General features: G+C 37.9%; 2 protein-coding genes and 2 long non-coding RNA genes across 7 annotated transcripts in view; 2 read left to right on the forward strand and 2 right to left on the reverse strand.

Annotated features, from left to right (window-relative positions):
• The first annotated feature begins 1,157 nt into the window (after window positions 1-1,157).
• On the forward strand, window positions 1,158-119,674 carry LOC139708246 (uncharacterized). 4 transcript variants are annotated; one of them, XM_071620217.1, is made up of 19 exons: window positions 1,158-2,412; window positions 6,793-6,901; window positions 38,797-38,873; window positions 48,645-48,779; window positions 52,197-52,265; window positions 52,855-52,911; window positions 70,389-70,537; window positions 94,834-94,900; window positions 96,318-96,395; window positions 97,846-97,980; window positions 100,541-100,640; window positions 101,104-102,471; window positions 103,911-104,000; window positions 107,182-107,209; window positions 108,605-108,707; window positions 111,464-111,517; window positions 116,588-116,684; window positions 117,601-117,669; window positions 118,930-119,674. In XM_071620217.1, exons 1-19 carry the CDS (start codon window positions 2,308-2,310, stop codon window positions 119,028-119,030), a joined length of 2,991 nt encoding a protein of 996 aa, XP_071476318.1. In that variant the 5' UTR covers window positions 1,158-2,307; the 3' UTR covers window positions 119,031-119,674. The 4 variants fall into 4 exon arrangements, with proteins under 4 accessions (XP_071476318.1, XP_071476320.1, XP_071476319.1 ...); XM_071620219.1 differs by lacking the exon at window positions 117,601-117,669 and having other exon boundaries at window positions 118,930-119,673; XM_071620218.1 differs by lacking the exon at window positions 111,464-111,517 and having other exon boundaries at window positions 118,930-119,673.
• Window positions 29,526-32,749, reverse strand: LOC139708227 (uncharacterized). Its single transcript, XR_011709329.1, has 4 exons — window positions 32,679-32,749; window positions 30,764-30,907; window positions 30,057-30,163; window positions 29,526-29,639 (listed from the first exon to the last, which is right to left on the reverse strand). It is a non-coding gene; the product is annotated as an uncharacterized lncRNA (long non-coding RNA).
• An 8,369-nt stretch (window positions 119,675-128,043) lies between the features above and the next one.
• On the forward strand, window positions 128,044-130,434 carry LOC139708228 (uncharacterized). Its single transcript, XR_011709330.1, has 3 exons — window positions 128,044-128,183; window positions 128,966-129,118; window positions 129,770-130,434. It is a non-coding gene; the product is annotated as an uncharacterized lncRNA (long non-coding RNA).
• Window positions 130,435-135,365: 4,931 nt separating this feature from the next.
• The window catches only part of LOC139708236 (uncharacterized protein MT2135-like), a 14,488-nt gene continuing 5,674 nt past the window's right edge, over window positions 135,366-144,179 (reverse strand). The window contains exons 6-13 of the mRNA XM_071620206.1: window positions 142,760-142,899; window positions 140,563-140,697; window positions 139,423-139,557; window positions 138,402-138,515; window positions 137,888-137,964; window positions 136,821-137,015; window positions 136,180-136,366; window positions 135,366-135,548 (exon numbers count right to left, since the gene is read on the reverse strand). Coding sequence (XP_071476307.1) covers window positions 135,366-135,548; window positions 136,180-136,366; window positions 136,821-137,015; window positions 137,888-137,964; window positions 138,402-138,515; window positions 139,423-139,557; window positions 140,563-140,697; window positions 142,760-142,899 — 1,166 coding nt within the window. The remainder of the gene's footprint in view (window positions 135,549-136,179; window positions 136,367-136,820; window positions 137,016-137,887; window positions 137,965-138,401; window positions 138,516-139,422; window positions 139,558-140,562; window positions 140,698-142,759; window positions 142,900-144,179) is intronic.

Here is a 144,179-nt window from a genome sequence, read left to right on the forward strand (position 1 = left end):
GATCATTACAGAGCATTCAAATCCTGGCCATTGTCTAGGACCATTGTTTTGGTGTCAACTACACTCCCAAACAAATCAATAACTCCTGTGCAAAGTTAAAGTTTTGTACAGATGGTTGAAAATCGAGCAAAATCTGAAACCTACCTGAAAAATTAATGTTGAATTTAATGAAACTGAATTATGCTTTCATTTTAAAATTGCCTCCATCAAAAGTGTACACTATTCAGTTATTGCTCACATCAATGTCAATGCTCTCTGATATAACAGTATTTGAACCATTAAGGATCAAAAGTGGGAAATGTTTTTTTTTTTTTTGTACAGGGCCTGAATAGTATTATTTTTACTGTGTTGTATCGTATCATAGGCTAATGTGTTGAATCGTTGGCATCGTATTGTATTGTATTGTATTGTATTGCATTGTATGGTAATGTATTGCATTCATTAATAATAATAATAATAATAATAATAATAATAATACATTATATTTGTAATGCGCTTAATACAATGTTTCTAAGCGTATAGGGAAAGGACGAAAGGAGAAATTAAAAATGAGGGAAAACAGACATATCAAAACACAAGTAAGAATAACATGACATAAATCAATGTGTACCAGTCATTAAACACATACAATAATTGAAATACACTCAGCACATTAACTTAGGGAAGCAATCAATATGGAAAAAGATGGGTTTTTAGAAGTGCCTTAAATGATTCTACTGATGGGGCTTGTCGTATATGAATGGGTATTGTTCCAAAGCTTGGGTGCAATAACCGCGAATGAGCGTTCTCCGTAGCGTGTCCTAGTGCGAGGTCCGGGTAACAGTTGAAGATGGGCAGTTTCATTGCATTGTATTATATTGTATCGTTACTGGAGTTTGGGAGAAGTGTATCCTACATTTTTATTTTTTATTTTATTCTTCGTTTACAACAAAATTTAGACCACGCAATCATCGAAAACTCTTTATAGCACAGCGCCCTCTTTTGTGCATTAACAATCATACCCCTCCCCTCCCATTGGCCCAGCAGTGTGTGTTTGTGTGTGTGTGTGTGTGTGTGTGTGTATGTGTGTGTGTGTGTGTGAGCATCAAGTTGATACAATGCGTACCCACTGTAATACGTACTGCACTGCACTCCATTCAGATATGATCCATGCAACATGTTCATACCATTGTATTTGTACCACCACACATCACCACAGCGTTACACTGCGTGCAAAAAGGCCAGAAACAATACTCTGCATCCGATTGTTTGCTTGTTCATCCTGTGGATTTAGAGAACTCTTTGTGTTCTGTCTCTTGTTGATAATCATTGTTTCATTTCAAGTTGATTATAGAGAGCCCGTGTGCCCTTGTAGAATACTCAGGATAATTTTTCACGTAGTCGGTTCATTCGCCGCCAGCACTTCCTTGTTCGCTGGAGCCGAGCTTCGAAGCCGCGGGCTTTGGTACGTAAACTCGCGAGTGCCATATGGGAGAACTGGCCGTGGACATGACATCAGCAACACGGTAGGGATGGTTGATGACCCCTCTAGCTACCTCTGCTCTGCTGCTGTGTTGTGAGCATTTTTCGTTTAGATGGCTAATGTCGTGGATGCCAGCAAGGAGGAAAGCCAGTCGGAAAACAGGGTGCAAAGGAACCCTTCAACGCACTGCATAGCGAACAGTCTGTACCTGTATTAAAGTAATATCTTTGACTTATTAAACTGCATTGCTGTCAATCATACTACACACAACCTACACATGTAAATTTACAGTGTAGTTTACATAACTAGATCTATAACCTACCTATTTATCCCACTTCCGACCTTCCACTTCCACCAACAAGGCAAGGTCCACGGCCGCTGTGTTGTGAGCAGCAACCTTTGCATTACAAAGCATTCTTGTTTGCTGTCAAAAGGTGTTAGATTTATGTAATGAGGCAGAAATAATGATAGACAATGGTGTCCTTTCACACTGTGTCTCTCATTTCCAATATTATTTTGAACGCATAACTTTTTCACATAGATTAGATTTATATGGGTATAGGACTTGACACGACATACCTGTACCTTGCAGTTGCACAGCTGTGACAAGAAGGGAGCCAAAATTCTCGGAGTGTACAACTGACCAGTGTGGATTGAAGCAGGAGACATACAGTAATTTTTACTGGCATCGTAACATGTGTGTTCACTGAAGGTCTGCACTGCACTGTTTGCTGTAGACATTTGCCAGAGAGGCATTTACTCTCTCTCTGCTGGCAAAGCTGATCAGAGTGTTTGGCTCAGCAGCCTAATCCAAGACTGTCGGGGGAAGGAAGAAATTAGCAACCATGGCTTTAAAGGAAAATTTAGAAAACTTTTTAGAAAACTACGACAACATGACCAGTCTCTCCACGTCGCTGGATGGGGCAGATTCATTTGAAATGGAATTTACAGTAAGTACTTTAATTTTATTTCATTTTATCTTTTATTAATTATCATTATTTATATTTTTTATTTGTTTATTTATCTATTTATTTGCCTGTAGAGGGCTGGTAGGGGATTGATTCCATGTTCAAGTACAGTTGTATTAAACGGTAAATATTCATGGACATTCTCCTCTGTACATGTATTAACACAAGACACCCTAACTGCGACCAGCAGCCCCATACGCATAGCGTAATGGGGCTGCGGACTGTAGTATTCAGGATCGTGAATAGGTATCATCGTGCCCAAATATCAACTTTAAATCGAAAATTTTATTCAATTTGAAGACTTACCAGTAAAGTTAAAGTATTGACGATAGGGTTCGTGCAACGTTTGGTTCTGTCAATAGTCCCTTTCTGTTCGAATTGATGACTTAATGTGACTCGGTCGGGAGAAACCTGGGAGAGCCACACTGAATTGACGGCCAACGCATGCGCACAAATTTCTAATCCATTGACTGGATAAGATGTCTGTGTGCGCATGCCATTGCCATTGCCATACAAAATTTGACCCTTGATGTGGGTGCCATACGATGTCCTTACATTTCAGGCCACCACATCTCTTGTTTTTGGCCCACAAAAATTTCAGATATAAGAAATTTAGTGGCCAAACAGGTCATGCTCTCGAGAAAAAGAAAAGTTCCTGACAAACCCTGATAAACTGAAAAGCTTACATGTAGCTTTAGCAGGCTTCAATGTACTGAGTATTACAGGTGTTTGTTTCATGAGTCGTCCGCTACAAATGTACATTAAACGTGTACATTGTACATCGTATCTCCAAGGTCAAGGATTCTTTTACTACTGTATATGCAGTACATTTTCTTAAGAACTTGTTAAGAACTTAAATCCATAGATCTTGAATCAGCCCAAAAATATTGGAGAAGGGGAAAATAAAAGTTTTGTGGTGTTAATTACCCATAAAACTATTGTACACTGTGCAAGTACAGTGCATTCTGCATTCATGCTGCACGCTGCAAGCTGCGAATTCACAAACCATGAGGAACCGGCTCTGTGAAAGGAGCTTGGAAGCACCATAGAAAAGGATTTTGTCATATAATGCACTGGACATAAACACTCGTGTAATTGGCCACAATTTATGTGTATTTTGTCAACTGTTCTTATACCGTACATTTACATTGTACAACATTTTAAGAATAAGATACTGTATATGCTCAGAGATAGATCAAGATACTGTCCATTGTGTCTTGTTAAGTTATTTTCCTTTTTTTTAATGTTCTACATACATTGTACAGGTGAATAATATTTATTGTGTGAAATGTACATTGTATCTGGATAAATTTTGAAACCTTACTTGCTCACCTGCCTGTATCAAAAGAATGTCTGCGATTATATGAGAATAACCACCATCTGTATAGTGTACATTGTACCGTACAAGATTGTACATCGATCTGTATTGTATTGTGTGTGATTTTGTTGATTTTACAATACAGTGTTCACATTTTTAGGTCACAGAAATGAGGGCATTACAAAATTTCCTAGAGTAGTGACTACAATATAAAATGTGAACATTGAGTTGTTTTATTTCATTTCCAACAAATTAAGGAAACAATCAGGCATGGTGTACACTTAAATTACAATTATTGACTTCCTCAATGTTTTGAATTTGTCTTGTGTAAACATTATAGCATTGTACATATTATGTAATTCTACTTTTGAATATCCCATTGTATGACATGTTTGGATGATATTTTTGTCATGCAGTGCAAAACATACCTTATTACATGTATACATTATACATTATACATTATATTAAAGATGTATGGTACAAAAGTAGGTGAGATGCCTTGCAGGATTATCTTTTTTTTTTCTTCTTCTTCTTCTGTTTATGTAAGGACACAATGTGATTTTATTTCCTTGTCCTGTAAATGTTTTATATACTTAAGTATCATGTATGATGCTGAGTATTCAATGCCCCCCCCCCCCCCCCCCCACATTTGGGACTTCCCCTTCAGTCAAGGGAAACCAAATGGAAAATACACATGATACCTGTACAAATGTACGTATGTACATTTTTGTACATTGTACATTTAATACTGTGAATATTTGGTGGCAAGAGCCACTGTGAAGAGTGTTATGCACACTTGTGACATTACAAAGTTTTACAATTTTACACCTACGGACAGTGTACAGTGTACATGTTTAGTGCAGTCTTCTTTTCAGATAGCATTTTGTGTAACATGGTATGGGTAAATTATCAGGCAGAGATGCCCTGTTACAATAATAGACGTTGTTGTTCTCCTCAGGTGACAGCAGCATTTAACAAGATCTTCTTTTCATTTTTTTTTTTCCCATTTGGTAGTATGGTAGCTGTATTCCTTTATCTGCATTTCTTGGCAGATGTGTGAAGTTGATGCTATCCAAAGCCCCCTCTCCTCACCTCCCACTCCCCTCTCTGTTCCTCTTCCTCGAAAATGAAGGACTTTGTGAAAGGATGTAAAACTGAATTGGGGAATTTCCCTCAATTTTACCCAGGGACCCATACTTCCATGTTTACTTAATGGTCAGCTTGGCACATCTGCTGTTGGTTTGGACAGGGAGAGGGTACAGGTCTGAAACAACAACAGCAGCAACAACAACAAAAATATATGTGTTCGAACATTATTAACTTCTCTTGCAAAAGAAGTAATAGAGAAGGGAGCAGAAATATATCGCACAAGAAGAAGTCAATCAGCCGTCGAGGGGCAAGCTTACAAGTATTGAGCAACAGGTCCCTTGACAAGCCCTGCAAGGTTCTTGTCTTTCATGACCAATCGTACTCATATCTGCTGCGAGTGTTGGGTAACAAAAGTCACAACCAATCAACAGTGCTCTGTTGGAAAAGCATGTATTTGAATATATTTTTTTCCATTGATCTTTAGTTTGTGGTTTTGTTTCAGTATACATGTACGTAGGGTACTGGCAGCACTGTCAGTCAATGGCTTTTTTAGAGGTTCCGCACAAATTCAAGATTGCAGGATTAACTTGTATCATGCTGTAATGTGTGTATAATATGTGTGGACAGAAAAATATTTCACAATGATAATGCAGAGTTACAGTGGTAATCTTACAACATAACCGCATTGCTGTGTTTTGAGATAATATGAGATTATTAACTTCACTTGAGTTGTTTGTGTACATGTGTAGTATTACAGTTTACTGAAGAGTGATAAAAACAATTATTGCCTGTACACATTACATTAAAAAAAAAATAATGGTGGGTATATGTACTTGTAATTTGGTCATACTACAAATAAGTTGAACTTAAAGAACATAAAGTACATTGAAGTACATTGTACATTGTATTTGTTCTTTTTTTAAAGATGATTATTTTCTCCTGCACTACATACAATGTAGGCCCTATATTCTCCAATAAAGACCTGCAAGGCTTGTCATAAGGGTGCTTGTTTAGAATGATTTTGGAACTGATTCCAAGTTGTGATTGCTTCATAGGAACAAATACCTGTATTTTTCCATCTGTCTGTGTATGGGTTTTAGGCAAGATCAGACCCATATTCACTGCATTTACTGTGTAATATTAAAGTCAATCTTGTAATTTCATTGGTCAAAGTGAGAAACTGAACTTTTCAGTATTGAAGTACAACAACTGGTACTTGTGTATTCAATAGGAGTGGTGTAATGTTGGGGTTACATTATGTACAAATGCAGGCTTTCCGTACAGGCTTATGAATTAAAATCATGTTCACAGATCTCAAAAAGCTCTCACACTATTTTGGTATTTAAAACATGATACTGTTACTCATCTTTTAATAGCTCTTTACTAAAAAAAAAAAAAAAATGTGAGCACTAATGACGGCAATTGTTGTACAGTAGGTCCTATAAAAGAAGACTAAAGAAAGGTGAGATTAATATTTCTTGGTCTCATTCCGTTCCCGGATTATAATGCTACCGGTATCTGCTTGGTTATGACAGGGAGGTGTGAAATACGATATTGTACATTGCATCTCTCATAGTGTACCTCTCTGTATGAAATGTCCACATGAATGTGTAGCACATTCTCTCTCTCTCTTTTTCTTTTAAAAATCCCGCTTTGTGATAATAATAGTTGTAATGTTCTCTTAATAATAAAAATACATGTATCACTCTATAGAGTTGTACATGTATGTGCTGTAAGATGACAGTTACAAGCGTACAACTACTGTATATGCGGTATTTAAGAGATTGAACCTTTGCTGAGTATTTGTCAATGTCACTGAGTGAAGGAAAATGTGAAAGAAACGAATGTATTTCATATTTTGCTTATTTCAAAAAATGTTTCTGAAGTTTACGCTGTAGTAAAAAATGTCCTTTTTTTCTTGCTTATTTCTCTCTCTTTTTCCCATCTATTTAAAGCACCTGAAGCAAATCTCGCAGCGTTATCGGACAGACAAGGTCTACCCAACAACAGCAGGGGAGTCTGAAATCAACATGAGAAAAAACAGATACAAAGACATACTGCCCTGTGAGTATACGGACTTGTGCATGGATACAATTTATAATGTACCACTGGGGCCCGTTGCATAAAAGTTACTATTTACATGTATTATGGTAGCTTTGCCATCCAATGGTAACTTCCATGGAATTCTTGATTTTGATTGGCTGTTGAGTATTGTTGCCATGGTAGTTACTATTGGATGGCAAAGTTACCATAAAAGTAACTTTTATGCAACGGGCCCCTGGAGTTCAATGCATGAGATGATGGTGTACAGTGTAGACTTTATACAGTACATGTGTACATTTTGAAATCAAGAATCTTGGCTTCTTGCGAAAATCACCAAAACTTTGTCCATGGATGCAAAAATTTCTGGTTTTACAGTAAATTCTTTTCTGTGATGACAATAGGACCATTTACTGCTGGCTGCTAATGTGAAGATAGGATGCATTACATGTACCGTACAATGTATGTTTCTTCTTTTTTTTTTAAACTTTATTAACATGCCATTGTACATATGTATATTTTGAGTAAGGCCAGTTACTTGTGCTTTGTTGGGTGTCTGGGAATCATGTAGTCCATGGAGGGTGTAAGAGCGGATTACTGTAAAAGTTTTTTTTTTAAATGCGCTCGGCCCTGTATAAAAAAGAAGAATTTCGCATGTTTTTAATTCTGCGGAATCAAAGACATGAACTACTGTAATGTTGTATGGCAAGCAGGAATATTTGCGTGCTTTCATTTTTGCGCTAGTTTCTGGTTGCGCAAAATGCCTGAAAATTTCAACACCGTGAGAAATTTCCACTTTCACAGTATTCGAGACTTGAGGAACACTTAAATGATGTAAAGTTGGCCCGTCATGTACAGTGTACCCTTTTGCCAGACTCTGAAGAGCAAGTTTTAAACATGTCGTTTCCACAAAAGTGAATGGAAGTGAAACCGCTAGTGAGGTAGCAGCCAATGCGCACCGCAGGCAAACAGAACTTCAAAACTAATTTCCACCATAAAAATGCCATGTTAAATTGTGCGTGAAAGTAATCCAAAACGCCCATGTACATTTGTTACCGTATGTACAATTGTAGATGGCCTTTTTTACGATCAGTGGTGTAACTTTTGTACTCAGAGGGTCAAAATTTCAAACAAAATATTTTTTCATTATTCTGTTTGATTCTTGTTTGAAAGTATTCAAATTTTTGAAAAAATAACATTTCAGACCTTAAAGCTGAAGGGTTATTGGTGTAATTTGAGGAAAACCCTGGCACCTGAAGTAAATTTAAGCAAAATTTTGCTTTCATGAATTGCACCATATTGACAAAACTCTGTATTCAAACTTCACCATGCAAAGTTTATATGGTTAACAACAATATATAGTTTGTGAATCAAAACTATTTGGGGGTTGAATATGAAGTGAATTTTTAAAAAAATACATGAGATTCATAAATTTTTGCTAAAAATACCAATTGACATGTAATTTTTAAGATTTTAACTATTTATTGGAGGGCAGGCCAGGTCAAACTCTTACTATAACAAGTCTTCAAGAAGGGCTACCTTCCTATGTAGGTTAAATGAAATTCCAATCATTTCTTTAAAACTTGGATATTTCACGCATGGATGTTTCGGAGGTGACAGTTAACATATTAGAATGTTTCGGAAGTGACATTAATATTAACACTCACTTTTTTTGAGAATAAGTGACAATAACACAAAAACTTCTTCTTTTTATCAATGTTTTTAATAATTATAACTCGAGAACAAGAAATTAACTCCTGTTTCAAGCAGATAAACCACACAGAACAAGTGTTTTTTTACACTTCATTAATTAGCATGGGTACCGGTAGTTTGCCTTCCATTTGGACGAAGGATGTAAGCTAAATATTGTAATCTGAAGAAATATGGCATTCCACTTTCTACCTTAACTTGAGATGAAGGTGTGAGATCATTTTAGTAATGTTTCTTTGCTCTCAGAACATTTTATTCCACAACACCAGGGAAGAATCACCTCGTTTCGGAGGTGACATTCAATGTTAACATTGTGTTCAAATATTCATTTACAGTAAGAATATGACGGACATAAGCTAGATATTGTAACCTGAAGAAACATGGCATTCCATTTTCTACCTTAAATTGAAATGAGGGTGTGAGATCATTTTAGTAATGTTTCTTTGCTCTCTCAACATTTTATTCCACAACACCAGGGAATAACTTTGTTTCGGAGGTGACATTTAATGTTAACATTGTGTTCAAGTATTCATATAGTATGTCCCCCCAAAAAAATTACAATTAGACTTTTGCATTGATAGCACCCAATATGATTAAATCAGCTAAATTCTACTTTGGGGTCTTAAATTATAACATCTTAGCTCTATTTTGCAGAAAGCCCCAGTCAAATTGGTTAAGTGATCTCAAAGAAATGTGGATTGTTATAAAGGATGTCAGGAGTCTGATTTTTCCAAGTTCAGCACTTGGATGCTCTTGGAACTGCATATTAATGTGTAAACACATGCAGAACTTGGAGGGAAGGGATTCCTCAAAGGCTCTGCTACAAAAATCCTCAATTATCTTTGACCTCTGAAGCAAATTGAATGGGGTTTTCTGTAAGGTGTGGGCAATGAGTTATAGTTTCAATCCCTCAAATTGTATTTTAGATTGATTCACTATCTTTAAAGTTATCGTTGCGGAGGGTACCACTGTAATTTTTTGGCGGGGACATACAGAATGAATACCAAAAGCAAAAATTCTTATTTGACTTGTGTACGTTTTTGTTTGCACATAGTTTTATATAGATTAATTCAAGGATGTTCATGAATTCTTCATCATCCTTGATAGCCACCATACAAATGTTAAAATACTGGTGAAAGGTGTTTGGTTCATCTGGGATAATTTTTCTATATACCAGATTCATTTAAACTGTTGACATTACTAAAATATATTTTACGTATCATTCTGAATTGATTGAAAATTACCTGCAAATCATGCATATTTAACAGTCACTTTTGAGAGTAAAAAGTATAAGATAAGAAAAACCATTTTATTGTTTTTGAGGTGACACAACACAGAGACAACCCAACTTCTCAGGTGTTAACTATTTAGTGAACATTCATGTCTTTCCTCATGGCTTTAATTTTCAAATATAGGCTCTTTCTTTCAGTTCTTACTTGTTATTTTGTTTGGTTATATTCTCTTTCATGATAATGGATACCAGCTCATATTTTGCTTGAGATTGTAATTCATACTAATCTTTAACAGGTTTTTACAGTTGGGTTAAGAGAACAGTTTGTGTTTCCCAGCTGAAGAGAGCAGCATAATGCTTTTCTGTGAACTTGAGGGGAAAATTTGTTTTGTTACAGTACCGGTAATTTTCCCCATCAACTTCACAGAAGGTCCCGGACACAAACTGGTCTCAAATAAACCTATAAGGGACCGAAACTGGAAAAGGACAAGTTCACCTCAATTGACATGAGGGTTGAATAGATACAGTAATATTAATAAAACACATCAGTGAGAGTTTGAGGAAAGTAAAGGCAATCCGTTCCAGAGTTATGGATTTTTTAAGTTTCTGCTCAGTCAAAGCTGAATGAGAAGACTTCTATAGCTTGTGATGTCACATGTGTACAAGGATATAGAGAAAGTATCAAGAAAATTCAACATACCGGTACTGTATTTTCACTTTTCTTGCATAACAAAAGAACACATGACTTCTCTCTTTTGGAAGGCAGAGTAAATAATATTGCCCTAAAATACATCAGTAGCAAGTTGAAGAAACGTGCACTTTTTTTTCAAAAAGTAAAGTTTTGTGAAATTCACTTACAATGTATATTTTCCTTATATCGTTGTGCATGCATGTGACATCATACACTGTCGTAGTCGTCTCATCCAGCAGTGATTGCGCAGATACTTAAAAAACCCATAACTTTTGAATGGATTGTCCAATTTCCCCCAAACTTTCAATGATGTGTTCTACAATGTTGTTGCATTCACTCAATCCACATGTATATGACAGTGGACTTGTCCTTTAAGAAACCATTTTCTTTTCCTTGAAATTCCAGTACTTAAAGCCAAATTCTAAGACAAAACATAATTACAAAACAAGGTAAACACCTCATCAAAATTATACTGAAATAGAACTACAAATCTTGTTTTTTGATCTTTCCCTTTCCAGTCCTGGGGACTTGTTCCTCTGTTCACTTTAGTTGTCACATAACTTGAATAATCTTAAAAAATACAATGTCATATACAGTTGGTTCAACTTGGAAAATGTAATAATTATTGCCCTATTAAAAAAAAAAAAATCACATAATTTTGTTTATGATCACCACGTTGTACATGGAAATACAACAACTAAGAATTCAAGAACAAGTTGTGCACCAGCTATAGGCATGTGGCCTTTTTGTGGAGTTTGATTATTTGATGATTTTTTTTTTTTACATTTTTTTTAAAGATTGTGGACTAGGGCATGCATGAACTGCCAAATGTATCACTTTGGTATCAAGGGAATTCTGGAGAGCTATGTACTGTATACAAAAGTCACTTCTGTTGTGATGATTTTGTAGATATTAAATGTATTAGAAAATGTTAATAGATAGTGAAAAGGAACTGAAGTCTTGCCTTTCACTATCACATAACAATATGGTGTTAACAAACAATGTCACCTCCGAAACACAAGAAAAAGCAACCTACATGGAAAGCTGTGATTGGTAAATCATCACAACTAAATCGCTTGTTGGAAATCAAGCTTCTAAGATGAAAGCATCTATATGTTTACTTAACTAAAGCAGGAGAATTGATCTTGATTACAATATTATATATACAACAGATGGGTGTATTTTGTGCATTCTCATTGTTAAAAAAAGTGAAAAAATGTAAATTTGCCCTAAAACGTACAGTATAGTGATAAAAAAAGAGTGAGAGTGTTGTAGTTGATTTCTCCACTTTGAGACTTATGTTATTAAAATAAATGAAACCATTGGTGTACATGATATGGTTTCTCTTCAACAGAAATGAACAAAAAATCTTGTTAACAGTGTTTTGTCACCTCCGAAACAGTAATTTTTAGTTTTTATTGGATCTTTTATCAATCTCTAGAAAATTCTCACTTCCTGTTGCCATATTACTATTGTCATCCAAAAGAGATTCCTGTCAATTGGACAGAATGAAACAAAATTGCTTTGTCTTCGAGAAATTATCAAACATAATATGCTTGTTGTTTCGGAGGTGACAATTGTTTCGGAGGTGACAAGTGTTAACGGAAAATTGTAAATTGCTCTGAAATGAAAACAACAGGCTATATTTCTACTACCTTCCTGCAGAGATAATGTGAGGGGATATGTTACATTTTTGCAAATGTAATGTATAACTGATGTCAAGAATAAAAAAATCAAATACATAAATCTGTTGTCTCGGAGGTGACAGAAATGTTAACGGAAAAGTTACATAAATTTATAAACGCTCACCAAAAAATGATAAGTTATTTGAATCAAATAGTTTTTGGATCAAAGTTAAGTCAGATTGATTACTATTCTGTTTTGATGGAAATTAGCAAAGTTGAATTTTATAATTGTGAACAAGAGCCAACTCAAAAGAGGGGTTAATTGTTAACGGAAAATGTCACCTCCGAAACATAAAGTTTGGACAATTTCAGTATTTAAAGAAGACAAAGCAGAACCTGGTAAACATAATAGTTCTTAATGTTGGATACCTGCCTATCACAACAGCAACAAAAATAATGAAAAGGAATAAACAATTTAATTTGCTAGCTCTGACAAAAATACTATGTCAGAGTGAGTACACCAAAAGTGTTGGATTTCAAGCATGTAAGTGCCTGCCACATCTGAAAGAAAAAGAGAGGAAAGTTCATTAAGGTACCCAAGGTAGACACTGTGGGTGGTAAGTTTATGAGAAAAAATAATGCATATCTGTCGGTGTATAAGAAAGTTATACACCAATTAGTGCCAACACTGTGTTTTACACCACTGATTGTAAAAATGGCCAGATGCACACAAGTAGACACACTTGTAGTAGCAGAAACTAGAGAGACCTGATATACTCGTAGTGTGCTGTTTCCTGGATTGTGCAGTGTGTACTTCAGCATGCCATTTCCCTCCAAGAAGGAAATGAATTTAACCTTCCATATGGAATTGAGTCAGGACTTTGTATGCAATCCACCCATAAAGATGGAGTGCTGAATTGTTGGGTGATTATCAAAACATGGCGATTAATATGGGACGAAAATACCTTTTGCCACTATGCATCAATCACGTCACGGGCTGAAAAATTGCCATTAAAAACCAATTGCTTCCTGAAAACTCAAAACTGTTTTTGAGGCAAATGAACCACAAATTGCTCACATTTTATCTGTACATTCGAGGCATTGTAAGATTTGGGTTGTCAAACAGTGTAAGTTGGAGCATATGAGTGCAATAACCATGGATGATTATGTCTCCCCTCACAATGAGATTTTTCTGTAACTCTGGAAAGACTGTTCAGCCAGTAGGAAAATGGCTGTAAAAGGTTCGCACAAGTACTTGACTGGACATTTGCCATCACTGCTAACATTTCGTGATACAGCAAATATCCCGTTTCATACTGGATGGTTTTCTTTAGTTCTGATTAAAGTCTGTCTTCCCTTTTTCTTTTAGGTTATCAACAGACTGAACTTGAAAATACATTTTTAGGTTCAAATGGTCTGCGTTTTAAGCCTCTTTGGGAGTGAGGCAAGCTCATTGGGATTTTGTAATGGTGGCCCTGAGAAGGTTGCTGTAAATCATACAGTGTAGAAGCACAGGGGCTCTAATCACGTAGGGCCTACTCAGTAGTTATTGCTATTTGCGAAAAATGTATTCTGTTTGCCACTGTTCACACATAGCATTAAACAAATCAGTTGACAACAAATGAAGGGAATCTCCAGGCTACTGTGCATTATACATGTACTTTATACGTGACCATGAGCACCCGAGTGTGCAAATCAAGTTTTGCGAGTTGCTCCATTGGAAGAAAAATATTGGTGGTTTCTTTGCATGCTGTTAGCAGGCTCCACATGCAGGCAAATTATCATAAGAGCGTTTTGGGTTTTTTTTTTTAAGCTGTCATGAGACTAATTGTCCATTCTGATGTGTATCGAGAGAGTTAAAAAAGTGTTTTGTGTCCACACACAAGAATGACTGGTTTGCACATCATGTTGCCAAAATGGGGATCTTTAGATTTGCAACAAAGATGGTAAGAAGAGGACTGCATTGGCCATTCACCTTTTTCCCTGCGTCGTGTTGCAAAGGAGCTTTTGATTACGCAAGGATGCAGTCTATGCAAAGTTAAATGGCACCCCTTTAGGGTCATATGTATTCAAGTGGACGCAACAAGAGCCCAGAACTGAGTGTGCAAACTCAGATAACGCAAGAGTTCCCTTATGTAGATTTAAAAACCGTTAATTTTGCATGTGTGTGAATGGGCCTTGAGTTTTGAAACATTGCAATTATACTGATAATGCATAGATGATGCTTGACGTGGAAACCGAGATGAGCTTTAAAGGTGCATGATCCCGGTGTTTGAGTCAAATGCAGTGGTCCGATCACAGTTCGGCTCATGATTCGGCTGAGGGGGATGACAGCTATAGCAAACTTCTTTTGTGATGTCATAATAACAAGCACATCAATGCACGCACCCTGGCATTACTACAGACTGCGTGATGTGCAGAGAAGACAACGAAGGCAACGTTATGTACTTAATAGCAACACCTATGCACTTTCAATACTCTTGATGACAGCTCAACTTCGGTAATCTTCGTATCACTATGAATGCTAACAGTGATCGGCAGTATCATCAACAGCGCCCTCTACACTACTGGGACTATGTACCTTTAATAGATAAGAAGAAAACAATATAAGAAGCAGGAGGTCATCCTCAGGTCATTGAATATGGTATTACTGTAAAAGTGGTTTCTTTCGCGTACAGAAACTTTCGCGGTTTCCATCGGTGCGGACTTTTTCGCGTGTGTTTAAAGTCGCGGTCGGTAATGATAGCATTGTACAAGCGATGAGTTCAAAACATTTTCACGTGATGTTAAATTTGCGATTCAACCTCAAAGCGCGAAAAGCACAAATGTAAAACCACCGCGAAAGAAACCACTTTTACAGTATGACAGCTAGCGGAAAGCTCATTCCTGGTGAATAGTTTTCCACATTTTCCAAATGCATTTGAGCAACATTGATGTTTAATGCATGGTCCAAAGATCACCTGTAGTCTTGGTTTTGTTTTTATGAGCTTATTTTGTTTATTTGTCTCAGAGTATGTTGTTTTGTGCCTGTATACATGTGTGTGTTTGGGGGGGGGGGCACCACAGTTTGAAGGCACAAGTACCAAGAGTAAAAAAAGTTCGGGTTCAGATGGCAGTCTAGACTGCACCTGTTGTCTAATTAGACCCATGTTGGTATTAAGTCCAAAACATGTGGTGCATTAGATAAGTACACATACACACACACACACACACACACACACACACACAAATTATTTACACACACATTATTTACACACACACACACACACACACACACACACACACACACACAGTATTTTCCTTCTTGTGCTTGTGGAAGGGAGATATTCCCTAGAGCATGGACCTACTACACATGGACTTGTAACGAAGGTCTTTGACCCCGTTTATAGTGCGGGGCTGGGCCGAGCCGCGGTCAAGCCCAGCCTCAATTGCGGGCTGAGCCGGCTCGGCCGCGCTTGTAAACAAACGCAATTTGCTATAGTCTGGTTTTCAGACCCTTTGCCAACTGGATTCCATGGCAACGAAGTCACCGTTCGGGCAAAGACCTTTCCTGAAGGAAAAATCCTTTGCAGGACAAAACCACCTTAAACTATACTAGTTTTCGACATTGAGGGGGTTAATATCCTGAATAGCGAAATAGTACGGACAGAGGGTTTGGAAGCCAGACTAAAATTGGCCGCGCATTTGGCCTAGTTTGCCTACACTGACAAAAGGCCGGGCTGCCGGCCTCAGCCACGGCCAAGATGCAGCCGAGACCACCTCCAGAGTGTGGCCAAATGCACGGCCAATTTTGGCCCCGCATTTGGCCTTTTGCACGTTTACACTGAAATGAAGGTGGGCTCGGCCACGGCCGAGCCACGGCCGAGCCTCGCACTGTAAACGGGGTCTTTCTTTGATCCCATCATCACTGCCGCCACCTGATTATGTGCATCTTCAAGGACAAGTTCACCTTCATAGACATGTGGGTTGAGTGAATGCAGCAGTATTAGTAGAGCACATCATTGAGAGTTTGAGGAAAATCTGACAATCTGTTCAAAAGTTATGAATTTTTGAAGTTTCTCCTCACTCAAGGCTGAATGAGAAGACTACTATAGCTTGTGATGTCACATGAGTACAACGATATAAAGAAGGAATAAAGAAAATTCAACATATTTTCACTTTGCTCGCATAACAAAAGAACGCTTGACTTCTCTCTTTCAGAAGGCAGGGGGAATAATATTACCCTTAACATATCTATGTCAGTAACAAGTCGAAGCTGAGTCAAAGATATGTGCACTTTATTCAAAAAGTAAAGTTTTGTGAAATTCTCTTTTTATTTTCTTTTAATACGCATATGGCATCATACACGACATCATGTAGTAGTCTTCTCATCCAGCAGTGACTACGCAGATACCTTAAAAATTCATAACTTTGAACGGATTGTCCGATTTTCCCCAAACTTTTACTGATGTGTTCTACTAATATTGCTGCATTCACTCAATCCACATGTATACGAAGGTGGACTTGTTCTTTAAAGTTTGAGTACATTCAGGTGCTTGGATAATGGCGATTGTGCAATTGTGCATCGTCACTAACAAAAGAACCATTTCCCTCATTTCCAGTACAGTCTTATTTAAAGGACAAGTTCACCTTCGTAGACATGTGGGTTGAGTGAATGCAGCAATACAGTATAACACATCAGTGAAGATTTTGGGAAAAGCGTACAATCCGTTCAAAAGTTATGAATTCTTGAAGTTTCTCTTCAGTCACTCCTGGATGAGAAGACTACTATAGTTTGTGATGTCACGTGTGTACAACGATATAAAGAAAGAATGAAGAAAAATTAACATGTGAACTACAATAGCTTGTGATGTCACACGAGTACATTGATATAAAGAAAAAATAAAAAAAATTAACATATTTTCACTTTTCTCGCATAACAAAAGAATGTATACTCATCTTCTCTCTTTCAGAAGGAAAGGGGGAGTAAGACCCCATTTACAGTGCGGGGCTGGGCCGAGCCGCGGCTGAGCCCAGCCTCAATTGCGGGGCCGAGCCCCGCAATTTTGTCCGTTTACACTGCCGGGCTCGGCCGCACTTTTAATTCAAACCTTTCAATATTTTGTCCTAGTGGTGCTCTGCTTGTAAACAAACGCAATTTGGTATAGTCTGGTTTTCAGACCCTTTGCCAACTGGATTCCGTGGCGACGAAGTCGCTGTTCGGCAAAGGCCTTTGCCGAAGGAAAAGTCCTTTGCAGGACAAAACCACCTTAAACTATACTAGTTTTCGACATTGAGGGGGTTAATATCCTGAATAGCAAATAGTATGGGCAGAGGGTTTGGAAGCCAGACTAAAGTTGGCCGCACATTTGGCCCATTATAGTAGGCCAGCCAAGACGATTTTTTTTACTTCGGACGGCAAAATTTGTTAATGCTAAGTTTTCCAGCTGAAAGTCTTGCAAAAATACTCAAGTTTAGCGTACGGCCGGATGTCAAGCGCGTTTTTGCCGAAAAATGTCTTTTTTAGCACAAAATTTGAAAGAATGTAAAAAATCACGATTTTTATTATTTTACCGAAATAAGTAATGGTTGATAAGTACCTTTCAAACTAGAAATGTGTTATCTTCCATTTCAAGTTTAGAACCTGACTAATAAGTAATATGCATTTGAATGTAGAATTTTTACACGCACATATATGGCGCAATGAAACATAAAAACTTGATTTACTCAAAATTGTACTTTGTAAAATCTACCAATATGTCAAAGTTTTTTTAAACTACCTAAATCAATCTATTCAAAAGTTTTTATTATTCCGAAATATAATATATATTCTGATATCTTATGCAGCAAAGAAATTACAAGATAAGGCGAAAGATAACTCGTTTTATGTTATCCTAAATGGGACGATGTATTTTTACTGGACGCGCATTTTGAATGAAAAATCGAATGTATAGCGTAAGCCCATATATATTGTACATGGTACAGTGCGTGTAGGTATTTATCTTACATAATTGGCGAAGTCAATGGACAGGTTGGATAGCTGACTGCAAAACCCTTTGTGGCACCTTGATATGACTGAAATGTGCTTCTTCCCCACCCCCCCACCCCCCCCAAAAAAAAAATGAAATAAAATCAGTAGTGTTGTTACCATGGCAACTGATCATCATTAGGTCACTCCCTGAAAATTTCAAATATTCATAATTGTAAAACGTACGAAAGTGTTGAAACATTTTGTGTGTGTGTGAAAAATGTGTCAATCTAACTAATCTATGTTTAACAATGAAACCTAAGAGTTATATAAAATTGTTTACTATGTTCGGAAATGGTTGTCATGGAAACCGTGATAACAAATCACATGTTACTGGGAAAAATTACGATACCAAATCTCCCATCCTGCATACTCACCCCTTCCCCCGAGAATGCTTTGGAATTCGTAATGCTATATAGTTTGCATTCTCAGGCCCTGAAACGGAGCCCTGCAAGGGATAGGCACGAAATCACTTTTACTTTTGTAATGTTCTAAGGCGAGGTGTTTGCATTTTATTTTGATTTATTCTCCCGCAGAAGACTTATACTAAATGTTTCTTTTATGATGGTTGATTGTTGACATGAACGTTGTTTGGAACGCACACTTAGTCGGCGACATAAAATGTTATTATGTATCCCGGATTTGTGTGAAAAAGTAAGGCAAATATCACCCTCAAAAGAGAAAATAAGAAGCGAAAAGGAAGTAGAAGTGAAATGCGTACAATGCAATAACAGCTTTATTTCCCCTTCCCATCATTAAGTCGGTTATATCATCGAGTCTATATTGCAGATTATATTAATCCTTGGCCAAGTTCTATGTCCTTGGAGCAGACATGTAACAACTTGTTTGTTTGCAATTCGATTTTTTTTCTATATTATCACAAATTTGTTAAAAAAAAAATCATTTCAGTTATCACCAACACTCTAAATTCCCAGTCAACCAACAAAACGTACTACACAATGTGCACACGCCCGCAACCACCGTCTCAAACAGCGTTCACGAATGAAATACAGTAAACAGTAAACGAGGCAATTTCTCTTTTTTAAAGCAATGATTTGCCATTAGCGTACATTTACTAGAATAGCAGCACTTGACATCTATGTTGCTGGTTACCAAAAATGCTGATTAGAATACCATACACAGTAAGAACATGCTTGAATCCTGCAAAATATATATAATTATTTCTCTTCAACAGTATTTCGTTTTGAAAGGTAAAGAACCTCAGTCTCCATTTGTGGACATCTAAAAACAAACAAAAAAATCCATCTGAAAGCAATCTTCTTAAATGATTAAAAGCTTTAGAAAAGAATGAGTCCTCAGTGAAAATGTCTTTCATGAACAAATCTCTGTGATATACATCAAAAGAGTTTGAAAAACAATACAAATTGCGCTGACTACATTAACTGCATTGACAGCCTCAATTTTTTTTTTTAATGTGACATATACTATAATGTGTCCAGCATCACAAACGTTACACCAGTTAGAAAAACAAAATGTTCTCTTTAAGCAATATTTCAATATCTCTATCTTTAAAAAAATTTGTGGTTACATATCCTAGCTAATTATGACTGTACGCTGTTGCATTGAACTTTCGTCAATGTACAACTAAATTAGAATGGTGACTGCCAAATTTTTAAATATCTACTTTTAGTCTGATATTATTTTTGTGTTCTGCAGACCAGTGTGATAAGGTATCTGTACTGAATACTCGTCTCTCAATGAAGAAAAAAAAAAATCACCTCTCCAAAATGCATGGTACCGGTATTTCCCTCTAATACTTTCCCTCATTCCAAGTACCAGAATACATTGCTGGGGCCCTGAATAGCTAACATATATTACAGTATTACCAACATCATGACAATTATGGCACATGTGAAGGGAAACCTGGCAAAACATACATCTTGACCAGTACATTTTCTTTTCACTACTTCTTGTACTTGGCGTTTGGATTGAAACATTTTACCTATGTTCGTTCCTTTAAGCTACATACTATTCTTTTATATCTTAAACTAGAAAAGAAAAAACATGCTCTATGCTATTTCCCTTCAGATTCACCAACTGTTACAATGTACTTTGTGAAATTTTCTCTTTTTAAGCACTTCAACGTGCAGTTTTTTTTTTCTGACTAACATGTCACATATTTTCCTCCATCTGATGAAGAAAGGCAAAGTTCACTTCCCTTTTGTTGCCCCCCCCCCATAAAAACAAAAACAAAAGACATTCCAATATGACAGGATTAAAATGTTGGCGTTTGGGCTTCAAAGGAAATAACAGGATCAATTTCCATGAACTACTAGTATGCGGCTTGTAACTGTGAGTCTCAAAGGCATGGTATAGTTTTGGTTGAGATGGAGATTCAGACTTTAACTTTTTGCAAGCAAATAAAAACAACTTATGAAATATGAAAGAGCATCAAATTCTTAGAGTAATTTGAAGTTTGTTTGATTAAAGTTCTTGGTTTTGAAACGGCCGAGAAATCTTTTTAAAAAGTGACACAGAATGATAATAATTAGAAGTGGGTGCCACCTTTATTAGGACCTCTTTGTTTTTGTACATCTCAGCCTTTTCAAAACCAATTTTTAACAAATAAATTTGGAATTCCTCTTGGTATTGTTTACTCTTTAATATTTCGTAACAGGGTTCTCATTATTTTACAAAATCTCCATATCAGCCCCCATCTCAACCAAAAGTAGGCCATCCCTCATCCCTTCAATGCTGCCATCAAAATTGGAAGTAGATCTACATCAAATCATATTGTAAATGCTCTTTGCCAAGTAGTGTTGTGCACATTTTGATATCAGGTCTTGTGTTACTTCATCACTAAGGGAAAAAAAAGAAAAAAAAAGATTAGAAAAGAAGCATTTAATCTGGATTAGTAGAAATGTCTAATATATACACATGTCTTTTATATATTCAACTTCTATAATAGTTCTGAAAGCACATTGTGATTATATTTGAGAAGTTTAGATGGATGCATTCCACATGTAAGTTCAGGTTCTGATGACATCCTTCATACGGAATCTGGATGCGGACCGGATAGCCTGGCAGGGTTGTTTCTGGAGAGAGACGGAGAGAGAGAGAGAGAGAGAGAGAAAGAATGGTGTATCTGTCTTTACTTGATGAGGAAAGTGACATGGGCATTTTAATCTTTGGTGAAGACACAGTGACATATAGGCTAATAAAGACATACGGTTACTTGATTTCCTCTATATGTAGTGTTTCCTTGAAACTGTAAAGTATATTATTTTATACAGTAGATCCTAATTGTAGCAATTTAACCGTGAGTACACGATGAAATATAAAATGTAGTGTCACAAATGTACACACTAGTAGTTATGTACATGTATGATGTACTGTATGCATGGTTGTTTTAATGTGTATGTACACAGGTTGACCAGATTAATGGAGAACATTCTATGTGGTATAGATATAGTACATACAGGCTGACTAGATCAGTGGAGAATTTTCTAGGTGGTATACAATGTAGCTATACAGTACATGCATGTAGCAGGAAATACATTATAGCTCACTCAATCTAGATTGATTTCACCCATTCCAGAATCTTCTGGGAAGTGCTAACATAACCTTGGCTGAGTGAGGCACTGTCCCTGTAGCCCAATGTGATTGGTAGTTATTCTTGGCAATGATGTTTTGTACATAGATAGGCAGTGAATCATCCAGGATTCCTGGAACTTGGACTGGCTAGTAGGTGGGAGAGAGTTATAGAATGTGCTAGAAGGGGTTGAATGGATAGTATATAAGCCAGAGAAATTCTGCAGTAGGCAGAGTACCCAACACCTCTGCTCTGAGAGTTACGTCACTTCTGGCTCTGAAGCGACTTGTTATAGTCAGTCCTGTGTTACCTGCTGACCTGTTATGTTTGTGGAGATACTTGGCCTGGGAGACATTTTGCCTGCAGAGAATTAATGTGCCTTCATTGGACTCCATATTTTAATGTCAATGGACATTGCTACGGCAAAGCTGTTACGGGCTGGATTCATAGCTGGACAATATAAAGTGAATCATCATTCAACGCATCAACTGGACGTGGTCGTCACAACGTTTGGACTCTGCACATTTCGCCGTGGACGTATATCGTGGATTTTACCCCGGATCTATACCGTGGACTATCGTAACCTGTGCCTCTGGAGTTAAGTCAGAGGAATCATTCATCGGTGCATCGCGGATCATTCGTTTGTGCATCGAGCATCGTATTTGGACATTTCCAGGGATATTGCGTGTAATGCGTACGTAAGTGATTCCATTACTGACTTATATTTGTTTCTATTGATCATTATTGTACTGATGTGAAACCGATTACGAGTCTGTACCCACAATATCACTGTTAATAAACCGCCTGAACATCAGTTGATTGTTTCTTTTGTGCGATCATTCTCGGAGTGATTTTGGTCGTAACAAAATTGGGGGCTTGTGTCCGAGAAGTGAATTTAAGCCAAAACTTAGAATTTGGAACGTTCCGGAATCCAGAATATTGGTACAGACATAATACCAGTTGAGTTGGTTGTTCAATTGTATATTGTGTGTAATACATTGTGACAATGTCAATCAGTACAATGGATGTTCAGGCATTTGTTCAGAGGACAGATTTGTCCCTCAAGGATTTGCAAAGGTTACGCAAATGTGATTTGACTGCTATTGCACAGCATTTGAATGTTGATGTTCCACAAGGTGTAAGAAAGTCAGAAATTCTTGACTTAGTAGCTGGTCACATGGAGCTCAAAGAAGAAATTCATACTCCTGATCAAGCTCAAATTTCAGATCAGACACGGCTTGAGCTTGCTAAATTGCAAATGAAGGAGAAAGAAATGGAAATGGAGAAAGAGAAGATGAGATTGGAAAGAGAGAGGGAGAAAGAACAAAAAGAACTGGAAATGAAGAAACTTGAAATGGAACAGAAGAAATTTGAAGTGGAGCAGCAATTGAAATTGCGTGAGATGGAATTGACTCATGCACAAACTGTTGGAAATCGTGAAAGGGCTCCCTCTGAATTTGATTTGGCCAAGAACATTCGATTGGTGCCAAAGTTTGAAGAAAACAGAGTTGATGCATATTTTGTGTCATTTGAGAAGGTGGCTAACAGTTTGAACTGGCCACAGGAATTTTGGCCCTTGATCCTGCAAAGTGTGTTTGTCGGCAAAGCAGCCGATGTGTACTCATCTCTCTCTGAAGAGCAATCACGTGACTATGCTACAGTCAAGAAAGCAGTGTTGAATGCTTATGAGTTGGTGCCAGAGGCGTACAGACATAAGTTCAGAAATTCGTACCGCAAACCAGGCCAGACACATGTTGAGTTTGCTCGTGAAAAAGAAATGATGTTTGATAGGTGGTACAGATCCCTGAAAGTGGATCAGGACTTTGATAACCTACGTGAGGTTGTTCTTTTGGAAGAATTCAAAAAGAGTGTTGCTTTCAGTGTGAGGTCGCATTTGGATGATCACAAAGTGACAAGTTTGCATAAAGCAGCCTTGATGGCTGATGAGTATGAGCTGACCCACAGAAATGACAACAGACCACCTTTCAGGAATTTCTCTGGAAATAAGAGAGACAAAAATCAGTCGAGCAGTCCAAAGAATGCTGGTTCTGAAAAAGGCACGAGTTCTGAAACTTCATCGGCACCAAAGCCTCAATCTGACAAAGGGTCCAGTACAAGTGCAAATGTCATCAAATGTTTTCACTGTAACAAGACAGGGCATGTAAAGTCACAGTGTTGGAAGTTGCAAAACAAAACAAAGAAGGACTTGGGATTTGTTATGTCAAAAAGTGTCCTACCCGAAAACAGTGTCCCGTTCAGTGAAACACAGGCCATTGAAAGTCAGTCTCCCAAATTCAAAGATAGGCTGAAGCAGGTGGATGAGAGCTATCGTAGCTTTTTGTTTGATGGTGAGGTGACCCCATGTACCTCTGGTGAGGCAGGTAAGCCAGTGGTCATCCTGCGGGATACGGGGGCCTCTCAGTCGTTGATGGTGGATGGTGGTATGACTTTTCCACCAGATAGTGCAGTGAATGCAAAAGTCTTGATTCAGACTGTTGATGGCAGTTATATGTCAGTGCCACTGTATAGAGTGGATTTGAAGTGTGACCTAGTTTCTGGTCCTGTCACTGTTGGAGTTGTTCCTGAGTTGCCCATGGCAGGCATTGACTTCTTGTTGGGGAATGACTTGGCTGGGGACAAGGTGGTTGCGTCTCCAGTTGTTTCGGAGAAACCAGTGGTGGTTGCTGAAACTGAGCAGTTGCAGGAGGAATTTCCTGGAATTTTCCCAGATTGTGTTGTGACTAGGTCTCAGGCTCGTAGAGCTGTTCAAGATGATGCGGATTCTGTTGATGTGGAGGAGAATTCCGGTGTTTGGTTGGCAGAAACCTTTTTCAAGGATTTAAATGATGGGGTTGCTGTATTAGGCTCCAAGGCTAACAGTGATGGGCTGTTTAGCAAGTCTTCCTTAGTTGAAGCACAGCAGGCAGACTCTGAGTTGAATGGCTTGTCTCAGACGGCGTGTTCTGAGGCTGAGGCTGAAAAGGTCCCTGAGTGCTATTATGTCAAAGATGGCATTTTGATGAGGAAGTGGAGACCTCCCCATAGGCCAGCTGATGAGGATTGGACGGTGGTCCGTCAAGTTGTTGTCCCTCCTAGTTACCGCGGTGAGATCTTGAGGATTGCTCACGAGTTACCTGTTGGCGGCCATTTAGGCGTCAGAAAGACAAAGGATCGGATCATGAGGCATTTCTATTGGCCAGGGTTGAATGTGGATGTGGCTGAGTTTTGCAAGACTTGTCACACATGTCAAGTGGCTGGTAAACCACAGCATTCGGTGAAGCCGGCGCCATTGATTCCGATACCTGCGTTTGAAGAACCATTCAGTCGGGTTCTAGTTGACTGTGTTGGACCTTTGCCTAGGACTAGGTCGGGTCACAAGTACCTCTTGACAATCATGGATATGTCTACACGGTTTCCAGAGGCTATCCCTTTGCGAAATATCACTGCTAAGACTGTGGTAGATGCTCTAGTGCAGTTTTTCACTAGGTATGGGTTGCCCAAGGAAGTGCAGTCTGACCAAGGGTCAAATTTCATGTCAGGCATATTTCAAGAGGTGATGTATCGTTTGGGTGTGAAGCAGCTGAAGTCGTCAGCTTATCATCCCCAGTCCCAAGGTGCGTTGGAGCGCTACCACCAGACCCTAAAGACAATGATTAGGGCGTTCTGTGAGGAGTATCCCGAGGATTGGGATAAGGGCATCCCTTTCCTGCTGTTTGCAACGAGGGACTCCCCAAATGAGTCGACGGGTTTCAGCCCATTTGAGTTGGTGTACGGTCATGAAGTCAGGGGCCCACTGAAGCTCATCAAAGAGAAATTCATGACTGAGGATGATGAGGTCCACCTACTTGACTATGTGTCAAAGTTTCGTGAAAGGCTTTCAAAGGCTTGTGAGGTAGCTAGGGAACACTTGAAAGTGTCACAAGACTCTATGAAGAGAAAGGCAGACAAAAATGCCAAAGCCCGAACTTTCAACCCAGGTGACAAAGTTCTTGTACTGCTGCCCATACAAGGTGAACCACTGAAAGCCAAGTTCAGTGGCCCGTACTATGTCAAAAAGAAACTCAATGATGTGAACTATGTGATCAGTACGCCAGACAGACGCAAAGATCAGAGGGTGTGTCATGTAAACATGCTGAAAGAGTACTATGAGAGAAAGGCTGGTCAGCCGGTAGGCGTAGCTCAGGTGGTAGAAGAGGAAGTAGAGGAAGAGGGAGAAGCTCAAGATGAGCATGGAAGTGAGCCCTCTAGTGCCAGGTTGTCTAACTCAGAGATGTTAGGGAAAGTAGATGAGGCACTGAACTACCTACCTGAAAATCAGAGGAAAGATGTGACTAGTCTGTTACATGAGTACAAAGAACTGTGTAAAGACAAACCAGGCTGCACCCCTCTGGCTGTACATGATGTTGATGTAGGAGATGCTGACCCTATCAAGCAAAACCCTTACAGACTAAACCCAAGCAAACTGCAAAAAGTAAGGGAAGAGGTTCAATACATGCTAGACAATGACATAATAGAACCGAGTAAAAGCAGTTGGAGCTCTCCAATTGTCATGGTGCCCAAACCGGATGGGTTTCAAAGATTCTGTATAGATTACAGAAAGGTGAATGCCGTAACGAAAACAGACTCTTTCCCCATTCCCAGACTAGAAGACTGCATTGACAGGGTCGGAAATTCTGCATATGTCAGTAAAATAGACCTTCTAAAGGGATACTGGCAAGTGCCCTTGACCGACAAAGCCAGAGAGATTTCTGCTTTTGCTACACCAGATGGCTTGTTCCAATGCAAAGTAATGCCATTCGGCATGAAAAATGCTCCAGCCACCTTCCAACGGCTGACAAACCAAATCATTGCCGGACTTGACAACTGTGTAGTATACATTGATGACATCCTAGTGTACAGTGACACGTGGGAGGAGCACATTACACACTTGCGGCAACTTTTTGATCGACTCAAGGAGGCCGGATTGGTGATTAATCTGGCAAAGAGTGAATTTGCAAAGGCCAAAGTGGTGTATCTCGGGCATGTAGTCGGTCAGGGACAAGTATTGCCAAGAGAAGCCAAGGTAGAGGCTATACTAGGCTTTCCCATCCCCCAATCCAAGAAGGAGTTGCTCAGATTTCTGGGCATGGCTGGTTTCTACAGGAAATTTGTACCGAATTTCAGCACTGTAGTCACCCCCCTAACAAACCTGCTGAAGGGCAAGGCAAAGTACACCTGGACTGATGAGTGTCAAAGAGCCTTCGAGAAACTAAAGGCAGTCCTTGCTAATGAGCCTGTTTTGGCAGCTCCTGACTTCGCAAAGCCATTCAAGGTGGCAATAGATGCTAGCGATGTAGGAGTGGGAGCGGTTTTGCTCCAAGAAGATGAAGAAGGCACTGAACGACCAGTTAGCTACTTCTCCAAAAAATTGAACACATACCAGAAGAAGTACTCCACAATTGAGAAGGAGGCTCTCAGTCTCATCCTTGCCCTCCAGCAATACGAAGTGTACTTGACAAATAGCAAAGGGGAGATCACGGTCTATACTGACCACAACCCCTTGGTCTTTTTAGACCGGTTCAAAATGAAGAACAACAGGTTGTTCAGATGGAGCATGATGACGCAGCCATATGCACTCAAAATCAAACATGTGGCAGGCAAAAACAATGTAATTGCAGACGCTCTGTCAAGAGTGTAACATGAAGAGAGTATCAAAGGTGAAAAGTTTTCACCGCATATCATTTCCAGTGTATGTGTTAAGCATGTGTGCAAAACAGTTTGATATGATTGTATAAGCTCCGAGAATCCAAGCAATATCATTGTAAATAGTATCCATGGAAAGAGAACATGGAATTAATACAGCTATCCAAAAGGCATGTGATAGTATGTGATTATTGTTGCTTGACTTGGACTTTACCTCACATTCGTTGTAAATAACAATGAGAAAGTGTGAAGGTAAAAGAAACCCTTGCTACAGCAAGGCTTTCTTTTTCCCATGGGGGATGGTGTCACAAATGTACACACTAGTAGTTATGTACATGTATGATGTACTGTATGCATGGTTGTTTTAATGTGTATGTACACAGGTTGACCAGATTAATGGAGAACATTCTATGTGGTATAGATATAGTACATACAGGCTGACTAGATCAGTGGAGAATTTTCTAGGTGGTATACAATGTAGCTATACAGTACATGCATGTAGCAGGAAATACATTATAGCTCACTCAATCTAGATTGATTTCACCCATTCCAGAATCTTCTGGGAAGTGCTAACATAACCTTGGCTGAGTGAGGCACTGTCCCTGTAGCCCAATGTGATTGGTAGTTATTCTTGGCAATGATGTTTTGTACATAGATAGGCAGTGAATCATCCAGGATTCCTGGAACTTGGACTGGCTAGTAGGTGGGAGAGAGTTATAGAATGTGCTAGAAGGGGTTGAATGGATAGTATATAAGCCAGAGAAATTCTGCAGTAGGCAGAGTACCCAACACCTCTGCTCTGAGAGTTACGTCACTTCTGGCTCTGAAGCGACTTGTTATAGTCAGTCCTGTGTTACCTGCTGACCTGTTATGTTTGTGGAGATACTTGGCCTGGGAGACATTTTGCCTGCAGAGAATTAATGTGCCTTCATTGGACTCCATATTTTAATGTCAATGGACATTGCTACGGCAAAGCTGTTACGGGCTGGATTCATAGCTGGACAATATAAAGTGAATCATCATTCAACGCATCAACTGGACGTGGTCGTCACAACGTTTGGACTCTGCACATTTCGCCGTGGACGTATATCGTGGATTTTACCCCGGATCTATACCGTGGACTATCGTAACCTGTGCCTCTGGAGTTAAGTCAGAGGAATCATTCATCGGTGCATCGCGGATCATTCGTTTGTGCATCGAGCATCGTATTTGGACATTTCCAGGGATATTGCGTGTAATGCGTACGTAAGTGATTCCATTACTGACTTATATTTGTTTCTATTGATCATTATTGTACTGATGTGAAACCGATTACGAGTCTGTACCCACAATATCACTGTTAATAAACCGCCTGAACATCAGTTGATTGTTTCTTTTGTGCGATCATTCTCGGAGTGATTTTGGTCGTAACAGTAGGAAACTTTCATGATCCAAATATCCAATTCTTTCCATTAAGCTTTTTATTCCATTCAGAAGAATTTCAAGGTAGTGCTTGCCTGATACTGCAACTGGATACATTCAACACTTTCGTGCATATAATGTCCCTGTGACCTTTCACATCAATACCCTCATAACTAATCAAAGTCAAATTGCTTAGAGGTTATGGTAACTTTGCCATCCGAAGGTAAATATAATGTCATGGTAGCAATGCTCTACAGTCAATAAAAATCAGGGTTTCCCTGTAATTTACAATCAGCAGCAAAATCACAACAATAACTAAAATGCTACTTGTACAAGGCTCAGCAGGTAATCATCTCTTCTGTATAAAACCAAAGTTGAAGATGATCTGCTGAGTAAATGTTAAGTTATTGCAAGATGAGAATAGGACAGATGTGCGTGTGAATGATGACTGCAACAACACAAAAACTCCTGCAACCATCTTTGACAGAGGCTAAAAAAAAAATAATAATCAGCGTTAATTCATGTAAATCTTCGTTGTTGGAGTGATTGACTACATGCATATGCAGTACTGCATTCATTTAGCAAAACATGCGTTAATTTTCTGCCCAATGAACGATCGACAGTCAAAAATTTGGTCAAGATGTCAAAGGCTTGACAAAATATTCCAACATATTTGGGGTTTACATTTTACATGTACATGTATTATTGCTTACCTCCCACATTTCCTTTTGAAATAGAGTGCAGGATGCACAGATTAGAGGTTGGTAGTCAGGACATCTCTCTCTTTCTTTTTTCTCTCTCTCTCTCTTGTCCGTAGTTGGCTGTGGTTTGCAGGGTCCATTTTGTCCACTTTGTGCTAATTCTGGTCGAAAATACAATTAACAAAAACTTAAATAAGTTATCATTTTTATGAGTGAAACAGGATAATCATACTGCAACATAAACAAACACATTCATCATGAATTAGAATTAATCATCACGATCTCATGAATCCCTTAGTATGAGATTTTGGATCTTCAGGTCACTGTCAACATTAATTTGTCTTACATGTAATACATTAATCATGTAATTGTTATTATCATCTTTGATGCTCTAAAGCCATATCTTACTGAAAATGAATTATGTAGGATGGAAGTCATCTTGACACCTGTAATTCCTGTACACAAATATTTGATTGTATCATGCTCTCATTTGTATGTGGATTAGGATATGATTTCCTTGCATAAATCGATTTGTATTCATGAGATGATATTCCTAATTTCAAATCGATGACACTTACTTCTGAGCTGGAAAGGGCATTCACATCGCAGTCAAGACATCTTTCTATCTCCCCCTCACTCTAGTGGATGTGATCTCAAACTCAGCATGTCCATTTGTTGGTGACACCTTGATAAAAATAAAGAACAATACATCACAGCATATCACCCTTACGTCATACTTAACGCAACATAATAACAATGGAAAGTTAATTGATCTGTGACTACAGACGTATTTTCATTTGTGCACACATTAAACACTTGTGCCAATTGACATGGTTGAGAAATATTTCATTACATATATCTTACTTGATTACATTTATGTTTGATTTTTATATGATCTCATCTTCAGTAGATAAAATACCGTTCTTTCATATGATCCTCTACAATAGAACATGCAATGAATTTACAAGAAAACAAGAATACACATCCGATCATAGATTTGCTCCCCTTATTATATAAATGGAGATACACGTGTATAAGATTATTCTCCTCTCTTTGTTTGCAAAGTATTTGTACACTGCATTGTAATGCAACTGTCAAAGCGAAAACATGCTTGTTACAATTTATTCAAATGGAATAGGAATATTTGATACTCAATGTATTTAGATTTGGCATTATTTTCAACTGGGCACTGAAGTGATACATTTGATAATCAAACACTTAGTAAGTTAGTATTTAAAAGATATTTCAAATTAGACCGCTATTTAAGACATTTACCGTTTCTTACCTTCTGGTTGTTCTGCAATTTGTTGCAGGTAGAAAGAGCTCAGTCTTTACAATTAGATTTTGGCAAGTCAGAATAGGCATATGTCTCTCTCTTTGGTGAAGTTTGAAGACAAGACTCAGTCTGTCCACTTGTTGGTACATCTAGCTGAAAACAGAAATCGACATGGCTCATTTAATTTTTTTTCATCTTTAAAGCAGAGCATTATAAGCTAATAGTGAACAAAAAATAAAATCAATTTGAAATTTAATTGTTTTGAAAAGGCATCTTGACATTGACATAATTTTCTTTGTTTCCCATGCAAATCAATTATAACTAAAAATATATCTCTTTCATTAAGATGATATTTTTTTTTTTAGCTTTTTAAAAAGTTAAAAAAGAAGAAGATATTTAGGTTTCAGTGAGTCGGTATAAATGATCCATTAAAAATGTAATATTTACATTTTTTCAAATGAACCTTTATTCTTTGAGACATTAACATAAGAACTTGGTACTTATGAGTAAAGACATTTCTAAATAGTTTCTCTTTGACTAGATCTATTTGTAAACTAGAAGAGTACATGTAAATGATTCACAGATTAGGAGAGGTTGGCAGTCAGGACTGAACACACTCTCTCTCTCTCTCTCTTTCAGGCATATTCAAATGGCAAGATCACTTGGTTGTAGACTCGCTTTTATATAAAACACCTAGGCCTAAATCCTAGACTCTTTTTCTGAACCCACAGGTCTACAAATACCAGAAAGAGTGGAATCAACCTTAGACCTCTGCTCTAGAGACTAATATTAGCCTAGATAATTCACGTTAGAGCTAATGTTAGGATCTTCTAATGTTAGATCTAACATGAACTTTTTGATCAAAGTTAGCCTACATATATATTATAATTATTATGCATAGATTTTAGAACCTCTAGATGCCTAAACTTAGGTCTAGCTAGGCCTAGTAAGCTGGGTCTTTACAACAAAACTGCCTAGATATGAGTAGTAGATTACTAGAAACCTCTAACGTTAGGTAGAATCAGTGGCCCAGATCTTGACTAAGGTTAGACCTAGATCCTAATTCCAGACGCCAGCTATTTATGCTTCAGACCCCGGCCCTAGATTTTATATTGTAGGTCTAGTATATTACTATTAGACTCTAAACGTTGGTAGATCTACATCTACATCTTCTGTATAGTCTACAGCCCCTTGCCCTGGACCTGGCTCTAGCCCTACAAATAGAAATACATCTAACCAGCGCAGTAACGTTAGTAGTAGTGGACCTGTACTGTCCACGTTATACAACTGCAAATGTGCTAACGTTAGGTGTTAAGTTCATTGTGATTATACTACTAGTGTCATAGGGCCTAGCCCGATTGAATTGTTTTGGCATAATAACAGGCGTAGCCGTACATTCTAGCACTAACACTAACATTCGTCGTTAGAGTAACACTACCCCTACTAGCTAGAATGTCTAACACTAACGTTAGTATTAACAGTTAGAGAGAGTGTATTACCGTTAGATAGATTAGACCTAACAGTAGACGAGGATTCAGTCCAACTGCATGTGATGAGGCCATAAATTACAAACCTAGATCGAACTAACAAGACACCTAAATCTAGACGTAGACCTAATGTTTGTTAGGCCTCTTTTCGCACCGTGTCAAGACGTGCTTTACGGAATAATCGCTGTTCCACTAACAAACACCGCCGGCACGGTCGGGTGGCGGCCCGGGGGTTGGTAGGCATGCCCGCGCCCACGGGATCGGTGCGAAATACAGTAATTAAAGACATCGGCCTAACGTAGTACTAGCGCTTGAACCTTGATATTAACCAAGTCTCAGATCAAAGTTGTATATCTAACTAATAGATCAAAACAGATTTTTAAGTTCCGTTATGCAGTGCAATAAGGAACTATGTATTTATTTACTAAGTTACTTACATTCGAAGGAAATAGTCCCTTTTCCAGTCACCACGTTTCCAACTCAACGACCGAAACATGCAGCTCTCGCGCGAGAGATTTTACCTGTATGTAGCTAGATCGTAGGGGTAGTGCGTGTGGTAGACGTACGCACACGTATTAAGTATTCGCGCGCACACAAGCTGCGCGGGGCTACTGGAAAATGCTCGGAAAATGCATTTTCTGAGTTCCTGCAAGTTCAGAGTTTTGATTAAAAGTAAAGATTTCTTCAAGAAAACTAGAAATAATATTGACACATTCAATTAAAGAAGCACTTGTAGTTTTATAAAACATTAAAGTACTTTTGGAAGATCATCTAATTAGCTTGGAAAAGCAAACTTTGCAGAACGTTAAGTAATCTGTGAATATTATTTCGAGAAAACAACACCCAAACATTTGAGAGCCCCATATATGGCTGTACAAAATGATTTTTTAAAATGCTAAGGAAACACATTTAAATTGCAATTTCATTAAAAGGGACAATTGAAACTCATGATCTTTCAAATATCAATTGAATGCAAGCAAAAAATAAAAATCGTGATTTTTGACATGCTTCTGAATTTTGTGCTAAAAATGACATTTTTCGGCAAAAACGCGCGTGACATCCGGCCGTACGCTATTCCTTAGTATTTTTGCAAGACTTTCAGTATGAGAACGGAGCATTAACAAAAAATGCCGTCGAATCCTTATCTAGAGCCTTTTTTGAGGTTTGGCTGGTCTACTATTATGCGTTTACACTGAGAAAAGGCCGGGCTCGGCCACGGTTCGGCCACAGCCGAGACCACCTCCAGAGCGTGGCCAAATGCGCGACCAATTTTGGCCCCGCATTTGGCCTTTTGCGCGTTTACACTGAAATGAAGACGGGCTCGGTCGCGGCTCGGCCGCAGCCGAGCCTCGCACTGTAAACGGGGTCTAATATTACCCTTAACATACGTCAGTAACAAGTCAAATATGTGTACTTTATTCAAAAAGTAAAGTTTTGTGAAATTCTCTTTTTATTTTCCTTATATAGTTGTATGCATGTGACATCACACACTGTACTTTGCTATAGTCTTCTCATCCAGCAGTGACTGTGCAGATACAGTGTACTTTAAAAAGTCATAACTTTTGAAGGGATTGTCCAATTTTTCCCAAATTTTCACTGATGTGTTCTACTAATATTGTTGCATTCACTCAATCCACATGTATATGAAGGTGAACTTGTCCTTTAAAATATTTGAGCGATAATTTCTCAATGTACACTACATACAACTGTACACTTAAATGCATTTTTCTTGATTTGAGAGAATTACTATCTTGTGCGCATGTAGTTTTTAGATTTCTCAAAGTGCCGTCTTGATTTTATTCAGGCTAGTTGTCAGTGGTGATGATAAGATCAATGCAGGATGGAACGTGTAAAATGCTTTTGTGACGCTTTTGACAGAAACAGGTGAATTAATTAATTATTAAACGAGCGATGAATGTCCATGTGTAGAGTGAGGTACACATTTCCTCAACACATTGTAACTCTACCACTGCACACATTCTAGTGTACATGTTCAACTACACCAGTACATGAAACTGTGCATGTACACTCAGAAAACATTTGTTCCTTAATGCCCTTCATGAGGCAGGTGATCTGCTCTACCTGGAAAATATGGCAAATTCTTTTTAATATATGGAGAACTGTGCGTACAGTGTATTTGTATCTATAGGCTTCCATTGGTACACCTGTAGGTACTGTACGTGTACATTGTCAGAAAAACATGTCCATTTCTGGTTCTGCATCGCCATACAATGCATTTTATACAAAGTTCTGAATGGTCCAGGCCTATCCTATTTCTGTCATGTGACAGATATTATGTGTCAGAAATCACACTTTTAAATTAGATGTGCCCTGTCTTGCCCTATGTAGTGTATCATTTTTCTTTACCCACACCATTTCAAAACTATCCCCACATTCCTATACATGTATGGATATACAGTTGTAATATACAATGTAGGCCTAAATGTTGCTGTCTTCCAGCTTCCAAATTTCATTGAAATATCCCACTTCCTTGAGAGATTTGTGAGTATGAGAGACAAATTTGAATAACAAATTAGATATAAGTATCAGTTTTACCTTTCAATGGGCAATTTAGAGTATCCTGTTTCACATATTATGTGTTAATGTTGATTGTTTCCTGGTATATATTGCATGAAATTTCCTTATTGATGTATTTTTATTTGTCTTGGAATTGTGCTTTGATTCCATTTGAAGAGTTTGTTGGCAAAAACCGATAAGTCCATATTTCAATTGCCAAATGGAGATATTTGCGATTAGAGGTCAAGAAAAATAAAGAGAATAATCAGAAAATTTTTGCTTCTTTTGACCATAACTTCAAAAATGTACCTTTATACATAGTGACCAATATCATTTAAAGGTATTATTGTGTACTTTATGACAGAGACCGCATTTCAAAATCTGTAAAAATGGACAAAAGTTTGTCAGTTTTTGCAAACAAACTCTCCAAAATGCTTTATATATTTTTTCTTTTTCCTTTTTGTTTCCTTTGTCTTCTTCTATCTACGTAATCATGTTTTGAGCTGTACTTGATATAGTTACAAAACTTTTGTATATTTTTTCATGTAAAATGTTTTTTTTTAAAGGATTTTGCAATAATTGGACACGACCATGTACAGTGTGTATGTATAAATAGAGTTTATATGTACTTGTATTTGACAGGGTTCACAAGGAAAATTGATCCATGGGCTCTGAATGGTACTCACTGTTTAGTTTTAGATAAACTATAATGATGAATATTAAAGTAATTACCATTATCATTTGTATGCATAGTAGGTAATGGGGTTTCATAATGCTTGAGTGGTTGCTGTTAGCAATACTGCCAATAGCTATTGCTGTGATAGAGATGGGTTGAATAACACCCATGCCAAGGTGCACAGTTGTCAGGCCCACTGTAAAAGTGGGCATATTTCGTATGGTTTTGTTTTTGTTAGTTTTATTTTTTATTTTTTATTTATCTGTAATTTTTCTTTTTTGCTTAAAATACCGTAAGTGTGAATGCAACCTACAGTGTACAAGTACATACACTTGTACACTGTAGTGCCTACATGTGATGTGCATGGTGAACTCATTTCCTTGAGACTTCTGTGATATGATATTCACTTGAAACTGAAAGTCTCCATATTCCAATGTATAAGCTTACGAGGAAATAAGAAAATAAAATTGTTTCAAGGTTTATCCTGTCTTATGTGCACAAGTTCATGTACAGTTGTATACTCTGGTGTTGTGATAACATTTCACTCCAGATAGAGCCCCACACTCATGATGCAAGTTCCAAAGAAGCTTTGGGATTTGTTGCCATGGCGACTCAGTCTGAACAGCAGGGCCGATATGTGTTCAGGCCGGGTCGTATGACCATACACGTATGAATGGAATGCCAATCATTTAATGACAGCTGTTTGTGCAGTAATATGCTGATGGGGCAAACTTGCCTTTGATGACAGCAGCATATCTGCAGTATCCCTCTCGTGGGATAAGATGACTTTGTCTCAATACAGACAGATGTCTTAATCCCATGGCCATACAAGAAAGCTTGGTATGATGGCAGTGTCTCCTGGCAGAATTGATGCCAAGCAATGTGTAAGATACTGTATACGCCAATATTTTCACATACAGATATTTTTGCGAATCGCGGTATCAGTGGCATTTTCGCGTGTTGTTAAATTCGCGATTGATACTAGTAACGTTAGTAGTAGGGTCTACTGCCAAGCCCGAGAAACACGTTCAAACACTTGCCAACGTACTCGTAACGTTTTTCCATTTGCATTGTGACTTCCCAAACATGACAATAGAAAAGACACAGAAGAAGATTTATAAAATGAAACAATTACGGGAACTTGCAGTGAAACACTCACACATGGCATTCAAGTACCTGTACCAAATGTTGCAACAAATATAGATGTAGATGACAAATTTTCAGAGCTGCGCTAGCGCTAGCGAAAGTTTTACATGCATCCCTTGGCCTCACCCAACCACGTCGAGCCAGTGTTCGTTCGCATAGGCAAACGTAGCACATAACTGCGACCAGCAGCCCCGTTTGCATAGCGTATAATGGGGCAGCGGACTGTAGCATTCAGGATCATGACAAGGGAATATCACGGACAAATATCAACTTAAAATCGAAAATTTGTTTTATTTGAAGACTTACTTGTAAAGATGAAGTATTGAAAAGAGGGTTCGTGCAACTTTTGATCCTGCCACTAGTCCCTTTCTGTTCGAATTGATGACTTAATGTGACTCGGTCTAGAGGAACTTGGGAGAGCTACACTGAATTGACGGCCAGCGCATACTCACACAAATCTGTAATTTGTGCGCATGTGATGTGGGCACATGCGCTGGCCGTCAATTCAGCGTGGCTCTCAAGCTCTCCCAGATTCCTCTCGACCGAGTCACATTAATTCATCAATTTGAACGGAAAAGGACTATTGGCAGAACCAAACGTTGCACGAACCATGTTGTCAATACTTTAACTTTACTGGTAAGTATTCACATTGAAGAAATTGTTTGATATCAAGTTGGTACATTGTCCACGATTCTACCCTGTCGTGATCCTAAATGCTACAGTCCGCAGCCCCGTAGTGTACGTACTAGTAGGAGTGTGTGTACGTACTACTGGCCGGTGTAACAGCCGCGTTGGTCTGGCTAGCGTTGGATGCATTTTGTCATCGATTTGTACCTGGTACATAAGGTATGACGGGGTAATATTTTCGCGTGTTTTTAATTTCGCGATCAGCCCGAAGCTCGCAAAATTCGCGAAAATAGAACCCTCGCGAAAATAACCGCGTACCTGGTATACACTATGTGAATGTATAAATTATGTACTGGTATTAAATGCACATATTTAGGCTCTTCTTTAAAGAACCACTGACCATAAGCAGTATATTATGTAGCACTTGTGTCATGTACATGTGCATTGTACCTGTTTGCTTTGTTTGTTTGTTTTTTTCATCGCTAAATTCGGGATGTACAGCTTATCTGGCATTGCAGCCTAAACACCAGTGAATACTGATACTGTTGATGTTGCCTTGAACATTGTATAGTGTATAGGCCTTCTAGGTGGTTGACTGCTGGGCCTGTTTGACAGTGTACATAGTAACTTGTAAGGGTAAAAGGGGATAGTTAGTAACTGATCAGTGGGAATGCTGGGGGATGATTGTTCCAATCCTTGTTGGATTCATTTAAGAGTACATTATCTATTATTGAGTGAAAATTATTTGCTTCAGAATGGTCTCATATTCAAGAAATGCCTGTACAGTGACGGGGCGATCGTTAACGGGGTGTTAACTAACACCCCGACATTGTACAGGCATGCTAACATGGAAACATTGAACTGCACATTACTTAAATATGAGACCATTCTGAAGCAAATAATTTTCACACATAATGTACTCTTAAATGAATCCCACAAGGATTAGAACAATCATCCCCCAGCATTCCCACTGATTCCCACTGATCGGTTACTTGCCATGATCCCCTTTAAAGGGGACCTCCGGATGATTTTCAGACTTTTACATTCGAACAACTATAGATTAGTCAAACTGAGTACAGAGTTTCAGAATTTATAGTGATTGGGATAAGTAATGAGAATGTTTTCAAAATTTATAATGAATTACAATGAACAAGGATGATGACATGACAGCCTCACCATAAGAATGCATGAGTTCAGGTTCAAGGAAGCAGAACAAAAGAAGAGGATATGCATGGATTTTTCACAAGTGAACTTGTTGAGCAAGCGGTATTGCAGTGGAATGACACTGCTACATTTCTGAAATATATGAGGCTCTGATGTCATCATCACTGTTCAGTGTAATTTGTTTAAGATTTTCAATTTATTGGTTTCTCTGCTCAAGGACCACAATAAATTCCACGGATCTATACATGGAGCTGTTGATTTATGTACTACATAATGTGAAATTATGAAAATCGTCCGGAATGCCCCTTTAACAGTACTAACAGTGGCATTGTATTTTTGTGTTTGATTAAATGACTATGTCAATTTCTTTTTGTACTGTCATTATCATCATTGCTTCTCTATTTTCTGTTTCTCACTGCTCTCAGTCGACCACTCCAGATATATCCTGAGTACGTGTGATGGGCAGGAAGGTTCAGACTACATCAATGCAAATTACCTCAAGGTAAAGTTTGCCAAAAGGCTACTTACACGTGTAATTTGTGTTCAAAATGTTTGGGCAGTGCATTGTTTGTAAATGTGCAAATGTACCGTAAAGTTCCGTGTATAAGACGCACTATTTTTTCGTCGGAAAACATTGAAAATCGGGGGTGCGTCGTATACACGGGTACAGTCGAATCACGGAAAAAAAAATCTGTCATGTACACCCAATTTTATAAGGCCAACTTGGGACCATGTATGCCCATCGACGTTTGGAAGGTAAGCAATCACTTAAACTTACGGATAAATGGGCGATCTTTGAATCTGGACGCACACAAAAGCTGCAAATACGAGATAAACTTACGATCGGCCTTGTGCAGTAACGATGTATCAATCTGGCCATAGACAACTGCTGTATGCTACCGATGTCAGTCTACCAAGCTACCAACAGCCAACCTAGTAGCTGGAATATGCGATGTACAGGTATTATTACTAAATTACTGATACCGTAAAACTTATCAATGTACTAGTATCAATATGGCCATAGACAAAAGCTGTAAAATACGGAGTAGGATCGACACTATGTCACCTTAAATATGAACGATGTGTGAACCATGCGTTTGCTCTTCATTTCACGATGCCAGCTAGGATAGCATAGCTACACTGTAGCTAGCTAGCTAGCTAGCTAGCAAGCCTTTGGCAAAGGCAGCAGCTGCAGCAGAGAGGCTTTTGCAATGGACACGCGTGCACACAGCGAGCGGATCATAGCGCGCTTGCCCGTTGCGCGCTGTGCATGCAAGTCCATTGCTCTCTGTGTGCGTGTGCTGAAATTATAGCGAGCTGCCTTTTGCAAAAGGCTAGCACTGTGCATACAAGCATGGTACACACATGTTACTGGCAATCCCTCCGGGCAAAACAACAGTGAGTGTAATTAACGTACGCACCGTACGTCTCGCCGTATGATCCCTCTGCTACACTTGTTGATGTTTTTCTTATTTTTCGTAATGAACCTTCCAGTCTGACATGCGTCAATATGCAAGACACGTACCCTCTGCTATGTATGACAGCAAAGATCGTACTGTACACTCATGAGTACGATATGCATGACACATGTACCATGATTGAAAGGCGAAACAATAGCAAGTGAGTACCGAGACAAGTCTCGCATTTTGCGTCTTCCATATTTTGCCGATGTCCGATGAATACCGTTAAAAGAAAGTATAATAGGAAACGAAAAATAGAGCAAATACATGCTGCATTCTAGGGAAATTTTGAGCTGAAATAATATGTATGACACACGCAATATTTGCGTGGATTTTTTTTTTTTTTATATTTTAGGTCCGAAAGTAGGGGTGTGTCTTATACACGGGTGCGTCTTATACACGGAACTTTACGGTAATGTCTCTTTAACCCATTAGTAACCGAGCATCCGAAACCGCCTGTCTTAATATTTCCCCAAATGCCTCAAACTGCCAGTACACTTTTTTTTAATGTAGTTTTATTCTTTACCATTTTTATTGTTTTCCCATTGTAGTTTTCATATAGAATACAGAATAATTACAAATTTGTACTCCATTTTAAAGAGGTCAAAGGTCAACAAAAGTATGTCAGTTAACTGTATTTCTGTGACACACAAGTCTCTTGATTAAACCTTAATAGCCTTTCAAATGAACATATGGTTTGTAACGTAAACAAAAATAATAGAGCAATTTTGCATTTGAAGGATGTCCAAATTCTATGAGAGTATTATTGCTGTACCTTTGAGGGAACAATAGGCAATTATGTATGGAATCTTCAGTTGCTAAAGAACCCCATTGGAAATTGTGGTTTCACAAAACTGGGGCTGCATTATGCTGCATTTATACCATGTTCCCACAACCACAGCATGCAGCCACGTTTCAGGCCACCATGGACAAAGCGGGATGGACGTGAAACAATGCGATGAGATAGTATAGGAAAATGTGACAGGCTGTGATTGCCATGGATGCGGTGCCAGATTTGTAAACTGTCAAAAATTTTACCACAGCAGTCCTGGTGCTAATGAGGAATCTTGTATTTCAGGATAAAACGGGGTGAACACAGTGAATCTCGACAGCGGGCAATAGGCTGTAACAAAACTTGGAGGCAGTCTGTAGTGGGACATGACGGAAAATAATGATAGCATAGCCTGACCAGACGCCGTGAGAACAGCGTCTGATATCTGTACTAGTAGTTCACCAGGGCGAGGACTGGACAGAAAAAGACTAGAACGCAAAGCCTGGGGAAAACAGGAGAAAACTGGAGAATGTCTCATCTACCCACGGCGATCTACGTTTAGGGCGAATGGGGCTGCCATGGCTGCTGGGAACATGGTGTAAACGCAGCTTTAGATTAATGCACAAGTTTACCATCTCCATGTATATGTGCTTACCATTAAAGGACTTGCCTGTCATAGCAGCAAGTTTAAAATGTATACAAACAGTATTCCAAGTTTTGAGACACAGCAAGCCTTTAGGAATAGTTGAAAAGTACCTCACTCATTGCAATAATTTGAAAGGAGAACTCTCCATAAAATGTGTATCCATACAGTACTCATTCCTAGTCCACTTGTTGTGATTGTTAATTTAGGGAGCGTAAATTCTTATGTAGGGTTACTAGGAAGTGATGGATCAACCTTCTTGTGAGGTTAAATCTATACAGACCATCTGAAGACCATGTTCATTTACATTTACTACTACATGTAGTAATACCAATATGAATGAGCAACTTTGCAAGTGGACCTTATGATTTAAAAAGTAATGAGGTTAATTGCACATTTACCAAGCAAGATATCAATGCTGATGACTTTTAACATGCTACAATGGCTACATTTGTAGGTACAGACCGCAGGGCTGCCAACTCTCACTCATTGAGAGTGAGACTCACTCATTTTGGTCCTTTCTCACTCTAAAACTTTATTTCACTTGCATGCATTTCTTTTTATCTCACTCATTTTGACTCCTAAATTATAGCATTGGCCTATGGGAGTCTCGCTCTCAACTAGTTTCCAATGTTGGCAGCCCTGAGACCGTTGTCTTCTCTGATATGAGCTGATATACTACAGCAAAGTCTTCCAACAGTTTACCAAATTCTTGTCAAATATTATGATTATGCGGAACTTTACCTCCCTTTGTAACGTATACATGGCACATCGTATCAGCCAAGCAGATAGCAGTGTTTATTCTGGAGACAATTCAGCTGGGTCGCGGCTGACCTTGCACTGCATTTTCCATTGTGCAAGAAGTTTGTAGTTCAGTCATTTTGTCATGCCCCGATTACAGGATCTTCACTCGTTGATGATTGCTGCAATTGTAGCTATTCATAGCCAAGATTAGTCATAACATGCTTGGGTGACAATCTGTGCTGAAATTTGCCAAAAATTCAATGTGCGTGAGCCCTCCACGAAACAAAAACAGAGGCGGTCTGAAAAGGATCCAGATTAGGAAATTGTCACTTATAATGAAAAAAGTGTCTAGGGAAGAAAAACTACCCACACAGTGATAACATCAAGGTGTAATGTTCATATCCTCAAGTTAACTGTTTACCCCTTTTTCTCCTGTGAGTGTAAGAAGAAGAAGAAGAAGAAGGCGAAGGCAAAGTCGAGAAACATCCTCCGGTTGATGCATCCTTGTTTTCTTATTACTTCCTTCAATAGACCTCATTACAGGACTCAAATTATACTGAGACAATAAATGGTCATGATGTCTCAACAATGGGGCACGTAGCCCCTTCAAAATTCAATGGGTTTTAAGGCCGCTGTACTGGTCATTACCCTTTTTTGGTGGTAAAAGTAACAGCTTAACCAGAAAATCCAATAAGAGTTAAGACAAAAATAGAAACTTTCTCCTCCTTTTCATAGATCTACTCTGTCACATACATACCCATATATTTTACTTCCAGAATGTGGTCCAAAATATCACATTTCCCATGGTACACTTGTACATGTATTTCAAGATATTACGCATGTAATACACCCTGTACAGTGTCAAATCAGTGCCAAATCCAATTCAGTTCAATTTGTTCTGGTTTATTCATGCACAAACTGCCATGGCAGCCAAATGACTGATTTGTGGAGTAACATACATGTACAGCTGTATGTACATGTGTAATAAAATATGAATTATTATTGTTACATTGAAACTGTGAAAAAATGATAAATTTAGTTCATGAAATGAAAAATACTTACCAAATGGCGACAATCAACAATCATTTTACAAATCGATTATCAAATCATCAGTAAAAAGTAGGGGAAAAATGTGGTAGACCAATTTTGGCCTTGGTGCTCTCCTAACTCGTCCTGGTTCCTCCTCAAAAAAAAAAAAAAGAAAAAAAAAATCGAGAGTCAAGGCCAAAGTGGCCATGACCCAAATCAAATGGAATTTGAGGCCTGTTGTAAGAATAAAGCAGAACAAGCATGAGAATTTTATAGAAAAGAATGGTTTAGCATAGAGTTGCAAAGTTGTGTAGTGAATACACTGAAAGAGCAGAGCATTGGATTTTTTTCTCATCAGTATTATGGCTCTTTCATGGATTGGAATAATGACAACATTTAATGCTTGCAACAGACAATATAATCCATTCCTTTTATCAATTTATATCTTGTGTCAACATTGGCACAATCACTGAACAGTGAGATGATCATCAAATAAAAGCTCAGCAGGCCATATTATATACTCTATGTGTACGAATTGGCCCACGTACTGCAAACATGTTTCATATTGTAATGTATGATATGGAAACTGCTTGACATGGGAGCTTCGTTCTATGAAGGACTTTGCCTTTACTACTGTTAGTGTTAAACAATATAATTGCACTTTTAAATCATATAGTATTCAACAGCTGTGTGTTATGCTTGTACACCTCATGTGAAAGCTTGTTGCTCAGTTGATACATACAGAAACTCCCATTTACAGATGTACTTTGATATAGAACAGGTCATGAAAATCCTGTAGTCTTATTAGTCAAAGGCCGCCCATCAATTTTTACTGGCAGCACAGTGGATATAAATAATCATTGTGATCACTGGAGAAAAGCACTGTACAGTGTCTATATATATTTGATTTGATGTCAGGCCAAAAGGAAATGCATCTAGTAAATTCGCCAAGCATCAGTAATTGTAGGAAATATGATTAAAATGACAGATTCTGGCAAAAATTTGTCCACTGTCCTATAAAACAAATACACATACGTCTTTTCGTTCATCAGAAGGAATAGTGTGTGTGCGGTTACCATGGAATATACTGTACGTGTAGTCTAAACCCAATTGGCTGCATCGCACGGGTTAAACAATTCCCGAGTTTCCTTATGCATGCTATTTGTTCTGATGCATTCAGAGCTGTACATTATTTGTGTTATAAAGTTTGCATTGTCATTAACTTCACAATGAAACAGACTCCCTAGCAGCAAATGAATATTTTTCCCCATTGTTGAGTGTGACTGTCAGTAATCATGTGTTCGTGCTGGGGTTCGTTTTACAGTTCCACACATGCGCACCCACCCACATGTGTAATGAAACACATGCACGGTAATCACATTCCAATATTTCAGGTTTGTTTCAAAAGATACGTTATACTTTTTTTTTTCTAAAACAGCACTTAATTTGCAAATTATTAAAAAAAATGAAAATAAAGCAGCTTGGTTGTTTTAATGTTGGTATTTGTTGTAAAAGTTTACAGTGTATCTGCATTTTGATAATCATATTAAGGTGTGTTTTGATATCTTTTTGAAGTTTCATTTGAATGCACATCATTTTTAATACATATATGGTCGAATGATTAGCCAATGTGTTTTCTAGCAAAATGTTGAAACTGTGTTGTTGTTTTTTTCTTGGAATGAGTAAAATTTGTGAGAATTGTTGTCAGAATACATTTTGCTTGGCTACATTGTAGGAGGATATCTGTTGTTTGAGTGTAGTTGAAAAAAAAGAAGAAAAGATTGAAGAAAGAGCTCAGATTGCTGTTGATAAAAAAAACAGAAGGAAAAAAATGTCAGTGTGGTTTGGGCTCTTTTAAAGGCAGTCACAGGTGGTTACCTAAGAAATGGGAAGCTATAACCACCCCTGGAAATGATCTTGTGAAGTCAGAGAAGTTGTAAAGTGGTCGTGGTCTTGGGGCTCCCTGGTTTCAGCTCTCCTTGTTGGGCCAAGACTGCGTGAGGAGCGCTACGTCTTCCAGTCCCTGACGTCAATCGGGGGACGACTTGCATACATATCCTGCTGCCATGGCAAAGCTGTGCTAATTTTAACCCACTTTGAGCCTGATTTAGAATGCAAGGATTAGCTCCCCGAAATGACATGCACAATAGCAACCAGAAAAAAAGTTTCACCTACATGTTCATTGAAATGTTAATAATAAACTACCAGACTTGAATAAAAACTGTATTTTTTTGACACCCTAATACTTCCCTCCCCCTCTATGAGGTCACTGCAGGCAAGTCAGCACCACGAGCTCATGTTATAAATGAGTGTTTCCCTTCAAGCTTTTCTTGAAGCCAACCATAATACAAGCATGATTTACAATACATATTCTGCTGTATATGAGGTAAAACAAGACTATGTGTTATTCTTTGGTTGTGATTTTTTTTTCTTCTTACATTTTAATCCCCTTTGCTGTTAATTTCATCATTCATTGCTGGATTCCGCAAACACAGGCATTACATATCTTTGGAAAGGTTGTACAGATTTGCGTTCACTATTAAAGGGTGCGTAGAGTTCTGGTCGAGGTGAGGATTTAGCTTTTAACGTTTTGCGAGATATTCAGAAACCACTCTATGAGATGTCAAAGAGCATCCAATTCTATGGGTATCAAAAGTTTATTTGATGAAAATCGGTTTTAAAATGGCTGAGATATCCAAAAACAAGGTGAAACAAAGAGATCCTAATAAAAGGCGTGGCCTGTCGCCTTTTATCATAATCTCTTTTTTTATCTCAGCCATTTGTAAACCAATTTTCATCAAATAAACGTTGAATCCTTGTTAAAATTACATGCTCTTTCATATTTCATAAGAGGTTTCTCATTATCTTACTAAGGAATGTTCAAAACATGAGTCCCCACCTCAACCAGTACTGCACTGTCCCTTTAAAAATATGCATATATTTATAATGCTCTGATACAAGTAAAAAAGACCATCAAGCAAAAGTATAATATGTATGAACAAAACTTATTAAAGCTTTATAGTTCTACATTTAGATAGGGAATGATGAATGATGATGGGAAATGAAGCCGTATGATTGCATTACATAATAAAGACTGTGTGCGAAGACTTTATTGTATCAATAGCTACTATTGTTTTTGTTGGGTTTTTCTTATCAAGGTAAAATTTCAGCCAACGAAAAAGTTATTTTTGACAAAGCAGTTAAACAAAAAGATCTGATAAATGAGTATTTCAAGCAAATCAGATAAACTATTAAGAATGATATGACAAGTTGATTGTCAATCAGCGACACAGGGGTTCCAGTAGTCACAGTCACCCGAGAATAAGAGCCATGTATGGTCATGTGATTATCAAACTGTTTTTGTGCTCCTCTGTTTGTTAGTTCATTCTGCAGTTATGAGCAATTTCTTATTTACACAATGTGCTTTGTTCATAATTTAAAGTCTTGACTTATAGAATAATAATAATAATGATAATGATAAGAGGATGATGAGGATGAGGATAATGATAATAGAAATAATGATATTGATATCAATAATGGTGATGATGATGATAATAATAATAATAATAATAATAATAATAATAATAATAATAATAATAATAATAATAGTCTATTATAGTCTAGAACATCTCTTTCCCCACATTTTCTGAAAGGGATGAAGTCCAGGCCTGTTTGTAACTTCAGTTAAAAAGGAAAAATAACTTGTTTTGTGATAAAACTACAATTTTTACACAGGTACTGTACATTGTATGGCAAACTTCTCATGGCATTTATATTAAAGTAGACAAGTGTAAATGTGTGCTCATTGTTAAAGTTCTAGTGTTGTCACATACTGTGATGTACTATGTCATTACCACTAACATGCATTTGAAGGAAAATATACTGGTCTGGACATCCTTTGCAATAAGAATAGATATTATTAATCTTCTATATGATATGCACAGAATGTTTGGCTCATTCATTATACAAGTGAGCCATGTGTTGTAAAAACTGTGTGTGTTTGTACATGTAGTTGTAGTACAATCTGAGAATTCAAGGCTGGAAAGAGAGCGTGTGATAGTGACAAAGCAATCTGTCTGAAAGCTCATTCAGATCGCAACCCTCACCATACAGGACAGGCTGTGGAGTCATTCCAAGAGACGGGTCATTTCAAGAGAAACGCCATTCTAAGAGAAAGGTCATTGTCCAATGTTTGGCTAGTCTCGTGTGAATGTCACCGCCGCTGTGACATCATCAGCAAGAATGCTCAAGCACTTCCTCAATGAGCCATCATGGGAGCTCTGCTGCACAGTATGTCATACACATAGTACAAATTATGTACATGTACAATAAAGCAAATGTATCATTTCCCGACGACATCCACCAGAGTCCTTGTTTCAGCATCCTGTGCTAATTACGCTGGTGCGGTCCACGTCCATGAAACAATTCAAGTCAGTCATATTGTCACAGGCTGAAATTTACTGTATTGTGGTTATTAGCATGTTGTGGTTTCTTGTCTTTGAATGAATGTAAGCAATTTGCAGGATTAGCTTTTAAAAAGAAAGACCTACCGGTATCTGTAATGATTCTTTTTTTTTTTCCATGGGTGCATTTCAGTTCAGAACAGAGCTGTATGATAACATGGTTTTGTATCAGAAGAAACAGACTACAATTGTAAGCATTTCATTAAGGTTTTGTGAAAATTTTTGTCACTGTCGAATTGCTTGCAAGATGAACTATAAAATATGTGTGTTGTAGATCTCTGTCAGTTTATCAGTCATATCCTTAGCGTTACCGGTATTATTTCCTTTTGTAGATTATAGACATGATTTTCATGTATCAACATTTTGGCTCATTTACACAAATTGTGCACATGAAACTTTATGTTTGACAAGGCATACAAGATAAAAATTGTGCCAGAAATGGCAGATGTAAATAATAAAAAGCAAACTAATGTTGCATTCTTGACATGAAAGTGACAGAAATTTCATACACACAAAATTTTGTAGATGGCACATGACACTGCATACTTTTATATGCAATAGTATACAAGTCATGTGCATCACCAGGTAATCCTATACATGTACAGTGTACAACCGTACAGCTACATGCAGTCACACATAATATACATATATGTCTGAAAAGTGCATCATATGTTTATATCGGAAATACATAATGGGTTTTAAAGTAAAGTTCTACTTCTCTGAATGTGTTTTGCAAGTTAAAATATTGAGACAACAAAATGCTCTGACAGAATTGATCAAAATTTTGATTCAAAACACCATCCTCCAGACCACAGCTGACAAATGTGCTTTTGAGCGCACCCCTGTTGAGTCACCCCTGAATATCTCAATGCTCCAAAGGTTTGAAAGTACTTGTTGTGGAACATCTATTGTGAAGGTGAATCTTTCGAATCTAGAATCTAGCTATGAAATGTTTTCCTGAATTTTATGCTTGTTTGTGGTGTGATTCATGCTAGATTTAGCAGGAGAACATTTTGTGTGAACAGAGACATTTTATTTTTGTAGTAAGTGTCGCTTCTTACATGTTTTTCTTGGTCATGTATGGCAATCGGGTAGAAAAGTCTTTCCACTCCCAATGTTTTTATTTTTGACTTTATATGTCACACTTTATTGTTATGTACAGGGTGTCAACAGTGACCATGCATATCTGGCCGCACAGGGACCACTCCCGCACACTGTCGTCGACTTTTGGCGTATGCTGTGGGAGAGTAATGCAACGATCATTGTCATGGCCTGCAACGAGTTCGAGCAGGGAAGGGTAGGTACTGGCCATGGGGCCAAATTTGAAAGATGTTCCAGTCTGGATAACCATTATCACTCATTGATTGTATTTATAGGCTACATTTGTATATCAAGTTCTTTTCACAGGAAAACAAAGGTTTTGCATGATGGTGACATGATATTGCAGTGAAATGGTATACAGCATGTATTTGGATATTTCCAACTTTTTTCCTTGATCCTGGAGAACCTGTTCTTGTTCTTGTTTGAGTTTTAAATGTATGTCTATAATACTCCTTGCTGTGTGTACACCGAATGATTCTATTTTGATGTACGATTCTCTGTGCTCTGACCATTTGTGTTATGACATTGGTATGAGCCATTGTAAACAAGAAATTCTTGCGAGTCACACGTTGACTGGGAAACTGAAATTAGATGTTTATGTGCATCCATGCACCAGTTTTCACACTTTGAATCTGTCCGACGTGCTCCCTGCGAGACCTTGAGCAGACACGAGCCCGGCCACCTTGGTGCATGCACAAAATGAAAGATTGCTCCACACATACACTGTACACTGTCATTTTGGGAGCTGAAAATTACCTCTTCATGTGAGTGTGCATGAACTTCACAATTGCAATGTTGATGTCATATGCAGGTTCATGGTCAGTTTAATACTCGTACACACTGAAATAGATACTAGGTGGTCTTGGTCTTGGTCTTTTCTTTCTTTCTTTCTTTCTTTCTTTCTTTATTCACAGACCCTTTCAAGCCACTAGTATTGACAGAAATTTTGGATACTTGGATGTTTGGTTGATTCCAAAACACCAGCTAATGATGATCTTTTGATACTCCAGTATTGCAGTGCTTTTAAACAACCCTGGAATGTCAACAATAGAAACACAAGGTCTTGCAGGTTGTGACTGCAGTTTAGATGCATTATTCATAGTCCGCAGTCCAAAGCAACTTCATCCTTAAAGTTGGGTCCTGATAAGTAGAGACACCACAAAGAGACCACCCCTCACCTCCACTCCCCCTTCTCTTTATCCATCCCCCCTCCCCCCCCAAAAAAAAAGAAGCAAAGAGAAAAAGGTAATGACTTATGAGATGGAAGGTATTCATAATCGATAATTCATTTTGCAGTTAGTCATGCTAATATTGTGATCACTTTGAATATTGCACGTTAGATTGAATGGAACATAGAAGGCAGTTGTAGAATGTGTTGTAAGCCTTTGTAGGATGTATAACTGCATACACTGAATAGCTTCCAAGGCACCCTTTATATTCTGGAGGAGGCTTCCAAAAAGATTGAAAATTTCTATGTACAATTTGTATGTCTCAAAAATAGAAAGTCTCCCGTGATTTAAGGAATTATATTATGACCTGTTGTGGCTCATGTAATGCACTAGCATCTCCCCAATTGCTCTTTAGAATATCCCTGATTATTTTAAATGCATGTACATTGGCAGCTCATTGTCTCTGCATTTTGTTGGTGATTGAAACTGCCAGAAATGATCCAGCAGACTCCTATAGCTGAACCAGAGTGAAACCAGGGAGAGGGGACGTAGGTTGTTTTGACAGCTTGCATTGAACGACAGGCTTCTGCAGATAATCATACATAGTTTCTATTGAATGATTGCATTTCAAAACAGGCTGGAAACACAGTGGCAGAACTACAGTACATACAACACTGGACTTTGGATCTAGTAATACAGTGCCTGTGAAATGAAATGCTGCACTGTCATTAAAGTTGGCTTTGATAGATAGAGTGAAATAAAATGAAGGGAATCTTTAAATTCCCAATCTAACTTGGACATGACATATTAGGGATAGGAGGTAGTTCCTTTTTTATGCATGTTTCCACAAGACGGTGGCATTTTGTTCCAGTAATGATGTTGGTTGCAGACTAGATGAAGTATGGTTTTGTCGTACTACAAATTTCTGACTGACCTGTTCTCAAATGTTCTTTTTTTTTTAAGTAGGTAAAACATGAAAAAAACACTTCACCTCGCATTACAGTAGTTTACAGGTTGTGACAGCTTAGGAAGTATGACATGTACAAATGTACATGGAGGTGGCTTTATTTGTTGAATAACTGACAAAAACATGCTTTCTTTGTTATTTTTGACATGTGCACAATTGTATCTAGACCAGTTGGACACAAGCAAGGCATTGAAATAACCTCATCTGATTTGTAGATGTGGCTGTGACTGACTTGTGACAGACATAATCCCATGTATGAGAATGTTGATGCAATATCTATCATTTTATTTGACATTAATCTATTCATCTTGTTGACACAGGTTGTAGGCCTAAGCATGGAGTCTTGTTTCACACTATTGTTTGACTGAGTTTAACATTGGAATTCAAGTTTTGATATATCATACAATGTACATGATTTTGATGACACCTTTAGTCATAAGAGTGAATTGATAAGTTTTGGATATGAAAGACGCATTGAACGAGAATAGTGCCATGTATAAAAACCTTATGACAGTCATATTGGGGATTCCTACATAATCATGTAGTATGACATTTCTAGGCATGAGCAGATCATACTAGAGCTGATGGTATAACACTCAAGAAGTGTTGAAAATGAGCTTGTCACATGATGGTTCAGAAAGTGCTAATGTGAGCAAAAAGAGGGGGAAAGCAAAGAAAAAAAAAGAGAAATAACTGACAGCAAAATTAAAACTGTCATGGCATGCAGTGATCTCCTCAAAGCATTAGCTCTTTGTGGCGGGGGATGAAAATATCGATTGTGTGGCTGCCAAAAGTCAGCTGGTCACACGATGGCTCATTTTCATAAAATACCCAGGGCAAAGATTGCTATGAGGTATTTTTATGACTCTCTTGGGAGCTTGTGAGGCCCCTGGAACATGGTTGTGGTTGAAGTTTCCAGGAAGTATGGATTTGACCAGGTTCTTTTTTTTTCTCTCTCTCTGGCTCTCGCTCTCTCCCCTTTCTCCTTCAACATGCTTCTTCTTTCTCTTTCTATACTTTGTTATCATCATTTTCTCCTTTCATTCACTTATTATCATCACTATCGCTATTCATTCTCTTTAGATAAATTCATTGTATGCTTTGAATGGTCTCTCTTCCTCACAATGTCTGTCCAGCACATCTTTTCTTTTCCCATACATGCTCCTTCTTTGTTTCTAAAATTATCATCGTATGTTGGGGTCATTCTGTACTGGGATGACTGGGCCATTAGCGGTATGATTGAAAAAAAAAAATAAAGTGCCAGCATGGTTAAGATTTGGGAGTTTTACTACTGCACACATGTAATGCCACAGCATAAGTTTGATAATGCTATCACTGCTATCAATTATCTCAATCACACTTTTCCTGCTAGTGTTATGTATTTCAGTTATCAGCTGAGACACTTCACTTTATCATTGACTTTGAAAAAAAAAAATCATATACTCACACCTGTATATTAAATTATTTCTTTTAACAGCACAAGTGTGAACGCTACTGGGTTGACGAGGGAGAGGAACACGTGTTTGGGGATATTTGCGTGACACAGGTAAGTTCAGATTTCAAAGTAAACATTTTAAACGCTTTATGTATTTCTATTGTTTATTTGTTCAGTTATAACAACATTCCGATCTAACGAAAGAAAACTGCCGGTCCCGAGGATTTCGTTATAACAGGAGTCCACTGTATATGTAAAACCCCCGGATGCTCGTGATATGCTCTAATGTCGCCTGCTGAACTCCCGACCCTGCAAAATACCAAATGTAATTGCCTCGCAAAACTACCTCGTATAGGTAATAATTTAAAATGTTGACTTTGAAATACTATGGTACCTGCAGATATTAAATGATGTAGGCAGCGGACGTGTTCTCATAACTAACAAAAACATAAAGATACTGGCCAGAATTGATGTGAGGTATAGAACAACAGCAGAGAACCATAAAAACGGAAGCCCAAAAAGAGCACCTCATTTATGAATGTTCACTGAATACAAGTGACATAATGTGCTGAGAAACTGGTTGTCTTCAGTTACACTATGAGTACCCCGGTAACAGCTTAAGTATTGCTCTTTTGTTCCATGTGATGCTCAAATTTCTATCATCTGCCATATTTTTTTTTGGATCATTTCTATCTTTCAGATCAGACAGCAAAGAGTTACCAAAGACTTCATGATCAGAACCTTGAAAGCTACCAAAGTAAGTAGGGAATGGTAAAAAGTGATAAGAGTAAAAGTGGGAGAAAGAGAGAGAGAGAGATGTGAAGCTGAATAGGAATATAAGAGGAGATAGAGAAATAGAGCAAATAGATAGATAGATGGCTTGGTAGATATATAGATGAATAGATAGATATATAAACAGATAGATAATAGATAAATATATGGATAGATAAGTAGATGTACAAGGAAGAGATGGGGAAGATTACTGCAGTGAAATGTTACTCTTAGAGGCAAAAAGGAAAAGATCAAACAAACCTCAGAATTGAGTTGCATTGTAGGTAGAAGTAGGAGGAGAGAGAAATGGAGACGGGGAGAGAGGGGGGAGATTAACGAGAGGGGTGACATGGAGACGCTGGAGCTCGAAGTAGAGAGTGACAGAGGATTGCTTTCATTATTGAATTACCTCCCCTCAATTACACCAAACATGGCGTGACCTTCCCTGAAAGCCTGCTATTCTCGGCTCCATTTCGTTACCCCCGAGTTGAGCCCGGCACTAGGCGGCGGTAAGCGTCGAGCGCCGAGCCAGCTGCCCGTGCCGCCGAAGCGCGTAACATCCTCCATCCTTCCACCAAGGCACGGAGCTACTAACCGAATCTCCTATCGGTGCTAAATTGGTAATTGGATCAAGGTCGCGCCAAGGTTATATGTGCAGATGCACAGCCTGGTATTGACAGTGGGCAGGTTCCTGAGCACCAAAAATTTATGTTATCCCAAGTTTTGGAATTGGGTAAACTTGTTACTCGCCATCCTATCATTTTATGTGTGTATATATATGTGTGAATATATACTGTACATATATGCAGATAAACATATATGCGTACAGATAGATAGATATGTGTCTTTCTTGCTCTTAAACGAATCTTATTTTGATTTGTGCAAAAGCTTGAACCTCCTGCTTGTGGCAACTTCTTTTTTTGTGGGGGGGGGGCACTGTGATGTACATTGTAGTTGACAAGACTTGGCTTTCAAGTGGAGGTTCTTAGTTTCATTCTTACTGTTGACTTGAGCATGTACAAATGTAGGATGAGGTATAGAAGCTTTGAAGATTTTGTGCTGTAGTAGACTTGGATGATGAAGGTGGGCAATTATTTTCATGACACTGGATGTGATGTAACAAATGTATGGGAATTGGCCATGCAAGATCAGGCTATTCCCTGTTTATGGAAAGCATGCTTTAAACTTCATTAAAAATTTGATGAATGAGAAGTTTGTGACAGGAAAAGTAAAAGGTGTGCCATGTAAGCATTTCAGTTCCAAGTATCTGACAGACAGCTTTTTATACCTGAATGGACATAAATGTCTACTTTAGGTGTAATGGCATATAGCCGATCTCTCCAAATACCTCATGAATCTTGTGATTTACTACCCTGTAAAATGGGGAGTGTCACACAAGCCGTTGAGTCGTTATGTGACCCCAAGAGCTACAAAGTATTTCAGGCTTCAGCATCTATTGTCACATTAGATGGCTTAGCAACACTGGAGTGGTCATACCCGATCTCTAATGTGCCTCATTTTTATAGTCAAACTTGTTTCTCTCTCTTCTTCCATATTGTTCATGCTGCGTAATCTCCTTCTTTCTGGTATGAATATCAAAGAAATATCTGTTGCAGTAGGGAGAGCAGTTGAACCATCCACTCCTGGAAACTGAGCAATGTGTAGGTTAAAGTGGTGCTGCGTCCTTTAATAATAGCTTTATTGTTCTTTACAAGTATTTCATACAGTATAGAGGTTTGTAGAATGGCATGTGAACTGTCACTTCACAATGTTGGTGACTGTGAGATCCCACAATGGCCTGTCTAATTTGTCCATCTAGAATAATTACGTTTTAAGTGACTGATGTGAGTTTGTATATAGTGTATGTTTGTTTATATCATGTGTGAATGTGTATGTATGTTGGTATGTTTATGTACAATGTATGTATATATATGTGTATATGCATGGTATGAATGTATAATGTATGAATATTCATTCACTGATAATATCTTCACAAGGACTCGCTATCCCCGGTAGCTACCCAAGTCTCGTAAAGTATGGTCAGAAATTGATGTAGGCGTTAGTTGATTGGAGGTGAAGGGCTGAATCTAGTGGTCAAAATTGAAGCTCAATTGGATTAGCCAAGGGACTAGGTTAGTGGCACCAGACAAAGCAGCACATTACACATGACAAATGAGAAGGGGAGGGAGAGATAGGGTGCTGCTATTTGGTTGTAGGGAGGAGACTGCACTACAATTGTTGTATGTCAAATTTTCTTTAAGCAAGCAGAGATAAGTGCAGTTTCAGCATGTCAAAATTACCTTGTCTGAAAATCTATCAAATGCTTAAGTATAGTGCCATCCACTTAAAACCCCTACTGGAGAATTTTACTCATGGTCTATGGAAACTATTTCAACATTGCAATGAAAGAAATGAAGTGGAATTTAAATGGTTATCACCGACCACTTTCCTCAGTACAACGGCTACCTTTCTTTTTATGTTAGGAAGACACAAAGAATTCAAGTTGCTATATTTAGTATTAGAAGTTTTATAAATTTTATATCCTTTTGCGCATAGACAGGTATTTCTGTGGTACATTGTAATATCTCCATTGGACATTATTTTCATCATGCAACTTGGCTACGATGTTATGTGAAAAGGACTTTAAAAAAGAAAAAAATATTCATGAAACAGGGATTATATTAGGTTCCAGCTTAATACTGTAGAAGAAATCCAACATTTAAATAAAATAAAGTGTAGTCACTGGTTTCTATTAACAAAACACCAGCAGAGCAAGCAGGCGTAGTAGGGGGGGTCTAGGCTGGTGAATCAGACTTCTACTATCACAGCTATGAAGTTTCAGTGCAAGAACATTGCAGGAATAAAGATGTCCTGTGATTCACAGTTGTATATCACCTCACTTTTAATGCAGACTTCAAAGGCAAAAAAAAAAAAATCATATCTCATTTCTTGGAAGGAGGAAAAATGATCATGGGAACAAAATTGAACAAATAATTTGTGCACTTGCAGAGTAAACTAGGAACAGGCAGAACAAAAAATACATTCCGTAATCGTTTTTGTTTGCATTTTTCCAGGCAAACATCTTTGTTTTCCTTTGACTGGTCTGTACAGTTAGGCATGACATCATACTTCAGGTTGAATGATTTTGAAAACATGATATTGTCATGTATTGTTTAAAAAAAAAAAAAAAAATGTGTATAATAATGTGTGGAGGTAAGTAGTCTGAGATAACAAGTGGTATAAAACAAGTGTGTATAACGTTACAGTTCATTGTGTTTTTGTGTGTAGTACACTATGGTGGAATGTACAAATGACTGCATCTGTTCTCTTTTCACCAGAGTGCTGTGTCATTGGTATAAAAGTTGAGTAAATATCTCCAAATCAGTCCATTTATGTGGTAGCAACTGCCACTTCCCTTTGGAGACTTTGGAGTGTAAATGTAGAGACTACCTTATAACCTGTTGAGGACGGACTGATTTTACTACAACACACATTTCCCATAGACACCTTCCGAGTATACTCGGGACTCGTCCTCAACGAGTTAAAGTCAGAAATTGGAATGAGTGGAGAAATTGAGAAATAGATGGATAGGTAGATAGCTAGATATATGAGTCAGAGAGATAGAAATATTTAGATCAAGATACATAGGCATAGTAGGTACTTGGGTAGATGCAATTGAGAAAAGCAAATGAAGAGGGGGGGGGGGAAGAGGAATGGTTATTGCATAATACTACCTGTACATGCAAAAAATTTTGCTGTACAATAACATTAATTTTCACTTATTTCATGCTACTTTTGGCTAGGTTGAATTCTAAAACTGCAAAATAGAATATCTTCACAATTTTCTCTTCACATGTATTGAATGTGTGTACAATTGCACAAAGCAAATTCAAGAATCCTTGAATATATTTTTTAACAGCTCAGTGCCAAAAATCAAAATATCTACATTTTCATTAGAGCTACAAAACTGGTGTAAAAAAAAGAGTGAAAAAGAATAAAAAATCTTGTAGCATAGGGATCCATGGAGCTGGAAGGCTAGCCTGGTTCAGGTGTATTAAAGAATCCCCATAATGAACAGTATTGTATGTACAGCTTGATCACTGATCTCTGTGTAAGTAAATACACAGACAAAAAGAATCTCAAGTAGAGTCAACTGCTAGTGATGAGCATAAGCTTTGATGCACATATTCGCCGACCAATTTGCTGTTGCTGGTTTTCGAAAGTGGGCCCTACCCCAGTGGGCAGCGAATGAAATGGGCCATCCATGAATCCTCATGCTACTAAATCTTTAAGATTATAATGTGCTCTTGAGAGATCCTGTTTCAACAACATCCAAATAGAATAATGATCAATAACACACACTCCCAGCAAGCAATAAATTTGCATCGCACAATAGGCTATGGCATGCGGCCCTTATTTGTTTTATAATTCTTCATAGCGAAGTTTTGGTTTTGCAGGAACTGATGATCGTTTAAAGTGTGATATTACATGTATGACACTATCACATTGCATTATTTACTACATCATTATATCATGTTATTATAAACACTTCTTGCCGTCACATGATATACCCTGCAAATTGTATCGAACATGCCGTTACACTGTATCACAATGCCATCAGAGTATTGAGGAAGTTTTGGAATAGCCAAATTGGTGCTGCTTGGAATTGGTTTAGTTGTGAATCGCTATTAAAACCACCTGCTTACAGAATTCATGTGATTTTGTGTTTAAAAAAGCTGATAAGAGTCTGTGTTATAGGTTACTTGCAGTGTTCAGAGCTTTACAAGTTTGCCCTATCTGGCAATTAATTATTGACGACGTTCAGTCTGTTGTCTATTCTTACATTGTGGTTTTTGAGAAGTTCCATTAAAGGGTTAGGCTAGGGAATATACAATGTGCGAAGATATGTGAATTACAAGAATTACCAGCATGCTGCATATGAGGTGCAGCCTTATCAATTCAGTACAATACACTTTTCATGCACTGCATGATTGGATATAAGTCTATAATTATGCTTTGACCAATTGGAGGCCCAAATAGCTTGATATACTTGTAGTGGAAAATGTAGCTCATCGTTTTGCAATATGTGTTGCTCCAGTGAAGGTGATCGGCAACACTTTTTAGTATTGCATAATAAGCATGCATTGTCCAGATTTACTGTATGCGACATATATTTAGCGAGTCTAAATTTTTGCGAATCGATCTTCTCAACAATTTTATGAGCGGTTACATTCGGGATAGTGAAGCACGGTGCTGAACGGAGAAATGTATTATTGTGTGCATCACATTCATACTGGGATCAGAGTTATTATTTTTCTGCATTTCTTTAATTTCTCAAATAGCATCCGACTTGCAAAATTTGCAAAAATGAAAACCTCGTGAAATATTTGGCGTACAAAGTAAACATCATGATTCGAAATTTTGGGACTCTACTTGGCATTTGGACAGCAAGCCTATATTTCTAGCAAGGTGTGGCTATATTTTTTATCTAAGTAGGACAGGAAAAACAAAGTTACGCAACACTTCTGCAAGTGGTTTGTTCGAAACTTTTGTCTCTTCTCCTAACCAGCCTACTGTCGTAATAGTCATTGATGTCATATACACGAAGGCAGACCATTGCAAGGCATAAATTCCTTTTCATTGCTGACTACTGTGTGTTTCTGGTGGAGGACACACCTCCATGGCTGCATCAACCTCTCTATAATACATCATTGAGAGTCATTTTTACAGACAATAGGCTGAGCTGTTTTCAGAAGAAAATCGCATTTGGCATACCTACATGATAGAGAGCTGAGTATTTGAACTCCGCACATACAACGTACCTTTAAAGGTACACTGTACACCAAAATGACTCCGCATCCAGGGCTATTTACTTAATGACAGAAATAGGTTCTTTCGAGCGAAAAATAATGGGTTTGTCTAGTCAGTACGTCTCAACATTTGATTCATGCTCATAGTATCACATGCACCTAACAATGCCAGTGTTTTCCTGTAAAGTACTGTGTACCTCAGCCCCACTCAAAGTTGTTAGTGGTTTGTAGGAAAGTGAATGGCATCGTGATGTGACAGTCCCTGGTGTGTAACACAGAAATGCAAACTTCTTTGTTGTGGCCTTTGTTATTGGACGGGGAAATGTCATCAAACAATAGTTACAGGATTCCTTTAGCCCCCCCCCCCCAAAAAAAAAAAACAAAACAAAACAAAACAAAACAAAACAAAACAAAACAAAACAAAACAAAACAAAAAACACAACAACAACAACAACAAAAACAAAACAAAACAAAAACAAAAACAAAAACAAACACACACACACACACAACAAATCTGTATGCAAGCTGTTAGTATGTGTGTAAATGCAACCATTGCATTCTCAGTTATATCTGTGTATTTTAGCCCATAATGAATTACCTTAATATTATTCAATTTGGAAATAACTCTGTCCAAGTGGGTCAGATTTACCAGAAACTTTTTGAGGGATCTACCAAGGTTGATATGTGTGTTTTTTGTTGGGTTTTTTTTTTTTGTGATGTTTAGCTATTTGATTGGTGTTTCTGTCTTTTTTCTTTTTTGATGACACACACTTCACCTTCCAGCAAAGAGTCAGGAAATCCACAGCACCAGGGTCACACTCTGTTTCCTGTGCAGCTGCACCACCCTCCTTTGTTTAGCTATTTCTCCCAAGTCCAGACATAGCTACTCAAGCTACCCAATTGGTTTTCCTCGGCTCTTTTGCCATTTGACAGGCAAAGGCATTAGTACGGACTTGCACAGCCTTTGCTTACAGTTACCCCAGAAATTACTGTAGACCAATTTTAATGTGGGAGAAATGGCAACTATCAAAAAGTTCAAATGTAATATATATAAAAAATGAAAAACTATTTAATATGCCCTCCAGAGGTGTGTTGATGCCAGAAGCACAGATAAAGAGTAGCAACAGTTCAGGTAAATTTCAGGAAACTTTGGACCACAAATGCTGAGGAAGTTACAAATCCTTGAGTGTGGCTTTCCACATCAGGGTTATGGAAAGAGTGACCTCATCACTGTGTTATGAAATCACACTTCACAGTAATGTTTTGCATTGATATCTCTGACATTGATATTTTCTTAACATTCACAGGATTCTGCTGAAGAACATATGTGGAGGTATTTAGGTTATCATTTCACATAGCCCTAGACAAGGAAAAGATATCTTTTAATAATTGCATATTCAAAGATGTGTCCTGTTGGACTTTTACAGAGTTCTGTCACACATGGGTTGATTTTGCACTCTTTTCAATACTGCTTTCAGATCTTGGTTGTGGATCGCGCAAAAATTTGCACTAAGGTAGAGGCCAATGTAATCTACAAGACTGTATAGTTAAATTTTTCGAATTTTGATTCATGTACAGTGTATTTTATATTAATTAATTTATGCTAATTTATGCAAATAAACTCTTTTGCCTATAAATCAAAAAATAAAGCTCCAAGACTTCTAATTTTTGGTGAACATATTCTTTTCAATATCCTCAACAATAATATTGAAGCAAAAATTTGGCTTCATTATTATTTCTTATGTATTTTCTTGTTTATTGGATTTCTTATGTATTTCTTTGTTTTTTACTTTTTTTGTTGGTGTTTTCATCAAAATTTGTCGCAGAAACTTTTTAAAGCATATCAGGCTAAAATAAATCATTATCAGCAATTGAAAATAAATATATTCATTTTTATATGAATTAATTGCAAAAACACAATTTACATTGGATTTGTACACAAAATCATGTTTATGAGCAATTTTTGGGTTGACAAATTTTTTTCAAAGGGGCATGGCTTCAAAACGGTATGCCCGGGAGCAACAAATTTGGTCTCAAAAGTTGCGCGATACTTGAAAGAAAAAAGTAAAAAAATGTCGTGGCGAGAGCATCTCACGTTGCGGAATAATCACGCGAAACGTCGAGGGGGGGCCAAAATGCCCCCCCTGGTGGGAATAGGGTTAAGCATATATATGATTGCAGAAGCAAAAGTGATCCTTGTAACCACACTGGCGACTGTTAGCCTTTTTTGTGTGTGTCTTTATTTGCAACACGTCAGGATTCTGACAGCATGCATTACTCTGACCAAGGCGGAGAGTATGAAATCTTCATCTGGCTGTTGTCCAAATCGTTTTATTAATGATCTCCTCAGATCAGCATTCTCAAAGCTCCTTGCTCCCCTCGCGGCCCCCAGAAACCTGCCCCTTCCGTCAAACTGCATAATCCCTGCCTACTCGGCAGAAGAATTTTCCTTGGTTGATGTGGAAATCATTTTGTATTATCAGACACCCGCCACTGTATATTCCGTTTATTATGTTAGTAGTTATGAATATGACATTTTGGAACCATTGGAATGTCAAAACATAATGCTTGTTGACGTTAAGTACCTTGTGTGCAAGATTGAGTCTTCTAGCGTGTACAGTACAAATTGAAAATTGACGCTTCAGATTTGTAGTTATTGTATCAAAATAAAAAGAGCAATGAATCCTGGAAAGTAACCAATTATCACTCAATGAACTGCATATTGGGTTAAATATGAAACTTTCTCTCTCTCTCTCTCTCTCTCTCTCTCTCTCCCTCTCTCCCCCTCTCTCTCTGTGTCTGTCTGTCTGTCAAACTTGAGACTCGAGATTGTGCTAACATACATGTATGTGCAATACAAACGCAAAGTCCAATGTCCCTTGCGGCCTGGGTCCGCCTAAGGCTGGGCCACTTAATGAGGGTGCTGGAAGCTCTAGGGTTATTGATGCTCTCTTGTGCTGTTTTAGACTTCTATTTTCAAAGTGAATTATATTTTGTCATATTATGATCTAACTGAATTTTGAGCTGAAAGCCTCTGACAATAGCTCTGTGGAACTCAAATTATGCTGAGTGATTTGTACCAACATCTTCATTTTGTTATTGACACTGTATGCAATCAGGTTGACACTTTTAATGTCAAGAGTTAAATCACATGGCTTTGAAATACAAGCTTTCTTAAGTGGCTGTTCTGTTGATCTTTTGATGATAGCTGATGATCTTACAAATGAACTGTAAAGATGATGAGATGAGATGAAGTTAAATACAAGCCCATGTGACTGTTCTTGACTCTACTATCTTCAGCTGTATGTGACTTTACATGTATGTTTGTTAAAAGTGGAATTATGAGCCATGATTAATAAATTTCATTACAGATGTGTTTCTGCGAAGGGCCATAAATTTGTTTTTCTTTAACTAGCCTCCTAGAGTCTGGGAGAGCAAAGGGTTTTTTTGTTTATATGCTAAATTACATAAATTATCTTTTGTGTGCTTTCTTGTAGCTTGGTGAAAAAATTTGGATACATGATGGATAGAAGTACAGAATGTATTTTGTTTAGTGGATTTTGTAGTCATGATTGATAAAAGGAGACCAAGAGTGAAACCACAGACTTTAGCTTTCAGATATTCCTTTTGATTCCTTTTGATAAAGAAACCCTTGTTAATATTTTGATGGAAATTTTATTGATGATGGTAGTTGGTATTTATAGTTACTATCGTCAGTTGACAAAGTTATCATTATCATAATTTAGTGTCTTCTTGCTGTTAACCTGTGTAACATCATGAGTGCTGTCACTACTGTCAGTGTTTCATCAGAATATAATGTTATTTGGAACAGAAGAAGTAATAGCAGTAGAAGTAGTATCATTCATATTGCTTTTTCTCCCCCAATTCAGATAATATAGTAGTTGTCATTGTCATCATCATTGATATTAACCTTGAAGAGTGCGTTAACCCTTGCTCCTTTGTTAGTCTGGCATGCAAGAGCCTTGTTTGTTAGTCCTCAGTAATCATTACAAATATGAAAATGTGACCTTCTCTCACCAAAACATTCCCCCACCCACACCCCACCCCTCCCCTCCCCTCCCCTCCACCCCCAGGAAACAGACTGGACCAGGATTGAACATGGCTGCGACAAAAATGTCATGGTAAATTTCCTCGGGTTTCATGTGCATGTGTGCTCCCATTCCCAGCATGCTGTGTATTACCAGAATCACCGTTGCATTGCCAGCCAATGCACTGGATGATGACTCTTAATTGACCACATGGTGGCCAAAGACTGGTCCATGCAATCTGTAATTGGCATGCCCACCTCCATAACTTTAATTAACAGGAGCAATCTAAAGACAGAATAGAGAGACTTGTACTTAAAAAACAAACAAACAAACAATAAAACAAGAACAAACAAAAAAATAATCTTTTGAATATGTTGAACATGATTTAATCATCTGCCCCATAATACACATTCCCCATGGAGCCCAGGCCATGTGTACAGTAAAACCAGAAACATTTGCAGCATGAAACATTCATGAATTTGCAACAAGCATTCAGTGCATTGTGTAGGGAAAAAAATCACATGCACTTTACTTTTGTAAATCTTGGCTCATTACAAAATTGGTTACAGTTTCATGCTCACAATTTCTGGTTTTTACAGTATTCAGGACTCATCCTATATGAATGACACCAAATGCATGACCCTTATCATTTAGCTTCTCAGCTCATTGCTTCAAAGATGTGGTAATGCCATACATTAGATTTATTACTTGTGTAATGACATATTATGATATTCATCCTCATTGACAACACTTGTGAGAAATAGCTATACGTGGGCCATATCACATCAAAAAAATGTGTTGGGATGTTAGTTCAAGATGCATGATTTTGGCTGATTTTAAGCTAAAGATAGGCAAACATGTTTTTTTTTTTTTTTGCTTTTGTTTTTCTCAGGACCTTTTATAGACCGATTCGGTTTCGTTAAGGGCAGCAGACAATTTGTGGCACTGGCTGCAGCCATGAGCTCATTTTGAGGTGTCTTAGCCGACCCCCCCTCCTCTCCCCCATCCCCGGGCAACATGTTTATTGCGCACTTGTAACAAAGGTTCGCGCACTAAGCAAGCGTTCGAGCACTCAGTACGAGACGCCTATTGGCTAAAACAACCATGCATCAGTTTTTCATTCCGTGCGCGGAAGGGGGTGGGGGAGAGGGGGGGGGGTCGGCTAAGACACCGCAGTAATGGCGCTGCCCATGCCAAAAATACACATAGCGTGTCACAGAATCGGTCTATAGCACATTTGCAAAAACAGCTTACAGCTTTTTTTACACCTGTTTCAAAAAAGTTCCTACTCTGTTCTATTGAGAGATTTCTTGTTTGTGTTTTTTGTGTTCATGTGCATTGTTGTTCTTGAAATGAAATCTTTTTCAATGCAAACATTGTTATTGATCATAATCAATTAAACCACTGTCTGTTTTACTTTTTTTCTCCCAGAAATTTGTATGTACATTGTATAATGCATTTTATAAACAGTGTAGATTAAACTGCACTGTCTTGGGGATAGTATTTCTGTGGCTCATGCATTGAAATAGTGAATGACTGCATGCTAGCTCTTTTTGTTTGTTTTCTGCTTCTTTTTCTCCTTTTTTTATTGTGGCTGTGATTTTGATTGTATAGCATTTTGCATGTAGGCCTTACTGAACATTACACTAACTGCTGGTAGTCATTAATCTACTCAGATTTACAATTTCCAATCTTTGTCATGTTGTCCCCCTAAAAGTATGCAGATTTCATATTGTCTCACTTGGCATAGATTTGTATTCATGACAGGAGCATGAGTCCTACAGTAACAAACTAACAACCCACCAAAATGCTACTTTAAGTTCTAACTGTATCGAGAAAGAATTTGCTGGACATAACCTGCATAATTTACAGTATGGTCACATACGAGGTTATCAAATGATGGAGTTTACAGGAAACTCTCGTGCAGTGACGTTCTCCTTTCGGCATCTGAATCTTACTGCATGTCCTATTTTGCAGAAAGTTTGGATTGAACCAGCTGAATTCATTAAATCTGGGAAAAATTATTTAAAAAACCTTCAAAATTTACTAATTTCAGAAAAAAAAAAAATATGTCAAATAAAGGGCAAAAAAAAAAGTAGGGATGAAGAGGCTTCTGATAAGTTTGGAAATGCTATAAATGATGGTCATTGACCAAAACATGACCCAACTGAAAGAGAAATATTTATTTGAATCTAAACGAAATGATAATCAAAATACACAGAAATATATGGTTTCTTGCAGTAGATTGGTTGCATTAGTCATGTCTTTAGTCGTATACTGTATACGCTATATATTTCGCGGGGGTTTTATTTTCCCGAATTTCGCGAGTCGGGAGCTATTCGCGAAATTAACAACACGCGAAAATATTACCTTCCAAAATGAATCCCTTGCCTTGATGATACGAACATTTCAGTACTATAGAATACCATGTCATGGCTTACCGAACAGACCATACTGGCTAAGCTTGTTTATGCACGTCCACGTCTACTTATGAATACTGTAGAGAGCCAATCCATTATCGCAAGGGGACCACTCGATCGTCAGAAATCTAGCGCGATGGACTTAACCACTTCAAAAATGTTGAATTCTAACTTACTAGTTCGCAGAGTTTGGCAAGTCTTTTTCATGCAGTGTATAACTAGTATCATTCTTATATGCTAGTAAGTTGAAAATTCACACTTTCTTTGCCATTTAACCACTCGCGAAAATGTGTGACAGCGGCAATTCGCGAAAATTTATGTACGCGAAAATTATAGCGTATACAGTATATGTCAACTTTAAAGGTGCCCTAGTAATTTCATAACTTTGTAGAATTAAGTAAAGAGTAATTGTCGAGAAATATTTATCAACTTTGTTCTGTTCTGGTTTTAGTTTTTGGGTGTTTTTTGTTTCGCTGTCAGTGTTCCTTTTTTTTTCTTCTTTGCCAGACTAAGACAGAGTGATATCAGAATTTTATGATTTTGTGCACACTTTTATTTCAGCATTAAATATTCCTGTTCAAACTCTGCGTACTGGTTGTGTTCAGAGGTAATTGTGAGGATGTGTGCTATTGTAAAGTAGGGCATTTTGCCTTGGACAATCAGACATCCCCAAAATCTTTGGGAGCCAAGGATGTTTCATTCTGCATTCAGCCACATTCTGCTGCTCATGTTGCTGGTAGATATCCTCCAGAAAAAAAAAAAAAGATGGCTGTGACAGATATGAAAGCGGAATGAGCCCCTCTCTTCTCATGTGGTAGCTATATATAGGAGACCCTGGTAGCCCCTGTGATCGCACATATATGGATGAGTGGGGCAGACTATCAGAATTCATGGCCAATATCAAAAAGACTATCTGTGCAACACTGTTTGTTGGACCAGACAATCCCAAATGCCACAAAATTATTTGTTTGACTAGTATTACAGTAGATCCTCTGTGAATGTTGAATACAAATGATTATTATGCATTCTGTCGGTGGCTGGCCTTGTGAAGTGCAAGTTGTATGTATCATGTCTGTGAGAACTGTTCAGAGATGTCCCTGAGACACACTTTCTGCTTAAAAGTGCAAGTGAAAATTGGCATGCATACAGGCAATTTCCCTCTTTCCAAATCAAACACACCTTTCAGGCAATTGCGTATGTGAGTGATGACACAAGTCCTTTATGGATCCATGAAAAGTCTGATTACACAAACGTGATAGAACTAATATCATCAATAATATTCTTGCGAGAATACAATGCATTTGTCACAGCGTGTGCATGTCAAGTGCAATCAGAGGTCATATGACTTAACTGCACACATGGATGAGACATGTGTTTCCTCTTTTGAATTATGTATACATGTGCTTACGATTTCCACTACCCATAGCTGGTGAGATTGTGAGTACAATGTGCTCTAAAAGATGTTGATACTTTGAAGATTACATCATTTATCCTTAAAAAAAGAAGAGAATGTGTATACTACCAGAGGTAAGGAGAACATGATCTATATTTTTCCTAATGCAGTGGCAGATCCAGAGGGGGGCGCAACCGGCGCACGCCCCCTTTACTTTTCGTTAAAAACAAAAGAAATTAAAAGAAAAAAATGAAATGAAACCCGTAAGTGGCACCAGAAATATTAGTTGCGCCCCCCCCCCCCCTTTACAGAATTCCTGGATCCGCCCCTGTTAATGCATTATTTTGATCTAGATAACTTGAGCATTATTATGTACATAGGTGTAATAGGCAGAAACAATACCTCCTCGATGTATGTAATAGGAGCTGTGGGAGTGGATAATCATGACAATGTACTCATGGTCATCATCTACCAATGACACGAAACAGGAAATACTTCTAACCAAACAGTTATGTAGAAAATGATGTAGGCATGAGTGAAGAATCAGTGGAATTCTCAAGTGAGAGGTAGCTTGAATGATATCGTAAAAGATATGGAATTGAAAGTATACAAGTGCAGGGGTGTCGAGAAACTGAAACAAGAGCCAGGTCCTCAAGAGTTTTGTTGTGATGTGCTGTTTGGAGGCTATGCACAGTGATCATCGATTAAGCTTGTCCCATGCCAGAATCCTGTTGTGCAAAAGGGTACCTCCCATCTGCAAAAATGGCCTGCAATTCATTGATTATGATATGAAAATTGCTCACTTGAAGCAAATATGAATGCTGTAAAAGTTGCCAGGAAGCTGTCATTAAGAACAGACAAACGGGCAAACAGACAAAAACAAACCACAGTCTCATACAAATATATACCAAGTAGTACTGATGTTGTGTCGTAAAGATATTACATTTGTTCAGAAGCAGGCATAGTATCAGCAGAACAGAGGATGCAGTAGTTCTAATAATGTCCTTCAACTTGCCCTCCCCCCCCCCCCAAAAAAAAAGAGTGACTCTAATATTTGATTAATAATGCATTATTATCTTTTTCAGCATCCTCTTCTTGTTTCTTCACTTTTCTTCTCATTGTGTGTATTGTTTTATCATTATCATTCTTTCTTGGAGAGGTAAATTTTATATTCTAATAAAAATAGTGTTTAGTCACTCACTGTGCTCTGCTTGGCAGTTAGACAGAAGGAAGTAAATGGTTTGGGAATGGCATCGCCAGTCTAAAATCATGAAAATTTAGAAGGTGTACCATGTTATCACTGGGATAACATTTTTAGGAGCAAAAAAACGAAACAAAACAAAAATGTCATATTCACATTTCCACAAAATAACATCATTGTTGATGTTAAATAATGTAGAAACATTCTTTGGATTACGTCAATAGCTATTATCTTGAAACACTCAAATCAGTATTTTTGACATTCAGAATCGAGTTAGGAGGTATATGAATGAAGCCAACTGAGATACAAGGTCTTGTCCTCCTAGGGACACCATGGTATGTCCATATCGCAGTTGCCCCTGCCTTACTCTAGAAGCGAACATATACGATTGAAGTTGTATCATGAATCATTTTCAGAGTATTTGATATTTTACTTCCTGATGTTACCTCCACATACGTTCAGTCCCATACTATTGGTAAACTCCTTATCAACAGATACATAGGCCTATCATACATGAGTAGGTAGTCAACTGAATGATGTTGTTTTGCATACTTGGTCTTCTCTTGAGGAAGTTCGTTTCAGGAGTTCTTGTCAAAGCTCATCCGACCCATTCAGATTTAGAATGTAGCCACTAATTTAATATTCAGGATGGTTCTTCAACCAGAATCTTGTATGCACCACACCATGCTACCACAGAGATAGAATAGAGCTCATCTTTCAGTGCGATGACACGTGAGATTCATCATTGATGTTGTGTAGAATCAATGCCAGCAGTTCACAGTCTTGGGAATTTTGTTCTAGATAGAATCAGAATACACAGGGTAGCATAACTTGTGCTAGATTTGGGAGGGGGGAGGGGTCCAGTGGAGCTCTTGTATACTAATGATGCACAGGATAGAGTGTGTTAGTGAAGGTGCGGCGCGCTCGAGAGTATTGACAATGGTGCGACATGCACGAGGCGCACCGCCACGAAATAATCCTGTGCATCATTTGTTTTATAAAATGGGTCGAAAACTAACAGCATTATTCACGTACCTTTGTGGGTCAATACCAGTCAGCTACATGTAGCACTCGCTCAAAAGTCAAGATGTCCGAAGATGTTCGTCCCAAACATTTACGCACGTCGCACTCGGAAATCCCGCACATAAGTACTGTACGTACGTATAAGAGTATACGTACGCCATGTACTGTTATGCACAAGAAAGGCTGCCGGCTGTTGTGGCAGCCCGCGGCCCGAACTAGAAGTTGTTTACAGGATTGACAGCGCGTATAGTAGCGCGTGACGCACTTGTAACAACTGATTGAGTGCGCACTGCTAGTGTGAACATTGTGACGTACGTCAGGCCAGGGAGGTGGAAGAGAGACTCTTCTTAGTGCATACCTGAAGAAAATAATGCACGCACATGTGACTCATTTCAGCGCTTCCAATTGGCTACATTCTTGAACCCATTTTATAATACATGTTCATACAGAAACAGTGCGTGAATAAATGAGTATAATTCATCCATGCACCCTGTATACCAATGTTTGCATATAGGCCTGTGTATGTATGTGTGTGTGCGTGTGTCTGTCTGTCTGTCTATAGCAAATATGCAGACATAGTATGCTCATACGGTATCATATCATATCAAATATTCCTGTTGTACCAAGCCCACCTGAGGCAGATGACATAATGTACATCAGTTACAATTGTGTTGTTTGATTTGTAAAGATTTACAATTATCTATTCTTTGAAAGAAGGGTTTTGAATGATTATAGAAATCTGTGTGATCCTCAGACTCTAAGTGTTGGATTTCATGGATATATGACTCTCCAGTTTTTAGGAAAAATCTGATTACGTGACTGTGTGAAACAGTCAGTTTATGATCACAGCACTTTTTAATTTGCAGGATACACTCGGTGCTTTGAACGATGGACGATATGTCCCACTTCATTTCCAAACTCCATACCACAGAAATTGTAAAAAGCTGGTCACCAGATAGAAACAGTTTTGAGAAAATAGGCTTTAAAGGTTGGTTACAGGCAGACGTTGCGGAAGTTTAGGCATCCAAACACAATGGGGCAATTCAAAGCACCGTATCAATATGTATCACAAACTGCCAAATCATTATATTTTGTATTTGGCTTATTTCTCAAGGTTTTTCAGTAAGAGGTCACAGACAGAGATGCCAAGTCTCTGATTCTGTCTGAGGCTCCCTTAAATATTATTACCTGGTACACATTTCTTCACTTTCCAACAAGAGAATATTGAGAGTTTCTCTTCATTTTTGTCAATTTAAATGCATATAAAACATAAATGGTATGTATGTGCCTTGAGCACTCTTACAGAGTGGATTGGCACTATATACATCATGTGTTATCATTTATATTATTATAATTTTTATCAATTATTATCATTATCATTATTATTTTTTTTTCTATTATTGTTATTACTATAAATTATACTGTGTCTGATTGTTTTCAGAATCCCCCTGATTTTGATGTCTGTAAAGTTGACAGCCACAGACGGTTCTCATATCATATGTTATTTTTCAGCAGCTGCTATAATCTTTGTATTTTGGCCTTTTTTTTTTAATCTCTGCATGACAAGGACAAAGAGGAGAAGATCTTCAACCAGTTCCACTACACGGCGTGGCCTGATCACGGAGTGCCCACATCGGTGGGACCGATCTTGGAGATGATCAAATTAGTCAGGGAGTACCAGCCTGAGGAGGAACCACCGATTGTCGTACACTGCAGGTTAGTCATTGTGCAGGGCCCCGATTTATCAAAAGATATAATCGATTGCAAATTTCCTTACTACACAGGCTGCCATAGACTTACCATAGAAATCAACTGTATAATCAATTGTAACTCTTCATAAGATAGGGCCCAGGTCAGATACAAACTAATTTGATGGTCGCACAAGTTCCGTGGCTCCACACTGGCTATCAATAAATTCATGTATACTTACAGTTTTAAGACGATATTCATATACAAGTGTATACAGTTATTCATCTACAGTATTTATCTATTTTGTTAGTTACTGTTTGTGTTTTTATTTATTTATTATTTTTATATACTTATCATTTTATCAGTTTTCTTTGGTGTTCATCCACTTCACTTTTGTGTGTGTGTGTGTGTTTTTTTTTTTGTTTTTTTTTGGAGGGGGTCAATCATTGTCATGTTAAAGTGATTGTTATGAATTCAGTCTTTTTTTTTTCTTTTCTTTTTTTTTGGGGGGGGGGGGGGGTAAGGAGGGTAATAGGCAGGTCAATGTGTACTGTCTTTAGGTTCTGAAATAGGAAACATGAAAGCCATGGTGCTGCACTGTGCATCTGAATTTGATTTACATTCCACGGTATTAAAATACTTTGAAAAACAGTGTATTACTCACGACCAGGCCAATATTATTGATATGAGTGATTTATAACACCTTTCAGGGACATGTTACTAAAAAAGTTGTTACTGATTGTACTTTTGATTGCCATTTTAGGAAGAGCATCATAGCACACTATCAAAGAAAACAGGTACATTGTAATCATGTGATAGAAGAAATCGTCCATCCAGGCCAAACAAAACATTTTAATATGTAGGGTATTTGGGCAGTTGACAGGAACGACTATTTCTTCTTCCTCAAGTGTCCAATTAACAAATCACCCAGAAATATTGGACCCAAATTCCAATGTCTGGATGTAAGTACTGATGTATGTTGATAGCAAGGCAATAACTTCCATTATGGTATTGAAAGTTGATGAAAAAAAAACCCAAAAGCACATGTTACTGCTTTAGCAGAGCTCTAGCAGTGAGTCAAGCTAGAGGGATTATGTGATGAGATGGGATGCTAGGGGAGAGAATGGGAGTTGTTTGGGGTTATAAACTTGTCACTTCTATGTTATATTTTTGCTTCTCTTCTTTCTTTATTTCTTTATTTTTATTTCTTTATTACTTTTTTCTTTTTGAGGGAGAGAAAGCAGAGTACGCTTCAATAGCGTCTGCAGTTTCCTCCCGTAGGAAGCGTGGCGTGAAACCCAAATCTGGGATGAGTTAAATTTAGATGGATGGCTGAGATGTGTGTTTCCCATCCCCCCAGTGTGGTGGCACAGTGTGTCGCTGTGGCGATGCCCCCCATCATCTCGTGTTGATCTTCCGCTTTTCCAAGTACCCAGCTCTCTTGCGAGAGAGGTCCCCCGAAGCTCTTTTTGTGGCATATTATTATTTTTTTTTTTTTGGGGGGGGGAACTCATGTTGGCTTTTGGTCTATCCTCTGTAATAAAACTTGCGCACTGCAACTTACACCGAAGTGTTGTAAGCTTTCATTGTGGTACACGAACGATGCCACACTGTTGGTAAAAGATGAGAGATTTGTACTAGTGATATGAAGCTCTCCTCAAGGCCCTTAATCCTAGGAGTGATTTTGTCGAAGAATGATCGATTCATATGTCATTATCTCTTCTTTAATATACAAACCAAAATATTATAAATGCTAGCCGATGATTCCTGTGAATATTCAGTACACACAAAATTTGCCATTCAGCCCAAATCTGCCCAAATTTGCCCAATGTCCAGTCTGGTCAGGAGAATACCATGCAGTACTCAGTTAGTGTTTTTTATTTTTATTTATTTTTATTTTATTTTGTTACTTTTGCTTATTTCATTATATGCATATCTTTCTACAAGTTTAAGCAGAATGTATGCCTCCATTTCTTTTTGTAATTGTTAGATTTTCGGGTGAAAATTGGAATATCATTATGCTGATTGGAAACATTATGCTGCACATTACTTGAATATGAGACCATTCTGAAGCAAATAATTTTCACACAACAATGGATATATGATGTACTCTTGAATGAATCCCACAAGGATACAATGGATATATGATGTACTCTTGAATGAATCCCACAAGGATTGGAACAATCATCCCCCAGCATTTCCACTGATTCCCACTGATCAGTTACTAGCCATCCCCTTTAAATCATTGTATGCCTCTTAGATGATAAAGGTGTACGCATTGTCATTTGAAATCATGCACTTCTTTATGACACTAGACATATTCATAGAATATAATTGTTCATAGTTACCCTGTGAACCTGTTATTCAGACTTTTATTTCTTTCACATTCCATGTACCGTCAGCCTGTCATGTACAGTGTATGCGCCAATGTTTTTTTTTCTTTTTTTTTTAGTTTTTTTTTTTTCAGTGAATGTAACAAACCATGTTATTGTGGGAATAGACAACCCATTCCTACTGTGCAGCAGAAGCGTCTCAATTGAATATTATTGGCCGTCTAAAGACTGTGCCTGCTTTGGTCATTTCACGGGTAGATGGCTGTTGGCTATCAGCAAGAAGTAATCCTGTGTTCCCCGATCAGATTCCACGACTGCCTTCTGGGGAGTGATGCTGAACTTTGGAAATTCTGCAATATTGAGAGGAATGCACAGTAGACACATTGTACTCTGGAAATAATCCAAGAATACAAACGTACTAATGTACAGTAAAATCTCTTGAGGCACAAGCTAATGCAGCCATGAATGTGTACTTTACAGCATATGTGTAAACACACCTGGTATGCCTTTGGTGCACACACACTCACACACACACATACACATGCACACACAGACATACATACATTCATACACACAAACACATCATAATTCAGTTTAAAGGGTGTGTACAGTTCTGGTCGAGGTGAGGATTTAGCTGTTAACGTTTTGCGAGATATTCAGAAACCACTCTATGAGATGTCAAAGAGCATGCAATTCTAAGGGGTATCAAAAGTTTATTTGATAAAAATCGGTTTTGAAATGGCTGAGATATCCCAAAACAAGGTGAAACAAAGAGATCCTAATAAAAGGCGTGGCCTGTCGCCTTTTAATATTATCACTTTTTTGGATATCTCAGCCATTCGAAAACCAATTTTCGTCAAATAAACATTGAATCGTTCTTAAAATTACATGCTCTTTCATATTTCACAAGAGGTTTCTCATTATCTCACTTAGGAATGTTCAAAACATGAATCCCCACCTCAACCAGTACTGTACAGTCCCTCTAATTCACTACAGGCATTGCAAAGGGCCAACATGTTTGTGTGGTTAAGAATATAAGGAAGTGGTTGTAAAATTGCGTCGGAATACTAGTATTTGATTCTGTATCGAATGCCAACTGGTGAGCTGCTGGAGTACTGCGCAAATATACATGTACATTATACCAATCAGGCACAGATGAGTATAGTACTATTCCCCTCTCTGCATAATTCTTTGAATTACTGTAAAATTACAAGTTTTCACTGTATGAAAATTTTGCATTACTAGAAAATAACATGAAAATAAAGGCATGCAGATTTTTAGCTTGTTATGATATACCAAGTGTCTTGATTTCACAGAATTATAAACACATGAAATTCATCTCACCCAGCCCAGAGCAATAGATTACTCATGAATGCAAAAATATCCACTTTTACAGTAATTACTATAAAAGCAGAAATTTTTGCATTGTGGAAATGTTCACATATTTCACGCAACTAGAAGCTAACACAAAAATCAGAGCATGCGAATAGTTTTACATGCCATACATTCCAGCACTGTAAAGCAAGATATTTTCGTGGCATAAAAATCTCGCAAATTTTGCAGTATGAAATTTTTGCAAATTGCCACTTGCATTCAGTGCATATAGTATAGACAGGAACTTCCGTGTGCATTTTAATTTTGCAATTATTGGTTCTTGCAAAATTTGTGAAATTAAAATGCACATGAAAATTGCTTGTTTTACAGGAATTAAAATGCCCTTATTTTGTGGACTATTTGTTAAACACATGAAATTCATCTTACCCAACCAAGTGTGAGAAAAATTTACTGACATGAAAATATCCACTCTTACAGTACACTGTCCACTCACATCAAGGGGATTTTCCCCGCATTTATCAGATCTGTATATCATATAGAGATCCTGTTTTTGTAGACAAGGAGATAAATTTACTGCACATGGTTGTAAGGAAGCACATCACACTTGGCAATCTTTCCTGGTTTTGACTCTGAGAAGCAAAATTACACTACAAACATAATGTAACTCTCCATTTAAAGTGCATGGTATATCACTATGTGGGTGTGATACCTGGAAATTTTCAGATATCTTTTTGTTGTGATGGAGTGAGCATACATATTTTTCATAAGCTAGTGGAAGATGCCTTACTTTTAACACTTTTCAGGCACTCATAATATAGTATGTGTTGAGCAAAAATGGGCACACGGGGGCCCTTCAAAACAGCAACAGGGACTCACGGGTAGATAAGTAATGGAAATGTGTATGATGGTAGTGAAGATATATTAGGCCCGTTCACACACAAGGGAAAAAGTGCAATATAAAAATCGATTTTCTTATCGCGATCAAAATTTCGAAATGTTTTCGTGTGTGGACAGAAAAATCTCACTAATTACGATCCTTATCGTGATCCAACTCGCACTATGAGTGTGATTTTTCAGAATAATCGCGATTATTTTGCTTGTTTACAAAATCGAGTCTCTTTGAATCGCGCGTGTGCGAAACTCTATTGGGACTGCGGGGTCAGTCTTCGTTCATGCAAGTTTCGCGCATGCGCAATTTGGCCACTGATCGTTCTTTCCTTGCTGCGAAGTGCGATTTTTTTCCCTGTGTATGAACGGTCGAGAAAAAAATTCGAAATTTGGATTGCGATTGTAATTTCGATTTCCGTTGTGTGTGAACGGGCCTTGTGTGCATCTTGATCCGTTTTGTGCCGGGGACTTTGAACAATTTGTACAACACTGCATGGTTATTGTGTGTGTGTGTGTGTGTGTGTGTGTGTGTGTGTGTGCCAATTGGCACTAGATTCAAACACACATTCTCTGTAATCCATGTCTTCTCTCCAGGCAACCTGAAAACCTTGTTTTTTAAGAGCAATTGAAGAAATAATGATAAAGATAGAGCAAGAGTAATGACAATTAATAATGATGATGTGGAAAAAGAATGAGAAAAGAATTATGATAATGATTAAAGTGATGATGATAACAATGATAAGGATTATGAATGATGCTAAAAATAGTAATGACTATCATGAGGATCATAAGAATACCCTGTGATCAAAAAACTGTTAAAGAAGAAGAGCAATGAAAAATAACAGTTGAATGATACTGAATTGAAATTTGTGCTGTTGTAGGGGTGACTTTACCGCATGTTCTGTTTTACAAGCTTGTTGTGTGAGCTGAGGTGGAATTCACCCACGCTGTTCTCACACGAAATACTATTTCCAGATTGAATCATGTGGAAATTCAGAAGGCAGGTCTCAAAAGAGTTCCGACATATTTTTAAACACTCGCTGAGAATCCTAGAATAGAGGAAATGCAATAAGCATCCATTAGTATGGCCAAACCAGCAGCCTTGTAGGGAGTTTTGAGCTTGATGCTGTTTTTGTATATTTGTTTACCATCTTTTAAAGTACAGTGTAAATATGTCTTTTATGTTGTAGGATATCAGATAACCACCATTTTTTTTTTCGTACCATGAGAAAATGTTTTACTGTATATTTAAGATAGTGATAATATTAAAGATAATACTGTTGATTATGATAAATAATCATCATCATTGTTTTCATCATCATTATTACTATTATCATTGTCATAATTTTTGTAATCTTTATTTTCAATCATTTCTGTAACCATGTTTCCAAATCTATCTCATTACAGAGCTTTGTCACAATGACACTTGTCAGTCACTGTGTGTGCAATCAAGAGTTGTTGTTTTTTTGTCTTTTTAATGTTCTTTCAATTTTTGCTGGATGCACTTGGGACTTTCTTTTTGTGGTAATGTGAGTTTTCAAATCTTTTTATCTTTTGATGCAGAGACAGGAGTGATACAAAGTCTAATTTTACGACACATATTTAAAAAAAAAGATGATTGATGCTCATGATCTACTCAGAAATCTGTGGCCAGAACTTTAGAGAAAAAGAAGACTGAATATTGGAATGCTGCCTACAATAGCCAAGACAAAAAAAAAAGTATTAAGTAAGGGAAAAGAATCATATCTTTTGTTCTATGCTGAAGAATTTTGATATATATACAATACTTTGAAGACAGAGAGAGAGAAAAAAAAATGCACATAATACACACACACCCATAATGATCTTTAATCAAGAATATTTTCAGGGGAAGTGCTATCATGATTGACTGATAACGAGGTGGAGTTTCTGTGCAACCGTTAATCAGGTTTATGTCCCTTGTTATTTCATTACCTGGAGTGATCCTGAGTGTAAGCTTGTATGACCACAAGGGATTGTAAACCACCATTCATGACCACAGGTGGATTTCCACGCTCCAGATACACCCCTCTCCAATTCCAAAAGGTGATATCATCAGCCATTAGAATTCTTGTTGATAGCTTGACACTGCCCCTAAACAGTGGCTTCTGTTTCCATTTTGGTTTTTTCTAACAGTGCAAAGATATCTGAGTACTGATTGGGTTTTGGTGATTATCTCTAATTGTGAATAAATTATGTAGCAATTTATGGGATGTTTAAAGTTACAAGTATGTTTTTGGTAACACCTACCTGTGCATTTAGCACTTCTGGAAAGATATCTTTCTAGTGGAGTGCTCTTTGGGTTTCTCATTGCTTTGACTGTTCTTTCATGCCGATATAACCTCATCCCCCCCCCCCCCCCCCCCAAAAAAAAAAAAGAACAAACAAGAACAAAATGCAATACACACAACTAATATTCAAAATTGCCCTACATCAATGTAAATAAGCACCAAATTAATCAGTGTTTTAGTAGTAGCTATGATAAAAATAAGAATTCCATGAATTTCATGAATTTGAACAGTACACACACGTACACGGCAAAAAAAAAAATGAATATATAAAAATGAACACGCACAAGCAAAACTTTTAAAAAACTTTGTTATTATGTAAGTCATGAAGATTAGTGCTCAAAACATAGCTGTCCTCTGAGGTGTTCTGTATTTCTTGATGTAGAACATGATTGTAAAGAACAACCTGTCATTACACTTTATGCTAAATCGAGACAAACTTCCCTAGAATCATTGAACCTTTTGTCCGAATCAGAGTTTAATATTTAAAAAAAAGGGCGGAGGGGGGTAAAGAAGGTAGAGGATGAAGAGGAGGCGCAGAGGACTTTGTTTGAAGAGATTTCTTGTGCCACGTAATCTGTCTTTGTTTCCACAGCCCAATCCATCCCACCCCAATCGTGTTGACAAACGCCAATCTTGCACAGGGGCAATCTGTCCATTTAAATATATGCGTACATGTATGATCCACTGTAGTTTCATCTCTTGAGATAGCTGAATGATTTCCCTGAGCATTCATTATCTCAATGTGGTTCTTGTCTGTTGCCACGAGCGAGAGATTTCCTTTTGTCCCTTGGCATTTTCAAGTGCATCCAAATTGTTTCCACCTCTTCCTCCGCGAGCACGCTGCGCATTTCTCGCGTTATCAGAGCCGAGTATCGGAGGGAGAGACCCAGGTTCGATGGAGAAGGGTTCCGCAGCAGCAGTGCAATCCCAGATTTCCACAGCCGACCGGTTTGGCTTTGATTAGCTGATAATTGTACGTGACATTCTTTGGGAAATTCCCGATATCCTGCCGCGGATATTTTAACATTTTGGCGTGGAATGACCTTTAGGAGCCTCAGCTGCATTCCTAGCGAAATTGTTGCCAAATTTGGGACAAAAACAGAGCGTTTTGCACATCAGCCTTCTTGACTCGCTCTCATAGGCACATGTTGCAATTACTTGAGCGAGATTTATTTCATCTATGTATGTGTGCAATCATTTAGTTTAAAAATGCTTTTGTAGCTCAAGGGGGCTCTTTCACAGTTTGTACACCATCATGCAATCTCAATGGTACTTGAGACCTGTGACACTTATTTTTGTTTTTCAGTAGCAAGACGCACAAAGTGCTCTAACACCCTAATGGCAGTTGTGAAACATATACATGTATTAATCATTGTCAGACTTGTTGAGGCTTGGAGCAACAGAGTACTCTTCATTTTTGACTTTTTATTTCAAAACGACCATGCAATAAAAGCATTGCTCAGGACAAACATTAGGGGGGGGGAGGAATCTGTGATGAATCCTTTTTCCAGATTACCTTTTTCTAGTAAAGAAAAATGGAACAAAGCAAAGTGGAGAGAGAAAGATATAGGAAGAGGGTGTGGCTCATTGCATTTCCAGAACATCAAGCAATAGTAACTTATGCCAAGTTGGGAATGACGAACTGACTTTCAAGACATTGAGATGCTGTCAGCTGTAGCCAGATCCTTGTCTTTGCTTCATTATTCAGAATTTTGACCACTTTTTGTCGCTTCAGGGAATGACCTCATGAGATATATCGTGAATGAAGTTTTCAGTGGGATTCCAACCTACAGGGAATAAAGCATGAAGACCTCACGGGACCTTCAGCCGATTTGACCAGTCCTCAGCTGTGCCAGATATATTCAAATAAGCTTTACAAAAAGAAAAGTAAAGTGTAGGATATCTATAAGTATAATAATAATCTAGATATTGTAGAAATATGTGTGATTGTTTGAGGACTTGAGAGAGATTGAGGGAGAGAAAACAAGGAAGCTCATCACAGACATTAAATTAACCCATTGAGGACGAGTCCCGAGTATACTGGGGCAAGTGTCTATGGTAAATATGTTTGTTTGTTTGTTCATTTTCCATCTGGGAAGATGGCTGGATAGCCCATATTCAGCTACATTAAGCTGGTCTTCCATGGGGTCCAGTTGGATGTGAGGTGGGACCACTTTACCGGGTTAAACACCCTGCTCTTTGCGATGAATGAATGAAGCGGGATCTTTTACGTGCATGAGCTGTTACTCTCTCATACACGGGACCTCCATTTAATGTCCTATCTGAGGGACAGAGTGTTTTGCCTCTTGCTAGAGGGGATGGCATGCTTACACACAACATTGCTCAGTCCAGACTCGGGTTCGAACCCGGGCCGCGTGATCGTGAGGCAGACGTGCTACCGACTGAGCCAACTCACCGCAAAATCAGTCCGTCCTCAACGGGTTAAACATTTCTGTGCCAAGGAGCCAAATATGCCATAAAGGTTTACACACAATCCTATGAGCAGATCTGTAAAACAATTTTTCACAGCATGAAATTTTTCGCGAATTGGAGCCGATGGCCCTTTTTCGCGGCATGAAATTTATACGAGTTGCCTCTAACATGCAATGCGTATAGTGTAGACAAGAACTTTCATGGGCATTTTAATTACACGAATCTTGGCTCTCGCGAAATTCACGAAATTAAAATGCACATGAACATTCCTCGTTTTACAGTAACGTGGCATGCAGAGAGTTAAACACTATGCTTGAGCTCAGATCATTAGGCCCATGTGGGAAAATTTATATGAAGCAAAAGAACAGCTGCAAAGAGGTAAATGCAACTTCTTGTTTATTATGTTACAATTCATATCTCTGAAAAAGGGGGTGGGCTGAATGGTCTTCGCCCACGCGTCATAACGAAGAGTCCTCTTGTCTGGCCGGACCAATTAAGAACACAGCTGTCAAATCCTGAATTTTGGGGACATGCATGTGTGAAATTTTATCTGGATTCTTCAGTATTTTAGGTGATTGAGTGTTGATACAAGGTTGTGAAATAAAAACACTTTGTTGAGATATAAAAACACAGCATCTCAGACCTGTCAATCAAACTGTATAAATGATTATTTTGATAACAACAGCCCACATTGTCTGGAGCTGACAACCATGTTGATAACAGCAGGCGCATGTTGGAAGCATATTAACTCTGTTCTGCAAAATGTGCAGATGTCCTTGCGCTCACACAGTGGGTGTCTGCAGAATCTGAGCAAATCCATGACGTCTGTTTTGGATGTGATTTTCATAAAATTATGAACCTTTTTCTGAAATTCAAATTTCAGATACTCTGGAATTATATTGCAATTGGCGATCAACATTTACTGCGACAATTGCATTGGAAAGTTAATTTCCCTCAACCAACTTTGATCGGAAGAGGTCTGAGGAAATGAAAGAAAATGAGAGAAATTTGTGGAGTAAGTTCCTTTCTCAATGCCGTAATAGAAAGGTAATTTGAATGCATTTTATCCACGTGGCTAGACCTATCGACAGATGACATTTTGTGGAAATTGAGGGGGGCTTATTGAACAGGACTACTAATTTCAGAGCATCTTCCCCTTGTCCATCCGCATTTCCATCGGCAATGGATTATGACACTCGCGTCAAATATAATGAAATCATCTTTCGCTTGAAAAAAAGGACCTATCAGTTACCTCCATGATGCTTTGTGTCATACCCCCCATTTCTATTAATAGTTTGACCCATCGCGTACGAGACCAGGCGATCTCTAAATGTTAGCACCATCCTGCTCTGTCGTCTTGACTCAAGCATTGTGTGGGTCCTTGCACGCGTTAATACTTCCAATTAACCAGGATCCCCCCCACCCCCTTTTTTGGAAATAGCTCTAAAGTAGATAACCCCCCCCCCCCCCTCGTATCTTGGTAAATAGTCTCAGATTATCTTTGCGTCAATGGCTAATATTTTTGTACCGTTGAGCACTAATTGCGGATTTAGCGATGAAAGATCGTGATTCTGCAAATGACGTCCAAGATTAAGAAATTACGGCCGCCTTCACACAAGATCGTCACCCTCTGTTAACTATTCATGAGCATTATGCGCAAAATTAGTTCTCACATTTTGGGAAGTGTTTTTGTTTGTTTGTTTTATTTCCGTCATAAACATACATACAGATATAAAAGACAACATATAAGGTACAGGGAAAATGATACATCATGCATAAAAATGAAGCATACATACAAAGCAAATGAATAATGTGACACATCATCGATATACAAAAAAAAAAAAAAAAAAAAAAAAAAAAAAAAGATGAAGAAATAAAATGTACAGTAGGATTATATAGAGAGATAACGGCTGGATAGCCCATAATCAGCTGCACTTTTCTGGTGCCGCTGGTCTTCCATGGGGACCAGTTATAAAGGGTTATGGAAAAGAAAAAAAGAATAGAAGATTACATAATTATATAAATACAACATTATAATATATTTATAGTCTCATGAAAATTTATAATGCAATAATCATACAAAATCTCAGGGCAAAGTACGCTTTATTGAAAAGTGTAGATAAATTTCTCGTGTATCAGACAAAAGTATATATATATATAGATATGTTTACAAAGATGAAATTAAACCAATTCAAAAAGGGACCGTTTAAAATCCTTCAGTGACTTGCAGTCACGGACAGCATGAGGAAGGCTGTTATATAGTTTGGCTCCCCTGTAGAAAAATGCACGTTTGCAAAAGTTTGTCCGAGGTTTTGGAAGGCTGAGGCTATAGTACCGAAATTGGTAGGGTTTGGGGGAATAAAATATATTTTCGTGTAAATAGGTAGGTGTTAAATCATTCAAAATCTTGAAAATCATTACTCCGACATGAAACTTTTGACGGGATTTTAACATTTCCCACTGTAATATATCATGTATTAACCTGACAGAAAAATGTAATTTAGGATTAACCTTCAGAATAATTCTTCCTGCTCTATTTTGCAGTTTTTGCAATTGATTTATATGCTTTTCACAAGAAGACTCCCAAATAACATTTGCATAATCCAAATGAGGAAGAATAACATTGCGATATATCAAATTCAAAGAATTTCTGTTTATGAAATATGTCAAACGACGAAGGAAGGAAATCATACGGCCTACTTTTTCACACAGATAATTTACATGAACGTCCCATCTGAGTTCATCATCAATGTACAATCCTAAATACTTCAAACTTTTAACCTGATTAATTTCATATCCTTTTATACTTAAATCCAAACTATTATATCTTTTCAACATATATCGATTACCAATTAACATACTCACAGTTTTATCATAATTAATTTTCAATTTGTTCTTACACATCCAACTATCTAATACAAATAGTTCCTTATTCAATATTGTTTGTACTTTTTGTGGGTCTTTGTGAGAAAAATAAATAACTGTGTCATCCGCATATAAATGCACATTACATGAATCAAATATGGAAGGTAAGTCGTTAATAAATATGATAAACAACAATGGACCCAATATCGATCCCTGTGGCACACCGAGCTTAATATCCAATTCTTCAGAGGTACAATTTCCTATACTAGTTACTATTTTTCTGTCAGATAAGTAATTTTCAAACCATTTAAGGGTGGGGCCGTTAATACCTATTGTGAAAAGTTTATGCAGCAGACATTTAGGGTTGATCATATCAAAAGCTTTTTGCAAATCTACAAAAACTGCACCAGTGTATAATCCGTTATCCAAAGACTTCAACCATTCATCGGTTACTTTAATCAGTGCCGTGGAGGTTGAATGTTTTGGCCGAAATCCGGATTGTTCCATTTTGAGTATATCATTTCTACTTAAATGTTGAAGTAATTGTTTTTGTATAATCTTTTCAAGAATTTTTGATAAACACGATAAAATAGAAATTGGTCTGTAATTGTTTGGCATCAATCTATCACCCTTTTTATGTAGAGGAATGATTTTTGCTATCTTCCATTTATTTGGAACTTTTCCTTGAGTTATAGATTTATTAATCAAAAAAGTTATTGGTCGAACAATTGCATCCTTTGACATTTTTAGGATATTTACTGATATTCCATCTAATCCGACTGACTTCTTATTTTCTAATTGTTCTATTTCCTTTGAAACTTCACTTTCACTTACAGTAGAAAACGTTAATGGATATTGCACACATGGTTCGCAAGTGGCAGTATCAGTACAGATTCTGTCTACAGGTTCTACTACAGTATCAGCTGATTCAGAAATCAAACTGGTTGCAACATTGGCAAAATGGTGATTAAATTCGTTTGCCATACTTTGACACTGACTGGGTGGAGGCTGAGAGGAAGAACATTTTTTGGGTAATACTGATGATAATGTTTTCCATGAGTTACCATAACTTTGATCTTTAGTTAATTGTTCCATAAAATATTTGCGTTTAGACTTCATAATAAAAGATGTTACTTTATTTTTTGATTTACGATATTCTTTCCAGATACTCTCATCTTTGGTTCTTATTGCTTTCCTTTTTAATAAATCTCTTTCCTTCATTAATTTAAAAATTGTTTCGTTTAACCATGGTGATTGAGTTTTCCGAACTCTCTTGGTTTTTACGGGCATATGCTTATCAACAACTTCAAATAATAATTTTTCAAATTTTCCAGTACATTTATCAATACAATCCTCCTCTTCAACTTCCACCCAGTTCTGTTTTGAGAGATCGGCCTTGAATATATCTATATCTACATCTTTGGTTTTTCTGTATGTAACATATTTCACACCTGAATGAACCTGATGAGCTTTCCAGATTAGGTAGCTCATTGAGTGATCACTTACTCTATTGTGTATAACGCCATGCGATTTGATCATCTCAATGCTATTTGTTAGCATATGATCTATTAAAGAAGCTGTTTTGTTTGTTATTCTGGTACATTCGCTGTAATTGACGAAATGCAAAGAATAAATACTATTAATCTGTTTGTATCGATTCACAACATAGTCATCTACCTCCTTACTAATGTCGAGATTTATATCTCCCATAACAATCAGATGACAATTGATGCTTTCGGTGAATTCTAAGAATTGTTCATATTGATCTAAAACATCACACTTAGAGTTCGGAGGTCGATACCAATTTGTTAGTAATATAGGTTTGGAATTTTTGATGCGTAAAAGAATAGGAATGGCTTCCAAAACAGAAATAGGAGAGTCATTCAATAAATCAAATTCTAAACTGTTATGTACATAAAATGATACACCGCCACCAGACCTGTTGCGATCTTTACGAACTATGTTATAATGAGGAATCTCAATTTCACTATCATAAATTGAATTATCAAGTCTTGTCTCATTAAGAGCGAGAACATGTATGTCGTTATGATATAAGATTGTTCGTATCTCATCGATGTGTTTCGTCAGGCTAACAATATTCAATTGAACAAATTTCAAACCTTTAACCGAGAGCTTGTTATACACCATAGTTTCGGCTGAATTGGGTAGGGATTGAGCATCGGTTAGTCCTTCTGAATTAACATTGATTACATCATTTTGTTCACTATGATTTTCAATATCTGATTCATAGAATGGTAAAAGTTTCATGATACACTTTGGGCATTCCCATCCAGCGAACTGATGAGAAGCATCATTGTATAAATGCAGTGGTACACTAGCACACGAGACATGTACCCATTGGTTACAAGATATGCACAAGAGACCCTTTTGACCTGTTTTGACAGCACATTTGCATAAAACACAGGGAAAGTTGATAACCATGAGACAATACGAGGGGAAACTCATACACACACAAAAAAAAAGATAAGTAAGAAAGTATAAAGCGTAAAAGGGAGAAAAAAAAAACTGACACAGAAAAATTGATTATGTTCACAAAGTTATTACTTTCGAAAAAAAAAGTGATAAGTTGATAATATCAATATACAAAACAGTTGCAACGTAGTCAGAAAGTCACATCGCTTTAGTGAAGCGTGAATATTATTTTGTGACTCAATAAATGATTGCTTAAAACATGATGTCCGACTATTTCTAACGTATACTATACATAGGCTTACACACATTTGGCTGAAACAGAAATGGGCGAGTAGGCCGAATTGCTGGCCTGCAAGGCATGCACATTCAGCGAAACCGGGCATTATCTAATGACAACACGTTGTTACAAAGGTTGTTGACCTCTTGTATATAAAAGCGGAGGAGAAATAGACTTACACGTCTAATTCGACCGCATATTGTCTATAAACTAACGCACAATATACTTGAACGAAAATTGGGCAAATAGGTTGTATTCAGTAGCCTGCAAAATATGTAATACATTCAAAGAAACCATGTAGTATATATATCGCATGTTGATACACATGAGGTATTGACCTCTTGCTATTAAGCAGTGCAAAAACAGGCTTGCACGTCTAATTCAACCGTGTATTGTAAACTAACACACATATTTTGCTTGAACAAATCGGGCAATATATTGTATTGAGTAGTCTGCAAGACATGTACTGCCATAACTTTGATAAGTACGAGAAAACAAACCATGTGTTATCTATATCATAAGTTGATACACATGGGGTATTGACCTCTTGTCATTAAGCAGAGTATATTGTAGAAACAGGCTTACACGTCTAATTCAACCATAGTAAACCAACACACAAATTTTGCTTGAACAAAATCGGGCAATAGATTGTATTGAGTATTCTGTAGGACAAACACGGTCATAGCTTTGTCAGAACAAAACAACACAACAATGTATTATCTATATCACAAGTTGACACGCATGGGGTATTCACCTCTTGCTATTGAGCAGAGCAGAAATAGGCTTACACGTCTAATTCAACCGTATATAATAAACTAACACAAAAATTTTGCTTGAAAAAAAAATGGGAAATAGATTGTATGAAGTAGTCTGCATATCATGTACGGTCAATAGCTTTGTCAGTATGAAACAACAAAACCATGTATTAATCATAATACAGGTTGATACACGTGGAGTAATGACCTCTTGCTATTAAGCAGAGCACGTATAGTTCAGCCGTAAATTGAAAATTAACACATAAATTTTGCTTGAACAAAATTGGGCAATAGATTGTATTGAGAAGTCTGCAAGACATGTATAGTCAATAGCTTTGTCAGAACGAAAACAACAAAACCTTGTACAATGTATTATCTATAACACAGATTGATACACATGGAGTATTGACCTCTTGCTATTAAGTAGAGCAGAAATTGGCTTGCACGTCCACTTCGACCGTTCGATAGTATATACAATTACTCACATCTTTAGCTTGAACAAAAATCGAGCAATAGATTATATTGAGTAGTTTGCAAGACTTGTATGTACATGCAGTAGCTTTTGTCAGTAAGACACCAATCATTTTTTGGTTACGTCAAATTGACACAAAGTTGTTGACTTGTTGCTATTAAGTGGAACAAAAGGGGGGAAAGCTTTTTGGAAGAAAAAGGAGAGACATGTGTGGCAAATAATGGCCGTACACACTATATAGGTTAAGTTTGTCGTCGGTAGTAATAGGCAATTTGGTTTGAATTACTCAGCAGATAATTGAAAGGGTATAATCTTCTTGTAGTAAGCTTACAACAACGGGGTACCAGAACGTCGCGCAACGCTTACAATGGAAGATAAGAATTGTGCGAAAGTCATCCATTCAGCTTTTGTTCGTTGTTTTCAGCTTTTCGAGCTTTTCGAGGTCGGCTTTTGTGACGAGGGTTACACGGCGATCATCGTTCGTTCGTACCTGGATTCGGCCATCTTGAGTCCAAATGTTCTTCACAACCTGTTTGTATTTTGATTTTGCTTCCCAGAAAAGATCCCCTCTCACCTTTGTCAAACTCTCCTGGATGTAGATTTGGGCTCCATCTAGGTTCCTCAACTTTTTACGAGCTTGATACACTCGATCACGCACTGTATATTTCGTGAATTTGACGATGATTCCTTTTGTTTTCCCCGCTTTAGCTCCAAGCCTGTGAGATCTGTCGATGTCATGTTCCTCGAGCTTGACATCTAGCTTTTCCTCGCAGAGTTTCCTCACGAGTACATCCGTGTTTTCGTCGTCCTTTTCTGAAATTCCATGCAGGATGAGACAATTTCTCCTCGAATATTGTTCAGCGTCATCCTGCTTGTCTTTCAAACTGTCGATATCCTTCTGTAGCTTTGCAATCATATCATCTCTCTCAGCTAATTCGAAGTCTAATCGCTCCTTGATGCTGTCTGCCACTTTTTGCGTGATGAGAGACGTGATTTCTTCAATCAATGACGCCTTTATCTTGCTTATTAGGGTATCTAGAAGCTCACTGTTGTCTTCTATTGCCTTCGATACCTCTTCCCGAATGTCCTTGGTTAGGTTAGCGGCAGAATCCTCGGACTGTCCCCGTCGAGTTTTCGTCATGGTACTCATGTATATTGCGTACACGAATACAGGAACACAGTCACTGCAACACGTGGGACTATCACATAAATTTTGCGCGATGAGAGATATTCAAATAGCGAAGCAAAAAGTGAGTTCCGATAGCAATAACATGCAAACTGGATAAATACTACCATTCATTTTGTCTCGTTGAAGTCGGAGAAAGATGCATGAGCCGATCAAACATGTATATCTGATATTTTGCTTCACAAAAACGATGGAATACGGAGCGATGTCTAACCACGTCCGTTCATGCCGAGTTGCCGAGTTCGTAATCTTTGAAACTGGGGAATCACAAATCAGTACAGTTGTTATGTTTGTCTGTATTGACAGCTATACACTGATAACATGGATGGTTGTCATTCAACCACATGTCACAGCCAACCAAAACTTGTGATTACAGATCTTCTATACACTAGAACTGGCATTTGCAATATTTGCATCACAATGCAAAGGTTACATCCAAAGCTAAAAAAAAAAATATAATAATAAATCAGTAATTTTATGTTTAGCAAAAAACCAACAACAACCAAAATTCTACTTATACCTACAGTGTATATGTACACAGAAAATATCTGTAATATATATAGTACCAGTAGTTATCATACTGTTGCATAAATATAGTTGAAAACAAGAAAGGAGAGGTAAAATATACAATATGTATTGACAGGAAGATATCCATGAAATTACAACACTTGGAATATTTTTATAATGTTTACACTGGTATGTAATGTTTCTGATATGCATATGACATGCATGTTGTAATTCCTTTCTAGACACTTCCTTATTTGACAGAATTACAGGAGCAATATATCACTTCCAACTTGCTGAAAGTCTTTCCTGGAAGGAAACTGCAATTTTTCCTCTTTTTTTTCCAGAGACTTCAGAATCCTGCAGGAAGAAGCATCATTCCAGTAAAAAGTAATAGGCTGTGAAGTCACATGCGTGGTGCTGTGTTTTGAAGTGACAGCTTAACAAGTTAATTGATAGAACTACGAGAATTTCCAGCAAAAACGAGCAAACCTACTCTGCCCTCTGCCGATAGAAATAAGCTGTGCTGTAATCATGGTTATAATGCGATATGTGTTTTTTCCAGGTCACATGGTGCGTATTCAGGGGTTTTTCATATCGCCGATGATGTACTGATTGAGTACAAGAAAATTGGCTCTTTCACTGCATTCAAAGTTTGAAGTTTTATTAGCAACAACATTTTGAACATGTACATATAGGAATCATATCTACATACATATATATGTGATTTTAGTTTCCTGATACGCACTGACTCTCCAGGCATCCTTGTGAAAGTAACTGGATATATGAGATTTCTCAACCACTGATCTTACTGTAGGTGGCAGCAAACCATAGGAGAGTGTACATAATTGCTATTTACCTGACTACTCCTGTCTTGTGTATAAAGTATAGCAAAATATTACCCCTGTTATGCAAAGGCAGGACTTCTTCTCTGTGTTGCATATATGCACAGATATGCATCAGCCATTTATTGTCTGAACTTGTAGTGACAATAGTATCATCAGTGCTCTAAATAATTTGTGCAAGACTGATGCCTGACCATATCGTTGAGGGATGCAATATAATTTTCCCAGGATAAAAACCAAATGCAATTGTTCGCATTATAAAACATTAAAACACTTCTCCTTCAATACTGTGCGTGAAAAAATTGCTTGCATGCCTTTATAATCGTGATGCATTTAGATTATTATTAATAATGTTGCTTCCCCTTTGAGAGGCACGCAAGAATGGGGCCAAATTTTGTTAGCCCTGGTTATTACCCCATGCAAATATGATCGGTCTGGGCAAGGCTGACAATGACATCCATGAACTGGTGTGATGTCCAGTGAGAAAACAACTCATTTGATGCATTATTCCATCACAGTGTGAACAATGTGATGTGCTGCGACAAGTGAGCAATTGTTTGCGTACAAGTGCTAAATATACGACATGCACACGTTGAAGGAGACGCAGGAAGGTGTTTGAGCTCTGTTTGAAGCTAATTTTAGCCAGGCTCGTAGGGAGGATGGTGTCTGACAATGGGTTGAGTCACTGGGCCCGAGTGACGCGAATGAACGCCGAAAGAGTGAAAAGGGGAGGATGGGGGGAGGGGCTTTGTCGCAGAGGAGGGTTTCGTGGGATTATGTCACGTGGCGTCGCGGGGCAATGATGTCTCTTTGCGCAACGGTCTACTTTGGGGGCGCAGAATGCATCATGTGATTATGTGTACCAGCTCGTGCGTGTGGGCACGTAGTGTCTATAATCATAAACACTGAAATTAGGCATAATTACATTTTACACTGCCTAACTACCTTTGCCATACCGGTGCTATGTGTTTGGATGAAATTAGCTACAACACCATCAGATTGAAGGTGCTTGTGAATCAACGTATTCACTTCATAATAACTGTGTGACATTTGTATGGTCTCCTTGTTTTTTCTTTTCATCAGAATCACACAAAAATGAAAAGTGTGCAATAGCAAAGACATTTATTGATTTGGTCCTAAGTTATACGTCATGTCAATGCCGCAAATAGAAATGACAAAGTAATATAACTCCAGTTTGTGCTCAAAGCCAGAATACTAGCTCTCCTACTTTACTCCTGAAGATGATGAACAATGATTTCAGTCACGTGAATGAGCCGTCTGTTGGTATTCACGGCTAGATTGACTTCTATTTGCCGTGATGATTCAGACTGCCGAGTCCCTAATAGGCTTGATGCATCACTGATAGTGAGACCTGGGAAACGGGGGGTGCTAGTGCAAAGAGTGGCACACACGCATGCGAACGCCATTGACTCCAATATGAAAGAGCGCTAATCAGCGTCCAATGTCAGATGAGCAGTGTTCCCAATTTCTTCCCCATGTCATTATGTGGTAGATAGTCAGAATTCATTGAATGGCAACTCTGTACTGCCCCCCTGTCATTTCATCTTGACTGCATACATATATCATACTCAACCCACCACCACCGCTTACTGTACAATACAGAATATCCAATACCGGTACATGTAGAAGGTGATGTTGAATAAATACCATTTCGTATCTGTTAGTGCATTGCATTCAGAAATATTAACATTCTTACAACCATGCAATGTCAAAAGAAATGGTTCAGGGATATGAATCACAAAATTAGCTATCAACAAGCCATTCATCCATTCTGCTCCATTATCGTCAGCTGCAGTGCAGTAAATCACTTTACAGTTTATTTTCCAAGCCAGGAAAAAGACAAAAAGATATATATTGCATCCACATGTACTCCTGCAGAGGCAAAATCAAAAACTGGTAGACTCACACATAATGATAAAAAAAGGTTGACAGATGTTGTGTGGGGAAATTGCTGAAGTAATGTTATGTTGTGATATTACTGATACTCGTAACGTTGAACAATTTATGTGCAAAGGAAGAAACTTATAGTGCATGCAATAGCATTTTTTAAAGGAAATTCTACGAATTTGCATTCTCTTTTCGAACATAGAATATGTCATCATGTTGGTGCTGTATTAGCAGTTGATACTTATCTGGTATGTCGCACACTTCGAATAGCATTACTGAATGTCTCAAGTGTGCATGTGTAGTGATACGACTGTATTTAGTGATAAGTAGTGATATCATCAGCTTTGCAGAACAACCAATTCTCAGTTGACGTTGCAAAAAAGCACATAACTCCAGAAAGTGCGCAGTTGGGTGTGACATGTATACACTAAAGTGTGTGATTAATCATTGAATAACACCAGCTTATGCACCTAACAGTACAGCTAGTGTAGTTCGTACATAGTGATACACTTGTCGGCAACCAGCAACTAATAATACGCATCCATGAATGGTGAAGGATGGAATGGAATTTTCATGGAGGGATGAATTTAGTGAGTGATAAATGATGATAACTATGATGAATGGCCCTATTTCATTGAATACCAGAACATGCTGTCATGGTATGGACTAGATCTACATATTCTGTATGTGATAAGTATTAAAAGAGTATGTATGTTTTCTCCCATTATCATACATGTAGGATGAGTAAGGGTATTTTTGAGATATTCCTTTACCAACAGCCAATGTTTTTCCTCGTCTCACCCTGTAGGGCAGTTAGATATAATAGATTAAATACAGAATTAAATTGTAAACTCGATCAGATATCAGTGTATGCCCAGCTCAAGACAGAGGGTAGAGCTTATAATGGAAAAGTGTGGCTGATCCACAGAGAAGATCAGTTACACCACCGCTCTCCCTTTCTTTCAAATGGTAGCATATCTTCACTGCAAATTCTGCCCCGAGGCAAATGTGACTAATGCTACACAATGACCATTATCACTGGAGGTAATTGCACTCCGCGCGGCTGCCTAATTTGGCGCGTGCCCGACAATGCGCCTCCCCCGCTTGCGATCCTGTTGATTACTAGGCGGTGGAGTTTGTGTCGGTAGATTCTGCAGAATGGGTAGGTTCCTCCTTCATGAGCCTGGGGGATGGGGGGGGGGGGGGGGGAAGGATTTGTAGAGAGAGTGATGCCGCTATAGTTTGGGGCAATTTTCCACCCCGCCAAGTTCTTAATTTGATTGCGACGATTGCTTATGTGGAGATGCTTGCGTTTGTGCTGGGAATGTGCTGTCTACTATGGCAGAGTCATCAAGTCGAGATGACGTCAGATCTTAATAAGGAAAATTTCACCGTTTACAGAAGCTCCAGATATAGTTTCTGTTTCAATCTTGTCATTTTCTTCAAACGTTCTCCAGTTAATTACATCTCATTGAGCCTTCTATCCTCTCAGCAAAGATTGCATGACTTGTTTATGGAAGTGCAGTTCTAAACAAAAATATTATTGACAAATTTCACGAAAAGCGTTATTTCAACTTTTGTGTATTAGGTGGAACACACAGAGGAATCTATATTTCTCAACTCCAGTCGATTTCTTGTCATCAAACTGACTTTCTTGTAAATACAATTTTTCCCTTTATGGGGGGGGGGGGGTTGGTTGGGAGGGGTGTCCAGTAATTCTGGATGATATTACAACTATTTTGCACATCAGGTTCAGAATGGGCAGCTACAATTACAGATCTATGTCCAATTGGCATACAGACGAAAACGTAGAAACACGTAGAGTAAATATTTAAGGTAAAATGTTTGTTAGTGATGGTAATTTGCCAGGTATTGGGTTCCCCTGATCTGATTTCATTTTCGCCCATTGATGTGTCAGTAGGTCAGTGACCTCAGCTACTCTTGAAACAGCCAGTCATAATGGCTTGTTGGTGTAATTTGATATGATTGGGCTATAATGAGGTGGATTGACTGGGGCTCTATCAGCTGGATCACTGAAAGCTGGTGTCCCCATATTCTCTTTCTAGTAGAGATAACTTGTATTATTCTGGGCCTTCATACAGCAGGAGATGGTTGCATTATAATGCACTTTTCTGACAGTACTCCGCAGCAGCTAAAAAGCATTAAAAATGATCTGACCAAAAGGCAAAAATTGATAGTTTATGATGTTCTCTGATAACAGGTTGAGAAAACCATGGCTCCCCTCCCCCCCCCCCCCCAAAAAAAAGAGAGAAATTTCTTTCCCCCTCCCCCAGTAATAGCAGTGATAAAGGAGTAATGCCGGATCCGCATCATATATAATCTGTTGTTTGCTGGCATCATTTGAGAAAAATGGTGATTGTATTTAAACTATCTGTGATTCTAAGATCCTCTCTTCCTATGGATTTTAAAAGGGCCATGTAGATAAAACTATTAAACAGATTAAAATTAAAGATACTGTAGATTTCCCTTTATCACATGTTCATATATGGAGTGACAGTGAATGCAAGACAACTATTCACTTTTGGCATCAGTTTGTTTCATCGACATCGTAGTATATCATACCAGACTTCATCTATTTTAAGTCTTGGCCGGACGTGTGCAATGTTTTAGAATAGAGTTACACTTACATTGTCTGAGTAGAATGACTTCCTCCGTACAATCATTGTAATGTTTATTCATGGGAAATATATTTGTCCAAGTGTTTATCATTAAGATAACAAGGCAATGTGATCTGTCGTTCGTTTCAGGCCTGAGCTTAAAGTGGAATAATAGCTTTTAATAATCACTTCAAGTGCCTTTCCTCTTTTAGGGGCAAGCATATTAGAGTACTTGTGTTTTAAATGAGGCATGCCCTTTAAAGGGAAAGTATGTCTTTAGTATTAAGAAATTTACATGTACAATGTATGCTACTTTGTTATACTGAAAACTGCCCAGGTATACGTGGGCTAGTCTTCAGTGGTTTAAATATTAGACTTCTTTTTTTGGTACAAAATGTTTCCATCCCTTTGGCAAGATTCGTATTTTAGGAAAGAATGTAGATTTTTAAGTTTTTTTTTTAAATATTTCTCATCATACAGGCGTAGATTAGGTATTTACTTTGATATTGATTTATTGATTTATTGATTTTTTACTACAAATCATTGTTATCTATGTTGCACTTTGCAATATTGCTAGAAAGAATAATTAAAAAAAAATCAGATTCACATGCCCCAGGAGCATGACGACAAATTTCACTTCTGTGAATTCAGACCGAGCTGCTTGCTCCTTCATTCCCTTTATTTTTGTGGATTAGCTTAGCTCTTTTCCCTGTATTGACTTGAAAAATCCTCATTTTTTGTTTTTTTTGTTTTGTTTTTTGGTGTGGTCACTAATCTCCATGCAATACATTACCGTACTACCATACTACTTGAGTAAAACATATATGTATCATACAGCTCACTGTATGTACATTACATGTGGACTGCATATACCTTTATCCCATGTTTCTATACTCTAAGAGTGTTGCTGAAGTGGAAACTGTTGCTAGAAAATAAAAACCAAACCCCTACAGGAAGTGGTTGATGGTTCTAGTACGAAGTGTGTATACACAACATCATACATGTGATAGAAACAGGTTTATTATTCTGCTTCTCCCCTTCTCTCTCTCCCTCTCCCTCCCCCTCTCTTTCTCTCTCTCTCTCTCTCTCTCTTTCCTTTTCTTTTTCTTTCTCTCCATCTCTCCTTCCCTCTATCTTCTCTGCCTCTTATCCCTGTATACAGTGCTGGCTGCGGAAGGACAGGCACAATATGTGTGATCGACTACGTCAGGAATGCCCTGGCTTGGGAGGTGAGACAGTTTGAGGTCCTTGTACTGTCCCTCGGATAGGACATAAAATGGAGGTCCCGTGTATGAGAGAGTCACAACTCATGCACGTAAAAGATCCCGCTTCACTCATTCATCGCAAAGAGCAGGGTGTCTAACCCGGTGAAGTGGTCCCACTCCACATCCAACTGGACCCCATGGAAGACCAGCTTAGTGTAGCTGAATATGGGCAATCCAGCCATCTTCACAGATGGAAAACGAACAACAACAACAACAACAACTTCTTGAACATCAACAGGGTGCAGACTCTGGCTCATGTTCCTTTTTGTCGTATACAGTATGTCCAAAAAAAAAAATACTATCCAATTTTCGCATTGATAACACCCAATGTGATTAAACCGTTTAAATGCTACTTCAGGGTCTTAAAATATGACATCTTAGCTCTATTTTGTGAACACAATAGACAGAACTTGGAGGGAAGAGATTTCTGACATGCTCTTCAAAATTCCTCATTTCTCTTTGACCACTGAAGCAAATCGAATTGGGTTTTTTTTGTAAGATGTGGGCAATGAGGTATAGTTTCATACCCTGAAATTGTATTTGGATTGATTCGCTATTTTTAAAGCTATTGTTGCGGAGGGTACCATTGTAATTTTGGGGGGGACATACGGTATATACTGACTGCCATCAGGGTGATAATGCAAATCAGTGACCATAGTTGACTCTAAGAGACATACTGCAACCCCTGGTCCTTCCTCAGGTTATGATATGTTTGACAATTTAATGAGAATCAATGCATGACTAGGAATTTCACTCTGGTCCAAATGAAAAAGTAGTCAACATTTGTTTTATATGTTTGTTTTACTTTTTCGACGATGCAAAACATTGAATAGATATTATGAAACCACATTTATAAAGGAATAAATGAGTTCTTTTTCTTTTAAAGCTGAAATGGGCAATACTGTAATGACCTCATCAATTTCAGATCACTTGTGGGCTGTAAGTTTAAGCTCACTGCCAAATTATACATCATCGCTTGCAGAGTTGCTTGAATTGCTCCTTAAGAAAGCTTCACAGAGGCTATGAGGTGAACGGCAATGAGTACTGTGTTAACAAGTGCTCTGCTTGAAAAAGGAATGAAGTGTTATCATCGTTCAATGCTCTTTCGCTGGTAGAAACTTCTGAAGAGTTTGTGCAAAAAGATTTCTGTGGTTGCCTTGGTTCCCAGGTGAAAGGGAAAAGAGAAATGAACTGACAAGGAAATTGGAATATTAGTAAATGAAATTTGATAGAATTGCACTATGTAGGAAGATGGTAGAGAAAACAACACTGGATATACAATGTTTACAGTGTGATGTATCTATGCTTGTATGTCTTTATATGTACAGTGTACGCACAATGTAAATGATATGGATACACATCATATTCATTTCTTCTACAGCGAATCGACCAGAATTTCAGCCTTTATGACATCATTCTGGATATGAGGAAACAGAGACATGCCATTGTCCAGACGAAGGTAACAAAGTGATGTAATCTATCACTACATCCATGATAATGGCAGATACCAGACACTAACTTGTCATACCATGATATTAACGAGTGCTGGCAGTTATGAGACAACTTTATCTCAAAGATGAAGCAATGACAGTGTGATAATCTATCATGAGCATGTTGACAAATTCTATTTAAGATAATAACAAAAAATGTGTTTAATCATGAGAATTGGTAAGTGCTGAAATAACTAATCAGCCAAAATGATTTGAAATCGTTTCATATGTCCCGTCATGGGAAACAGAAAGTGATGTCATACGATTCATTCTACTTTTTTCTTAGTCAGAAGGAAAGAGAAGAAGAAGTTAATTGTGAGAAATCATGTACGATAAATTGTACACGGGCTGTAGTGTCTACAATCCCTTTCTGGATTTTGATCGCAGGCTGAAATGTGCGTGAATGTGTTGCATTGTGGTCTAAGCATGATTCCAAGGAACAATCAAAAAAATATATGAAATCCGTGGTGGTATGTTAGCCGGACCAAACATATTCAGATGGGGAACCATTGATTAGCAATGTGGAAGGGGAATGTGATACAGTGTATCTCCATTTTGTAGACTCATTTCCTGGGTTGCACAAACCCAGAAAGTTGTGCACCTGGATATATGATTGAACATTTGTTGTGTAGTGCAAATGAATCCATTCTTGTTTGCATGCCTATTTTTACTGCTGGAACTGTGATACACTGTACACTGTATGTTTTATGTATACTGTATGTGCATATTTGTGCAGGGAATTTTATGCATGTTTTATGAGTCAGTAAAATGATGTGTACCGTGGTACAGTGTATGTGGTATTTGATGTACAATGCAGTATAATTCATTTTTATGTAAAGAAATGATTTCATACTCTTTGTGCATAAATGGAGAAGTGATAACAATGATGCGAATTCCACTAGATTTCATACAGACCTACTTGCCATATACTAAAACAAAGTAGCCATTAAATGCCACATTTATAAGAAAAAAAAATGGCCCTAAAATGCAGATTTTGCAATATTTCTGTGAAATGAAGAATGTTCCGTACATTTTTATTTCTCGAGCGCCAAGATTTGCAAAATTAAAATGCATGCAAATCTTGTCTACACTATATGCATTGAATGCCAGTGGGAGTTTGTGAAAATTTCATGCCGCAAAAAAGGCTGTCAGCTCCAATTCGAGAAAAATTCATGCCGCGAATATATCATGTTTTACAGTAATGAGATCGGAACTCATTTTATTGCTCGGGGCCTTTTATATCCTATTCAAATATATGTGTATTTGCTCACTATAGAGCAGAAAATATTTGCTATTCCAGCCTGTGATTAAAAACAACAGCAACAAAATTGAAAACAAATTATCATCATTCTTACACTCTGTCTTTTTCTCTCTTTGTTGTTATTTTTTTCCTTTTCTTGATATTGTATGACTTCTTAGAATCAGTACGAGTTGGTGCACAGGGCGGTGGTCACTTTGTTCCAGAACGCCCTCGGTATCAAGCCAGAGAGCAAGGACGACTTCGGCCACAACTACGAAAATGTGCAACTCAGACACGACCACCACGTTGAACAGGTATCGCAACATTCCTGACAGGCTAAACCAATGTTTCCTTCTGTGAACTAGATGCTGCAAGTAAATGCAATACATGCAACAACGACAAATATGAAATCGGGGTGTAGGTGTGTGTCATATTTGATTTACATGCCTTCAATTCAGTTTCTTCTTGTGCAAGGCAATTTTTATTAGAGCTGATATCATTAGTAATACTGTACATTGTATATGCCGAATATTTCGGGAGGTTTTTATTTTTGCGAATTTCGCGAAATCAGGAGCTGTTCGCAAAATTGAAGACACTCGAAAATATTGACTTTGATCTCGATGTGTATATGACATACATGTGTACACTTCTCCGTCCAGTACAGGACTCCACGATCGCAAATTTAACCACTTGCAAAATCGTTGGGAATTCCCGATTCGCGAAAATTTAGACTCGCCAAATATATGGCGTATACAGTAATACTTCTTCAAATTTATGTGTCAAATATGGCTGCATGGGACTTGGACAATTTCTAACTTAAATTATGTGGTCATGACTAACAGCCAGCATAGTGACAGAGAAACCATTTTGGTTTGTCGACAGTAGACAATCTATGGATGAAGGTATGATCATGTACATTGTACTTAGTTCAAAAATATGTCCTATGAGCTGAATCATGTTCATTTTGATAATGTAAAAGAGGAAACATTCACACGATCAGTTTTTCACCCTGGGACTATTTCAGTGAACTTCACTTATCTGTATTTTTGTAGCTGAGAGTATTTTGGTACACCTCTTAGTATCTCCTAAAATACCTGAATTTTGTTGTTTTTGTGTTTTTGTGTGTTTTTTTTTTGGGGGGGGGAGGGGGTGCAAGATCATACAGTATACATTGTGGTTCACAATGAAAAATCCACACCACAAATTATTCCAGGTTTAGAGTAGTGAGTGACAGAGTACTAAATTTACTTTGTATCTATTTCGGTGCCTTGCTATCGATATTGGCGTGTCTTTCACCCTCACTGAATACACCTGTGTGTGGTGATAATCATGAATGACATTACAGGCTTACATTACTTGTGTTGTTGAAAGAATGTGAACAGGAGTCAATGTCACATTGCAGTTAAGCAGCGCAATGCTGCTTCCTGTGCAGTCAAATGAATACAAGTCGAGAATGATTCATTTCTGGCTGTCAGTGTAATTAGTCCCCTCTCTGGCAGTGCAACCTTTCTTGGTCAGACAGACAGATGGACAGACAGACAGACAGAGATATAGAGAGAAAAGGGGGGAAAGGAAGAGGGGAAAAGAAGAAAAACAGAAAATTTCATAGAGAAAGGGTTCAAAGCTGGAACCAGGCCATCTGGTGACTTGGCACTCACCCCCCATGCCCTGTACCCTTGACCCCGGGTCATTATAGTGTACACTGGGGATTGCACTCCCAGCTCGCACCAAATGGGTTCGTGCTGATTGCCACTCGCGAGCTGTGTGCACCGCGATTAGCAGTTAATCCATTTCATGTGCTCATGTGTTGCGTTGGCAAGTGCCCAGTAATTTTTTTTTTTTACTTGAATTTTGATAGGCAGTGAAATTGAGTAGCATTTCTGTGTGAGCACAATTCTGTACTCTGTAGCCACTGCCTTTGAAAACAGGTTATGAATTAGTGCTCATTTCCATTTGAAGTTGCCAAAAACCTTGCCATTGGTCTATTTGTGTGCCATGTTTACATGCCCAACTCAGTCAACGGCATGCCAACTTTGAATATTTTGCTCAACTGCACAACCACGCATGAACTGATTTGTTTTGAACACTGGCCATTTAGCCAGTATAACTTTGTCAACAAATTCACATCACATCAAAGCCAGAAGTTTACTCTATGATGTTGCTGACAGTGCTTTGTAGCATAAATGCTTCAGTAAAGAGTTACATGGCTTTGAAAAAAAAAAAGAAACACACACAGAAGAATGATTTCCAAAAGTGCCCATGTTTTGCGTTAAACAGAATAATGTAGCACACAGGGACAATTACACCATAGCACACAAACTAAGATTTTATTCATATCATGTAAAATAAAATTATGATTACAACTGTTCAGTCTAGACACAGTCCAAGTGGAATGGCTGAGACTGGCCTTCTTGGATGCATGCACTGATGTGCATTCCCTTGAAACAGGAACTTTTTACTGAGGCAGTAATACAACTGCAGGTGAAATTTGCTCTGCTATCATACATACACCCTATGAAATGAAAAGAATATGCAGCCATGAAATCAAACTTTCTTAGCAAATGTGAAGTTGGTCTACATGTATGTCTGCATCATTTGTGCAATTCGGTAAGAATATCATTGCATTTGTGACAAAATTACAGAAGTTTTTAAATGAGACGCCATGACTATTTTGCCCCCTTTAAATCACACTCTTCTCAAATTGATGCTTTACATAATCATGTCTACATATACGTATACATGTAAGACGTGTGTATTCGTGGCTGTATGTGTAATAATAGAATCAAAAGGTTTCTGCTGGGAGATGTGTTGGAGCTCCGTATCACTCATCCATTTCTTGACCTGTGTCTTCCTTTCCCTCACTGCTGCCCTTAGCCGAGGATGCCCCCCAAGCCACCCAGCCAGAGTTCAGCGGGAGAAAAGCGGGACTCGCAGAGCCACAACTATGTCAACTGCAACATTACATCGAAAGGAGGTAAGGACAATAACAATAAAGGTTGGTAGGAATGATGATTATATTTTCAGTATTATTTGTATTATCATTCATATAGTTGTTATTACTATTATTATTGCTACTACTACTACTACTACTGCTACTTCTCTATTACCATCATTATCACCATCATCAATATAATCATCGTAATTACATTGATAGAAATTCAACAACCTCAATCTTGTATAGCCAGAGAGCCTCACCAGTGTTAATACTGCTATTCAAGGGACCAAGTTCTCACACCACTATCCACTACAGCCCAGAGTGACAAAACAAAATGAGGCTTCCTACCCCTTGCATTTACATCTTGTTTCACATGATTAGCACAATCAATGACAAATTCCGTTTCAGCTGGTCATGTATTTCTAACATGCATTTTTTTTTTCAGGCGAAGCTAGCAACCAGCCTTCCTCTTGTAATTTTGTACATTGTTTTCTGTTTGTAGTTTCAATGGATGCGGAGGCACCGGCCATGCCAAAACTACCGTCCGCTCCATCCAGGCCATCAAGAGGCAACGACAGCCCTGATGGAAGTACCTACGCAAACTATCATATCGGGTCCGTTACTCCAGAAGCTTCCAAACCGACGCAAGATGGAGTAGGGAAACAGGGCATCCAGGGCAAGCCTCGCCAGAGCCCTGATGCACGGTACCAGAACAGCTTCCAGTCCACCCTGCTAGCCTTCAAGGATATCGAGTCCGACTGTGCTGGTCAGCCGGCGCCCCCAACTTCGGCATCCTCCGCACAAAATCCAGCTTCTCAGACACAGGGACAGACTAAGCCTAAGCTTCCCCAGACTGCAAAGCCCACTGTGTCCAAACCTCAAAAAGCTGGGAAACCTGGGAAAGTGAAGCCGTCGCTACCCATCAAACCCACATCAGTGGAAGTTGGGCACAGGGCGGCGCCCGACAGATCGGTGAGCGTGGATGGGACCAGTGCGACGACAAACCCCGCGGGTAAGATGTTTGCCACCAGGCAGGACTCCAATCCGGCATCCAGAGGGGTGGGCAAAGAGGCCCTGAAGCCCACAGAGAAGAAGGAGGCCCTGAAGGTGCCCACCAAACCAGCGAGACTGCTGGAGAAGAGTAAATCTGAGAGTGGCGACAGCTCAAGCTCACCAGGAATACGTCACGGTGCAGCCAAAATCATCAAAGGAGGGAAGGGTGAGCGACCCTCCCAGCCACCACCGAGGCCTCCGGCCAATCCCAAACCCTCCCTGGCCAAATCCAGCGGCGACGAGCAAGTGATCGTCAGAGCCCACCACGACTATGAACAAGTCCACTTCAGTCCACCGCCGGACAAAAAGGACATGTTTGAGATGCCCAGTGAGAGGAATGTCAGGGGTTCTCCTACCTCACAGATGGACAGTAGTAAAGAGACCAACATTGTGCGCAGGAAGACGGACTCTAGCCGAAAACTCTCAAATGGCTCGGTCCCGTCATTTGGCGGTGCCGACGGCAGGGCGCCGCGTAAGAGCAGCTCAGACGCCATGGAGTACGCGTACGTGCAGCAGCCCCAGAGCAAGTTGGAGCAGCTTCTGAAGAGCGAGGAGGGACATCAGAAGTTATCCCAATCTTCGGCGTATGCCGAGGCGTACTCGGAGGTCACAGGTGCACCGGTCAATGCACCCAAAGCTGCTTTGAGGTCATCAGGCGTCTCTGATCAGCACAAACCACCGGAGAAGCCCAAACGAGGGGAAAGCTACGTAGGCAACGACAGTGACTACGACCTCGTGGGTTTCGGAGCGCCTGACCCTGGCGTTGACCCGTTCAATGATGTAGATGGTACTTACTGTGGTGTTGGTCCCATTGGAGGTATGGAGCAAACACATTGTTTAGTAGACTAGTATACTTTTAATTCAAATTCTTGGAAATATTTCTGCCCAATCTGCAAAGTCATCAGCTATTTATTTCATCCTCTTCTTTTATTCATACTTGTGTGGCACATATAATTTTCCACCAAGTCAAATGAGTCAAGCCTTGAACATGCTTTCGTTTGTCATGTATAACTGATGATGCGAATGAATTAATGCCTTTCCATTTGAATGAATTGCTTAACTTGCCTCTTGTAAAATCACTGTCAGGTGAACTGATTTAGGAGAGAAGCATTTTACGACATCTACAATTTGAAAGTCAAGATGTTTCAGAGGCATTCATTTCCTTGAAAAATCTTGATCATTTTCCATGCCCTTCCTTAAGTTGAATCTGTAAGAGAGAGAGAGAGAGAAAAAAGAAAAGATGAATAGAAGTATTCCCTCAGTTTGAGTGAAACAGTGACATAGTTACACCAGTCCTGCATTCTTCTAGGCTATGCTGAAGTGGCTGAAACTTGTTGAAAACATGGCAGTGTGGCAGAAAAATTATCCAACTGTAGATTTGATGCTAGCAAGTGTACCTAACTTAATGTTAACCCATTCCGTACGGGAAACTGGTGGCCTGCGTATTAAGTCTATGGGCATTTCAGAATTCAGTATGGAATGGGCTGACAACAATAAAAACAACTTTCCATGCTCCTAACAATAACTAAGAGGAGGCATCATTTTGATTTGATTATGACTGCAACTTTTAGCTCTCAGTCATCAACAAAAGGCTTGCCCCTCTCTGGCCAGGAAAAACAAAACAAAACAAAACAAAAACAAAACAAAAGAAGGGTGGAATTTGGAACAGTCATACTGGAACAATCATCAGTGAAACAATGAATGATATTTATGATATAAGGAAGTAAATTTTGTGGCAAAAAAAAAGGATGGAAACAGACAGATAAGGATGACATTTGCTACAATAATAGCTTCTTACCATGTACATGTACTTGGTGTTTGTATTACAGGCTGTAGTGTTCTGTATGCAGAATTAGGTGTCATGAAAAGAGAAATGACCTTTACTTCTGCGCATCACCCAGTCATTGAAAATAATGTCTTAGACTGCCCTCTTGTGGTGACATGTTTACATCTGGGTTTGATCATGCGGTGACAATTCATTCAGATGCTTTGATACCTGAATTTAGAATCTTTCTTGAATGTATCGCAAATGAATGTCACCAATAAAACCAGTAGGCTGAGCAATCATTAACTCTGAAGCAATATTTTACTGTCTGAGCTGTGCTCAGGTATGGACCAGACTTCAGCCAAGCACCTTGTTTCACTTGCCGCCATTTTCTCATTCTAATGTCATTGTCCAAATTTCGCCATTTTCTCATTCTAATGTCATTGTCCAAATTTCTCTCGCCATGGCAACCTGCACTGCATCCTTGGCAGTACCCCCACGAGGAGATGGCATGGATGACGATGACGAAGATGTACCCACGGTGCCGGTCAGAACGGCGGAGTCCTACCAGCTGGCAGGCGGTAAGCTAGATGAACAGATTGCTGCAAGAAGTGTTCCTTTGATGAACTTGTCAAGAGTGTATCAAAGTTCGGCCCAGGCTCTTCTTTGAGTTGGCCCTTGATGCTTGCTCACAGGCTTTCCTGATGCCAGGCTTAGTAGTGTAAGGAAAGTTGGCATCCCCAAACACATACATGCCAGGAAACATCTGAATGCAATGCTGTCCAAGTTATAAACTCTTGTTTGCAATCATCACAGAATACATTTAGGAGAAACAAGTTCTTTGTGACAAAGTTGATGACTCGCCAATGCTGCCACAATATTCAATCTTTAGAAATAATATTCTACAGAGTAAAACCATCACCAATGTCAGTTATGCTTGGAGGTACATGTACATTTTGTAGATTGATTTTGATGTAAAAGAGGGATATTTTTAGCGCCATTTGGTAACGATTCTTTTTAGTACTTTAATGGATTCCTGATCTTAATGTTAGTGGGGCTGTATATCGATCTTGGCTGCATTTCACTGTCTGGGAATAAAGCAAAAGCTGCTGTGAGCCCAATTTTGCCACTGTCTGAAATGCTCTCCATAGACAGTAAACAGTTTGTCTGCTCTTTTCCATTGTTCACTGCGCTTTATCTGTTTCTCAAGAAAGTAAAAAAAGAATAATGCAGGAAATATGTTTCTAGAGTTCAAGCGTTCAGCGAGATTTCCTCCAGTTCATGCAATATTTCCGCTTTCTGTGTGGCTCTGGTTGTACACCCGCTGCCAAATGCAACACAGACCAGAAATTGAGCGTGGAGGAAGGTCTTGAGTTTTACTGTTAAATGTGCAAAGCATATTTCCTTTGACCTTGGTCTTTCAAGTAGACTGTGTATAAAATGTGAAACTCTGGCTTTGTCTCATCTTCCTCTCGATGAAGTTCAGATTGACACAGTTGGTTTCTGCTCCTTCAAACTGTCAAACAAAGCCCTTTGTATGTTTGAGAGATACCAAGAAAACATGTATGAAACAATACAGAGCATACCATTTTAAGAGGAATTCAAAGTTTATTTGATGCAAGTCAGGTTTGGAATGACTGAGACATCCAAAAACAAAGTAAAACAAAGCAGTCATAATAAAAAGTGGGTCCCACACTTTATTAGAATCGCTCTGATTTGGATATCTCAGCCATTTCAAAACCAATTTTCATCAAATGAATGTAAATTCCTCATAAATGGAATTACATGCTCTTTCATATTTCATAAGAGGTTTCTCATTATCTTACCAAAAAATGTTAGGAACCTGAAATTAGGTCTGAACCAAAACTATACAATCCCTTTAACCCATCAGATACTACAGTTATTTTGCTGCAGAAATCATTGTCTCTTCCTCATCAAATTGGCAACCTTGAATCCTGCTGTCAATCTGTGCTGTACTGAAAAAGTACCAGGTGAAACTGGTTGAATTCATTACTGCAAAAGGGGAGTGAAACCCTAATATATAATCTATGTGGATTAAGTGATTACAGCAATATTACTAAAACACATCAGTGAAAAGTTTGAGGGAAATTGGACAATGTATGCCAAGGTTATCAGTCTTTAAAGTCTTGGTGCCACCGTTGCTAGATAAGGAGACTAATGGGGTTAATGAAGTCACATATGGAAAACAATATATATTTTTTAGTTTAAACATTTCAAGGAGGTTGATAATTCTGCAACATAAATACAGAATGTCCATTTAACAGAGCTCAAATAAAAGAGAATTTTAATTCTACCCTATGAAATACTGGCAATGAATGATTAATCTCATAAAATAAAAACAAGTGCCAATAAATAGTAAAATCACAAGAAAAAGAGACAGCAACAAACCTCAAAGCTGTGTTTTTTGAGAGTTAATGGGCTATATCACCTGACCACGTTTGTACCATATACTCTGACATGCCGTTCCTAGCTAGCTCGTGGCCTTATTCAATGTGATGAATGAGGCGCAGTCAAATTATGCGTAGTTGCAACTACCCAGTATTTTGCATCACGTACATACTTTGGGAAGTGTGACCACAAACCTCTGAAGAATTCACCAGCAAAACTTACCACAAATCTTCCTGCATGAACTAGGGAAATTTTCACTTCTTGCAAAATTATTATTACTTTTTTTAGTAGTGTGTGACAGAATACTAGTTCTTGTATGTTGTTTATGCACATATTGCATTTTTTTTTTTTTTAGCCTGTTACGGGGTTGCATTTTGTACTTTCAGGGAGGATGCACAGTGTTTGCCTGTGTAGAGCATGCCTTATAGAGATCAGACCAAAACTACAGATACAGTTACACTGTGCAATTTTGTATCACTGAAACTACACATAGTATTGTTTGTACTGGGGTCCACATGCTCAAACTTCTGAAAGCTGTCGAGAAGCAAACTACTCATAGTTTGCACAATGTGGCTGTGGCTGTAGTAGAAATACCAATAAAAAGAAACAGCACCAAACCACGCAACTGGTTTGGAGAATTAATGGGCCAACTAACCATGTGTGTATGCTCTTTAATGATACGTGTAATGTCATTCTTACCTACCATTTTATGCCAGTGGCCTCGTGTTGTGAAAGCGACAAGATAAGCCCTTTATGTCAAGATCATCTTGCGTTTGAGGAAGTCTCGATGCACTTGAAATTTGTTCTTCATGGAATATGTAGTTCAACAGAATGTACAAGCGCTGAAGATATGTGCAGTTGTTCTGTATTTGAATATTTGTATGGATTAAAGCAGTCAGTGTAATTATATAAATTCTTTAAATATACTACTTACAGTTTGTACACAAATGTTTTCAAACGAAGAGTGACACTGTCATACATGTAGTTTTGATTTCATGCTGTGCTGTTTTGAAAGGAATAATCATAAGTTTCCATAGATTACAAATCAAAGTCTGCATGTAACTCCAAAAGACAGCATTGCGTGGGTAGTGTGTGTGTGTTCACATGCATGTGCATGTTTACAGATGTTTCAGTCCCTGCGTGCGCAGGTACATGTATGCAGTTTATATATGTCGCCTTGCAGCAATTCTGATTGCAGCATGTGCATGAATCAAGCTTCCTCAAAGTTCAGTAAAACATTGTGATTTTTAGACAAAATATGTCTGCTGTCTGTAGTACGACATCAGATATTGACAGGAAATGTTTTTTAGATATGTCCTAACACATGCATTCTTTTTGTTTCTCTTGTGGCAGATGATGAAAAGGTTCCATCAGCTGGAGGGTAAGCCACTTTTTATTTTCTGTAGCAAATACAATGCTGTAGTCCATTACATTTTCTAGTTGCCTTGAAGAAATAAAGTAAATTTCTACAAGCAGAAAATCAGTCCAAACTAGAATCAGTGGTGGGATAATTTTCACTTGATTTCCAGTTTTTGCTGTGAAGTAAGGGACAAAAAGTTAGCATCACTAGCTTCAGATTGTTTCAGAAATATAATGATAGTAATAATAATACAGGGTACTTATAATGCACAATTTACCACAATGACTTTGGTTAAGATTATGGGAGGAGGGTGGTCATAGATGCAGATGCTCTGATAAGAGAATGATTGTGTGGTCTATCTTTATATGAAAGTCATTGAAACAGACATTTGACTATGACATCATTACTTGTCTATGTTGTGTATGCGATTGTGACAGAGACTGTCCAAGTCAGTTAAACGTGAATTGCCATCTTCCCATTGCTTTATACACACTTTTTCTTTTTAACACCAAGTAGAACAATATTCTAGAAAATATTCGTAGAAGAATTATCACAGCCATTATTATGATAAAATCACTTACAAAGTTTCTTGGTTTCTCACTTACCAATTTTGTGTTAAAGATTTGTTTTTAAAATAGGTATTTGTCACATATGAAGGAAATGTTACCTGTGCGATGTGTATGAAATCAGAGAGAACATGCTTTTAGTCATGATACTTTATCGATAAAGCAGAAAAAAAGTTCTGTAAACTGACAACCAAGATTTTTTTTTTTTAATCTTTGAATAGGGGAAGGAGGAGGCTCTAATTTCTTATTGTAGCCTATGTTAGCTTTAATAGTATTAAATGAGAATGATCAAGTGATTTTGTTACTGGAGTATCATAGTTAGTTGAAAGGAGACCAAACACACAAGGAAGTAGAATGACATTTTATCTTTGTTCTAATTTATATATATTGAGCCAGGAAATGAAATAACATGTTTACATTTATCTCTCTGTGCAAACATGGACATTGGTATTTAAAACTCCCTAAGATTACTTCTATGTGTGTGACATGCAAACATAAATTATGAATTAGTTAAGAATATTATGGAAGAAGTACTGTAAGTGTTGAAGAGGAACTTCCAAAACCAACTTGACACCATACTTGCTCCGTGATGTGTAGGTTTTTGATCGCAATGCTAGATTTCAGTATAGGTAATGTGCTGAGGTGAAGACAACCCCTTATTTTTACTGGAATCTCTTTTTACAATTCTGTCATGTTTTCTTTGTGTGCATGAACGTGTTCTCGATATTTGTCATGAATGTACAGATGTTTGGATTATCTTGTTATTTGCTTTGTCGCTGTAGGCTTTAATAAGGTTTGGTTGTTGTTTTGATGCATTTTGTGTGTTTTCACCATTATGTTCTGCGAACAGGAAGTTGACGAACATGTTGAAGCAGACGGTAGCCAGCTCAAAGGACATCTTTGGCCAGCAGCAAGCCAAGATTGCTACCAACACCAGAGGCCTCTTTAAAAGGGTAACTATTTTTTCGTTTCTTTTAACAACAACAGCATCAACAGAAATAAAACACCCCCACCATCACCACCACCATCTCATCTTCGTTTTTTGTGTTCCTCTGGTAGTATCGTTATTAGGCTGCTGATTTAGCTTCATAACAAATGTCTTTGGCAATGATCAATTGATGCAGCAGTGCTAACTTGCAGGTATGATCGATGAAAGAGTCTAGTTGTATTTACCAGTCGCTTGAAGCCATCAGAATGACATTTTGGGGTTGACAAGCTAACAGAGCATTGCTGCATAGACAGTAGCAAGGAATGATACATTTTGATTTGCAGGTCAAAATCGATTTTCTTTATGCTTACTTTATGTAGTTTCATCATGTAACTTCATGTAGGTAATGTAGGGCCGGATGTAGGTGAACGTTGTATGTAGAAAGTGCCAAATCATTTGAAGCAAATTTCAAGCAAAAGTATGCACGCACACACACACACACACACATCACAAGAAGAGAAAAGAGGATCATATGAATTGTCCTGGGTGACGTACCGTGCTTTTACACGTACCAAGAGTGCTTAATTTGAATGCTGAATTACAAACACGATTGCAATTACGATTGGAACCATTGTCCGTTTACACAATCGGTTTTCAATTTCCCATCAATCACTCTTGAGCCTCCTTTCTGGGAGAATGTTTGGAAGGTCACTGTAATCTGTGCCCCCCAAAACATAACTGGTGTTCGGTATCAATCAATGTGATCGATGTTCACATGCTAATTTCGTTGCTTACGCTAATTTCGTTGCTTAATTCTGGCGAAACTTGACTGAAGAACTGTCATTTGAAACACGATTGGAATTAAGTTTCAAATCACCCTTAGTGATTCCAGTTTTCATTCATTTGGCAAGAATGCTTAATTTGAAACGTGATTCTAATGATGCTTCACTCTAATCTTGTTTCAAATTAAGCAAACTCGGTAGGTGTAAAAGCTATAGGTGAGTCAGATTCATTTGGCTGGACAAACTTCCGCTGGTTGATGTCTTCTTCCTCCGCCTCTCCTTCCTTCCCTCCAGAAGCACAAGGAAAAGGGGGCATCCACGGCCTCCTTGGCCGCCCCTCTTTACGAATCAGTCAGAGTGAATGCCAAGAAACAATCCGACAGGCATTCCAGGAAGAGCGTAAGACCCAGTCTATTTGATACACACTTTTGGATCTTTCCTCTTTCTGGAGACTGGTGTAGTACCTATGCTCTTCACACTATTACACTCTAATGCTTGCTATTCATTCAAAAAAGAGGAAACAAAAAACCAGTACCATTCTTCTCTTCTGTGGGAGTAAGGCTTAGTTACATTGCCATTGTCTTTGGTGTAAGAAGTGTAGAAACGGAGTAACAATATCATCTCTCCTATGTAGATCTTTTTAACCATGTATTTGTACTCACGTGAAGCTGGTTTTCATTTTAAATACGAAATACACCATGGATGCGGGTAGGCATGGCATGTTGCTATTACACATTCGTGTCATATTCCACCTGGATGCTGTAGACTGTGAGCAGAAATAACACATACATAACGATTGTACTAGTGTAATACTAATGTACTAATGATGTGGTGGTAATGAGCCTTATATGGCTGGGTTTGGTGGAGAATTATATGTCTATGTTTTAATGGGAAATGCGGCTCTTTGTGTAATTTGCTGCCTTGGTATGACAGAATATGACAACTAAACATAGACTTTTGACATACCATATTTGCCGGTGCAAAACCCACAAATGTGTGTAATCCACACCTCCACTTTCAGATCCTAGAGGGGAAAACTGATGTAAAAGGAAAAAAGCATGCAAAGGGAAAATGTCTTTTTTTACTTTCAGTTTTTTAATCAAAGTTCTGCCCATTTTGAACAGTAGTATGCGACTTCTCCCCAGCTTGAGTTCGCAAGAAGTTTTACATGTATAGTAGACCTACCTTATCACAATAGTGCCTTGGAACTAGATAGCTCTTGTCTAACACAATTCCATGACATTTGCTCCAACGATAATCGTTCCTATGGAATATCTGCAAGCTAAGCGAAACATACAGAGTAATTTCTACCCACAAGCATAACCCTAACCCTTATCCTAATTCTCACATCAAACCAAACGTAAAATCCTATCACACCCCCTAACCTTATGTCCTTGGAGAAAATAAGACCAGAGCAATTGTCATCGGAGCAAATGTGGTGTCACTGTCTACCAAAACAGCACTACATAGCTGCTTACCAATATTTACCTTAGCATACCTCTTTGTACTTTTCTTTGGAAATCTCATTTTAATTTTTCCCATGAAGTGATTAAGTAATTTTTTGTAGGGTTGATTGAAAGTCCCAGATGCATACATCGACTATTCGCTGTTTTTTTTTTTTCTGTTTTTTTTTAATAGGCCAGAAGGAAGAAATATAGAATCATGATGTTCAAAATCATGCAAAGGGTCTTTAACTTGAGACTAGCTTCTAGTGTAAACTCATATACACACTAATATGCATTGCATAATATCATGGACTAACCCATCTTTACAATCATTTTTTAATTCTCATGTCAGCATAGAATGTATCATCACTGTGAATTTTCAATTGTAGAGTACTTTATACGTAGCAGCAAACTTATTTTATCACAAATGATAGCCTGTGCACAATAATACCTACGCTTGTACATATGTAGCTCTCAAAGTCATTAGAAGGTCTCCATTGTACTACTAACAAACCTTCAGACATTATCACTGCTTGTCGCATGAATATATTTAGGTGTACCGCACACATACTTCATCTTGGTTCGAGCAGCGTCTCTCTTGGTCAAAGGTGAATAACCTCCTTACAAGGCTTTTGCACCCCATCCACAAGTATAAAAATGCAGTTTCTGCCTCAAAAATGCCTCTAGACTCACCAACAGTATCATCATATAACCAGTAATCTCTCCCTCTATTCTCATAAGATTTCATGTGCAGTTTGCATTTAGACTCTGTTGTCTGTGTGACATCCAACTTGTACAGAAGTGATTAGAGGTCACATGTTGCCCCTTGTATGATTTCAACATCAAGAACAAAGAAACAGTAGAAGAAAGTAATATAACTCAAACACTAAAGTTGACAGAAAGAAAACACAACATCGTTTGAATAATCAAGAGCCATTGAGTAAAAAAAAAGAAAAAAAGCCAAGCAAACAGAACTACAATTTTAGCAAACAAGCAGAGATGAACTTCCAGTATGCTCTTATCATAAACTCTATCAAACCTGCTTCTGTCACAGTGAAATCCTACACTTCTTGAACTGTCATTTCATTCCATGAACTGCTGTCTTTTTGTCTACCAGTATAAAATGTGAATAGATCAATTCTTCCTATCTACTGCATACATACATGTATGTGTGACTATCCATTACTCCAGTTACATGTCTGGTCTTTGGAAATTCCAGTGTTTTTTTTTTTTGGGGGGGGGGGGGTTTGTGATTGAAAAGATCGGTCATGAAGAAGCTATGTACAACTTCACTATTATACTGCGCTCATTTCAACTGCTATACAATGACTTTTATTTCAATAATGAAAATAATTTATCATGTGATTTGACATATTTATGCAAAAGTTTGTTCATTATAATAACATCAATAGGCTTACTTAGCTGTAGATCAACATGCTTCTTTGTTTGGTATTGTCCGACTTCTGGACTATTTAAGGCATAATTTGCCATTTGCAGATGAAACAAAAACCCAGCATTAGTGCTTTAAAATAGTTCTGAAATGTGAGGTAGGGATAGAAACAACCACTGTAAAGATTTGAATTGGCAAAATGGATGTTAAATATTGTTAAATATGCAAAATGTGAACAGTAGTTATAATAAAAATGTTTCCAGACTAAACCGTATACAGATACTGTTCATAGAGAAAAATACAGATACAAGTGTATTTCCTTATATTTTAGGCTTTATCGCAAATATTCTACATGATAGGATGTTTTGTGGTACAACAGACCTACACACATGCATTAAATGTCATATCTTCATTTTTTTTAGTCACTGTTCCCAAAGGTAAACAGGACCTTTAAATTGCATTAAAAATGTTAAACTTTTCTGAAATGTTAGCAACTTTATAGTGACATCAAAGTATCTAAAAAAAAGTGTAGTTAGTGACTGTTAATGAGATGCATGGAGACATACACTTAGGCTGCCCAGACCCCTATTAGCAGACTCTTTCTCACGAGCAAAAATATGCTACTGAGAGTGTGCTTGTTACCAAGATGGTTCATACACTGAACAAACAAAGTGTGGTGCTCATGTTTGATATTAGAAGGTCATTGAGATAAAGCTGGCTGGCTTGGCAAAATATTTTTCTGAAATTGATAGATGAAGTCTGTTACCTGTGCCAATTCGTGTCAACTCTGATCTCTTCAGCAGCATTTAAAAAAGGAAAACTAGATGCAGAAATTAAATTTGAAGTCAGTTGGGCATGTAATATACACACATAAACATCCAGTTGATGGTGATTGTTTGAATTTCTGTAACTATTTTGATTAATCTTATTGTTGGTTTGTTTGTTACCTCCACCAAGGAGGATAATATGTTTTTCCTGGCTTATATCAGTTTGTGTTCACAACATTTTCCAAAAAGTTATTTACAGCTCTGATGACATTTTCAGAATATTTCCTTTGTGGCAAATGGGATGTTTCCAGGATATTTGCATGCTACAACAATTAAATGATATAGACTGAGAAAACAAAACTTACCAATCAGCATCTCAATGAGGTATGTCAGATAAACATTCAGAGTGATGACTTTGTGTTCAAAAGGAGAGAGATAGATGAAAGAGTCATTTCTGCGGCGGGTTCACTTCTGTGGCATTGGTAGCACTATGGCTTTGGCTGAGGACTGCGCTCTCAACTCAGTTGCACATGGCAGCAATTTGAGTGTACCACACAAACTATAAAATGTCACAATTTCCAGTTTCGTAGGAGTATCATACAGCCAAATATAGGGACCTTGAATGATCACCGCCCCTGATTTCACAAGCTGCCAGCCAAAGTATTCATTGTCAGGGGCAGATCCAGGAATTCCGTAAAGGGGAGGCACCTTTGCAAAATTAAAGGGGGGTGCATGCACCCCCATTTTTTTCTTTTCATTTCGTTTGTTTTAACCAAAAATAAAGAGGGGGCGTGCGCCTGGTGCTCCCCCCTCTGGATTCGCCACTGTATGTGATTTAAGCACAGGCCAAGTTTGTGGTCCAGATACAATACATTCCACGGTGCATGTATCATATAGGCAGAGACACCAACTTTGAGGTGATTTTCTGACAATATCCAGCCTGCTCTCCTGGCTGATTGTGAATTTCCCCCTCTCTGGCCATGTATCTCCCATCTTACAAGATGTGTATTTTTCTCCACTCAAGATTTAGCTTCTTCCCATTAAAGATATTTAGAGTTTGGTCATATACATGAATGTTAAAAGATAAGGCTAAAAGAACTCCAGAGAGCATCTCCCCCGTAAAGCCTCAAGTTTTGAGGGCCCTTAAACAGGCCCCTGAACTCCCCACAAGGGACGTTGAGGGTCCCCCTTAAATGGGCCCTGAACTCCTCAAAAGGGACGTTGCACTCTGTGCTCATGACTTGTAACTGTGCTAAAATGTTATTGTGTGCATGTTCGAGTGATCAGAGTTCCAGTTTGCTAGGTGTTCCGGGTGGGATAGAATCTTCCACTTCAGAGATGCTTGTGTGGGGTTGAAGTCTCTGTGTATAGGTGGACACTGCTAATAAGATGTGGTGCTTTTTGGTATGATATCAGTCACTAGATGGGTACAGCTGATGTATTCTATTTAGTCACGCCATATAATTTAGAACAAATAGTATGCATTTTTAATCATATTCATGAGTATTTATTGCAGTTTTCTGTGGGCTATGCAATGGCTGTTTCAAGTAATTCACCAACTGTTTTATACATTCTTCCTATAACTACACCATTTCATTCAATTCTTTCATGTACCATGCAAACTAAGTGGTGACTAAGTGGTTGAGGAACCCTGATTTCTGCAATTACATTGAATGGATGTGATGAATGCAAGAAAATCAGAAAGTGAATCCGATGAATTGCACTTCCTTAAAATATTTATGAAATTTGCTTTTATTCATGGTTTCATTTTGATGTGGTCAAACTTCAATTTTTTTTTTTTTTTTTTTTGCTTCCTAGTAAGGCAAAAGTGGAGAATCCTACTTGTTCCCATGAATTATTCAAGATGTGTGTAGTTGCCTCTATTGGCATGAAATTTCCGGGATCCATCGGCAGAAACAAGCAAGTTGTTGGTAACTTATTTGCTTGGCTCACTGGCCAACTAATTACGTGTATTGACCGATTCGGGTTCGTTGAGGGCAGCAGACATTTTACGGCACAGGGCGCAGCCATAGTGGGTGTATCGGTGTGTATCAGCCGACCCCCCCTGCTCTCCCCCACCCCCTGGCAACATGTTTATCACGCACTTGTAACAAAGGTTCGCGCACTAGCAAGCATTCGCGCACTCAGTACGAGACGCCCATTGGCTAACGCAGTTTTTCATTCTGCGCGCGTGCTAATGTGGGGAGAGGGGTGGGGGAGTGCGGAGGGGGGGTCGGATGATACACCCAGTATGGCGCTGCCCATGCCAAAAATACACATAGCGCGTCACAGAATCGGTCAATATACTGAATTTTTAATGCAGCGGCTGCCATATTAATCTTGTAATTACCAATGATGACCTGATCATGTATCATACCAATGACATTTTTGAGGTGGAGTGTGCAGATAAAGGAAAGCCTAATTGCGTGCTGACACTCGATTTACTCTCTCCCACTTCTCTGTACTATTTTCAGAGACAGAGGTGAAGGTTGGCACACGCAGTAAAGAACCGAATGCCATGTTCACACAAATTATGATAATTTTGAAATTCACAGAGAGTACTAACTTGATCCTTACTTTGTCATATCTTCCAATTACCTCTATTTAAAGTGAAAATATCAAGCATAGACACCTTGTACATGTATGCATTGTTGAGAATATGTTGTTTCAGAGTTGTATTCTTGTTGTAAAAATTTTCCTCTTGAAGTACAATTATTACACCGTAATGTACATATTTAGGGACTAGATAATAAGAAATAAGTGAGAGATATAAACTTTCATTCATCTATTCAAGAGTGCCTTCTATAGCTATTTATAGAAAATCATATTGATGTATTAGTATACCAACAGGCAAACATTTCTCTCTTTTTTTAAGTGAATGTGTCTGCATGTTTCTATCTGTCATTGCATTTCTATCACTTTGAAGAAGAAAAAACAAATTTTCTCTAATATAGAAATCACATTTGCAAAATAGTTTACAATTCATCATGATGTGTATGAATATGGTATCAGAATTGATTGCCCTGCTGTGAGTGTTACATTGCTGCTGCTGGTAAGAAAAAAACAAACAAACTGTCATTTCTTGTATGGTAGATGCTGACCATGAATCTTTGCTGTTGTCCAAGAAAATGTGCATTTTATTTAATGTGAAAACGAGAGATTTTTAAACAAAGGAAAGATAAAAAAGAGGAGAATAATATTTGATATAGTATGAATCTATTCATAATGTAGTGGTTCAACACTGATCAGTAGTTTACAATATAAACTGTAGAAGAAAGTATAGTTGTATTGAACAATTTTTAGTTAACCATATTGGTCAACTTAACAAGGCAAAAGATCTGTTGGATTTTGAAGGTAAGTAATAGAAAAGATACAAATTCTTACAAAGGATATGGACGAGGGGGAGGCATGGTTTACATTTTAATTGTTTGGTGTGGTTTTTTCCCCTTTTCTTTTTATTGTTGTACAATTGTTTTGTGTGTGTTGTTGAGAGGATTTTTTCTTGTTCATGTTCTTTCTAGCTTGGTGAGGTACTGAAACCTGAGGCAAGTGGTAGCCATGGCAACCCATCAGAGGCAGACACTACAGCCAAACACACAAATATCAATGAACTGTTAGGTGAGTACACAAGCAGACTTTGTATTTTCCTGTGGGGTGTGTGTGTCTATGTAAGTGTTTGTGCTGATATATGTTAAGTGTTAGAGAGAGAGCTCATGTTAAGAACTTTTACATCAAATGCTCATTGAAATACTTTTGTTGACAAATAGCGCTTTGCTGACACTTCACTTAAAACTAAGTTCATAAACAAGACAAGAATTTTGTTGTGTTTTAATATTTTAATTTGAAGTTACTCACTGTCACTCACTGCTCATCCAACATGTTCTCCCTTCAAAGCAGTAAAATGATGTGCCGTGGAAACGATACCTTGATATAATTACGGGAAGGTAATGTTTCTATCTATTGGTATCCCAGTCAAACAATAATGACTGTACTGCTATGGTAACAAGAGTGCATCACTGCTCATGATTCTGTGTCCTTTTGACCTTCTTAAATTCATCCAACATTGTTGCTAACATACAGATCCCTCGATCAATGAAGAGTGTGCATGCATCAGATATGGCTACTTACCAAGATTATTTGATGAAAGAGGGAGGGGGTTGTAGCATAGCTAACATTTGCATGTGTGAATTTCAAGCAAAGTAACAGATTATCAAAAAAAAGAAATATCTCATACCATGAGGATAACTGAAAGGTTTCATAAGATGCAACGTAAATAAAAGCTAATAACTGATAAATAAGAATTCAAGGTAAATATCAAACCCTGCATTATAATCACCAGCACTAACAGTCACTGTTTTTTAATGCATTAAGGCCTATTAAATGTTTCCCCTTATATATCTTTATATTGGCAACAGAACATCTCACTTCATTTTTTAAATGTTGTTTTTGAAGTTTGCTGCTTCCATCACAAATATGCCCAAGTCTAACACAGCACATTTTATTATGTTGTACACTGCAAAATGCCTCTCAACAGAGAAAACACTCAAAGATTACCCACCGACATACAAGGAGGCACCTGTAATGTACAAGGAGCAAGACATAGGTAAGTATGACATTTCATCACGCAAGTACCCTCACGCTTTGCCGCAGACACCATAGCCTTAGCGCCAGGCCTTTTGAGTTATTTTCTGATTGTTTTTGTGGTTGCTCAAGAAACAAGCAACATTTTTCAGAAGCAGTAATTTGCCTCCACTTTATTTTTATTTAATGCAATCATGAATATGTTTTTTAAAAAGGGGAAAAAATCAAATTATGTCCATAAAGAAGTGGATTCTGTTACAACCATTTATGATGCAACAGATTTATGTCACAAATGTGGCTTGTATTGGGAATATAACGTTGATCTGCCATGAAACCATGGAATTGGTGCTAATGGGGTTTTTCAGTCATGATCCAAGCATGAAATTGTTGTTGCAAAGGTTTTGTCATTTATTTGTTTCCATGTGTGTCCTCTTGTTCTGTGGTAAATTTTTAATTGGTAGTCTACCTCCTTTTGCAAACCTGTTGCAAACTTGAGCATGTGTCACTGGGGATTAGTTTGTTTGATTTCTGTAATGGGGCAAACAAGAAGAAAGTCTTTTAAAACATGCTTTGAAAATTACCTCACTCCTGTAAAGATAGTCTCATTTAATGTCTGACTCCATGTGAATTGTCATAAAAAAAGAATCACAAAATATTGTGAGAACCTATGCATGAATTCACAGGAATTTGAAAAAAAAAAACGGTTTTGTCAACATCAGAGCTATGAGGTACTGTATAGATACTCCATGTATTTTTCAAATTGGTAATTATTAGGCAATTGATATTAAGTGATTGAATTCACATTTGATAACCACAGTATCGGACTGAGAATTAGATATTATCCTTGGGGGGGGGGGGGGGGGAAGAGGGAGAAAAGTTAGTGATTTCCCTTCATTGGATCATATTATTTTATGCAGCTTGGTGCAACTTGCAGGAGGCTATCTTATGTGTATTTTTGCAACAAACAAAAACATTGTGAAATATTTGATATGTCATTTGATGCATTGATACCAAAGGATACAAAACATAGTTCAAGTCATAGTAAACACCAGTCCTGTTACTTCAAGTGCAATTCTACACTTTGCAAATATTGCATTATATGTGTATGTGATACACCATGTCTGAATGTAAGTAACAGGGAACTGTTTATGTAAGTAACAGGGAACTGTTTCTAGTTCACTGGAAGTGGCAATAAATTCAGTTTAATGTGAGAGTTCACAGTCTATCAAAAGTACACTGATTGATACGCTTCTCAAACGTCTGGTCGTTCTCCACATTCCAGGGTATCCAAAGCGAGTGGCCAACCCGAGAAGGCCTCGATCTCCTCCCAGGACATGGGCATTACGACCTAGCGACGTTCGCAGTGCGCAGGTCCACTTATGAGACCCAGTCTGTCTATAACTGTGTTCTTCGCTCAAGCCACAAAAATGAAGACGTCCAAGAAGAGAGGGGAACATTGTACCCACAACTGACACTAGAGGGACAGATCCACCAAAATATTGCAACAATTCTTGTACCGTAGTATTGTTGATTCTTTCCCTCTCTCCCTCTCTCTCTCTCTCTTCCTTTTTCTCTCTCTCCCTCTTTCTCTCTTTTTCGCTCTTAATGTCATCGAAGAATGGCTTATGTGTCTTTCATACACAGCCAGCTATACTCACAAATCCTTGAATACTGATCCCCAGCTTGTAGTGTTGGTGCAGACTTTTTTCAACATTGTGGAATGCACACACTGCAGTCTTGTATATCTTGCTGTGGGTGGATTGGACAATAACTTACTATTTATCAGTGTTTTCTTCCTATAGCATCCATACAAGTAGCAGAGGAGTAAATGCTGAGTACATGTTACGTGATAATTACATTCATATGTGTGATCTATCCTCGGAAATTCCTTTTGGACGTACTTAATCTTTCTACTCCTTGTTCTTCCCTTCTTAAGGATTAACTTTTGTGTGTTTTCAATCTTATTTCATATTCAGGCTCAAAAACAAAACTTGTGACTATTTCCCCCCCCCCCCCAAAAAAAAAAAAAAAAAAAAAAGAAAATCTGGTCACAATGCCCAAGTATCAAATAGCAGTTTCAAATAGTGTACAGTTGAGTGGGAGGAGCAAAACTAAATTTGGTAAAATTTACAAGTGTTTTGAGAAAATCACTTTGGTTTGTAGTGGTGTCCCTGCAGAGACTAAAATGTGTGATGTGCAAGGGCCTCTCTGCCTTTGTTAAAGTTGATGAAGATTTCCAGGTCACTGTTCAAGTGAAGAAGTGTGAAAGTCTGACTGATCTCTGGGTGCGTTCAAGCGCTCAAAAGTGAAAGCAAAGAAAACCAAAGCGAACTGAACCAATGCAAACTGTAGTGTACTGTGCCAGATGTGGAGCGTTACATGAGTTATTTTTAGAGGGGGTCACACATTTTGTGGCAACAGGGTCATTCACCTGGCACGCTGAAGCTACAATGTACTTGCAGGTGTCCCGAACAAAGAAATGAACTCTTTCCATTATGGCATGTATATATGTTACATGCATTCTTCACATGCCAACTTCTGGTACAGTTTTGCTCTGCTTTTAGACCACATCGGGAATTGGCCCGCTTTTGGCTCGGTACAGCGTGGTACGGTACACTTAAGGAGCATTTGAGCACTCCTGTGTAGTGGATACGGTATGGTTCGGTACGCTTTAGGAAAGCTTGAACGACTTGAACACACCCGTGTCTTGCAAATATCAGGCATCAGCATTATTGACTGTGTAGTTTGTCTCTCCAACATGCACAATTCATTGATGTGTTTCTCATGATATTTGAAGTGGTGCTGGATTTTACTAGACAAGTTGTGCGTACCGGAGCTTTCAAGTATCTCAATAACGTTTCAGTGTGATAGTGCATTTTTTGGTAAGTCATGGTGTAACTTGAAATTTATGTATTTGATGGAATGAGAGTTGATATATGCAGTAATAAGAGACAAGCCTGTGTCATGTTTCATGTGCACAGCAACTTTTGTTATTGTTGAAGAGCACTGTTGTAAGTGTGCAATTTTTCTACTGATTAGAAATGATTTGTCAGAAGTGTCTGCTTATGGCTGTGCCATCATTTTGTTTGTTATTGACTTATATATACAGATGAAATTGCTGGTCAAGAAAACAAGATTGTAAATAAACTTTTTTCTATGGTGTGATGTATTTAAGAAGAAGAAAAAAAAAACATTTTCTAATGTTAGACTATTGGTTCTAGTGTCTGTGAAATTTGTACAAAAGTATAAAGTGCAAATTTATTCTAGTTAAAATGTATCTCTTTTTTTTAAAGGAAAATAGCAGGTGAAGACCACAGATCAGCAAGTATATAAACAAAATGGACCAAATATCAAAGTTGTGACCATTTTGATGGCAGTTTTTATCTATGCCAAGGAGACACCTGTTTTTAAAAGGTTTTCAGTCGCTTTGTTAGATCATTTATAGCAAGTAGTCAGAGCTTCTTCTTTTTTTCGTATTTTTGTGTTGTAAGAAATAACACTGACCTATAGCTTTCAGTATACTCACTTTGTAATAAACAAAAACAAAAAAATCATGTGTTCTTATCAGGAAAACATTCCCCCACAGTGTAATGTGAAGTCCTCTTCTATGATGACATAAGAACATGGTATTGACGACATATTAAGGCATGCTATCTATGTTAAATGATTGGAACATTCTTTGACCTTAGAATGTCTTCCTTTTTTGTGAGCATTTAGTCCATAGAAGATCAAAGAAGGCCACCTAAAATGTAACTTTCAACTCTTGATTTTTTTCCTCTTAATTTAGATCACCACAGACTTTTGCATATTACATGGATGTGACTACATGACATGCTTCCCACATGATATGATAAGATCACCTTTCATGCAGATTTTTATGCTCAATTGAATACATGTACATTGTATAACCTTTTTTTTTCCCCCTCTAAGCCTTTGTTTTGTCATTTAATACATGTTTGTCACACAGGTTTCTACAATCTGTTGGTTTTGTTATTGTAGTTGAGTTCTGATATTCTACACTGTATCATCATATTTGTTAAAACTCCCTGGAGGAGACTATCTATGTGGATAATTTACATTGACGTTTAGTCTGCTGATACCAGACCCCCTTCATTCACTATATAGGTCATTATTCACTATAGCTCATTATCTCCTTGTATTAACAAGAACCTCGATCATGTGGAATGCACAATAAGGAGACATCGGGGGACTGGTAGTCATTGTTGGATGCTGTTTGGACGGGGTGGCTGTTCCCGTTCTACCAAAAATTTGATACCATGCTGTTTCACATGCCTGAAACATAGTGAGTCAGTGCAGTTGCAAATCACTCTTTATGAATGTCAATGACAAAGTCAGGATATAGGAAACAAAACGAAATAGGTGCCTTGATTATCAACATACTCTTTAGGTCTCAAAATCATAGTCATTACGCAGTGTCTTCCCTTTGGACAGATAACTCACTGGTATGTTTCAGTAAGTTGATGATAGTGCACATTCATGAATTAGTTTCTGTGATGTAGTAAAGTGGTTATTTCTCAGCTTCAATCAGGTGTTTTAACTGTACCTTATAATGCCATCAAAAGCTCAAAAGCAGTGCATTTAGTCTGGCTTTATCAACTTTCAAGATAATCTCTTGACCCATTTAGTACAATTTGATTTTTGCTATAGCCCACATTTCCTGTAGACACCTAGCTGAGTATATTCAGGACTAGTCTTCATTGGGTTAACTATTGAGACATTGTTGAGCAGCTATCGTATCTACACATTTCAATTCATGGGTGAGTCGTAATTTTATATTTCATGACAAACTGTTTATGTACCAGGTAAACCTTTTTGCACTGTCATAATGAGCTCCTTTTTTGTGTGTGGTCTTTTTTTAAAGGTTTTTAAGGTTTAGCAATAGATAGACCTCTTTTTGCACAGCCCAGATATGTGATGGCTAATATATCTTTCTCTATTTTTTTTTTTTTTTTGAGGGGGGAGGGGGGGGGGGTGGTGGGTCTAGTTCTGCAGTGTACAGCAGTAACACCAACAATAAAAGTCACAGATTGTATCAAATACAATGTCCCCTACCTGTGTAGGCTGTGTATCTTCAGTCTACTCCAACTCATTTTATAACTCATCTCTTCTTTCCTCTTAAACATCTCAATTAACTAGTATACACTTGCTCAATTCAAATGAAATTTTTCTTCAGAAATGCATAGTGTGACTTTATATGTCAGTGTACCGTACTACAGATGATGATATGTTTTTCTGTCAAAAAAATATAATATATATAACTTATCTTGCACTTTGTAATTTGTGTAAAATTTGTCAGGCACACATAAGAATGGTCATCTCATGAATGTTTAGTTTTGAATTGTATACAATGTATGTCTAACCAACATGCTTCCATTTTATGGTGGTGAAGTTGGGATATTGTAGAAAACACAATACAAGTATTTAGTCTAGTGTGTGGCAGCAATACTATACAGTCATATTTACATCAAAGTACCAGTAATCCACTATGCAGGATTCCTCTTTTTTCCTTTCTTTTTTTTTTCTTTTTGTTTTTACATATAGCCCATGCTGCTTTCTTTTGATATCACAAGTTATAATAATGTGATTACCAGGTAGACCAACTATTTTGAATGCAATTTTGAATGCATTAGTGTTTTTAATACATTGGTAGACATTGTTATTGTATTTCTTGTTCATTGTACTTGTTCCTCATGTACATTTAATGATGTATATGCAAATTTTGCAAGATGTAATACATGTATTGAAAAAAAAAGTTTTTTTTTTATGAGGATTTCTCTGTTTGCCATGGAAAATGGACCTGTAAGTCAAAAGTGTCACATGTCCGACAATCTCCAGAATGTTGGAAGAGTGAATACATCATGTACCTGCAGATAATTACGTAAACGCATTTATTATGAATGAATTAAACAGACAAGAGGTGGAAAAACAGAGCGCAATTCTGGTACGACCTTGGGTGTTATTTTTTTTTTTTACGTATGGAATGAGAGTGCATCTATCTCCACACGTGTTTTCTAATCTGTGTCCCCGGCTGGAACAAACATTCTCTCTCTGTCTCTGTCTCTCTTTGTTAGTCTGTCTGCCTGTCTGTTTGCCTGTCTGTTTCTCTCTTCTCATGCCAACACTTTCCTCAGCAAAAAAAAAAAAAAAAATCACATACACACATACATACACAACCACCACCACCACCATTAACCATTGCAAAATTAGTCCAAAGCGTGAAAATTCACATGACACCCTCTATAATAATTATTGGTCAGTGTTTGATATATTTCTAGACTTCACGTGGCTGTAAGAGACTGAGCTGTAACTGTGAACATGGGGATCAGAAATGGACTCCATTTACATTATTTTGCTTTGCAAATACAGGGGCGAATCCAGGAATTCCATAAAGAGGGGGCGCCTTTACAAAATAAGAGGGGGCGCATGTGCCCTTTTTTTTCGTTTGTTTTAACAATGAATAAAGGGGGGGGGGCGCGCCTGCTGTGCCCCCGCGTAGATCCGCCACTGAAGTAGGCCAACTTTTGATTACCAGAGATTGACAGATGATGTCATTGACAAAATTTTACTTTGGAAGATTTATTTTGGGTGTATACAAGTGATTCCCCCCCCCCCCCCCCCCCCCGGAAAAAAAAGAAGAGATATGGTAGAAAAATTATTATGAAATACAATGTATGTACATTATCAGGGTTCTATAAATCAATACATGCCAACATGCATGTGCATTGCATAGTCCCTTTTATGCCAAACAAACACTGGCACACACACACACACATACATATCACACACACACATCTATATAGGCTTATGCACTCAAACCAAAAACCAAAATGAAGGCATAATTGAGAGACACATCCATGATTAGAGCTGTTTTCCTGATATCATTTTTAAGCACAAATAAATGTGGCTGCATGGTGACTCAACATTCCAAGAACTACGAATACAGAGAAGAAGAAGGGGAGGGGGAAGACATGTTAGATTGGCTGTTCAATGAGTGACGACTTCTTTAATAATAATTATTGGCACATATACAGTATGTCCCCCCCCCCCCCCAAAAAAAAACAAAAACAAAAACAAAAACAAAACAAAACAAAAACAAAAACAAAACAAAAACAAAAACGACCGGATTTGCGCATTCATTTAACCTTCAATATGATGAAACTGTTTCATTACTACATTTTAGGGTCTGAAAATATAACATCTTACCTATATTTTGCCAAAAACCACATGTAATTTGGTTTGATATGTGGTTGAAAAGGAATGTGGATCGTTGTAAAGCATGCCATGAGTCTGTTTCTTCGAAGTTCAGCACTTAGATGCTCTTGGAATTGCATATTAATGTGTGAACACAATGGATAGAACTTCGCGTGAAGGGATTCCTGAAATGCTTTACAAAGATCCTCATTTCTCTTTGACCACTGAAGCAAATCGGATGGGGTTTTCTGTAAGATGTATATAGGTAATAACTTATGATTTCATACCCTGGAATTGTATTTGGATTGATTCACTATTTTTAAAGTTATCATTGCAGAGGAAGCCGTTGTATTTTCTTTTTTCTTTTTTCTTTTTTCTTTTTTTTTTTTTGGGGGGGGGGGTACGGTATAGTTGACTTTTAAATGTAAAACCTTGCAAATGTGTTTTTTTTTTCCCGTGCTCTGAGAAGGGCTCACGTCCATTATCACACCTGGTCAGAAACAAAGCGAGCAGCAGTAATATCACTCATCATTCTCTTTCCATTTGAGCTTTTTATCATTGACGGAACAAGATAATTTGAAACCACAAATATGAAATATGAAAAAGTATACAAGTCTAAGAGGAATTTAAAGTTTATTTAATAAAAATTGGGTTTGAAATGGCTGAGATATTAAAAACAAGGTAAAACAAAGTGGTCTTATAGTAAGAGATGGGTCCCACCTTTTATTAGAGCAACTTTATTTTGGGGTATCTCGGCCAGTTCAAAACTGATTTTCATTACATAAACGTTTAATTACTCTTAAAATTGTATGCTCTTATCACGCAGAATATGTTGGAAGCCTTAATTCCCGTCTCAACCAGAACTACTATAGGCCCTACCATCCCATTGAAGGGGGGGGGGGGGGGGAGAGAGAGAGAGTGAAACAGGAGGAGACAGTGAGGGGGGGGGGGAGGCGAGGGGGGAAGGAGAACAAGATTTTGTACATAAGAGATTTCTTTCTTGATTTCTTGTAAATTGAATAGACTGAAAAGATTCGACAGAATGCATGTCAATTAATTTCACATATTTCTCTGCACTCTTCGTTGAAAAAATAGTGAAAACAAAATCGTCGGCCGTATACTAAAAGGCCCTTAACACATAGACTTCGTACACTGTTAAGGGCCTTTTGGCACAAGGTCGACGAAATTTGAATTGAATTGAATTGAATTGAATTGAATTGAATTGAATTGAACTGAATTGAGTTGAATTGAATTGAACTGAATTATAGTTTGATAATAACAAGATAATATACACTGTACATGGTGACCTAGATTCAAAACAGCCGGTAAGAATACACTCTACCATTGTTTGTTTGTTTGTTTTGTAATAAACAATGCAAATGCTGTGCATCATCATCACCATCAAATGGTAACCTTGCCTACTACTATATAGGAGATCGACTGAAATGTCTATCAATTTCTTCTCTTTTTTTATTTTCTTTCCAAAAAAAAAATCGATATTGTAAACCAGACTACACACGATCGTAAGGCGAGTTAACTCCATATATACTTGTTAACCTGTGATATTTGTGATGTGATTTAAAGGGATGGTACAGTATTGGTGGAGATGAGAATTGGGCTTTTAACTTTTTGCGAGATACCAAGAAAACACATATGATATAGTACAGAGCATACCATTTTAAGAGGAATTCAAAGTTTGTTTGATGAAAATCGGGTTTGGAAATTACTGAAACATCCAAAAACAAAGTAAAACAAAGCGATCGTCATAAAGTGTGGGTCCCACACTTTATTAGAATTGCTCTTTTTTATATCTCAGCCATTTCAAAACCAATTTTAATCAAATAAACGTTGAATTCCTCATAGAATTACATGCTCTTTCATATTTTGTAAGAGGTTTCTCATTATCTCCCAAAAAAAATGTTAGAAACCTGAAATTAGGTCTCAACCAAAACTATACGATCCCTTTAACCTGCTTAAAATAAAGTAGGGCCCTAATGAGAAAATATGAGATTTTTATCATAATTTCTGGAATATGTACCTTCATTTGTGCAACAATTAAAGTGAGATGTCAGTGGAAAATGTTTAATTTTCAAATCCATGAAATTCTTCCGCCGAATTATTGTAAATCAGTCGCAGGTTTTATTTTGCTCTGAGGATGGATTTTCTGCAAAACGTTTAAAAGAATATGAAAGCGTTATCAGTATATTCGTCGCGCCATTTTTATAGGCCAAGGTAGACGACTGGAATGATATACGCGCCATTTCGGGTATGTGACGCTTCTGCGTGGTGGCACCAATCCGGGCATGCTTTACAGGTGTGGCGCCATGAGGAGTGCACATCAATGATGCGCCGTAAAAGAACTTCGGCCATTGTGAGGGTCCATTTCTGAGGTGTTTGAAGTCCCGAGTGGGTATAGATACTAATGAAGTAGCAGTAGTAGTTCGTCGCCATATTTCCAATAGACAAGGTAAACTTAAAAAAACACAGCAACAGCAACAACAACAACAACAACAACTTACAACAACAACAACAACTTCATATTGGTTGCACTATTTAGAAACCTGTTACACCCCTCCCCCGGTCGCGTGTTTTTTTAGACGGCACACGGATTGGGGACCCTCAAAATCTATTGGGGACCCTATCCCTAAACCTAACCCTAATCCTAACCATAACCATCAAACCCTAACCCTAACCCTAACCCTAACCCTAACCCTAACCCCAACCCTAACCCTAACCCTAACCCTAACCAAAAACCCTAACCCAACGTTTTTCCCATAGGTTTAACACGCGCCATGCCCCAATCTGTGCCGTCTTTAAAAAAACGCCCCCCAGTCATCACCCACGTTAAGGCCCTTAAATTATGGTAATTACTATGATAGGCTGTATCCTATAGATCTCATCAGCAATTCTTGTGCTATTATGTTTCATCCATGATACTTTTAGTAAAAAGGGGTGGTTGATCATATTTCCCACAAGATTTGTTTTCAAATACTGTACGGTATAAGCGTGTATATATACACACATAAAGTGTACTAAATCTCGGGCTCATCCAACCGTGCCTTTGAGATTACATCACATGCCACGAATAGGGTTACACTGTCATCGTCATTCATGATAGAACGCATGTAAGCACAGCCTACGGTGAAGTACTGTACTGTATGACAACACATCGTTGTACACAGAGCTTGTACCGGATACAGCACAGAAAGCGCTGCGGAATCCGCTTGGTTGTGTATAACGATACAAGTACATAAAGTTGTCATCAAATTGACGATATTTGACCACCGCTACGCTATCAAAAGATGGTCTGATTGATAATTGATGGTAAGTGTACGGGAATTGAAGTTTGACATCATGTTGGGTCGTCCGACCGACTCCATTTACGGAATACAACCTGTATTACTAAGCTGTTTTGTATACTAATCATACAAGTGGTAGTCTAGTCTGTATCTTAGTACATGTTTCATACACTACACAATGCGTAATACATGTAGCTCTGTCTGTGTGTGAGTATATATTCGTGTATTACATAATATAGTGATCAATATAATGTTTCTATTTAGTATCCAGTTTTCATGTATGACAAGTGTATTGCTATGATGTCAAGTTTATATGTCAAGATATATGTAGGTCTCGTGTGCATTTACACAACCACAATGCAAAACAAATAGATACACGTCCATTAATTGGTTCATTTTCATGTTACACAGCTATGATAGCACTTGTCTTGTGCATGCATATATGCATCTCTTTCAAAATTAAACTCTTTGTTTGTTTATTTATGGCTTGTTTTTTAGCATCAGGTTAAGAATATTGGGAAGTGTTGTGGGCCTAATGTTTGAACAAAGTTTATTCTATATGCCCGTGGAGGCAATAATGTACATACAGTGTTGTTGTTGTTTTTTTTTTCTCTCTCTCTCTCTTTAATTTTGTTATTTAGTTCTTCTATGTTTAAAGATGACATGCGTTTCCTGTCTCATATCTTCACTGGACTGGTATGTAATTGTGTAGAAATCTACAAAGACCAGAGACAGATAAATGTATTAAGATATGATAGAGAAGTTCTGAAGTTTCTATACGCTCATTCAATTTGTTGTACCACACAGCCTGCGGCTACGTAGGCTTTCAGATCCGCCGGGCTGTCCATGGATGCTTCAAGTCTCACTCGCAAGCAGAAGGGGAGAGTGGGGAGAAGGCCGGAAGTCCACCAGACAGCAATGGCAGGTCTAACTGTATTCTAAGGGGCAATGACAATAAGGGTGAGTCTATTTACAGTGTAAATGCAGTTACTTGTACATACATCCTAATGAGAACAATACATAGTTTTGAAGTGCATTTTCCACTGAAGGCAAAGCGCTTGGCTTCCAAAGTATCAGAACTTTGCAACCCAGACAATATTCATACAATTTTATTTACAAATTGTACATGTGCAGTACATCAGTGCTTAAAAATGAATTAAATCTAATTTATGTACTTTTTTGCAGTGAAAATCATGGCAGAAATTTAATATTATGAATTATATTCCTTACCTGTATCACCCTCAAAAGAAAAGCAACACCCAAAACACATAATATGCCCTACATTCGATGTTAGTAGTTGTTGTTATTGTTTGTTCATTTTGGTTTATCCCTCCCCACCCCCTGAAACAACAACATGGCACCAGCATTAAAATGTAAATTGTTATTGTTTGTTGTGCTTTTTACCTATTGTTTTTGTGCTGTTTTTCTTTGAAACTGAAGGGCACAAATTTCCATATTCATTAGCTCTTTTGCATCAGAATCCACACATTTTGATCACAAGAAGTCCCACTAGTTAACAGTGACAACAGTTTTCAGCTACATGTATCTTTTTTTTAAGTGTAACTGCACTGTTTTTATTTTAAGTCATTACTATTTGTTTCTATTTTTTAGATGCAGGCACAAAGTATCAAGAGGCCAATGGCACAGCTGCAGAGGCGCCACCACCTTACAACTGGGGAGGTGGATGATCTTAATTCCACCCTTGGAGACTTGGAGACCTCAGAGGAAATTCTCATCTTGAGGTTTGAGTCATCAAGGGGTCCATAATTCAGTAAAATAGATTGTCCTTCCATGGAGATTGTAATCTTAAGTTTAAGTCATTTTTGGTTGCATGATTCAGTGAAATATATTTTGTTTGGCTGGAAATATTAATCTGAGATGTGTTCTTACAGATTTTCCTCAGTGTCAAGAATGGATGACCCTTTCTGGCACTTTTTGGTCAAAACATGCAAAAGATGAATCATAAATTGAATCAGCTATGTTTAGGGAGGGGTGGGTATCTTTAAGAGTTGAAAGAGAGTTTACATAATAAGTCAACATGGGCATAATAAAAATGAAAACTGTTACAATAACCATATCATCCACCCTTTTGACCCTGCTGTGCGAAGTGCCTATTGATATTATTACCTTTATAATAACATTCTCTTTGTATTCACACTCGCATGAGAACTTTTCATTTCTTTTCCAGACAAATGATGGCTTGAAGCTGAAACTAACCATTCCATGGTGAGAAGTTCAAGCTTGAGATGATTAATCTGTCCAGCAAATACTAGTTCTCTTGCTACTGTCGAATGCAAATGACAAACAGATTGATTATAATCATGTGATAAAGTGTATTCTGCTCATCGGTTGTACTGTGTTGTGTTTAATCTTTACATGAATACATTGTCTACATGTCAGTACAACATACGTACATACTACATTGTCACTACAGATCATGTATGTCAAAAGAAGACTGCTCAAAGATATTTTTACTGAAGAATGGCTGTATTCTTCTCTTGACTTTGTCACTTTGAATTAGTCATTAATTTTTTTAGAGTTACACACTGTATTATGTGTTGCAATGTCTTCAGCGTGCGCACCTTCACTGTCTGGATAGCTGTAACTAGCAGATTGGTGGTGGTCATATTTTTTTCTTTCTCAGGAATATCCTTAAGAGAAAACCTTGTTACATTCAAATTTTCAAATTTTGCATTCGTGCATGAATTGCATTTCTTAAAATGTGCATATATAATTAACTTACTTGTACATTAGTTCTGAAACAACTTTATCCATGTACTTGAACCATGTACCTACATATTATTGTAGCTCACATCTATCAAAATGGGGAAGTAACTACAGTACTCATTGGTTGGTGGCAATTTTTTTAATGTATTAGATTGCATCAAATTTTATGACACAATTAGCAATATCCATGCTAGCAGCGTTTTCGTAGTCTTTCAATAATTTCTCACATGCAAAGCCGGTGTTGCCTAAAAGTTACCAATTTATTTTATTGCGTATGTTTGTGTGGGCCCTAATGCATTTTCCTTTTACTTGTCTGTGCAGAGATATTAATTTAAGATTGTTATATTGATACAATGCTTGCATGTTGTACACTTTTCTATGCATCAGAAGAAATTAAATTGCTAAAAGATAGTTATGATTGACTTGATGTGGTCAGTTAAATGTGGTCATGTGGGTGTGCTGTTTTTACCACAATGCTTGATTGAAAAACAAAAATTAAATCCCAAATGAAGTAGAGTCTCCCATTTTTTTTTCACTTTTGTCTTATTGTCATCATATACTCGTATATGTCTTTGTAATTGTTTGTAACTGTTTTACCCATATACCCATCCTAGCAAGTTTCAAGAAAAATGCAAACAAAGCAAGACAAAAAAGACTTGCATTATGTCTGTTGTTTACAAGATGTATAATGTGTATGGTGACTACAATGTATTTATATCAGTGGACTTATTTTCATATTAATAAAATAAACATTGCACATATACTAGTGATGTTCAAGAGGTGTCCATAATCTAATTACATATACATTATACACTAAGTTCCTGGTTTCTGGTGTCTTTAAGTTGGGTCAACTACATTTTCCCCCTTTGTTGCATATCCTATTAGCATATATTAATTTCAATATCAGATTTGTATGTTTATTGTCAATCACAAGATATGAATTAAAGTTAACGTTCATAATGTGTGGTGCACTGTACTATTGTATATGTAGCATTGCTTTTTGTATGGGTCTTTCTTTGTTTCTTTGAACATTGTTGACAATTTCGGGGTTGCGCATTTGTCATTTTGTTTGTGTGTGTGTGTGTGTGTGTGTGTGTGTGTGTGTGTGTTTAACAACTTTGCAGAATTCCTTCAGGTAATTTGAGAAGTTTCATTTCGTAAGACTTGAATATGTTACATGTAGATTTGAAGAGAATGAGAAAGAGGTAGGAGAGATAAACCTATGGGGGATGAATGGTGCTGGAGAGGAACATATCGAGAGGATGGAAGTGATTGAGGTGGAGGAACGTGTCTCTTCATTAGTACACTGCAGCCAAATTGATTGATTGATTGATGGATTCTCTGTATGCCATTTTTTTTTTTCAAATACAGTACATCAACTTTCTGCAATTTCATTGACAGAGTACAAAATAACTGTAGTATAATTTCAACAATTATCATCATTTTCATCAATTAGACAATACATCTGTAATATAATTACATGAGTAATATCTTAATAATTTGCATACAGAACGATTGCCAAGAGGTAGAAAATACAGTCACCATGATAACTTTAATTGTCCGTCATCGAGAACATCGGTGGATGGACGGATTCAATGCAGTGCTCTCCCGTTACAACAAACACAGATATAACGAAATTCTTGATGGAGCAAAGTAAAAATTCAGATTCAGATTATCACTGTTTATCTTTATACATGTATGTATGCTTTACTGCTGTTCGGCTTTAACGATATTTCGTAATAACGAAAAAACTGCCGGTCCGAGGACTACGTTAGAACGAGAGTCGCCTGAACTGTACTTTTATACGGTAAAGTATTTGTATTAGCTATGAATGGAGTAAATGGGGTATACAGTACGTTTGTATAGATGAGTACAGCTGTAGGCCTACAGGTCTACCTATAAAAATGCACTTTGTACAGAGCCTAGATAAGAATTGCAATACAGCCATGTATATCCACCAGATAGTATCTTTGGAACAGTCTAAAATACACGTGACAAGGCTGATTGCGTTTCGGATTGTTCAAAAGTTAAGTAAGATTGATAATTTCACTGACGTCCGACCAAGTAATGTGCATTATTTATTTTATAACATGAATTCCCAGGGCAAATATCATCTCCAAGCTGACTGAACTGTACACAAACTATTGCAAGTTTTCAATCCGTTTGTAATGCACATCAGACACTAGAGCTTTGAATAATAATAATAATAATAATGATAATTATTATCATTATTATTATTATTATTATCATTATTATTATCATTATCATTATTATTATAACAAATTCTTATGTAGCGCATTTCAAACTTGAAAAGAATTTCTATGCGCTTATACTAACAAATTATACCATAATACAAAATATAACAAAAATTACAAAATACTAAGCACAATATATTAGAGTCGCCAGTACTACTGAGATAACTACATTAATGACTTCAAGTTTAACAATCATAGGCTACTTTGCATAGATAAATTTCGAGATTTTGTTTGAAATTGTCTGTTGGCATCTGACTTCTAGTGGGTCTGGCAGAGAATTCCATAAAGTAGGTGCGGCAAAAGAAAAAACCCTTTCCCCATAAGACTTTGTTCGCATGGTAGGTACAACAAGTAAGTTTCGAGCAGAGGATCGGAGACATCGAGGCTTGTATTGGGTTATGAGTTCTGCAATGTATAATAGTGCGGGGCTGTTCCATACAGTGCTTTGAAAGTGACGAGGAGAATCTTGTATTGGATGCGATACCTTTTAGGAAGCCAGTGCAGATCTTGAAGGATTGGGGTTATGTGTTCACGTTTCTTGGCAAGTGTAACAAGGCGGGCAGCGGAATTTTGAATTCTTTTAAGTTTGGAGACCTGTTTGTCCGGGAGACCAACGAGGAGACTGTTGCAACAGTCCAAGAATCTAGATTGATGAGACCAGGGCGTGGACCACTATTTCAGTAGTGGATTTACTGAGATGACAACGAATTTTCCCTATTTTGCTCAAAGCGAAGGATCCGCGACGGCAAATGTTGTTTATGTAATTGTTCATGTTGAGGTGACTGTCCAAAAGCACCCCAAGGTCACGGACAGATGAAGGAAAATTAACTCCAACTAAAGCGGTAGTAAGTACAGTATACACCGGTCATTAGCTCGTTATTAGCACCTGGTGAAAAATGGAGGCCTCGAGACAAAATCAAAGACTGGTCACATGATATCTCAGTCGATCATTAGTGATTACGATCACCATTTTGTAAGACTAGTGCACCCAAATGGTAGAGACAATTGTGTTTATTCGTGGAGTGCAGTGATTGTCTATATAGGCCCTATATTGTCAAGATAAGGATGGGAGCACTGGTCAAGTGAACTAAAGTTTAGAGGATAATCTTTATATCTGAACTCAAACAAAACCTCTATTCATATCCACTTTACACAAAAACGCACAGACAGAAGGACACACATATAGACAGGCACATTCGAAAGGTATACAGATTTTGTTAGCCAGAATGAATAAATACATATTATATCAATTCATACTCTGATTAACAACGATGCCAAAGATGTATGACTATATACTATAATCAATTAGATTGCAACACTTACATTAATGATACATAGCGTATTTAAGATGATCGACTGAATCCAGAGCATTTGGGCTACAAACTTGCTTCTGTCTTTTTTGTAGATAAAGGCGAATTTATCTAAGCAGGACAGATTACCTCACGCACATGCTTTTCCACACAAAACATAGAATTCATACCATAATAATCAATTGCGTCGTAGAATGTTTTAGGAGAAAGGACAAAGGTGCCATCTCAGGAGTGTTATAGTGTCGTGTATTGAAAGGTATGAAAAGCTAATCATGGGGCTTATCTCTCGGTAGACCAAATTTAAACATATAATGCAATAAGATATAAAACTAATCCTAGAGACAAATGCACTCTCGTTTGCATGGAGTGATATAGTGAGCAGAATGATAATATAAGCAGGAGTCCCAGGAGGCTGAATGATGCATATTAATAAGGAGTTATCTCCAGTTAATTCCAGTTTGGCTGGTGTTTAATCATCTGGTGAAATAATGAACATGGTCACAACTGAAGAAGACAATACTGAACAGAACTCCTTAATATGCTCCCAATCGGGATTGAAGTGGAGTATGAGGACATAGTTTCGTGTTCATTGATGAAAGACTGTCCACTCATTCATAAACCTCTTCAGTACGATTCTTCAAACTTCACCATAACCACGCAGGAATATCAGGATCGATAAACGTTTGTCACGTTGCCCTGAATATAACTACTCATTGGTCGGTGCCTAATTGTCGACGTACATGTATTATGACTGATTATAAGATCAATATGGAAAATAACTCTTCGACAAATTATTGTGAAATTATCCCCCAGTGATGCCATTGGCCAGTAATTGACTAAATCAATCATTATCTTGATTTTGTTCTCTCCCATCAATGGAAAGTAAGATGCGGATTTGCATTCACATTCAGGGATTTATGAAAGCAGCACAGCAAAGAGAACAATGAGAGACCAGAAGAGGAGTGAGGAGGACCGAACGAGAGGCGTGGCATGGCCGGTGGTGGGGTCCACTGGTGGAAGATTAGTAGGGGGCACGTAGTTTGGTAGCAAGGGGGCAACGTTGAGCCAGGTCGAGCGTCCGTCGAGCTCATCCAGTAGCTGTGTGATATAGGATGATGAAACATGATTATACTGTACATATCTCCTCATCCATGCATGATCAATGATCTCTTGAATATATCTTAATATGTCAAATTGCGTCAACCATAATTTATACTTTGACAAAAGTGTTCGGCGATATAATGTACTACTACTCTGCACGTTTATGTTTACGTCCCAATGTATTTTAATGAATGTGAAGTATATGGAATATGAACTGGTCGTTCTTTACCGAGCAGGCAAATTGCACCCAGTCTTCTTGTGTTGCATGGTATTTATCAGTTCTCATAGGTCAATAATTATCTACCTACGATTAATGTGTGTCTGAGCATGTCTCTCTTTATCATTTTTGTTAAAATTCTCGATGTATGTATATGTATGTATGATTTTTTATCTATTCATTTATGCATCTATTTATTTATCTATCTCTCTATCTATCTATCTATCTCTAGTTATCTATGCTGTTTTCTGCATGATAGCCCTTTCAGCTCACTCGGAACTGTTCTGCCAAGGTCCTTTATAAGCCACGACTTAAAGCTGATTGCCTTTATTATAGTGATTATGATTATGCATGACTGGAAATAAAGACTCACATAATTATCGCAGTGTCTCTGGCACTGCCCTATTTTACCTTCTGATTCTCGTAGCCATTTTGCGGCAGCGCGAATCTATATCCGGTGGGACATGCATCGGTGTTCGTGTCGTAGTTCCCGGTCGTGTCGCTCACCACCCAGTCATCAACATCGACCTCATGGCGGCAAGCAAAATTGACTTCCTGGTTGCAGTCATTTGGTCTGTACCATCGACCATCAGTGCCGCTGTAAGACATTATGCAATTCAGACAATATTCATAATGACGTCTGTACTCTTAATTGAGTCCATGAATTTCGTTAAAACCAATTCTCTGTAATAAGGTCCTTCTCTTCGTCTTCCTATGGGAAGATATAGGCAAAGACATTTACGATGTATCTTTGAAGGATATTTAATTCTTTTACACAAGTCATCTAAATCATTCGGAGAATAACGGGAGCAGGTTTTGATCAACGGAACATAACTGTTGGGTAGGCCATATAAAATCCAAACGTATACCGTACATCCAAATCTACCTCGAACACTGGACAAGCACCTCGAATTGGCCTATATAGGATTGAGAGCCCCGCTGAACTGGCGCATCCATGCATGCTTCTAATAATGTGTCCACCATTAAAATGTAAAAGAAAGAATCGTCAATGTCAATAAAGACATACATGTATCAAGAATTCTGTCTTATACCTGAGAAGGATACAGGAGGTTGCGTCAGTTACTGGGTTCGCCGGTTCTCCCCGGGCCCAGGTGTAGACTGCCGTCTCGAGGAACTGCGGCGTGATCATGTCCGCGCCAGGGTACTGTATACGGCACTTGACAAACTCGGTAAGGTCTTCCACGTATCCAGTTCTAGACGGGCCGTCCAGTAATTCGTTTTCGAATCTGTAGAAAGTTAAAGACACCGAAGTCACAGGCAGAGTTAATCTTGTAGAAAATATCAAACCGTTCGGACACTGGTGTAGCAACTGCCATACATTAATATTATTACAAATAAATAATATTATTACAAATCATACCACAAAAATATAATGTCTGTAGGTTACAGCTAGTGCGTTTCTTTTTAAAGAACAAATTGCATAAACCCTACAGGAATGTGTAAGGTTACGTAGTAATAGTTTGTAATTTACGATGTGTAATTTACGATGTATCTCCCACAAATCTGTTCCCATTCATTATTATTTTACTAGAAGAGTTGATTGCTTTTTACAACCGAGAATTAAGTTGGTAGAACGGAGAACGAAAAATAATTAAACAGTAATAGTTATGCAGGGGCGGATTCAGGGATTCTGTAAAGGGGGGCGCAACTAATATTTCTGGTGCCACTTCCGGGTTTCATTTCATTTTTGTTCTTTTCATTTGTTTTGTTTTTAACGAGAAATAAAGGGTGGGACGTGCGCCGGTTGCGCCCCTCCCCCCCCCCCCCCCCCCCCCCGTGGATCCGCCACTGTTATGGCATACAACTAGACACTTTTGACGGTTTATTAAAGTACTGAAAAATGAAAAGGGGTCTAATGTGTGTGCAACATACATAAAACCCTCCCCCTGTTTCTTCTTCAGCTCAGCATTTATTATATCCTATTTCGTACACTAGCGTATTACTCGACACGTGATCTGTCATTATTTCTATGCATATATTATAATTGAGGCGAATTACCGCTTTTTTATGACGAGAATCACAGTTAGTGATCAGGGTAACATGCTATATCTAAGGTAGATGATAAAATGTTATACTGTTGAATCTGCATAATACTTACATGTAGTGCGTGCTGTCACTGTAGAAGCGAAGGGCGTTTGTGTCATTTTTTCCACCACACGATGGATAGTCTGTAAACTTATGTAACCACATCAAGATAGAATGAAAGATAAGTTTTAAATAAAAGTGAGGAGTCATCACCGCAGACGTATACTTGTACTCTATATAGTGTCATCACTCGACAGATTTAGCGGTATAGTTTACATAATCATCTGGAGCGGAGAGATATTTTTTTTTTGACGTAAACAAAGATAATAAGTCATCATTTCAACTGAATGCCGGGGGAATTATGTCAACATGACTAATCGATTTGTAAAATTGTCTTATTTACAAAAATAAACCCTCAAACAACGCCAACTTAAAACGCCATATACATAATACATATTATAGTCGTCATCATCAGCTTGCATGTATATGAAGAGAGTTGGTGGGAAAGCTGTTTAATCGTTAGTCCGGATAACCTGAACCCGGGAACCTGTACTTATTGAATACACGGAGAAGTAGGGTCTACTTACGAATCTGCGTTGTTTGTCCAACCAAAATCCCGGATGGATGAATATGCCTTGGTGGAGGTAAAATTCATCAGACCCAGCAGTGGCTATCTGTGCTATGACCACGGTTTTACCATCCTATGATGTGAAGAAAAAAATACATACACGCAACGTATAACAAAATTGATAGTTAGAATGTGTTCACAAGGCCCTATAGTTGTCAATAATTGCCTGAGCCTTTTGTGATCTTTTTTTTTTTTCTTCCTCCTAATACTTGATAATTATATCCATAGATTCTGGACACAATCAATGTGAAGACAGGTTAATATGTAATACATTTATATATAAATCTACACGGGAGAGGAGTTTGCTGGCTTTCCGTCAAAATAGATAAATAGATAGATAAATCTTTATCGTTTTGCTTGCGTGAAATAAATCAAGAAAGAGTGGAATATGCCGAATAATTTCGGTAACATCATCAAGAGCCTATGATCTTCAAGATGGTAACAAGACGGCAAATATTGACGAACAAAAACAGAGAACTGCCTCCCCGTGTCGCGACTGTTTTGTATAATACATGTACTCACGGAGTTGCAAGTAGATTAAGTTAACGCAGTATTTGAATATAGATAAACGAATATGCTACGTTGGATTGGAGAAACATACAGTATTTTTTACATCAGACAAGACTTTAGATTTTTTTTTTCTTTTTCAAATCACAGAATTTCCTACCACCACTTCAAAAAGTAAAAGTTGAAAACTCGTGGAGGAGTTTGCATGACAATAAAACGACTTTTATAGCGGTGTTTACGATCTGAGGACAGTTTGGTGTCTTCTTTCCGGTCGTTTCGAGTACATCTTCTGACAGACAAATAGTATCCATCTCAGTAGCCTGGAAATTAGGTTTGTCAAAGTATGTGTGCTCTGTTTTAAACATCAATTTATTTTCCAAAGCAATGCGGTGTAGAAATGGTGGATGTTTAAGTACAGAAACAGATAGACATTCAGACAAAACACACAAACAAACAGAGGTTAACTGCCACACCCTTTTCATCGTCCTCAACGTAGGCCACTCCCCTCCGTAGGTATCCTGCAGGTCAGCAGGTGTCAAAACACGGTCGCCAAGATGACGCTCGAAAGGTCCGTTTACTGCGCTATCGTTGCCCTGGTCAAACTTTTCCTGCGTAAATCAGAGAACGTCGTTAGCGAACTTTGGATCTACGACGCGAACGCTAAGACAATGCTGCCCCCTGGATGGACTATGGAAACATACATTATACATACACGTATACATACAGTACACTATGGAAACAGCTGTCTGAATTTGGTGCAGAGCACCATTTTTTTTTCTTCTCCCTCCCCCCCCCCCCCCCCGTCTTAGCGTTCGCGTCGCAGATCCAGTCATAAAGCTCGCTAATATTACACGGAAGGCCGGGGACCTGCTGGGCACTGTTTTATGAGGAGTTAAAATTGATTATAAAGTTGATTTCAACTTTAAGTCTATGGCAGCCTGTGTGGTAAGGAAATTTAAAATCGATTTTATCTTTTGATAAAACGGGGCCCTGAGGGCCCTGTTTTATGAAGAGTTAAAATTGATTATATAGTTGATTTCAGCTGTAAGTCTATGACAGTCTGTGTGGTAAGGAAATGTAAAATCGATTTTATCTTTTGATAAAATGGGGCCATACTCTCGTTTTGTCAATACTGTGTATTCATTAGATGATTTGAACTTTCCCACGATATGTTACTCCTGAACAAATTATGTCAATTTACCAGGATTGGCATGAGTGTGATTTGCATAGATGTTCTCAACGTCAAATGTTTTTTTTTGTAACAATCATCCTTTCATTTTGCTGCGTGACGGAGACTTTGCCGAAAATAACAATCCCAATGTATACTCACTGCTCAAGTAAACCATTTGAAGGTTATTTATCTACCCACATCTTTACTACTGTAATTTGAAAGTGTATATTTAACTGAACATCTCTTTGATATCTATGCATTCATATATTTACCTTCTTTTTTTTACTTTCATGTGTGCATTATTGACATTTAAATCTGGCTGAAGTGCCGAAGGCAAAATGATTTAAAGTGCGTATAAAACTACAGAACCCATCTTGAAGGTTTATACACGTTTCAGCGTTTCTCAAGGAAATAACCTCCGCCACTTCATCGAATGACTTACATTCATATAGATGCGGACGATCTCGCCTTCATTTTGGTCCAACCACGCCCCTATTTCAGCCACAGGTTCTTCGAACCTCACGTGATCAGCGTTACACATCATTGCGATATCAGTCCCGAGGTGAGCAATACGCATCTTGGAATGGTATCGGAGGGAAAAGACAAATAGCAGCGTAGGGGTATGTTACCAAATTATCAATTTACTACACGAAACTATAATTAATCTTTGGTCGGGTGACTGACCTTTTTTTATGGGATGTCGTCCTTTTTTAATCCTTATTTTAAGCTATTTATGTGAGATTAAAAAAAAGAGATTGTTATGCATTATTCGCGTCCAACAACTTTTTTATGGTTATACCAAATTTACACAGCGTGCAACCATTAAAAGTTGTTGGACTCTATTAGTGCATTACAGTCTCTCTTTTTTTTTTTTCATTGTATGTGTTCTGGAATCAACACTTGGATTAAAATCCATGTAATAGATGATATACATTCCTTTTTACACCGTTCAAGGTTAGATGGGTGAAAATTTACAATTCAAATGAGCCACAGTTTGGTCGAATATAATATTTTGTCAATGTATTCTGGTTGCAGAGTTATCAATGTCCTCTAAATCATTAAAGGAAAGATGATCCTTAAACTGACAACATATTTTATTATTAAAATTAACCAAATTTTGGTTCGAGTTGGGTTTTTTTTTATCAACACTGAATAATCGGTGCTTATCTACGTCGATGAAAGGCAATTTGTCATATCTTACTAATGCTTTTTATCGCTAATTTGAATGAATTAAAGCAGTTCCACTGATTTCTCTTACATAGTTAATTCAAGTCAATTCAATTCAAATTTCATTTCAAATATCACAATTTTGTTCTCGATGCAAATTCAAGGAAAACAAAACGTACAATGTACTACAACCATATATAAACATAGTAATACATATAAAGCTATTGATTCAAAATAATTGTGTAAATTATTTGAAAAGAAATTTTACATAGGATGTAAAATAACATCATTTTATATTTGCGAATTCAGTGAGGACATCATATTAATGTGTATTGATCAAAATTGCCTCCGGACACGATGGGTTAAACTGACGTCTCTTGCTGTGCTTATGTATGCGCTATATGATGATTGCTCTCGCCGTGAGTTTCGTTTATTCAAATTCAATTCAATTCAATTCAATTCAATTCAATAATCTATTTATTTCCATCATCAAAAAAAGAGAGAACATGATTAAAAGCGATACAAGTTGTCGATTTGTCTTTCATTCGTCTCATAAGGGCAGTTTTTTTTTTCAAATACAATATAGAGTATATGCACGAATGATGTCATAAAAAAAGAAACAATGCACTTTGTCATGGCAACAACAAAAAAGTAAATAATCATACGATGGAAAACTGTTCCACTGAAAAGCCAAGCTTGTAAGACGTGGAACACTGGAAATATATATAACAACGGCAGCAACAATTTGTCATAGCAATGAAATGTATATGTGAAGAGGTTTTCTCATTACTGACGTAATGTTGATGTATTTCATTTTGTTTTGTTTCATGTCATGTCATTTTTCTATGTCCAAATGACACAAAATTATTGCAAAATAACAATGACTCACTCTCAGTAACACTGTATTACTCTCACTGCAAGATAATCAAAGGAGTATCTATTTCATATTCTAGTTTCTCCACATGATAGATGGCGCATGTGCATTCATTGCTTTTGAGGTATGTCCTTCTAGATGATGTTATAATACACGCAAGAAAAATAAATTTTGAGAGAAAAGAAAAAAATGATAGAAAAAGAGAATAAAGGCAGCAGAATAGAAAGTTATATACCATAATTAGAAATGATTTAAGTTTGTATGCATGTGGTTGAAATCAATAAACATCATATTAACAAAAAAGAAAAGAAAAAGATTATGTTATACACGAACCATGGCAGGGTATAACAACCAAGCGAAAAAAAGTGGAATAATTCCTCATTGCGTGTGAAGATATCATATCCAACGCAAAAGTTTATCAACGTAACGATTGCCAATGTTATCTGTTCAGATTTGAAATGCGGCTTTGAAATCTTCAAAAATAATATGCATGCTATTTCATATAATTTGTACATCAATAACTATAAGAAAGAACACACAGCGTGACACGAAAAACTTTATTATCAATGAGTAGATGTAAAGGTATTCCTCGCCATACCTCGCCTTCACAGTACCAGTTGTCTAGTTCTATCCCTCTGATGCCCATATTCAGAAGATCAGTCAGGCTGAACTCCTGATTGGCTATCGTTATGCAGGGGGCGGTGCCGTATGGTGGAGGCCATTGACACGTGTCGTTCGCTATAAAGAAATGGTTTTACGGTGTTACGGAAAGGCGTGAGCTGAGGTTAGATGGGGTTAGAAGACGATTGTCAATGTACACAATTTGACACATTAATATGGCACATCAGCAGGCTCGTAAATAAGATTTTTAATGCGGGGTTCAGAATGAGGAAAAAGTGGACAAGAAAAAAAAAACAGGCTCCCTCTTGCTCGTTTCTTGTGCCACTTCCGGGTTTCATCGGCTCACAAGCAAAAAAAGAAAAAGCAAAAAAAGCAAAAAGCTTCAGCGCAATTTTCTGGTGCCACTACAAGCCACCTTTCATTTGTTTTTTTCAAACGGGGGGGGGGGGGGGGGGGGTCCGCAACTCATTTTTTTCTCCTTAGTTTTTTTTTTTTTTCATTTTGGGGTTGCTAGCAAACGGGGAGCCCCCTAGCAGTTGCCTAGTTACGGGCCTGCATCAATTTGAATAAGATGCGAACTTGTAGAATGAGGGGAGGAAACGGAAAATGAAGAGGGAAACAATATACTATATGTGCCGAGGTTTAAAATAGATAAATAAATGAATAGATAGATAATATAGATAGATAGATAGATAGATAGATAGATAGATAGATAGATAGATGAATAAATAAATGAATGAATAAATAGAAAAGGTGTTAGGACCGTTTCACATGATCACGCTTAAACTGATGGGGAAGTCTTTGTTTTCAGAACGCAACACAATGCCATAACCACCAGCGCAGAAGCTGCCGGTTTCAAGATTCCTTAGCAAAATTTTTGTCAAAGAGAAATGTTGGTGCATTACTCAATACATGTTATCATTTACATTAATTGAGAGAGATCAAATAGGGTTCGCTGCAGCAGTTTCACTATTAAACTAAGCCTGACAATTAGGCGTATACTAAATCTTCGTTTTTACAAAATGGTTGATTCTAAATTCTACCGTGAGATCTCAAATCTAATTACAGCTAACCCCGTGGGTCATCAGATATTCACTGTGAACTCGGGGTTCAGGTTCAGGCATCTTTATCTGTTAATCTAAAATGCACTCCCATGTAGGCCCACCCACAGTATCATGCTGTTGCCCTTATTTGTTGATGGTCAAGGCATGGTAGGCTGTATCTGCTCCAAATTACAGTTTTGTTTACAGACTTCAATAAAATTGGTTTGCATGAACTCTTGTTTCAAATCATATCGTGCCATTTTTTTGTCATTGATTTATAGTCACATATTGTGCTGATAGTGGCAAATGCATAGTTACCCCCACTTATATTATCACGTGCGATATAATAACCGA

Source organism: Diadema antillarum, unplaced genomic scaffold (assembly GCF_040938485.1).
Source record: "Diadema antillarum isolate AM-2024a unplaced genomic scaffold, OU_Dant_1.0 seq00001321_RagTag, whole genome shotgun sequence".
Lineage (NCBI taxonomy): Eukaryota > Metazoa > Echinodermata > Echinoidea > Diadematoida > Diadematidae > Diadema > Diadema antillarum.

Excerpts from the sequence above, each read along its gene's own strand:
- LOC139708246 (XM_071620217.1), top strand. The coding sequence starts at position 2,308 with ATGGCTTTAAAGGAAAATTTAGAAAACTTTTTAGAAAACTACGACAAC. Across the intron at positions 38,874-48,644 it reads TCAATGCAAATTACCTCAAG|GGTGTCAACAGTGACCATGC; the intron begins GTAAAGTTTGCC and ends TGTTATGTACAG. Across the intron at positions 108,708-111,463 it reads CCAGAGGCCTCTTTAAAAGG|GTGTACCGCACACATACTTC; the intron begins GTAACTATTTTT and ends GAATATATTTAG.